The following is a 144,179-nucleotide window of genomic DNA, read 5'->3' as shown; positions in this document are numbered from 1 at the left end:
TGGCTGACTGCTTTCCAGATTCCCCCTCTGCCCTCAACCCCCCCCCCACACCTAAACTGTATGCAGGGAGAATAGTGGTTAGAACTATAGCATTTTTACTCAAACTACTGTATCTGCCAGTGTTAATTTACTCTTCCACTTTCCCCAAGCACTGCCTTTCTGTATGTGTGTATATATATATATATATATATATATATATATATATATATATATATATATATATATATATATATATATATATAGACAAATACAAGATTCCTCTGCACTCAACCCATTATCAATATATTTAAGACAGAGACATTTTGTGCATACTGCTACTGAAAAATGCCTTACCCTTTAAACAAAACAGGGATTGTTTGTCCATATATTGCAATATATTTAAGCTGGCCAACTACGTCAAAGTCATCCCATATCTGGCCAGTCCTATGCTCAATTTTCATCTGATTCATTAAGAATTCTATGGTTTAATTATACATTTTATAAAAGGGACGAATACATTTTACCTGCAACTTACTAGCTGCTTTCAAAGTAAAACTCCCAAACTTGGCTGCCCTTTTATTAGACACCAGTGGGATCACCTGACTATAGTTGGAGAGGGTGGGAGCTACAACATGGAGCTGGTCACTGCTCTTGTAGAACTATAACAAACAAGGGAAAGTTGTGCTCACCACTAGTTTTTAAAATCATTAGGCGGGGGTGCAATGAGGGTGTGACCACAAAATACATATAGACAAATACAAGATTCCTCTGCAATCAACCCATTATCAATATATTTAAGTCTCTGTCTTAAATATATTGATAATGGGTTGAGTGCAGAGGAATCTTGTATTTGTCTATATGTATTTTGTGGTCACACCCTCATTGCACCCCCGCCTAATGATTTTAAAAACTAGTGGTGAGCACAACACAGCCAGCACTCACAATAATGAAAATAATGTGCCTGGGTGCAGCATCAATAAATAAACTCTATATCCAGCAAATAAGATCCGTACTCTCAGGTCTCAAAAATAATAAAAATCATAAAAATAAGTGATTGAACAATACATTTTTATTATTTTTAAGACCTGAGAGTGGGGATCTTATTCGATATATATATATATATATATATATATATATATATATATATAATATGTGTGTGTGTATAAGTAAAAGGCCAGCACACATTTATGCGTGGGCTGCTTTGATTTTTTTTGCCAGGGCTGATTTTTACTCCCAGTCCGGCCCTGGTGGGAGCTGCCATATGATTAAAGAACGAGGACAATGTATGCTGTGTGCACAGAATATTCCTTCTCTTTATATTTCCCTGATACACATGAGTAGAAGATATGAGTATGCTTTCGTTCTCATTCTGAAAGTTATAGTTTTATAAGAGCATGTACCAAGTGCAGGGTAGGGTGCAAAACAGGTGCAAACCACCATGTGTGATTCAGACAAACCATTTAAAGGAAAAGTAACATCAAAAAATGTGTATAAAAGTAATAAAAATATAATGCAATGTTTCCCTGCACTGGTAAATCTGCTGTGTTTGCTTCAAAAACACAGCTATTGTTTATATAAATAAGCTGCTGTGTAGCAATGGGGGCAGCCATTCAAAGGCCAAAAGGCTCAGGTTACACAGCAGATAAGCTCTGTAGAACACAATGGTGTTATCCGTTATTATGGTCGGACTGGCCCGGTGGGCCCTGGCCCTCATCGGCCCCCGCCAGGCCAGACCCAATCCCAATTTCCTTACCCTACAAGAAAAAACAATTTGCGACGTTGCGAAGCACCGTGCGCGCATGCGCACCGCGTGGCTCCATTTGCACATGAGCGCCACGCGGCTCTGTTTGTTCATGCATGCCACACAGTGTGGCAGTAGTGGTACCAGGGGGTCCAGAGGGGGGACTGGGGCCCATTGGGACTGTCTGTTCTCCGTTATTTAACCTGTGCCATACAGCCTTTTTTCAATTTCCCCCATTGCTACACAGCAGCTTGCTTATATGAACTTTAGTTTCTGAAGCAAACACATCGATTTTACCAGTGCAGGGCAACACTACATGATATTTTCATTACTTTAATTTTTTGGTGTTACTGTTCCTTTAAGGAGTGCCAGTGGTTGGCAGTAAAAGTGGCTGCCTAGGAGGCAACAGGGTGGGGGGTCAGCTTGGAGGGGGGTTGAGAGTTAGTGGGGGTGCCTGGTAGTGGCCATATTGTACATTGTGAACAAGCACTAAGGGGTGTGTTTTTTTTTTACCCATTTGTGCTCCTGCATTTGCAGCAGGTACATAAGTAAATGACACCTGGGTCCTTTTGTTTCTGTTAAGCACGTGGCTCTCTCTCACACATACTAATACATATAAATATGCAGATTAATATTGCTTTTTATAAACATTGTATTTTAACCAATTCTGTGCACTTTGATTGACTTTTATTCTACTTGTAGTTGTGTGCTAACTGGTCCCATATCCCTGCAGCTAGCTATAGGTGTATATGGTATGGGGCAGGCCAAGGTGATATTTATGTTTTTGTCAGCCCTAATTCAGGGTGGGGTTATTCCAGTTCTGTGTTGACAGTTTATAAATATACCTTAATCAGAGCATCAGTGACACTGGAACGGCAGCATAAAAAGGTAAGAGTCTCAGGTCTATGGAAAGAAAGCATTTAGTGGGAGGCAGGGGGAGGGTTCGTTTCAATGCAAAAATGGCACATGGTAGTTTTTGGAACAGACATATACAGATATATTCACAGTGGTGTAACTAGATGTTACTGGGCCCACAGAAAATTGATTTTAAGTCCCCCAAAATATCCAGAGGTTGTCCTGTTTTACCAATATATATTAAAATTGCGGGCATCATGGGGGCCCGTGTACCTCCTGGCCCCCCTAGCAGACCAAAGGGTCTGCTTCCTCTGTAGTTAGACCCCGGTAAAAACAGATAAATAGGCAGATAAATACTGTACATGAGCACTGGATGCATATAATGAAATTATAGACATTATTTCTGTTGCTGGGTAACGACACATGAGAATTTTGATTGCTGCAATTTTTCAAATTTCTGCCAAAAATCAGACATCAGTAGCAATTATTTATTTTTTTTACCCATAATTCTATCTTAAACTGAATTAGTTTACGTGATGACTTTTATTATTGAATGAAGGCAAAATATTCTGCATTAAATAGAACAATATATTTAAAGAATTTTTATTCTTGGAGAGAAAAAAAAGCTCCAAATGGCAAAGGTTAGCAGAGACAAATTGCTTACAACCTGTAACTATAATACAAAAAACATTAGTCTGGATTTCACTTGCTACATGGAACTTCTTTGTGCTGCAGTAGCTGCTGGGTGTGCAGCCTTTATTGTTACCTCCCTCCTAGCAAAGTACTTTTTAGTGCTATTTTTACAAGGAATTATCATACGGAATGCACCAAAGTGCTTATGTGTCTTTACCAAGTGGCATAACTATTGGAGCCCAGGCATTGCAGGTCACTCACAGGTTCCCCTGCAGAGGAGACAGACCTGCCCCCACGGCCACAAGGTCTGCTTCTTCTGTAGTTACACCACTGCAGAATGTGTCACTAGTAGACTAAGGTTCAGATTGTTTCATCATTTCTTTCCTTGATGAGGAACGGCAGAAGCGCCCCTGGTGGGATGAGAGAATTTAAGATGATGTCACAATGGGCATTCACAGTTTGGAATAGAATTAAGATGCTCCTGCTATCTGACTATGTAAGTCAGCAGTCTCTTCTCTAGCTCTGCATAATGGTTCACCATGCTGTATTGCACCGATGCGGTCTTAGATTCGATTCCAACCATGGAATTATCTGCAAGGAGTGTGTATGTTCTCCCCGTGAATTAGTGAGTGTAACCAAGAGAGCAGGTGTTTTTCCCCAAGTCCTGAAACCAATGGCGTAACTAGATGTTACTGGACCTCACCTCACATAAAATTCATGTTAGGGCCCCCTAAATATCCAGAGGTTGTCCTGTTTTACCAATATATGTTGAAATTGCTTATTAATTAGATCCTCATGGGGCCCACTATACATCCTGACCTGAGCCTCCCTGCAGCCACAGGGTCTGCTTCTTCTTCTGTAGTTACACCCCTGATTGGGGACAAAGAATAAGATGCTTGGTAGATTAGATATAATAGTCATCCTCAACCTGTGGACCTCCAGCTATTGCTGAACTACAAAGTGTGGTTTATTTCTGTTCATTCCACTTCTCTTTTTAACATAAATTAAGGGAACAGTAGAGCCTGGGACGACTCCTCTTGTTGGACAAAGGGACAGATTGTACCCAAACCTGCACAATGGGGACCACTGTGAAGTCCAGGCAACCGTTCATTGTAATGCAAGATTTTATAGCTGGCAGACACAAAATAATCGCTGGTTCCATGGGTGAGTTTCTGGATGGGGATCAAACCCGTGGTCGTATTCTGGACCTCCCTGCTCAACCTGAAGTTCCACTGAAGAAGAACCCATTAAAGATGCTGGGGAAGAGAGATTCAAGCTTTCTGTATGCCATTGGTTTACCAGTGCGGCGCCTTAATCTACTGGCCAATGCAAAGTTGTTTCAGTCTGTGTGCAACTTGCAGATCAGTGATGTTGTGAGAGTCCGGTGCCAGGGATTTGCCGCTGTGGGTGTGACCACTGGCTTTTGGGAGCAATCTAACAGGTCGGAACTGAGCGACTTTACTAAGCTGCTGATTGAAGTGGAATTGCTGGTGAGTGAGAATATACTGTATATGGTACAGAGAAGGATTGCCCACCCTGTCCCATTTTCCTAATGATATTGAGAAAATAGTATGAATTTAAATCATTAAAGCTAATTTCTAATCAGGGTTAGTTTTACTTTTTCTTGTTAATTGGTAATTTTATATTATATAGCTTTGTTACATAATAGTCAGCTTTGCATGCACCTGTTGCAGGTTGGGGAATACAGTGGTGAAGAACCAAACATGTTAAAGGTCAACGCAGGGGAAATCCTATCTGTCAGTTCCAACATACAGTTCCAGCCATATTCTAGTGACATAAAGCCCAGCTTTAGTTCTGAAGGTGAGTAAATTGATTGGTGTATTGATTGTGTGCCCTTAATGGGCAAAAAAGGTGGTACTATTAATGCACAAGGTTCTGTATCTAATCTTGTGGACAATAGCCATAGGTAGAAGATGTTCTGACCACTAAACCCCCCCGAGCCCTTTCTTCTGGGTGTTGACACAGTGGCTCCACTAACTAATAACAGGATGTGCATGCCCAAATTACCATAGAAACAGGGAAAATGGGGGCCCTGGCAGCACACTGCCCATTGCATAGGAGCCCAGAATGTGAAGGTGGTAAGGGGGTGGGTGAATTGGAATTTGTGCCTGAGACTTAGGGCTGTTTAGGGAGTTTTCTAATGGAAAACCTTCTGTGGTAACCTCCTCCCTTAATAAACTCCAACAAACATAGAATGACGTTTAGTTTTCTTTACTGACTTACATAACCATTTGTAAACCACATTGCCCTACCAAATGTTGCTATCATTAGTTAAATGACTTATTGCCACCAATAGTCTTGTGTCTTGTCATTGTTTTTGTTTAGATATTGATTTAAAGGACATCCCACCCATTCGTGAATGTGATGTTCTAGAGAAGATGGTTGGCCAGAGAAGAGGAATTCAAGGACATCACAACTCTTGCTATTTGGACACGACCCTCTTTAGGTAAGGTCTTCTCTGGCACCATGATGCGTGGTTCCCAATACAATACTTTATTTTGTAAACATCTCAGATTTTTCCTCTACAGCATTTTTACCTTTTCCTCCATTCTGGATCATATCCTACATTCTGCAGATGTTTGTGATGCTCAGGTGCAGCGCATCCTGAGGCAGGATATTGTTAACCCACTTAGAAGGTGAGCTTGTGTTGGATGCTCTTTTGCTGAGGTTATGCCGATAAAGTCATTTACTACTGCTGTTTTCATAGTGATGAAACGTTAGATGATGGAATAGTCAGTTAACTTGTCCTTTAAGCCATGGCACACTAGCTCTGCTCACAATTGTGATCAGAATGCTCACGATTCACTCTGGGCCTCTTCATTAGGAAGAACCACTTATAGCTGATATTCAAGGAGGAATGGGATGCTCCCATTACTCCCAATAGGAAGTGACTCATGACAAGCCACAGTGATTTTCATTATCACTACACTGTGATGTCATTAAATTACCTTTTTTTTAAGCATATATATATATATATATATATATATATATATATATATATATATATACATAGGCTATGGAACTCTGGTAAATACAATACTGGTCGCAATTTCCTAAATGGAGAAACATAAATGGAGTCAGTTATGGTTCTCGGGATGCAGGTGCAGGGTTGCTAAGAGTCACAAAAGCAAGCCCCTTGTGGAATGCAGGTTACACAAACCAGAGCCTGTCCAGAAAGGGGTTAGTGGTCTAATTAGCAGACAAATGAACAAGGCTGCTTCACCTCCTAACAAGAGAAGTAAAAAAAATGTTTCAGGGGAATAAAGTGTGCAGGTGCAACAAATGGAAGCCACATGAGCCATTTGTTTTTGCACTTTGCAAACTGCCTTCCTTGTTGCCGTCCATTTCGGCCATGTGACTGCAGCACTGACTGTATTCATGAGGGGCAGGCAGTATTAGAAACGTAGGACTCTCTCTTTCCTCCCCCCACGTCATTCATACAAAAGGCAGTGGCAGATGCAGGTCATAATTCAGGGCCCTGTACTTACCATCATTCCCTATGGTAGGTGATAAGGAGAGGGCTGACCTGTGCCTGCCGACGCTGTACTATACACCTCGCACTTGATTTTTTATCAATGACCCTTTTGGTGCTATAATCCTGTATTAAATTATTTGGGGGACTGTGTCCAGCAGCATGGTAAAAGCCTCCTATAAAATATCCTGATTTTTTCCAGGAATGGTTTTGTTCAAGCTGACAATGTTATGAAACTCAGGAAGTTACTTCGATGTGAAACCTTTGTCACTGAAGAGAAAGGTTTGTCTTTAATATAATCTAATATTTAATATAATAATAATAAAAGGTTGATTCACAAATTGTGTGTTTATGTGACAAATAAATACATGAATTTGTTATGTCCTGCAATGATAAGTGAGCGAGTGGCATTATCTATTGCAGATCCAGAGGAATTCCTTAACGCCTTATTACATGAGGTTCTAGCCGTGGATCCACTGCTGAAAATCAGGTATAACTTTTAAATATCAGAAGAAGAAAAGATAGAGCGAAAAGAAGAGAAGAGGAAAGATGGCAGTGAGAGGTAGAGGGACACGACAGAGGGGAGAGAGATGAGAGTTAAATGTAAAGAAAGTGGAGAGAAATATTGATAAAAGTAAACAAATAAAGGAGGGAAAGTAAGGACAGCGGCTATGGCCAGGTGACTGCGATTGGTTGGTACATGCAGTGGAGCTACAGTAGGCGAATGGATTTAATTGGTATAGGTATAATGAGACAATAGGATGATAAAGGAAAAATATATATAGCCAAACTGTGTGCAGATGAAGAGGAATAGTTGGTGTGTACACATGGTGGGGCTATGGGCAGATGAATGGAATTAGTTGACGTGGTAGGTTCACACATTCATGATGTTCCAGATGCAATAACAAGACCCACGAGTGTAACTGCTATCAAATCATTGTGGAGAGCGACAGTGCCCTGAAAGTGCCTACTGTGCAGACCTTGATGGAAAGATCGTTTCAATCCTGCGGGGACCTGAAGTTTGACCAGGTGGTGCCTCATTCTAAAATATCCCAGCATTCACTGAGGGTAAAACTGCACGGGAGATTTTGATTCGATTTTGGGGGTCAGATTTTATCTGATCTTGCCATGCAACACCACGCAACAGCATGAGATTTGTAGGAAGCAAGAAATCTGGTGCCACTATAGCTAGAATGTAAAGTCGGATTACATAGTCGGATGGAGAAGTTTGTTCATGGGTCTACATCCGATAGTCACTGACTGTATTTCAGTGGAAAAACATTTCAGTCAGACAGCATCAGATTTTATGTCGTTGGATGAAGACGGGTGTGAGGTGGAACATTTTTCATGTAGTCAGGGGCGATCCGCCAATGAGGCGAGCTGAGGCGCTCGCCTCAGGCGGCATCGCCAGCTAGGTTTCCAGGGGCGGCAAAAAGCCGCTCCTGGTGCCTTTAAGAGCCGAATTTCCGGTTTTTGAACCGGAAATTCGGCTTTACTAGGGCGAGAGAGCGCAATTGCGCTCTCCGCACTAGCGTTGCTGCCTCCCCCCCGGAAATCGAATCGGGCTGGGAGGGCGGCATTACTGGAGCCGCCTCAGGCGGCAATGCATACAGAAACGGCGCTGCATGTAGTTTACACATCAGATTTTGACCCATGCGACTACATCAGACTTGTAGGATGCATTTTGTCTCCCTGACATCACCCTACAAAATCTCCCGTGGAGTTTAACCCACAAGCTTGCCTCAGTGGGTCACCCTTTAGTGCTTAGTGGGACGGTTAGGCTCTGTTACTTACAGCTGTCACCCTAAAGTGGAATGGACATACTCCGTCACTAACACTTGCCTACAGTCTGTGGAGGAAAGGTAAACACCATGTCACAGCTACTGGGGGGGGGGAGTAATAACTTCTAGCTTCTAGTCCACCAACTAACTCTGTTCTGCTTTTGTAGTATGGCTACACTTAATTATTTTTGTTTCTTTAAAGGTTCCTTCCTGCCTCATTCTGCAGATGCCACGGTTTGGGAAGACATTCAAAACGTTCCCTTTTATTTTCCCCTCCATGGACCTAGACATCACTAAAATGCTCTATCAAAGTAATTAGAACACAATGGGGGTTATGTAATAAAAGGCACTAAGTTTGCCCTGGTGCAGTAACCCATAGCAACCAATCAGCAGGTAGCATTTACTGGTCACCTGTTTAAAAGGAGACATCTTATTGGTGTCTATGGGTTATTGCTCCTGGGCAAACATTATGCCATTTATTACATTTGGGGGTATGTGACGTAATTGTACAGTCCTGTCTCCTTGGGAGAAACTGATATCATTGTGTTGGAAACTATAATATTGAATAGATAAAAGTGTTTTTTTGTAGTGATTTTTTTTTCTGCTTTAGGGGTGTGTTTGCTGGTAGTCGTGTGACTATACTGTAGTTCCTTCCTATTATTCACCGGCCCTGTCATGTCTGGGATCCCGTCTCTTTTTATTATAAAACAATAGATTTAAAAGATTCCAGTGATCATCTGTGACAAGGGTTAAGATGGATAGAAAAGTGCCCAAGGCCAATAGAATTTGAACCCTTAAGGTGGCCATAGACGCAGAGATCCACTCGTTTGGCGATTTCGCCAAATGAGCGGATCTCTCCCTGATGTGCCCACATTGAGGTGGGCGATATCAGGCTGATCTGATCATGGGCCCTAGGGCCCAACGATCGGATCAGAATGGATCCGATATGGCGGGTAGATTGCGGGACCGCATAAACCACAGATTCGGCCGCAATCTGACAGGATTTTTTAGCCTGCCAGATCGAGATCTGGCTGACTTTCGGACAGATATCGATTGGGGACGCCCGTTGGATGGACCCACACACAGGTCAATAAGCTGCCAAATCAGTCTTAAACCTAAGATGAGTCTATGAATGATTACATTTAGGAATTGCTCTTACACTAAATTAGCCTGGAAGGGCCTTAATATATTTAAAAAAAACTGTATGTTAGGAACCATTGATTTCTTCCTGTTTTTGGTCGGATGGCTTACTACGAGAGTGTAATGCCATTATTGCTCACCCATTCCATATTATTTCTCCAGGAAGCCAAGTTTGCTGTAAATGTCAGGAGCCAGCAGATTACAGGTGTTCTCAGTGCTTTGCAGACCCTCTAACAACAGATGGACAAATCTGCCAGTACTGCCATCTGTGTGAGACACAGGTAAACCATTGACTAAACCACTAACTTATAAATCAAAGCTCACTTTAGTTAATAGAACATTCCTTTCTAGAGGCAATACAACAATGTTCTATGCTGATAATAAGCTACACCTTTATACTTCACTGTATGCTTAAGAGAAATATATAGAATATAACTACTATATTGTTGTTCATTCATAGAACAAAACTGCTATATTGTTGTTGTTGGGGTTGCTCATCTTTTTAACTCTTAGGGGCAGATTTATCAAAGGTCAAGGTGAATTTTCGAATGAAAAAAAATTCAAATTTCGAGCTATTTTTTTGTGTAAATTCGATAGAAATTTTAAAAAAATTAGACCATTCGCCATCTAAAACCTGCCAAATTGCTGGTTTAGCCTATGGGGGACATTCTAGAACCTATTTGGAGTCAATTGGTGAAAAATCTAAGTTTTTTTTTGGGAAAACTTTGAATCAAATTCAATCAAATACGCTATTCCTTCGATTTGTACAATTGGAATTCAGCCAATTACGGACCTATTCGATCGAAAACGGACCTATTCAACCAAAAAAAAAAACTTTGACTTCATTTTGGTTGGTCTTTTTGAATTCGAATTTGAAATTTGACCCTTGATAAATATGCTCTTTAGTATTTTGTAGAGAGTGATATTCTGAGACAATTTGCAATTGTTTTTCATTTTTATTATTTGTGGTTTTTGAGTTATTTAGTGTTTTATTCAGCAGTCCGCAGTTTCGGCAATTTGGTAGCTAGGGTCCAAATGACCTTAATAACCAGGCATTGATTTGAATAAAAGACTAGAATTTGTATAGGAGAGGGCTTGAGTAGAAACATTAGTAATAAAAAGTAGCAATAACAAACAATACATTTGTAGCCTTATAGAGCATTTGTTTTTTTATGGGGCTCGTTACCCCCATTTGAAAATTGGAAAGAGTCAGAAGAAAGCAAGTAAATAAAAAACTATAAAAATAAATAAATAATGAAGACCAGTTGAAAAGTTGCTTAGAAATGTCTATTCTATAACATACTAAGGGGAAGATTTATCAAAGGGTCGAATTTCAAGTTTATGGGAGTTTCTAAAAACTCCCATCAACTTCCATAAACTCTAAAAAAAAACGACCAATCGAAACTTATAAAAAAAACTCATTTTTTAAAAATGGGTGAATAGGATCGAGCTGCAAACTCAAATCAATTTCGTTTCAAGTTTTTTCATCGAAAAAAAACAAAAACAAAAAAAAACAAAAATAATTTTTTTTAAAAAAGTCCACCAAACGACTCGAAATTGATTGTAGGAGGTCCCCATAGGCTAAAACACAAATTCGGCAGGTTTTAGATGGCAAATAATCTAATTTGAATTCTTAAAAGGACAGTACATGATAAATTCCGAATTTCAATTTTTTTTTAAACTCAAATCGAATTGGGACTATTCCCTAGTCAAATTACACTAAAATAAGCTTGAAATTAGAATTTAAAAATTCAAATTTTGAATTCGACCCTTGGTAAATCTGCCCCTTAAAGTTAACTTTATGTTAACTTTAAGTTAAATTTATGACACTCCAACTATGGAACTGCATTTCTATAAGTTTGGGGCAAAATTATGAATTGAGATTGCAATAATTGAAAATACATAGGTTCTCGATCCAAATTCTGACAGATGCCAAGAAGCAGAGGATTCTGGGAGAATGCTGGTTCTCTGCGGACTAGTAGAAAATGGTGGTTATTGCCTTCACCTTTGTACCATAAGACATTTATGCTTTTTCCCTCTTTCCCCATCAACAGATTCACAAGCAACTAAAGGATCACCACCCGAGAAGGCTGGATGTACAAAATATAAGCTTTGCTTCAGCTGTAAGGCTAGAGCTGTTGGCGGTTCTATGCATCAGAACAAGCCATTTCATATCTTTTGTTAAATACGGATCTGGGAAGAATTCATGGGTGTTCTTTGACAGTATGGCTAGCAGAATAGGTAGGTCAAACTGAAACAACTCCATGGCATATTTATTCTAAAAAAAAAAAGCATAATTTATCTGCATGTTTGTATGAATTAAGGCATTAACCATACACAGGCCTATCTGGTAGGTTATCAAACATACAGATGAGGGGCAACACAAGGTATGGCCCCTTCCTCATCGATCAGTGCACCATGCACTTGCCAACATGGTGGCCATACTGTGTGCGGCAGATGAGTACATAAATATAGGTCAGGATCGATACAGGTACATATTTCATCTGTATATGTATGACCACCTTTAAAGGAACAGTAACACCAAAACATTAGTGTTTTAAAGTAATGAAAATATCATGTAGTGTTGCCCTGCACTGGTAAACCTGTTTGCTTCAGAAACACTACTATAGTTCATATTAACAGGCTGCTGTGTAGCAATGGTGGCAAAAGCTATATGGCACAGGTTAAATATTGGATAACAGATAACACCATTGTGTTCTACAGAGCTTATCTGCTGTTTAACCTGAGCCTGGTTTGAATGGCTGCCCCCATTGCTACACAGCAGATTATTTATATAAAAAATAATGGTGTTTCTGAAGCAAACACAGCAGTTTTACCAATGCAGAGTAACACTGCATTCAATTTTTATTACTTTGAAACAATTTTATTTTTTGATTTTACTGTTCCTTTAATGTGAGCGAGTGCTATCATACAGCTTCTTTTTCCAAAGCAAAATTAAACGACAGGAGACTGCACTTGCTAAGGGCAGTAACAATTAATGGTCATTACTTGTAAAGGTTACTTGAATGGAAAGGTTACTTGACTTAAACAATTACTTCCCAGTTACTTGAATGGAAGACACATGACCCAACCCTAACCCACCTCTCACCCAGCCGACCCCGGACTTGGCCTGCCGTGATTATTTATATAGCCGTCTTTATAAATAAATTGGCTGTTTGGCACAGGACAGGGAAGAATGAAGGGCCTGCATGTCTCGAACTAACAAAAACAATTTGTTCTTACACAGACGCAGGCAGTGGTGAAAATATTCCAGTGGTCCGAGCCTGCCCACAGATAGGGAATTATTTGGGCATGACAGAGGAAGAGTTCGCCAGTGTGGATCTAACAAAAATGGACGACTTGAGTAAACGCTTCTTTTTTGACGTCTACATGTGCATCTATCAGTTTTCAGAGCCCAGCACGTAAAAAAGCTGATGGACAGCACAATACTAGGAACTGTAGTAAACCAGCAGGTGTGAATCACTAATGTAAAGGGAAAATAAACCTTTTTTTAAGTTATGAAGACTACATCATATAAAAGAATATTAAAAAAAAACATTCACATATAGTCCCTGTGATTTCTGATCTTACCAGTTGCTCAGGAATTTTAAGTAAGATGAATAAAAATCAGCCTTAATTTAATCTAATAATCAGTAAGGAGAGAATCGGTATTCATGTAAGAGCTTTTCTCATGGTTGGGTAAAGCGCAGGTCAACCGTAATACGATCGCCACCCAGATTAATTAGAGGGCTCGCCAGTTATTCTCTTCTTAAATCCACATTATAAGCAGTTAGTTTAACCTCTTCCAATGCCACTGCGCAACAGTTAAGGATGGTTTGTCTAATCTTCCCATAACCACAAGGGCTGCTGATCTATGGAGATATCATAGCAACACAAACATGGACATCAGTTGTTAGTCTTCAAAATAATTTCAATTATATTGTATCAACTTTCTAACTAGTTGTTCCTGTATTGTCCTCTACTCTAGACCAGTGGCCCCCAAACTGGTGGTGGTCCTCTACTGGGCTTTGGCCAATTATAGTTTACAGTTTAGTAGTGGTTAAGGGCAATGGCACACTAATTATAACGGCATTTTACTGAGGCAGGGGATGCAAAAAAAAACATTATTAATCATTCCTGATTACCTGGAATTGTGAATGCGGGAATATGGCATAGCATCAGAGCAAGAATAGTCTAACAAGCGAGTCTAGTGGAGCTATGAAATGTCTGGGATTACATCTAGGTTATCAAGAATGTATGACCAAAATAATAACAGGATCATGCAGTCCCAGATTATATAAATAAGAGGCTTGTTGCCCGTGGCAAGCATTAAGGGGCAGATTTATCAAGGGTCGAAATTAAAATTAGAATTTTCATTTTTTATGTTTTATGTTAAGTTCTGGGATCAATTTTGAGTTGTTTGAAGCCTTCCTGTCCTGACATTTGAGAAAAAAACTCTTTTCGGGTCGATCCTATTCACCCGAGTTTAGGGAATTCGATTTTTTTTAATAAATTTTGATTGGTTGAATTTGAGATCACAGGACTTTTTAAAAATTCACATGAATTTCGAAATTCGACCTTTGATAAATGTACTTCTTGGTGTAGTTTAGCCAGAGGGTAGTATACTTTATGAACAAAATAAAGTTGGATCATTCTGTCTCTATAATTAAGGGAAATTGACAATTGGAACTCAAATAGTTGTCCCATTCCTCATCATCTGAGCAGGCCAGCATACAGCTGATAAGGGGAATATCCTAAGGATTTACGTCTATCCAATAGGGCACTGAGTACTGTATTGATATCTCCTGCTCAAACAATATGTGACTTGGATTAATGCAACACTGTACAACAAACCTACAACATGAATTCAATAGTAAGAAGCTGAACCTATTCACTTTGAGAAAGCATATTTGCGAACCGCGCGTTGGCGTTTCTTTGCTCTTATCAGTTGGTTTTAACTAAGCTACGTAGTATCTACTATTTTGAAAATTCAGTCCGGAATTGGTCCTAGAAGGTTGGCTTGTTACAACCTATTGCTCAGCTCATACCACTCTTTATTCCTTATCATTGCTTACTCAACTCCAAGGGGCCGATGATTTGTGCTTCTATAGGATAAGCGAGCCTCCTTTATAAGTATAGGATTAGGTCATTGACGAGACCACAGTCATGGTTACCCTGCCTTCCTTTGCTTTGTGGAGTCCCAGGGATGGAAAAAAAAAATACTAGGTAGCAAGCATTGGGACAACTCCACCATTCTTCACTTCAGTTTCTTACTACTTTCTTATGAACTGGAGCAAAGTGTTTGCATAATATATACTAATTGTTTGGCTGAATACACAGAATATTTTTACCTTACCTACTATTTAATTGGGGATTAGAACTGTACTAATATTTATTGCACTGCACTTTAGACCTATGAATTAATATTTAAATAACTAATTGGGATGACAACCAAATACTATACATCACACAACCTACTTTTTATAATTGTTAAAATTAATTAAGGATTGGCTGATCTATAACTATTTGCACTGCACTTTAGTTTACCTAATTCAGAGCTAATTGAGTGTTGGATATACAAGGTATTAAATCGTATTTTAATTAGGATAAGCAATTTTTCACCCATGTTAATTAATTGTACTGTCTGCATCACAGACCATCCAATTAGAGGATGGCATAGTCCTCTGATCTAATATCCAGGTGTTGCACTAATCATTCCTGTAACTTATATGTACCGGTACTTCTGACTGGTGGGGAGGAATTTAAGGTTATTAGTGACCTACATTTAAAACTAGTTTTATGCCGGGTAATTTTCTCTTTTTCGCTCTATAGAAAAAAAATTCTCATTGAGCTGAAACCATGTCATTTTGTTTATAAAGATGCCTGCTGTGTTGAAAAAGCGGAATGGTTGCTCTAACCCACCCAGATTTTTTTCAGGGCTCTTAATTTACCGCCAGTAAAATACACTTCTTGCAATACCATTATCCTTGGGTGAGGCACTTTAATGTAATGTAATGTGAATCTACGTTTAATGGGGTCATTGAGTCCCCTCACATTTCTTAGAAAGGAAAATATCATAGCAAGCGTGTAAAAGAGATACAGAAGTAGGACACATATATTGAGTGCAAGTGTAGCTGCTGCTTTGTAAATAGAGGTCTGTGTGACCAGCCATCTGATTATCCCTAAGGATTATTATATAGGACAGGTATAAAGTTGAAATCAAAACGCTATGCAGAAAGAAGAAGAGAGGATGATTCAATAAATCAGAACTTTAATTGTAAAACACATTCACATTAGTTTAAATACTACTTTTTGTTTAAATACTGTGGAGCTTGAAGTGAGAAACAAGTCAGGTCCAAGTTTACCCTTTCCATGCCAGGAGGGACAGCTGCATCACTCATAGCTAGAGGTTAGCTAGGGTTAAAGTGGGTGGTAGAATGCAACAACAATGCAGCCATCCCCTTACCAAAGCATAGAAGTTCATTTCAAGCAATTATAAGAATTAGCAGAGCCCTTTGAGGATTTTCTGCTGCCCGTTTCCAATATAGCTGCCGTGCCGAGGCTTATGGTGTAGTGAAATTATATTGTTGGTCCAATAAGGATGTAGCAGCAGAGTTATTTGTAGGATAGCGGGTTAGACATCTGCTCCTGGACAAGTTGGACTATTACAAGGAAGACAAGAGAGAGACTGGTGATCAAGGTCTCATTGTTAGGGTATAAGATAACTGGGGTCCAGTTAGTGGATTAGTTAACAGCATGTTTCCTGGGGAGAAAAAGAACAGATTTTCATCCCCTAAGTAAAAAAACAAAAATGAAGACAAAACCTTGCCAGCCATAGTTCCTATAAACATTCAGTCCTGTGCTCAATGCTGGTAAAAAAAAAAAAAAAAAAAAAGTCTGGCTTCTCCATTTTTCCTTGTAGGCTTCGTTTGATTCATTATATTAAAAAAAAAAGAAAAAAAAAATGGGTCCGTAAAACAAAAGATGGGAAATTTTGGCAAAGGGGGAAATAAAATCATCATCAATCATAGTGAATTGCAGTGTAGAAAATGATCCAGACCACCTGAAAAAGGAAAACAAATAGTGTGTTAGAAGCAGAACTGTGATGCTGCACAGAAAGAAAGAAAAAACAAAACATAAGACAGCGCACCCCTATGACTACTTTAGTACAGAAGTATAAATGGGAGATTATTTTTTAATGTTTACAATTCCGAACATGCAGTTGCCTTCAAGCCCTTTCCCCTCTGTTTCCTTACAGAATGAATGTAGCTCAGAAGTAATTCAGATACTGCTGCTGCCTAATAAAACATAAGGCAAGTGAGTAAAGCAGAAAACCTTTGGAGGGGGTGTTCCATTAGATATTTGATTGCTGTGACTAATGAGTTATACAGTACAACATAGACATGTCCCTTAATAACAACCATGAAACAATGATTGGCAGAAAAGAGTAAAGCTACCATAAAGAGTGCAAATGATGTCATAAATCCTTCCTTTGTTAGCTCCCACGTTCCTCCGTACTCCTCCTCGTCTATTTGCTGGAAGCTGCTAAAATACAAGTACAGAACGCCGGCATTGATCAGGCAAAAACTGGGGAAGAAAAGCAGAAATATTAGGAATTCTGAAAGAATGAATAAACCAAACTTGTATTTAATTGGCAAGTTTCATTTATGTCAGTGGCAGGAAACGTATACGTATATATGCCCTTTTCAGCATGAATTCAATGAAAATGGCTTCTTCAGAACATTTAGTTGTTGTCTGTTTAATTATGATTATAATTGAATTGTTTATTAGTATGATCTATGTTTTTATTATTTCATGAACTTAACAGGGAGACTGAAGCGCCTCCATAATTAGACTTCCAGTGCACAGATAATGCTCCTGCATAATGGACCAGGAAATACTGGTAATTTAAATAACCCACAAGGACCAAACATGGAGGAGCTTCAATTTCCCTGTATAGCTTAAGAAACAACAAAAAATGCTTTCAGTATGGCAGTTACCACACATATAATGAACACAAACTTGAACCCTTTTTTTTTTTTTAAAGAATTCTTTATAGAAATATAATCTTATTAAATATGTGATATTAAAGTGATTATTCCAGTACACTGCTTTCATACATATTGTCACCTGCCCCCTAATAATAAAAGGCTCAAGGCCATTATGTGGCCCTACAAAAGTTTCTACGGTCTCCTGACTGCTAAAGAGCTATACTTTTCATATTGCATGACACCAGCAATGCACGTCCAAGGGTGAGAACATCTAACCCACTATAAGGAAACGGTTAATGAGTGTTGGAAAGAAATGATATGACTGATGCAGCACATAAAATACTTACATAATTATCCCGATAAAACCCTTCAAAGGGGCAACACCCCATATCACCCCCAAAACAATTGCCAAAATCTGTCGGAACCAGTAGATCACATCGAGGAACTCATCCTGTTAAGAGACAGGTATAGATGGTAAGAAAATGGTTTTGACAGTTACTTCCAATTAACAGAAAGGGAGAACCATAATTAAAGTGATTGATAGAGGGAAGGCAGTATCTAATTAAAGCGATACCGACACGTTCCCATAAAAATCATAGGAATGTGTCCATATCTACGAGGTGCTGCCCCTCAAAGCAGCCTCGCGAACCTTAAAGGAGAACCAAGCCCTTAATTATAAAAACCCCTATCTTACAAAGACCCCCCAGCCTAGGCGTTACCCCCAATAAATGCCCCTACCTCTTTACTTACCACTCGGAGCAGATTCGGTGCAGCGGAGTTCACGGCATTCATCTTCTTCTCTTCGGTAATCATTGGGAAGAGATCGGCGTATTGACCCATGCGCAGTCTGAGCAATCGTCTGGTTCATGACAACTGCGCATGCGACGAAAGTAACAGAAATTGCCGAAGCGCCGGAAGAAGACCCGAAGAGAAGAAGATGGCGCCCGTGAACTATGCTGCACAGAATCTGCACCAAGGGGTAAGTAAAGAGGTAGGGGCATTTACCGGGGTAACGCCTAGGTTGGGGGGGAGCAGGGAGGGGAGGTCTATGTAGGGTAGGGGTATAGGGGTTTTTATAATTAATGGTTTGGTTCTCCTTTAATCAAGCCGACCATCCGACACTGCTAAATGATCGTCTGCGTTGTTTCAGTGATGCTGGGCTGTGGGACGTCACGATCCTTCCATAGGTTGATTACAAATGAAAACAGGACTTCAGCCTATGGAGGGATCGCTCCGCCCACACGTTCCTATAATTTTTATGGGAATGTATCGGTATTGCTTTAAGGAATCCCGATCACTGCAAGCTAAGCCAATGAATAAATCTTGAGAGATGCAGTTCCATTGTAGTCAACCACTATTATTTATATAGTGCCAACTTATTCAACAGCACTTTAGAGAGATTATACATCATTTCCATCAGTCCCCACCCCAGTGGAGCTTACAATCTAAGGCCCTTTCCCATTCGCTATGGGCAATTTTATCAGGAACCTGCCTGTATGTATTTGAAGAGCAGGAGGAAAATGGAGCAACTTCAACTCATTCAGACACAGGTCTTACTCATATAAAAAACAGAGGCATCTGTTAATTCTTTGTATGCACAGTTGGAATTCCCAGTCTACAGCTTTCCAGGATGTGTAGTGTGGAATAGCAGCTGGTGGGTCCCAGGCCTGATGAAATGCTTAAAATGAGATAGAACATGTATAGGGGGGGAGGTGTAGGAGTGTGACTCTTCAAGCACAGGTGTTGTAAGGCTGGCCCAACACACACAGTCAGCATTCACAGACAGACTAATCCTTAATCTGCGCTAAGAAGATTTCAAGGAGCTGCAATGGTGTGTGTGATAATTAGAGGATCTCGTTATCAACTGTAATTACTATATTAAAGGGGTTGTTCACCTTCAAACAAGTTGTTTTTCGATAGATCAACTATGTGTCACCGTTTATCTAATATTGAAGAGTAACGTATCATTTTTTTCACCTTCTAAAGCAGCTCTGGGAGGGGGTCGCCGACCCTGTAAACTGTTCTAAATTGATACATTTCTTATCTTTGTCCCTGCTGAGCAGAATCCCTGAGTACAGGCAGCTCTTAGAATTGATACAATAGTTGCTAATACTCCAGAGATGCTGCTGAGAAATGTATCAACTAAATGTTGAAAAATTGTAACAGTTTAGAGTCTGAACCTGAATTACTGAGTTGCCAGACTCAAACACCAGAGACACCAACACTCACCTTTAAACTTAGATTTGGGAAAAACAGTAAAAATCTGCCCTTATAAGAGGAGATTTGTCACTGGGGCGAGTAATCTCCCCGAATCTGCTCGTGTGGCCTGACCCTGCCCTACAAGTAGATGCCAACAATTTAAATACAATATATGCAACACAACAGCAGAACATACATAGCCAAGTCTTTAAATGAAGGTAGCCCTATAGCTGATATATACAATAATACATGCATGTGACTTAAACTCACTGGTTTTGTAAACATGAGATGTTGGGAAGAGTCATAGCTATAATCACTGATTTGCTTAGATTGACATGTAATTGCCACAGTCATGCAGGTCAAAGGCAATAATCACAACACTGCAGTAAAGAGAGGCAGTCCCACTAACAAGAACGTGAATGCCATTCTCCTGGTGATATTATTCGATATAAAGATCCATGCTGTTGGCAAACCAGCCTGCTGTTCAACTACAACTCCCAGCAACCTGCCAACTAGAAAGATGTTGGGACACGTAGTCCTTATAGTTGTTGAGCCATGGTATGGGCGATCCTGTGCCATTACCTTGTCCTCCCATGTAGAGTCTCCTCGCAGGGCTTTGCTCCATAGGGGTCCCTTCACCTTTACTCCCCCGTTGGACACGGGCTGCTCTTCTTTCCGCTTGCCGCTCATTCTGCTGAGGGGGTGGGTTGCCCCGTGCCTAAAAGCTGCTCCGGGGAATCACAAGTGGCTACTTAGCTGACGATAGCACAAGCAAGCACGCTCCGGATATGACCTCAATCGCACTGTCAAAGCGTCGCGGCGCATTCTACGTCAGCGTCAAAGCCCAAGACGTTCTCGTCACGTGCCAGGCGTAGACGTATGTGTCACGTGTGAAGGGCCGCGTTCCCTCCTACAGCGTGGGCCTTCCTACGTGACGCGTACGTCTAGTTACTATGGGCTTTAAAGTGACAGATTTAGGCCTCCTAAGGAAAAAAAATGTGTCGAAATAAAGTAATTAAAAAGTAAAATCTACAATATATTTTTGCGATAAGATATAATGACAGGTGCAATTTGCCATAATATCCACACGGGGGACTGTTTAACCTAATTAGGCTGAAATGAAGGACCTGACATCGCGGTCATGTGATGCTACCATGTGACCGCTCCACTGCGGCTGACCTATTTGTGAGCGGCAAATTCAAACATGGGAAAGTGGTAATGGGTTCTAGGGGCGGCTGCGGACTCTTGACAGGACCTGCAACTAAATTCCCAGGGTTGCCAACTTGTACTGTAGGTTTAGTACAGGTTGTAACCTCTACCTCAGGTTTTGGGGCAGTTCATTGTGTCGCTGGATGTCTGTAGGGATTGAAGGGATCACTGGGCCTCTGAATTTCTGTGGGGTGAGGGGTAGGGTTACCACCCGGCTGGTATTTTACCGGCCTAGCCAGTTATACACCTGCCAGGGCCAGGCCTGTATTAAAAATTTACCGGCAATGTAGCTGCCGGTAATTTGTAATACCATTTACAAAATCCCCTGCCCGCTGATGAAAACTTACATTTTCGTTGGCTCGCCCCTTTTGTGACGTTATTCCCCATGGCTCCACCCTTTTGTGGCACTACTCGCCGCGGCTCCGCCCTTTTACATCGCCTCTCATCGGCTCTGCCCCTTTTGCGTCACACCCCGCCCCTTTTGCATCACACCCCGCCCCTTTCTTTTCCGCCCCCCCACCATGGCCGGTAATTTTTTTTTTTTTAAAAGGTGGCAACCCTAGTGAGGGGAGATCACAGTGAATTAATGTCAGGTAGACTCTATTCAATATTTAGACACCCAAATGCAGCTACAATATTGTTGTTGGAGCTGGGGCTTTTTTTTACCGTTACTCTCGCACAATTACGGTGCAACAATGGCAAGATAAATATGAAAGGCAAGATATACTGACACAGCTATAATAATATTATATTCATTAACCATAAACAGCTTTTCTGCCATGCACTGAAAGTCTCCCTTAATGGAGAATAATGTAATGGACAATTTGGGAACAATAAATTGTATAGAAACTGTTGCCTCTGTGTTTCATGAGCTGACGGAAAATGTGGAGCATCCAGTCAAGTAATAGAACATGGGATAACGGTCATGAGAGGGACTTCTATTTAAGGAGAGGATCATTGTCCCTAAACCTTTTTAAAAGACCAGTGATACCAAGTTAGCTTAACAATTGGTTAAATCTGACTTCCAAAGTGCTTCATAACAGAATGTGAAAAGGTGACGGCCGCTTGAATTCTGAACCAGAAGTCAGCTTCACATGGATGACATAAAGCACCTGAGCTTTTTTTTATTATTTTTTTTTTTAAGCATCTGCAGTTCAAATGTCTGTTTCTTTTCCTTCAGACAGCTTTGGGGGTAATATTGTGAGCATATATATTAAAGGAACAGTTCAGTGTAAAATTAAAACACTGGGTAAATAGATAGACTGTGCAAAATAAAAATAATTTCAGTATAGTTAGCCAAAAAATGTTATGTATAAAGGCTGGAGTGATTGGATGTCGAACAGAACCCAACTTCCTGCTTTTCAGCTATCCAACTCTGAATTAAGGTGGCCAAACACAAAGCTGCTGACATGGGTCCTTTAGACCGATTTGGCAGTTTATCTGCCGGTGTGTGGGGACTCCCAACGGGTCCCCGCAATCGATATCAGGCCAAAAATCGGGCAGATATAGATCGAGCAAGTTTGATTTTTTTCTTTGATCCAGGATCGGCTAGTTGATGCGGTCATGTGACCCGTCGGCGCCCATTCACAGCATTGTAATCTGATCATTCGGCCCCAGGGCCGAATGTTCGGATTAACCTGATATAGTGGGCATATGGGGTTAAGATTCTCTCGTTTGGCGACCTCTAATAGTGTATGGCCACCTTTAGTCAGCGACTCTCTCTGGACACAAGTAACTAAGTGCTTCAGTGAGTGCTTCAGAACAGACCCCTGCAGCTTTCACTGTGAGCAGAAAAACCTCTGTACCTATGTGTCTCCCAAAAACTCACTGACAGCTGCTAACACTGATGGGGGGTACGGCAGGGGCAGTAATATGAAGGGATGTTACAGAGGGTTTACTCAGAGTCATGAGCAATTAGTCCATGAAAACTATTCTCACGAAAGAAGGATACTACCTCCAGGTGATGGTCCTCCAAGCTCTGAAATACCTGGAATGCAGAAACGGAGTTTCAGTAAACATATTCAATACATGTTATTATATTTTAAGACTAGAAAGTAGTCTCTGACCCTCTCCCCACTCAAGACATAAGCCTTCATGCACATGATTGACACGTTTCCCATAAAGCACCAGCGGCCATGTACAAGTGGAGAATGTGGAGCTTGGGTGGCACCAAGGAAAAGGCTGGTCAAGATAAGACATATGGAGCTTCACAAGGAAACATGGGCCTTTACTGCATTAGGGCTGCTGTGTATCTGAACTGGTAACATCACCCCTAGCACGAGAAACATTATTTCTATTCCAACACTTTTTTATCCAAAATACATAATTTAAAACCTGTTTACCAGGTGCAATCTTTAAAATGTATCAGTACTGAGATTAACTGGCCACTGCACAGATTACACTTCAAATTCAGATTGTAAAATTCTGCATAGTTCACACCTCTAATCCCCCCTGCATTGTTCACACCTGTAACCCCTCTATTGTTCACACCACAGAATGAAAGTGCCATACTGTTCACACCTAATGCAAACTGCTGGAGGAGCACCAGCATTGTGTCACTGTATGTAGCACAGTATGAACTGCCAGGGCTGGATTTATAATGCAGGTGCCCCTGGGCCTACTGCCACTCACCACCCCATCCCCCTCCTTTGTGTACATGCGGAAATTTTCAGCATCGGGTCTGGAGTACTGGTGATTGGTGCACATAGCATTTTAAAAACTATTGTATCTCCTGCAAATTCCCAATGCTTTGGAACCAAAGCGTGGTTGGGCATGCCGCCCCTCTAAAATTCTGCCGCCCTAGGCCCAGGCCTTTCTGGCCTTTCCACAAATCCGGGCCTGGGAACTGCTCATATTAGAGTCGTCCTGATAGGTTTCTCTGTCTCCAGCTGTAGTCTGCCTTCCCTATGCTCCCTGTATGTGCCATACTCTGCCTGCCCTATGCCTCCTGTGTGTGCAATTCTCTGTTTTCCCTTTGCGCCCTGTGTGTGCTATACACTGCCTGCTCTATGCCTCCTGTGTGTGCCATACTCTGCCTGCCCTATGCGTGTCGGAGCTGTGTGTCATACTCTTCTTGTAATGTTCCCACCATAAAACCCAACTACAACTGCCACAGATATGGAGAAATGTTTTGTGCAACAAAGTATGCCCTTGTATTTCAAAGTCTTGTAAGTCTAGTGATTGTGAATCCCACTTGCGGTTGTTTGCCTTAAAGGGGTTGTTCACCTTTAAGTTAACTTTTAGTATATTATAGAATGGCTTATTCTAAGCAACTTTTCAACTGGGCTTTATTTTTTATAGTTTTTGAATTATTTGCCTTCTTCTTCTGACCCTTTACAGCTTTCAAATTTGGTCACTGACCCCACGTAAAAACAAATGCTCTGCAAGACTACATATTAGTAGTTATTGCCACTTTTTATTACTCATCTTTCTATTCAGGTCTCTCCTATGCATTTTCCAGTCCTAGGGTTTTCCTGATAATTGATCTTTCCGTAATTTGGATCTTCATACCAAGTCTACTAGAAAATCATGTAAACATTGAATAAACCCAAAAGGCTGGTTTTGCTTCAAATAAGGATTCATTATATCTTTGTTTGGATCAAGTACAAGGTACTTTTTATTATTACAGAGAAAAAGGAAATTATATTTAAAAATGTGGATTATTTGGATAAAATGGAGCCTATGGGAGAAAGTCATTCCGGAATTTGGAACTTTCAGAATAATGGGTTCCCGGATAACGGATCCAACCTGTACAAGTTTCTGCTATAGGTTGTTTCCCATCACCCAGTATATTTACATCCAATTAGTAGTTAGCCAATCACAGCCCTGCAGTCACACAAGCAAAGACTGACCTTAATCCCCTACCAGGTCAGCCCAGCTGTTGATCCCCCAGTATCTGTCTATATTGCACTTGAGTACTTGTAAAGAAGAATTATATCCCCTCACAAGTGTCTTTCCCCCCCAAGATAAAACCGCCACCATAACAGTCTGCCCTCATAATTTAAATCTTCCACCAGTTTAGTTACAAATCTTTGCATTTTCTCCAATTATTTATATCCTTCTTAAAGGGGTGGTTCATTTTTAACTTAACGTTTGGTGTGTTATAGAATGGCTAATTCTAAGCAACTTCTCAATGGGTTTTCATTTTTTTTTTAACTTATTTGCCTTCTCACAGCTTTCAAATATGGGTCACTGACCCCATCTAAAATCAAATGCTCTGTAAGGCTACAAATGTATTGTTATTGCTACTTTTTATTACGGGTATGGGATCTGTTATCTGGAAACCTATCATCTAGAAAGCTCCAAATTACTGAAAGGCCATCTCCCATAGACACCATTTTATCTAAATAATCCAAATTTTTAAAATAATTTCCTTTTTCTCTGTAATAATAAAACAGTACATTGTACTTGACCCTAACTAAGATAGAATTAATCCTTACTGGAAACAAGACAGCCTATTGGGTTTATTTAATGTTTACATGATTTTCTAGTAGCCTTAAGGTTTGAAGATCCAAATTACGGAAAGATCAGTTATCCAGAAAACCCCGGCCCGAGCATTCTGGATAACAGTTCCCATACCTATAGTTTCCTACTGTTAGCATTATTATGGTATTATTGATTTACTCATTTCTTACATCTTATTTTGTTTAGATTACAACCATTTTTTTCTAGCCAACACTGAACTGACTGCAGCATCTTACACTGATAACAATTCTTATGTTAACGCACTTTAATCAAAAGGATTGTAACTTAATATGTTACAAACCAATAAAAATACTGAAAAATATATTAACGAGAATAACCCCTTGCTAGCCCATTAGTTGGCATCAGAGATCAGAGAAAATCTCGAAATAAGCCAGCAGAGAAAGTGCCTTCAAGTAAACCTTACAATATATTTTAAATTTCCATTATGCAGAGTGAAATGTATTCAGGTGTGGGATCCATTATCGGGAAACCCGTTATCCAGAAAGCTCTGAATTACGGAAAGGGCATCACCCATAATTTGCTTTTCCTCTGTAGTAATAAAACAGTACTTGTACTTGAACCAAACTAAGATATAATTAATCCTTATTGGAAGCAAAACCAGCCTATTGGGTTTATTTAATGTTTACATGATTTTCTAGTAGATTTAAGATATGCAGATCCAAATTACGGAAATATTTATTATCCAGAAAACCCCAGGTCCTGAGTATTTTGCATAACAGTTCCCATACCTGTTCTGGTTAATAGGTCCCAAGCATTCTGGATAACAGGTCCCATACCTGTACTGGATAACAGGTCCCATACCTGTACATCATTTGGATCTTAATACCTACTAGAAAAACATGTAAACATTAAATAAATCCAATAGGCTGGTTTTGCTTCCAATAAGAATTAATTATGTCTTAGTTTGGATCAAGTACAAGCTACTGATTTATTATTACAGAGAAAAGGGAATCCATTAAAAAAATCTGGATTATTTGTATAAAATGGAGTCTATGGGAAACGGGCTTTCCGTAATTCGAATCTTTCTGGAGAATGGGTTTCCGGATAACGGATCCCATAACTGTACCATACTTATAGTAACTTAAAATTCAATGGAGCACGTACATCTTACTATTATCTGTAACTTGATATTATATCTGCAGAAGCCCCCCCCCCAAATGCAATTTGAAAACTCACGAATACCCAGGTATAACCCAAAAGACCAGGCCTAAACCCACACAAACTAGAGACCGCGTTACTGTACAACACCTGGTATATGTAGCAAATACATTCGTTTTCACTGTACGGGGATATCTTTGCTTCATTCGTATTAAAGCATAAGCTTATGGGAACCTCAGGCTTGGTTGGATTGGGGGCAGGCAGGGCCTATCAAGGTTGGAGGAAAGCTGGGCCTATGAGAGTTGGGGGCAGGCTAGACCTATGGTGTTGGGGGATAGGCTGACTTATCAGAGTTGGGGTGGGCTGGACCTATGGATTTGGGGATGGGCTGGATTCTCAAAGTTGGGGGCAGGCCAGGCAGCATCATGTGCTGGGGGAAATATTATCTGTGCTGCCCTCTGGTGCGGGGCCCTATTGGGCCCAATTGGTCCAATAGGCCTAAGGCCGGCCCTGGTTATCCAGAAACCCATTATGCAGAAAGCTATGAATTACAGAAAGACCGTCTCCCACAGACTCCATTTTATCCAAATCACCCAAAAACTATTTCCTTTTTCTCTGTAATAATAAAACAGTACAGGTATGGGGTACTTGATCTCAACTAAGATACAATTAATCCTTATTGAAAGCAAAGCCAGTCTATTGAGTTTATTTAATGTTTACATGATTTTCTTCTAGACCTAAGGTATGAAGATCCAAATTAAGAAAAGATCAGTTATCTGGAAAACATCAGGTCTCGACCATTCTGGATAACAGGTCCCATACCTGTACCTTGCACTTGATCCAAACTAAGATATAATTAATCCTTATTGGAAGCAACACCAGCCTACTGGGTTTATTTAATGTTTACGTCATTTTCTAGTAGACTTTAGGTACGAAGACCCAAATTAGGGAAAGATCCCTTATCCAGAATACCCCAGGTCCCGACCATTCTGGATAACAGGTCCCATACTTGTACCTTGCACATGTTTCAAACTAAGATATAATTAATCCTTATTGAAAGCAAAACCAGCCTACTCGGTTTATTTAATGTTTACGTGATTTTCTAGCAGACTTAAGGTACAAAGACCCAAATTAGGGAAAGATCCCTGAGCATTCTGGATAACACAATGAATTGTGAAACACTAAATATTGTATGTAGGGGGAACCACTTGCTCTGCGGGTATAGTTTTTTAAAAAAAATATGCATAGGGCCCGCAGGAATACAGAGGGTTGTACTCAGGAGGCCATATTCATCGTTACAAGGGACAGCTGCTAGTGCCAGTCTGATAAGAGACTCATCAGAAAACTCATATGAAACAGAATATCTATATTTTACCTTTAGCACAAAGCAGCACTCAGGTGCGGGATTTGTGGTCGTCTCTCTTGAAATTGGCCCATTAAATCTATAAGCTGGTCGCAATAATGTGCTTTAAGGGGCAGATTTATCAAGGGTCGAATTTCGAAGTGTAAAATACTTCGAAATTCGACCATCGAATTAAAATACTTCGAATTCGAATATCGAAGTCGAAGTATTTTTCACCGAATTTGGCCATCAAATGATCGAAGTAAAATCGTTCGATCGTACGATTAAATTGTTCGAATCGAACGATTCGAACAATTTCAGCGATCGATCGAACGATTTTACTTCGACCTCTAAAAATGTTGTAGAAGGTACCCATAGGCTAACATAGCACTTCGGCAGGTTTAATTTGGCGAAGTATTGAAGTCGAAGTTTTTTTAAAGAGACAGTACTTCGATTATTGAATGATCAAATATTCGAATGATTTTTACTTCGGAACGAAGTCGAAGTAAATTCGAAGTTGTAGTATCCTATTCGATGGTCGTGGTATCCAAAATATTACTTCGAATTTCACATTTTTTTACTTCGAAAATTCCCTCTAATTCACATCGACCCTTGATAAATCTGCCCCTAATAGTTTTTTATATGACCCATGTGGGATAAGTCGAGCTGCAGGGTGCTGGCCTGGTTAGAAAAAGCACTCAGCAGTTATTATGAAATGAATAAAGGGGGAATAAAATATAAAATAAAATATGTGGAGCAGAGCACATTTCATTTAATTTGGGGGCTTATTGAAAAAATAAGTATTAGCAAATAGATCCGCTACACATGCCAAGGGCAACAGCACATACATAACAATGCCAAGTGCAGATTGGTCACTAAGAGGTTAAATAAAAATTTAAAAAAATTTATGATTGCCACTCAGATTAACCCTTCCCCAATCAACTCTTATGGAACTACAACTCAAAACTGAAGAGGGTTGCAGCAAGGCTGACAGGCCCCCACTTTGAGTCTCTACAGCAGTGATCCCCAACCAGTAGCTCGTGAGCAACATGTTGCTCTCCAACCCCTTGGATGTTGCTCCCAGTGGCCTCAAAGCAGGAGCTTATTTTCGAATTCCAGGCTTGGAGACAAGTTTTGGTTGTATAAAAACCAGTTGCACTGCCAAACAGAGCCTCAATGTAGGTTGACAATCCACATAGGGGCTACCAAATGGCCAATCACAGCACTTATTTGGCACCCCAAGAACATTTTTCATGCTTGTGTTGCTCTCCAATGCCTTTTACTTCTGAATGTTGCTCACGGGTTCCAAAGGTTGGGGATCCCTGCTCTACAGAGCATGAGGACAGCAACAACAGAATAAGAGGTTGCCAGATCAATTACAAGCAGGCCTTACTAGCACCCAGTATGCCCTGCCGTGGTTATAAACGGTGCACAGAATTGATCTGGCAGCCCATTTCTGGCCCCAGCATTTAAAGGTGTTGTTCACCTTTAAATTAATTCTTAGTATGATGAAGAGAGATATTCTGAGACAATTAGCATTTGGTTTTATTTTTTTATGATTTATGGGTTTTTTTTCAGTTATTTTGATTTTTCAATTTTTATTGAAAAAAAAAGATAGAGGCAAATAAATCAAAAAACTATATAAAAGAATAATATAATATACTAAAAGTTAATTTAAAGGTGAACCACCCCTTGGAAGACACCACTGTGCAGAAGTTGCTTGCTCCTTACAGATGATCCTGTGAAATTTGTCAATACAATATGACAGCCAGGGCCTGGCATCAGTCAGTCTCATGACAGGGGGCCGATCTAGGGATTTGTCCCATTCCCCTACGGACCTATTTCTTTCCCATGAGCCCCTACATGTTACCCAGCACGGCCTCCCTCTATAATGAAGGGCTAATGAATCGTACTCCGGTAACATCCGGGGCTCATGGTTACCAGTAAAGGGACCTATGGGGAGGCTGGTGGTGGGTACTAGTGAGTGAGGGCCCTGTGTGAGGGTGGGTTTGGGGCCCTGTGTGAGGGCGAGTTTGGGGACCTGTGTGAGGGAAGGTATTAGAGAGTGAGGGCCCTGTGTGAGGGCGGCACTAGAGAGTGAGAGCCCTGTGTGAGGTTGGGTTTTGGGCCCTGTGTGAGGGCAGGTTTGGCGTCCTTTGTGAGGGCAGGTTTGGGGCCCTGTGTGAATGGCAATGCCACAAAGGCCCGGGCCTAGGGTAGCAGAATATTAGGGGCGGCATGGAGCCCAGCCGTTTACCGGGGAGCACAGCTCCCCAGTGCTCCAGGGGGCTTGCATGTGCGCTCGCACCGTTGGGGGGTATGTGGGCACTAGGACTGCGCGGCCAGGCACCAGGACCGCCCGCCCACTAAATCCAGTGCTAGGGAACCCCTGGGCCCTGTGCTGTTGTCTGGCTATGGTCCTGGCCAACTTCAACAAGGGCAGCACAGCCCCTGGGCAACACTTCTCCAGGAACTCCTGGAAGCCCTGCACCCCCATGATGCTGCCGGATGGAACGGGGCTGAGGCGGTGGAGAGAAGCACTGAGACAGCTTGGGGGGGGGGGCAAGAGGAAACCACTCCTCAAAGTGTCCCGGGCTGTCAGATGCAGATAATGTACGGAAGAGGCGAGGTCCTGCTATGGACTCGGGGATCCTTCCTCACAGTATTCTGACAGTGGGTGAGGGTCCATGCGCGTCATAGGCCACCATCTTTATCGCCTTCTTCTTCGGTAGCGGCTAGTTCCTATCCTCGGAAAGGACCTGACGTTACAGTGATGTGGTCCTACCATGTGACCGCTCCACTGCTGATTACCTATTAATGAGCGGCAAATTCAAACATGAAAAATCTGTAATGGGGATCATTGTACCTCTAAATTTCTGTGGGGTGAGGGGGGGTTCACTGTGCCTATGAATTTCTGTACATCATGGGTGTTCAGTAACCAAGCCTCGGCAGAATAACTGCGCAAAGCAAAATTTTTCCACTTTGACAACTTTTCGGCACTTGACACACACTTTGGCAGGAAGGTTTTACAAGCCTCTTGCCCACCCTACGTTGGGGACAGCTTTGGTATTCCCCACTGTGTCCTGTGTCACTGAAACAGACAATCGAGAAAAGGAGATTTTGTGGACTCACTCTCTTTCTCTTCAGTCGCTTGGGGGACACAGGACTTCCCTCCCTGGTTGGAGGCCCACGGTTTTCATTAGACATGGTTTGGCATGAGCCAACAGGTTTGTTCATTAATTTATACTTGGGTCATGTTTTTTGACTTTCTTTGGTACAAACTGATTAGGGCTCCGCCCATTGGAGGGGTATAGCCAGTGGAGGAGGAGCTATTTATTCTTTTGGTTGTGTCCTGCCTCCTAGTGATACGAGCTATACCCCACTTTTTTCCGGACTGAAGAAAAAGAGATTTAATGGTGAGTCCACAAAATCTCCTTATTTGGTATTTGCGCGTTCAGGAGACACAGAACTTTACAAATCTGCTGTGTTCTCATACATAAAATAAATTATGTTTCTGATATATGTGATTGTACTATGTGAAACATGATTTTTCATTTTATTAGACACTATTAGCCTATAACATTTTACAGAAGTGGAATTAAACCAAAATTCGAGCATATTTTGAAAGCTCAGGTTGTCCTGAAAAAAAAACCAATGTATTATTTCCCTGGGTAAACTAAAAGACCCCCACAGGAAAGGCCCTTAAAGTGAAAGAGTACAAATTGTCTGAAAACTGCTTGGCAGTAGATTTTTGCATTTAGGACAAATCGGCTGGCAGGGTTAAAAACTACAAGTCTGTTGGGACAAAATGAATATAAACACGATAATAAATGTTATAAAACAGCAATCCAGAAGGCAAAGAAAGGAAATGAAGAGAGCATTGCGGCTGAGGCTAAGACTAACCCCAAAAAGTTTTTTAAGTATATTAATAGTAAAAAGATGCAGCTAATTTGAAGGCTTGTTAAGGGATCATGTTCAAAATGTCCTAATGAATGGCATTATGAGCAGCAATCAGCATGGCTTTATGAAGGAAAGGTCATGTCAGACAAATTTGATTGCTTTTTATGATGAGGTAAGTAAGATGCGGGACAGTGGGGGGCAGTAGATGTTTGGATTTTGCCAAAGCGTTTGATACCGTGCCCCACAAACTACTGCTTTCTAAACTAAGGTCTGTTGGGCTTAATGAAGTTGTTTGCACATGTATAGGAAACTGGCTACAGGATAGGGTACAGAGGGTGGTTGTTAATGGTACATTCTCTACTTGGAGTAAAGTTCTTACTGGGGTCAATCAGAGCTTGGTATTGGGTCCACTTTTATTTAACTTGTTCATTAATGACTTAAGAGAGGGTAGAGCTGACCTCGTACACTGTCTATGGCTTTGCCCTAGTATCCAAAAATTATGGGGAGCAGTTCAGGGATATTAGAAATCTCTAACACAACAAACTGCACCCTTTACATTAACATGGGCAATTTTTGGAATACTCCCCCCCCCCACACACAATTAAAACTTACACGTTCGGAGAGACTCTTAGCAGAAAGATTAACTGCTGCAACCAGGAAAACTATTTTAATTCTCTGGCTTTCTTCATCTGCCCCCCCCCCGCTCTCATTAGTCAACCAAAAACTCCATCACATTTTTCATATGGATTGGCTGTAATCTAAATAAAGAACAGCATACAGAAAATGTTTTCTTAACTTGGATGAGTTACAAAGCCTTCCTTCCCACACTCATTAAACACCTAACTATTTATTCTTTTAGACACACTACCTGGTTTGACACAGAATTACTATCTAACAATCCCACCGTACAGGAAACAGATCTATACATCCACAACCTTTCTCATTCACGGGAACAGAGCCATTGATCACCCCCCAGGAGTCACCAGATAAACCAGATGTTACATTCAAATTGTTAATTATTTTTAAACTATGATGTAAGGAAATGTTGTTTTTATTAATCCCATATTCCCATATCTACATTAACTCACAATTTGACAGGTTTTCAGATAAATCGCTAAGCTTGTATTGACAATGGAATCTTTTCTCTTTGTATAATTTATGTACCTCCAAATTTCCATTTTGTTACTTTGTTATTTATTTGATTTGGAAAATAAATAAAAACATATCTTACATTTTTGGACTGCACTAGGCAAATCGATAATGGAGGCGGAGCTTGGCGTCTTTTTATATAATAAACTTGGCTGTAGCAAACAATGCCAGTCAGCAGCATCAAGGTCTTGATCTTTATTAAAAGGGGCATAGAGTCACGGGAGGAGGGGGTCATTCTTCCACTGTATAGAGCACTGGTAAGGCCCCATCTAGAATATGCCGTACAGTTTTGGTCTCCATCACTCAAACAGGACATTATTGTATTAGAGAGGGTTCAGAGAAGGGCAACTACGCTGGTAAAAGGTATGGAAAATCTTAGCTATGAGGAAAGACTGGGCAAGTTAGGGATGTTCACGCTGGAGAAGAGGCGCTAAAATCGATACTGACACAATCCTTTAAAAATCATAGGAACGTGTCAGTATCAGGTGCTGCACCCTCAATAGTTTCCCTCAAAGCCACCGCCAGTGTCAGGAATCAAGGCGAGTCTGAAGGTATGAGCCTCCCCCACGCTTCCCACTGAGTTGCGCCCTGAAGGTTGGTACAGGACGGTCCCAGATAAGGAATAGCAGGAGTGCTAAGTGAGCCCGCAGAAATAACAGTTCGTAATAGGGACTCAGCACTTATCTGCAGTAGAAGAAGCGAAGTCAGGAACAAGCCGGGTCATACACAGGAAACAATCAAGAAACAGGCGCCAGTTGAGGGAAATCCAGTAGAGTAGTCAGGGAAGCCAAGGTCGAGATCAGGAGAAGCAAATACAGGAATCCAGGGATAATCAGGAGAGTAGTCAGGAACAAGCCGTAGTCGTAATCAGAATAATTCATCAGTAGAAATACGCTTAGTGTCAGTAGAGACGATCACCTCGCATTGAGCCTAGGCCGGAGTGACCTTTTAACCCCAGGAGGCATGTTGGCGTCAGAACGTGCGCCTGCGTCCGAACGCGCGCGCGCACGTAAATGCGCGCTCGCGTCAAAACACGCGCGTGCACGCAGATGCGCGCCCGCGTCAAAATCAGAACACGCGCCTGAACTAGCAACAGGCGCCGGTGTGGGGATATTGGCCCGAGGAGACGGCGGCTCAGCTTGAGCCAGATCTGCTGGGACCTGACAGCCAGCCCTGCGAACCTGCGTTGACCTGACCCTTTGACATTGCTAAAAAATCTTCTGTGCTGTTTCAGTGACACTGGTCTGGGGGTGGCACAATCCTTCCATATGACCTATGATTGAGGGATTTACTCCCGAAACGCGTAAGGTTCTACAGCAGTAACCCCAATAAAACCCTTTCTAGAAGTGCCGTCTGCTTGTTTCGATTTCATTGGATGTTCGCAGTGGGGACACTGTTCGACAGAGCACCTGGTCAGGAGTAGCGGTGAGCAGTAGCGGTCCCTTTTCTTTGTTCTCTATCTCCACAATCCTTCCATAGGCTAATTACAAATAAAAACAGAACTTCAGCCTATAGAAGGATCACTCCGCCCCCAGCACAGCATCATGGAAGCAAGGAAGAAGATCCATTAGTAGTGTCAGAGGGTCTTCGGCTTTGAGGGGAACTATTCCGGGTGCAGCAACTACTTGATACTGACACATTCCTATGATTTTTATAGGAACTTGTCAATATCGCTTTAAAGGGTGATATGATTCTATGTACTGTATAAATATATAAGGGGATCATATAATAGTCTCTGTAATGCTTTATTTACAAGAAGGTCTTTCCAGCTGACAGAAGAAAGAGGTTCCAGCTAAATATTCGGAAGGGGTTTTTTACAGTGAGAGCTGTGAAGATGTGGAATTCTCTCCCTGAATCAGTGGTACAGGCTGATACATTAGATAGCTTTAAGAAGGGGTTGGATGGCTTTTTAGCAAGTGAGGGAATACAGGGTTATGGGAGATAGCTCATAGTACAAGTACAAGTCGATCAAAAGGGTTTTTCGCCTTCCTCTGGATTAACTGGCAGTTAGGCAGGTTATATATAGACTTAAAAGGTTGAACTTGATGGACATGTGTCTTTTTTCAGCCTAACTTACTATTATACCATGCTACTGTGTCAAAGATTTGTTGTCTGATCCTGCTACATGTTTATTTTTCAATAAAATTACAAATAAAATGACCCTTTTCAGTTAATTAATTTAGAAGTTTAAAGGTAACTTTACCTACTTGGCTTGAAATAGCCCCTGCACAATGTTAGACTTGTGAAAGTCAGCCTTAGTTGATAGTACAGGTATGGGACCTGATATCCAGAATGCGGATAATGGATCTTTCTGTAATTTGGATCTTCATAGCTCAAGTCTACTAGAAAATCATGTAAAAATTAAATAGCCAGACTAATGGCTTCCACTGATCACCTTTGGCCAGGTAAGGTACAGGGGAAACAGGCCATACCTACTTGCAAATTCAGGGATAGCAATATAAGTGAACCAGTACCATAGCTGTCAGCTCATTTAGAGTAGCATTTATGGAAACAACATAAAAACACCAGATCATAGGCCGGATGTTATTCCCAAAGGGCTGCCTCTGGACCCTATAGTTGGTGTCTTGGAGCAACTTAAAGAAATGTGAATCACAGTATTCCTCCATTGGCAGCTTTAAACAAACCTTGACAGACTTAGAATTTCAAGGATTTTGTATGGACCAATAAACTTAGGTCATAACTAGAGATGCACCGAATCCACTATTTTGGATTCGGCCGAACCCCTGAATCCTTCGTGAAAGATTCGGCCGACTACCGAACCAAATCCTAACCCTAATTTGCATATGCAAATTAGGGGTGGGAAGGGGAAAAATATTTCACTTCCTTGTTTTCTGACAAAAAGTCACATGATTTCCCTCCCGCCCCATATGCAAATTAGGGGTTCAGATTCAGTTCGCCTGGCAGAAGGATTTGGCCGAATCCGAATCCTGCTGAAAAAGGCCGAATCTTGGATTCGGTGCATCTCTAGTCATAACTGGGCAGAGGGAACCTGGAATTGGAAATTTTTAGTAGACTGCTAAACCCTGGTACCTAGGAGCAGTCCTATGATGTATGTCAATGGTTCTGTTAAAGAAGGTCCTTAGACAGTATAGGAATTACCTAGAATTACCCTAGTTTCTATCCCTTTACGGGACCTGTCAGGTATTTGCCTAATACAGATGGTTCCTGTACTGTTATAGAAGGTCCTTAGACAGGATAGGAATTAGCTTTTTCTTATATGAACTGTCTAGTTTCCAGTGGCATAACTACCGGTGGAGCAAAAGGTACAATTGCACCAGGGTCCGCTCCCCCTCGGGGGCCACCGGAGATCGCGCTGCAGTGTGGTAGTCCCGCCAAACATTGCGGTGGTAAGTAATCCGCGCATCCAGGGCTGGTCCTATCAAATGTGGGGCCCAATTGGGACCATGTTGGCGGGGCCCCTAGACAAAGTGTTGCTGGCTACTGACACACCAAGTATTTAGGAAAATAAGGGCATACAGGCACAAAATAGAAAGGAAAGGGGCAGACAAGGTAAGAGAATGAGAGGGATGAAATAGGGACACATAATAGGGGCACACAGGGTAAGAGAGAGAGGGAGGAAATAGGAGAGTGGACTGGGCCAATTAGTTTGGGGTTGGGCCGATTGAGCTTGGGAGCAGGCTTGGTTGGATTGGGGGCAGGCAAGACCTATCAAGGTTGGAGGAAAGCTGGGCCTATGAGAGTTGGGGGCAGGCTAGACCTATGGATTTGGGGATGGGCTGGACTCTCAAAGTTGGGAGCAGGCCAGGCAGCATCATGTGCTGAGGGAAATATTATCTGTGCTGCCCTGTGGTGCGGGGCCCCCTAGAGGTGCGGGGCCCTATTGGGCCCAATTGGTCCAATAGGCCTAAGGCCGGCCCTGCGCGCATCTAGAGGGGTGGGGGAGGGGCCCGGGTGCACATACTGCGCCCTGGCCCGGAAGACTCTAGTTACGTTACTGCTAGTTTCTATCCCTTTACTGGACCTGTCAAATTGTATATGTATAAGGGCCTTATGGGATCCCTATACCTCCTGGGCCCCCTCTGTAGTTACACACTTGGTGATGGGCAAATCAGTCCCATTTTGCTTCATGGAAACATTTGCAAAACAGTGACAATTTTAAAAAGGCAGATTTTCACATATTTTTTTTAGACTTTTTTCACTCCCCATATCTTGCTATTTGTTGGCTACTTTTGAAGTGCCTCTTGGCTAGTTTTGGGCTGGTTTTGTAGCTGACTTTGGCTGGTTTTGAAAATCAGACCTGGCAGTGGCAACCCTGTGGGTGATATCCATTTTAGCAATACTATTGAAGGGGGTTCAGGGCACACTAAAGCATTCGGGGGGGGGCACTCATATAAAGTAAATAGTTATTTATTTCAGTTTAAGAGTGAACATCTAATGGCCGTGTGATGTGATATGATATACATTTGGTTTATTTAGGCACCCCTTCACTAAATAACATGTGCCAATATTGTGTTCAACAAAAGGGATTTTCAAATCTTTTGTGTAGAGGGCATCACTGCCATGTTCAGGGCATTCAGGTATACTTGCTACTGCCTGGATAGACATATGAGCAGCACAGGATGTTTCCACAGATTCTGGAGTATACGTGCACCCAGCTTGGATCAGACACCTGGGCTGCCTGGAAAAGATGACAGTTGTGCGCTCTGCAAAAATGATTTGAGAACACATTGGGCAAGAACAACATTGCTGTGTTTCAGAGGTCTACATGTGATGGGTCTCCATAGTCCCACTACATCATCAGCCAAAATTTGACCCGGCATGTGGGTGGCCAAATTGGGCAGTGGATCTAATAGTATATGTACAAGAAGAAAGTTACCAGGACTCACGGTCTTAGTTTGCAGGAAAACCTTGCTTTATTTCAGTGCGGTGATGCAACGTTTCGGGGCCACGCCCCTTTATCAAGCCCCGAAACTTTGCATCACCGCACTGAAATAAAGCAAGGTTTTCCTGCAAACACCACCAGAGTGCTGGTAACTTTCTTCTTGTACATTGAATAGGAAGGGGGGGCCCTGGCGCCAATGTTTTGTAAAAAAAAAAAAAAACTTTTATAAGTTTATAAGTTTTATGGCACCAATGTTTTTTTAAAAAAATTTATGGGGGGTCCTGGCACCAGTTTTTTTTAACTGATAGAGGTGCCCTGGTCACCAATTTTTAAAAACAAAAATGTTTATGGGGGACCCTGGAGCCAATGTTTTTTTTAACTTATAAGGGGGCCCTAATCATCGATGGCTTTTTATAATGTGTGGGGGGGTTACCGTTTTTAGCGATGATGTCTGTGTGGCCTTTTTTTACTGTGGTGTGGGGTGGGCAGGATATGGGGTGGGGCTTGGAGAGGATGGGAAATTTTCAATTGCTTTGTATGCTTTATTTTTGACTGCTTTTTTTCCCCAAAATTGAAGTTTAAAATTGAATGTTCATGTCTCTGGTTTCAGTCTGGCAGCTCAGTGATCCGGGTGCAGAACTGTTACAATTTGCTCCATTAGTTGATACATTTCTCAGCAGCATCTGTGGATTATTAGCAACTATTGTATCAATACTAACAGCTGCCTTTAAAGGGGTTGTTCGCCTTTGAGTTAACTTTTAGTATGATGTAGAGAGTGATATCCTGAGACAATTTGCAATTGATTTTTTTATTATTTGTGGCTTTTGAGTTATTTAGCTTTTTATTCAGCAGCTCTCTGATCTGCAATTTCAGCAATCTGGTTACTAAGCTCTAAATTACCCTAGCAAGCATTCACTGATATGAATAAAGGACTGGAATATATATATAGGAGAGGGTCTGAATAGAAAAATGAGTCATAAAAAGTAGCAATAACTCTACATGTGTAGTCTTAAAGAGCACTTTTTTAGATGGAGGTCAGTGACCCCCATTTGAAAGCTGTAAAAAGTCAGAAGAAGAAGGCAAAAACGATAAAAATAAATAATTGAAAAGTTGCTTAGAATAAGCCATTCAATAACATAATAAAAGTTACCTTAAAAGTGAGCCATCCCTTTAATGAAACTCAGGGATTCTGTTGATAAGGGCCAAAGATAAGAAATGTATCAACTAACGTATCAGTTTAGAACAGTTTACAGCAGGGTGTCCAAAAGGTAGATTGAGATCTATCCGTAGACCTTCAGCTGGTGATCAGTAGATCTCAAGACACTGTCAACAAACACCTTGACTACATAACCCTTCTGTTTTATTCTTTTCATTCAGATATTTATTCTGTTAAAGCTACATAATAAATAGTTGTTTTTTAATATAGTAATATAAATTGTCTTATAAATTGATATAATATTTAAGTAAAAATTTCCATGGAACAGAATGCTAACAATAATCATGGGTGTAGATCATAATAGGACAACATCACTAAAAGTAGACCTTGCATTAGTAAAGAATGGGCACTCCTGGTTTACAGGGTTGGTCCCCCCCCAGAGCTGCTTTAGAAAGATATAAGAAGGTGAAAATGAAACTTTGAGCTTCAATATTAGAAAAATGGTAACAAATATGAAATGGAAAGTATATGATCAAAGGATTTTACTGAAAAAATTACCTATTTGCTTATAATGGACTCTATGGGAGATGGCCTTTACGTATTAGAAATAACCCGGAATGCCTCCCCTCGCTCTGCACCTGGATAAAATGAAAAGTCGCCGGCGCTGATCACACACGGCGATTTGTTTTCCGAAGTTGCCTCGCGAGGAAACTTCGGGTGACTTCGGAAAACGAATCGCCGCGTGTGATTAGTGCAGGCGATTTTTCATTTTAGCCAGGCACAGAGCGAGGGGAGGCATTCGGGGAAGATCGGTTGCGGCCAGGCGACTAAATCTCCCCAAATCGCCCAGTGTGTCCCAGCCCTTAAGGGACATTGATTAAATCCTTCTCTACAACTTATCAGCTGATACTTCCTTGCACACATAAATTAGATGCGTGTCTGGTCAGGAAATGACTATTCAGTCCTATTATCAGCCATTTAAGGGACCCAGTACACAAACAAATCCTGTCTGCCATACCAGCACCTCCCTTGGCTGGCAGGGAGATGGGGGATGGACAGAGCTGCACCCTAGGGGGTGAAAGGTGAAACTGCTTTAGCAACAAGAGAAAGTATTTGATTTTTTCAAGGGCTCAAGTTGGCCTTTAGGCCAATGCAACAGGGGCTGAAACTTTGCCTGCTGAAAAACGCAAGCCAAGAATCAGCCGCTACGCAGCAATCTGACGCTTACCTGGTCTGCACCTGGCTGGTATTTTACTGGCCTGGCCGGTAAAAATGATGGTTGATCCCAATGTTATTAATAGGGAGAAAAGATTAATATATAGGAAGGCCGGTATTTTTTTCCAGAAAAGGTTGCAACCCTAACCTGGAACCATTGTATTAGCCAAAGTACGATATGAACGGCACCACAATTCTTGTAAAAGTTAAAATGCCTTTATTGCTCAAGTGACGGGCATTACCGCGGTAATGCCCGTCACTTGAGCAATAAAGGCATTTTAACTTTTACAAGAATTGTGGTGCTGTTCATATCGTACTTTGACTGTATTTGCTGGTGAAAAGTGGCCACTGGAGAACCTGCACCCATATAAAGAAAGTAAGAAGATTTAACAAGGTTGTGCTGACTATTTTTGACTCCACCATTGCATTAGCCTGCAGGCACACATGGTAGCTTTTGGTACCAAAATGCAACACTCAGAGCCAGAGTCCACTGTGAGTGCCTGTACCCAACCTTTAGATCAAGTCACTGCTATTTAATTAAGTCCCCCTTGCTCTAGTAAATTGCTAAGTTTATTTTTTAAAATACTGTACATTTCCCTTATGGTGCCATAGTATATTTTGTTGCGCTCCGTCGCGGGCACCCTGTTTCCTTTCCGACTTCATCAATATGTCTGCCATCGATGCTCTACGCATGCACGAAAATATAATAGGGGTCAGTGTTTGCGAGCGCTCCTGCAAAAAATAACAGAAATCACATCCATGGATCTTTTGAGCACATGTGCCGATTAGAAAGAATGTCTTCTGTGCATGCTCCCAGTCATGGTCTTAGAGAAGGAGAGCTGCATGATGGGAATTTTTTTTCTTTTTGTCTGCGGTTTTGTGAAAATGGACGCATTTAATGGACGCAGATAAAAAGGCAGGACGATTATGATAATTAACTGCACTACAAAAGAGAAAGGAGGTGTGCCTTTCAATGGAGCTAAACTTGCATCTACACTTTCCTTGTCCTTTAAGCTGGCCATACACATACCAATATAAGCGCACGACCATGTTTGGGGGTATTAGTCCCGACAATTTTTGTACCGTGGCTATCGGCCATTCAGTCAGTCAGACAGATTACAAAACTTCTGTTGGATTATGATAATATCTCTGCATGTGATGATATCCATGGGTGACCGTCACTACTATTTCTGGAACACAACTTTCTCATAATTAATGGGCAGAACATAGTTTGATTTGTTGTTTTTCCTACTTTAATCCAACCATTAAATCTGAATGTTAGTTTTAGATCATTGCATTGAAACCTATGATCGATATCTGAATGTGTATTGGCCAGCTGCAGAGTGATACTAGCAGGAAACTCAATTATCACTTCTAAAGCATCCTCTGTACTGTCTTTTTATTCATTTATGGTATGTGACCTCTCCCCAGTACTGTGTTATGGAGCTGTTCGGGCCTTTATGTAATTAAAATGGCTATTTTGAATCCAAACCTCCCTGCTGGGCCAGTGCAAATATACTCCATGCCTGGATACCCCTATACAATATCACCAACCTTTTCTTTCTCCTTTTAGAAATAAGAGCACTTAAGTCATTGTACAGGCCCTCAATTGCTTGAACAAGACTCCCAAAAGAGGCCATTCTTCCCTAAGCAACAAATACCGGTCTGTGTAGAAGGCTGTGTTTGACTGTGTTGCAACTTGAGGCTCCACAGCAGTGATCAGTGAGAAGAAGGACCATGCGTAATGATAAGTGACCTGGTCCTGGACTCAGTGAGCCTGCTTCTCAGGGTTGCCAGGTCTAATTTTCAAAGCCAGCCTAAATCAGCTACAAAACCAGCCCAAAACTAGCCAAGAGACACTTCCAGTAGCCCAAAAATAGCACAATTTGTGCAGTGAAAAAAAATTCTAAAATAATAAATAAATCTATGTTAAAATATAACTTTCCCATACAAATTTTCCCATGAAGCAAAATGGGACAGATTCGCCCGTCACCAGGGGTGTAACTACAGAGTGTGACCCAGGAGGTATAGGGGCCCCATAAGGCCCTAATACATATACAATTTCAAATAGAGATCTATCGGGCTAGTAATTTAAAGCCCAGTTGGGTTTTGAAAGTACAAACCAGCCAAGGTATGGATTTGGTCTACTTTTTTGGCCTTCGGCTGGTTTGTACTTTCAAAACCCACCTGGGCTTTAAATTACTAGCCCGATTTGGCTTGAAAACACACAAACTGGCAACCTTGATGCTTCTAGTCACCAAACACCACTGTGGCCCATCAGACAAACAGTAACCTGCCCTAAAATGGCAGCTGCCATTGTTCAGCTGTGCATCTGGTGAACAATTACAGACCACGTTGGTGTTTTCATTGGGGTGTAACCTGAAGTTAATACATTTTTTGGCTCCCTATAAGTTCAAGGGCATCTTTTCCCAAACTACAGTCCCTAACACTGCTGCTTCTTGGTGATATACAAGGACTATTTCGCTCTCTCTTTCTCAAGGAATCTTGTTTACTGAGAGCTCCTTATATCTAGTAAAGCGGCTAGTGTCTGCCAATGCCTGCGGATGCCCCAGGCAACCCAGCCTGCAACTTCTCTCACTCCCCGCAAACGAAGGCGCAAGAACGTGCGCAAACTAGGACGCGCATGCGTAAGCGCGTCCTCGTTTAGTTCAACCATTTGAGGGTCTCACTAACGTATGACCACGTTAACAACAACTCGATTCGTGGGTTTTGCATTTGTGCATGGAAAGCTAGTGTGGTGCCCTTTAGCCCCGCCCTTTGCTCACTCACGTGGACACCATTGCAAGGCCTCGGTTGGCGCTGGACTGTGTTTGCCCATCCTTGAGCCTAGAGGCGGTCACGTGGGTATAGAGCGACCAATCGGCGCATCCAGATGGGTTTCACACAGCCAAGCTGAATTGTCTCCGCCTCCTCCCGGGACCTGAAACGTTTGAGAGTGGGGGGAGAGGAGGTAGAGGGAACCGGGAAGGGGTAAGTACGTGGATCCCAGGGGTGGGGCGTCAAGCGGGGCATGCTGCTGGCCTTGGAAAAAAAAAGGCACGAATGGTGTAAATGAGAATTTTGTGAGGTGCGAGTTAGTGTGAATAACTGGCTGAGAGAGAGAGTCCCCCTTAGTGAGTTTGTGAGTGTGGCGGCACCGCGTGGGGAGACTTTCATTGTAGGGGAATGACCTGCTCTGTCGCAAATGGCTTTAGGGAGACGAGGGGTTGCCCTGAGATGGGAGGGGCACTGCACTGTGAGAGAAGGGGCTGCCGTGAGGGATCAACCAAGTATGAGGGAATGGGGGGACCTAGTGTGACGGACTGGGCAGCCCCTAAGGAGAACCCCACTGGCTGCTTGAATCCTGAAGGGACAACCACTGGCTGAGGGAAGGGGCTGCCTTGAGGATTATCAAAGTGAGGGATGGGGTTCCTGTTTGTGGAACCCCCACATAATAAATGGACTGCTGTGTGTGCACCACCACTATTGTCACTGGCTGCTTTGTTCGAGACACCCCAGGCGAATATTTTGTCCCCCCCAAATTGATGGAGATGGCTGTTGTCTGTAGGCCACCCCTAAGTACCCCACAAAACTTTATTCCGCCTCCTCCCTGTGTCTAATGGAAGACCCCTCAGTGTGGTGGGCACAGCCAATATAAAGGAAGACTTTGCCATATTTGGGACAAACCTTAAGCTGGCCATAGATGTAAACATTTTTAAAAGATCTTTTCGTTATCTCGTGAGACCACGATTATTTAGAAATGATCGCTTAAATGTACGATTTGTCCATCAACTAAAAAGACCATTTTAGGCGATATTGGCAGAAAAACTGAGGGGAGCTGCCTGCTTGGCCCTGCAGACGTAGATAGATTGCGATGGGACCGATGTCAGACGAAAAATCGTAAGATGTATGATGGTTGCTTCCCAATAACTTCACGATGATTTGTCGGATTGGTCGGATTTCGCTAAAATTGGTCGTTCACCAAAGAAAAAATCTTTGTGTCTATGGGGGTGCTCTGCACACCAGCAAGAAGTTGGGGTAACATGTTGGCTAAGTAACCAGTATTGCCACCTGTGGTGCTGAGGTCCTTTCATTCTGATTTTGGTTTACTCTCTAGGTAAATTGACTTTAGATGAAATCAACCTTTTAAATGGACAGGAAAGCTTGAAATTGCATGGGAAAATGTATGTTTTCATTCACCTGTCTGTTTAAAATGAGCAGTGCTTTTGAATCAATTATAAGATCTGCAGAAACTTCTGTGATGGTCAGCAGGGTGCTGTAGATGCAAAACAAGCTGTATATCGGTCCAGTTTGGTGATTTTAATGGTTTTGGCTTTTTTAACTACAAATACCAGCATACTCGTAACAGCTGAAGGCTGGTTGTTGTATTTTAGCCATTTTGCTAGTTGTTATATTTTAGGTGGCATCTTTCATAGGTTCCATTCCGTAAACTGAAAGCACCAATTTGTACGACTAAACTCCGGTATTAACTGCACAGACAAGTACTAAAGAAATCAAAAGTTACTAATAAGTAGGATGCTTTGTATTATTGACATACTACTGTGTACATTACATCTACACACAATGAAGTCTGTGGTCTGTCTAGTATTGGCTGTATAGTAATTTGTGGTGTTTAAAACACTAACAGGGTATTGGTCAACACAGTTTGGCTTTGTGTATAAAAGTTTAATACGGTATGAGGCTCTGAATCAGGTAAAGGCCATACAGGTCAGGTCGACAAAATGGCTCCTGTCTGTCATCCGTGCCTTTATTTTGTATGGTGTGTTCATCGGATGAATAGACACAGAGGTATGGGGAATTGCTGACTGCAGCAGGGCTAAGGTGAGGGTGGGACCCTTCTCAGAATGTCTATAAGCTGTATAAATAATTGTATCTAAAAAGAGTAAAAATAAATACATTTTTGTTTTGGTCTGTAAATTTAACAGCTGTGTACATGGGAGTGTAAACAACATTAAATAAACTAATTGGGACAGCAGGAATTTCGAAGTGCTGCTTCTCCCCAAGTAAAGAGTTAAATGAGTTCCTACCTGTGTTGTCTGTGTTTCTAGACACATAGGAATTTGATAAGTCCTCTTAGAGCAATAGCACATGGAACTGTTTTGGTTACTTTTGAGTGCTGTGCTTTGTAATTAGGCCACATGCTGCCCCAACATACCAACATAGCCTCTTAAACTTATATTGACATTGTGAAAGCACAAGTCTGTGGTTAGTTAAACTCTATTGTATATTGCAGCTCAGATACTTAGTTCTAACATCCCACTGAAACTTTTTTTGTAGGATCAGAAATAATTTTAAAAAAATATATATATATTTAGTTTATGCCAACCAGCATATTGGCCTTTTTAACTGTATTGATCTGATCCAATTCACTAAATAGTATTATTTATTATTCTCTTTTTTTTTTTTTATCATACTGACATTTTTATGTAGCAGTTAGACATCAGCCCCTGCCTCATACTTATCTACTCGCAACATTTTAATTATTTGTGATCTATTTGTTTTTTAAAGTATAATGCAGGGGAAAGTGACTATGGTTCATGTTCCAGATACCAAAGGCAGTGCTTATGCTAGAAGGTCTCAACTGGGGGCTCTAATGCAGACCCCCCAAAAATGGTAAAAAGTAAAAGACTAATTAGGATGTGTTTTGGAGTGTTTAGCCAAAAAAGTGCAAATTGAGTTTACAGTTGCTATACAGGAAATTATTATTATAATTTATTTTTCTACATGATAAGAAATGAACAAATGTAGGAATCAACTATTTTCTGTTGATTTTAGTGCATAAGAATTTTTTTTCTCTGCTGAATGCATTTGTTTTTAATGGGCCAGTGTTTCTTGCTGCCATTGTAATGTGGGCCTCCAAGTGCTTCAGAGTCTGTTGGCCTCAATCTGTTCCAACTCATTCTTTTCTGGTCATCGAAGCTGACTTTGTGGGTAATCTGTTACACACGCTTCACTGCACTCTGCTCACTTGCAGGCATCTGACCATGCGTATTGAATTTTTTTCATTCATAGTTTAGGATCAGGAATGGAGGGACGCCTCCCTCCACCTCCAAAAACAGTATGCAGTTGGACTAGTGATCAGCAAGTGAATAATAGGTCACATGAATGTCTTTTCTCTTTGCTCCAACCCGATGGATAAGCACACTTTAGATGCATATTGTTTTTGTTTTGGCTTGTTGAAATAACAGCTATTTGAAGTGAAACTGCTTCTGAAAAACTCCCAGCTAATTTTAAAAACAATGAAAAAACAAACACGCTAATAACTATATATATATATATATATATATATATATATATATATATATATATATATATATATATATATAATACATTTTTTGGTCTGCAACTTTAGGCTTGACATTTCAACTGGATGTTGGGTTTTAATTAAACTAGCAACCAGGCATTAGTATGAAAGATTAATGCAAGTATGTCTGAAAATAGCGATTAAACAATAAGAAATACAAATTATACAAAATTATAGGTTTTTCAGTTGCAGGCAGCAAATAGGTAAATTACTACTGCAAACAATTAAAACACAAAATAATGAAGACTTTCTAGATTTATAGTTTTTCTGATAACACTGCAAGTTAATGTATGTGATTTGTATTTTTTATTGCTGACTCCCTAAAATGGGTGCCCAGATTTTTACCAACTTTGGTAACTGTAACTTTGGTGAATTACATGGAAAGAAAACACATTGTTGCCCTAAAAAACAGTTTCCAAGCTGGTTTAATTAACATCTGACTGATGGTATTTAACTAGAAAAGTGATGATATGATATTGTTTGGACCATTCTGGACGATGGTAATCTACTGATTCAGTTCATAATGTCCCATTAGTATGTGATCTGCCTTTTTTCACCCCTTCTGTAAACTGATGCATTATTTTATACAATATATGGCGTATATGTTTGAATTAGGATGACCATACACTTGCCATGAATTGGAAGATATTTTTTTGATTATAAACCTTATAATCATTGGTCAAAGCAAAGGGTGTGGGTGTTTTGTAATATTCTATTTCAGCTTTAACGTCTTCTGACATTGGACCCTCCATTTACCAAGGGATTAAGGTGACCATACAAGATAAAAGCTGCAGATTCGGATCTTTCGATTGCCTCATCAATATCTGGCCTGATATCAAAGTCCTGATGGTGCAATGGCCTCATTAGCTCGGCATGTTTTTACCATCATTGTGATCCAATCATTTGCCCATACTTTACTAACGCCGGGTCTACTTTTACTGATGTTTTCCCATTATGATCTACATCCATAAAAGCATTGTTAGCATTCTGTTCCATGGAAAATATTACTTAAATATTGGTTTATAAGAAAGTGAATATTGCTATATTTAACAAACAACTATTTCTTATGTAACTATAACATAATAAATATCTGAATGAAAAGCATAAAACAGGAGGTTAATTTAGTCAAGCTGTTTGTTAACAGTGTCTTGAGATCTACTGATCACCAGCTAAAGGTCTACTGGTAGATCCCGATCAACATTTTGGGCACCCCTGGTTTAGACTGAGGGGCAAACAAAAGGATCAGCCCAATATCGCCACCTAAAGGTGACCTTGCCAAATGAGTGGATCTTTAAATGTATTGACAGCTTTACAGTAAAGTAATTAAAAGGCACCAGTGTATAACAGATCTGCAAGATTGGTTTATTTCTGTGTAAAGTTGTCCATACAGGATAAAATCCGATCGTTTGGCAAGGTCGACAATCAAGCAGATCTTAACCCAATATGCCCACCAAAGGGGGGTCGATATCGATAGGGCTGAAAGATCTGATGACAACAAAGGAAAAAGGGTCCGACCAGAGGAGGACCTCATCAACTAACCAATGCGGCCCTCTTTTTGCAAAGAAACATTAAACCTGCCTGTTCGATATCTTGGTCAGATATTGATCAGGGAGACCCGTCGCAACACACCCTACACGGGCAGATATTGAAGAAGTTGCAGGTAAAAACTACATTACATTCATCACGACTGTTTGATGTGAACGCAGAAAGCAGCGTCTTCATCCAACAGTCTAACCGTGTAGTTTTTTACCTACGATTTTTTATCGCGTCCCCTTATATTTTGAAGCCTGCGACTATATCGGACTTGCTGAATGCCGGTGGAGTTCAGCCCTAAAGGATTGATATTGGCAGCTTTAATCTGCCCCTCTATGGCCACCTTTAAAGGGGTTGTTTACCATCCAAATGCTTTTTGCTGTTCGGTTGGTTTCAGATTGTTCACCAGAAATAGACTTTTTCATTTTCTTTCTATGTGTGACTGTTTTGTCAATATTGAAGTGTTAAGATTCACCTTCTTTTGTCTTTATAAAGCAGCTCTGGGAGAGGGTCGCCGAATCTGTTATTGTTGTAAATAGATACTTTTAGTTGATACATTTCTTATCTTTGTCCCTGCTGAGCAGAATCTGTGGGTTACATTAAAGGCAGCTGTTAGAATTGATACAATAGTTTCTAATATTCCATAGATACTTCTGAGAATCAACTAAATGTTGCAAAATTGTAACTGTTCAGAATCTGCATTAGTTGATACATTTCTCAGCAGCATGTGTGGAATATTAGCAACTATTGTATTATAACAGCTGCCCATAATGAAACTCATGGATTGTGCTCAACAGGGACAAAGATAAGAAATGTATCAACTGGTGTATCCGTTTAGAACAGTTTTTAAAGAGTTGATGACCCCCCCCCACACACACACACAGTTACTTTAGAAAGACATAAGAAGGTTAAAAAGGAAAACTTTACACTTTAATATTAGAAAAACGGTCAGAAATAAGAAAGTGATTACTAAAAGTCTTTATTTCTGATGAACTATCTGAAAACCAGAGAGGACCAGAGAACTAGCTGAAGAAATACTTATTAAATATTTACCTACAAAAGTTTGTGGTACTTTAGAATTTATTAACATGTATTTATATAGAATTTAGGATTAATCATATTATTAAAAAAAGTGCTTTTCAGATAATGAAGCAGTCCAGATGTTTGACCTTTTTATTCTTCTCTGCTGAGATGTGATGTTTCTACTTGGCCCTTGCCCTGACTGAATTGGCATAAGCCTCATATCTCTCAGGACTGACTTGGATAATGGTTTTAGGTGAACTTCTCTTTACCCACCTAGAACTGAAATGGTCTGGAGGTTTCTAGGTCAATATTGTTTTTTTGTTGGGGTTTCTCTCATTTCGCTTGTTTGATCTTTGCAATTTGATGGAAATGTTCATGGTAAATTAAGGAGGTGCAGCAAAGTTGTACTGCTGATGCAAAATAAAACAAGTTTTGTTCATCTTACATTATAGGTTTAGATTTGATATGTTAATTTTACCAATATTTGTCTCTTTCTCTGAAATACAGTCACTCAGGGTCATCTCCAGACAGCAACATAGTAAAGCGGAAAAAAACAGTAATTATTACTGCCCTGTGTCTTGTGAAGTACTAGTTAAGAGCCTAATATGTATAACGTTAATCCTTGCCATAAAGCAAGGCAGTGCTACCACCTGGTTGCTAGGTTTTATTGGATTTGGCTTTCTGGAACTTGGAAAGATGATTTGTGAGTAATTTACGCAGTGTCCGTCACCCACCCTTATATTGGGCCCCAGCGTATGTTTAGCACAGTGCTGTATGTAACTTAAAATTAACGTCCATCTATTTATACGGCAGTGCAGCCTCTTCCCTCCATGAATTGTGTGTGTGAAGGATCATTAGTGTTGTAAATGTACCCCATCCATGCGTCCCATCCCCCAGCCTTTTTATAGCTGCTTTGTCAACCCTGTCACTGACCTTTGTTGGTGCTGCTGTTGCTGGCGTCCAAAAAAAAAAAAAAACGCCAACCGAAAGCTTCATTCAAAGCCAAAAAAACAGTATTTCTTGCCTTAGACTTGTCCAACTTAGCTATTGCATTTCCGTTAACTCATTCAGGTCAGAACTTTAACTTTGCTGAATTTAAACATATCGCTGTAATATTTCCAAGTAGTATCATTAAGAAAAAAAAAAAAAAAGATTAAGGCAGCTTCCCTCCCAGTTAATCTGATCTAGCAGCCTGAACTCTTAACTACCGTCTCAAAGCCAGCGAAGCTGAATTCAGCCATTTTGCTTTAAAGGGTGTGCTTTGTCGAGCCAAAATGGAGGCCTTCCTTTTAGTCCTTTTAACTCTTTCTTGTCTGTTCTTCTGCTTTTACCGCATTGAAGTATGAAATAGTAAAATATTGAGCATGTGCCTGTCTTGAGTCTGCCTGCCAATATATACCATATGTGTGATAGCTGGCCTACAAGTGTCTTTTGTTTAATGACAAATGGGCAGCTTCCCTTGTGCATACAGTTTCAACAGTAGTGATCATTACACTGTATATTAAAATCTTTTATTATCCAAATGTAGGCTTTTGTTTCCCTATAGCTCATAAACCTTTTTAATATTAAGTCCTGATTTACATGTGTAGTTCTTGTGGGACTTTTATTTACTCCTGTTTCGCAGAAGAGCCTAACGAGTGAGTACTGTATATAATTACTCCTCCGTATTTTAGATGACCTGTTCCTACACCTATGTTGCTGTCCTGATTTGTGTGCATTTTATCTTGGTTAACACCTACTGAGCAAGTTCAGACTTGGCTCTCTTCCTGCCTGATGGTCCCTTCACTTAAAGGGGTAATTTAGTGTTAAAGGAACAGTAACACCAAAGAATTAAAGCGTTTTAAAGGTATAACAATATAGTGTACTGTTGCAAAATTGTTGTGTTTGCTATAGAAATACAACAATAGTTTATATGAACAAGCTGCTGTGTAGCCATGGGGGCAAAAATGAACCCCCAAAAATGAACCCCACGGATCCGCACACTATATTGTTCTGCAGTTGGGGAATTTACCCTTTTATTGTGCCACCAACAAAATCAACGTTTCGGGGTTTTTCCTCCTTTCATCAAGCAGTGTGTTAATTACAGGTGTGCGGTGGATCTACTATATGAATCTGTAGCCATGGGGGCAGCCATTCAAGCACAGGATACACAACAGTTTGCAGATAAGTTCTGAAGAATCCCATTGTATACTACAACACTTTATCTGTTCTCTGCTGTGTATCCTGTGCCTTTTCTTCTACTTTTTCAGCTTTGAATGGCTGCCCCCCCCCATGGTTATACAGCAGCTTATTTCAATTAACTATAGTAGAGTTTCTGAAGCACACACCAGTTGTACCAGCGCAGCACAACAGTACATTTTATTTTCATTACTTTAAAACCTTGAAAAATTTTGGTGCTACTGTTCCTTTAAATTAACTCTTAGCGCCATGTTGACTGTGCTATTCTGAGACAATTTGCAGTGGTTTGAATGATAGACTGGAAGATGAATGAATAGAAGAGGGCCAGATATATAAGTACAGGAATGGGATCTGTTATCATGAATCCCCTTATCCATAAAACTCTGAATTGTGTGAAGGTCTCCTCCCATGGATGCTCATATTTCCAAATAATTCTAATTTATAAAAATAAATTCCTTTTTCTCTGTAGTTATAAAACAGTACCTATTGGGTTTGTTTTAAGTTTAAATTATTTTTTTAGCAAACTTAAGGTATGGTGATGCAAAACACCCAATTATTCTGGATAATAGATTCTATAGTTCAATAAATAACAATTAGAGTAGTGCAAGCTCTGTGTCTGTAACTGTTCTAGGTAGTGCTGAATGATAAGTACCCTATTCAATGCACCTGCATGGGGTCACAGACCTTGACTTCGGAACGTTCAGGTCTTTAAAGTCTTTTTTTCCTACTATTATATATATATATATATATATATATATATATATATATATATATATATATATATATATATATATATATATAGTTTTGTCCTCCTATAATCTATAGAAGCTTGAGCAATTCTAAATTTTAAATTGTTACATAGTTGCTAGGGTCCCACTGACCCTTGCAGTTGGGTAGGCCTTTCTGTGCCCCCCCCAATACTGTTGCATGGGTCACAAGTCAGATTTTTCTGCACACCGGTGTTATGTGGAAAGTCAGATTGCTTGCTGAATGACTTCCAGGCAAAGACATTAGGAAATGTCCAAGGATTTCCCAGAACAAATAGTAACAACATTGTGGAGTATGTCGTTTATGAGCATGTTCATAAGCCTTTACTTGTTAAATTTGCTCACAAATTTGACCGAAAGCATAGAAAGTTCTCACCTGTAGTGGGCAGAGGAAACCTTTTTGTAGTAGGGAATAATGTACCCACATTGTAAAATGTAAGGATGTTAGGCGTCACTGAGGGGTTTTAGGTCTATAAAATGGGATGAGGTCCCATTTTTTTATTTAAAGTAATCTTGTATATTAACATGCTTAAAGGTGCTCCAGGGTTCCAATGGCTTTTTCTTGTGTTGGCACAATTTTACACTACTTACTTATAATTCAATTGTTTGTTAGATGTGCACAGAATTTGAATTTTTTTCTGTCCTAAGCATTGCAAAATGAAATGCAAAAAAAAAAAAAAAAAGCTGTTGGTTGATCAGTAACCGATATAGCTACCATTTTTTTTTCTGAAACCTTTTCTTATTGGGATGTCACTATGATCTTAGATTATTGTCCTCTAAGATGTGCCTCACTGCAATTGCTATAGGTTTTATATTTATTCATTGTGTTGAGGTGTGTGTGTGTGTGTGTGTGTGTGTATGTATATATATCTGATAATGTGCTTCTACTCTGAAGGAATTGGGAAGCTGTATTGCTGCTGTTAATATTGTAAATGGATTGAAAGTATGACCACCTTTGTTCTCAGGGCACATTGTCTTTATGCCAGTATATGCAAGGTCTTCATTCTGCTCCATGCTGTGTAGATGGTAGAATGTGTTGTTCTTTTGTTGTTCTTTGGGCCCTATTTAGTCGAATGTAATGCAAAAAAAAAAAAGTTTTTATTGCAGGAGTCGCCAGTGGCACAGACTGAAATGTTTGTGTTTCCAATTACTTTTTCAGTTGAAGGCTATTGTGTTGTGGAGTTTGCTGGCATTCCAGCATGCTGCAGCAGTTTTCCCAGACAATGCTTACTTTAGTTAAGTCTAAAGATTATTCAGTTGGCATAGAGAACACTGAGCTTGGTTTCAAACTCCATAAGTTGTTGATTTCTTTGTCACACAGCTAAAAGTATTAATTGCTTATATTTATTCCTCCCATTGTACTTAAAGGAGAAATAAACTTGTTCTGAAAAAAACCCGTAACCCCCCCCCAGAGAGATGCCCTATACTCCCTACTTACCCCTCGCTGTAGATTCTTCAAGCGAAGTTCCACGCGTCTATTTTCTGCATCCTCTGTAAGCTGACTGGGAGATCGGTATTTCTGCGCATGCGCAGTTGGAGCGGTTCGCGCAACTGCGCATGCGTGGAATTGCACGGAAATTGCCGAACTCGCAGTCAGCTTACCATGGATGCGTGCAACAGCTGGAAGAATCTGCGGCAAGGGGTAAGTATGGAGTCTGGGGCATCTCCCCAGGGGGGAGGAGGGGAGGTTAAGGTTATTGTTTTTGGAAATCTGTTGAAAATGCTGACAGAGCTACTTGTCTTTCTTTGGGTATATCGGACACTTGAAAACTTGTTCATGTATCTTACTTGGTAACCAGTATTGGTCCTGTTTTAGTAATTAGGTAGAGATCACCATTAACTACTCTTTCTCCCCCCCATAATTGGCTGTTTATATTTCTGTACAACTACTGACTTTTTTAACAATATTGCAGAAGCCTGATGATTAACAGATCTGGAAGAAAACTTTAACTTTCTACTGTATTGTTTCCAGAGTTGGAACAGAAACAAATAATAGTGTTTGTGTGTTTGGACTTTTACTGTGTACTTTATATGTAGTTCAGAGATACCAAGCCTGTGCAGTAAACCTCTGTGTCAGTAAGGCTAATGCCACATAGGGCTGATTCTCGACCTGTGTAAAAACGTAGGCCAAGTATTGTCCTTTTTCCTTGTCTGCACACGGAACTATTTTGTCGGGCTGCTGCAGGCACACGCAGACACACCCAATTTCCCAATATGGGTGCAGGCCAGAAAGAAGGCTGATGCTGGTGTAGGGGCATCTGCTTATGTTTTTTCTGCAGGCTACGAATCAGCCTGTGTGGCATTAGCCAACTGTGAAACCAAGTGAGTCAATTCTTCAATTCTTTGTTTTTCTTTTATCTGGATAATAATTAGATTTTTTTCCCCCATTGTAGACTTGAATTGGACAAAGCTGAGCAGGCACCAGTCATGCTTTAACAGAAACACCTAATGCTTCACAGATCAACTGGAATTTTGTCCTTTCTAAAACTGGGGACATTGGCTTGCTTTCAGAAATTAATTTGCTGGCTCAACGTTAGTCATGGCCAGCAAACGTAAATCCACCACCCCTTGTATGATACCTCTTAAAACGCTAGCACCAGACAGAAGCACAGATATTTCTGAAGACTTCAATGACAAGTCTGCAAAGCAAGAAGGATCAGAGATCCTGCAAGCTACAGATCTGAGTGACGGCAATAATGAGGCACAGTCTAATGGGCATGAAAATGTTGGTGGTGACAAGTATTTCTGTAAATACTGTAATTTTGGTTCTCATGACACACAACCATTTATTGAACACATGGTTCTAAAACACACTGGATTCAAAGAAGATCCTTCATATGTCTGTATTGCCTGCAGCTTCCTTGTAAAGGACTCTAAAGAATTGGCAGCTCACAATGCTGAAAATCACTCTGAGTCAAACCTTGCTTGGAGTGTGGCCAAGCATGAGAATTACACTATTGTTGAACAAAGCCTCACTGACCGTAATTCAGACCCAATCATGCATCAGCATCTTCCTGAGCAAAGTGTTGACGAGTTTTCTGAAATTTCCATTACAAAAACACCTATAATGAAGATTATGAAAAACAAGGCTGAGACAAAAAAAATAGTTACTATTAAAGATTCCAACCATTTATCAGAAGAAGTGGAGAAAAAGCCCCACCACCTGTCAAGCAATGGTTTGCTACCTGGCAACAAAGTAGTCAACAAAGTTATCAACAAAGTTATGAATTCTTCTCCAGTGAATGGATCAATCATAGGCACAGTTCCAGTTCTGCAAACTGGGGTAACGCAACTGTTATCGCTAAACTCTGCCCAGTCGGTAATGCAACCCAAACTTCCAACAATAATCTCACCGGTTCTGACTAAACCATCTGTTGCACTGAAATCTCCACATATTACACAGCCACATACACCTAAAAACCTCCCTAAAGTAATGATTCCCCTAAGCAGCATTCCAACCTATAACGTTTCCATGGATTCCAACGGTTTCTTGAAAAACTCTTTCAACAAGTTTCCTTATCCCACAAAGGCAGAGCTTTGCTATTTAACAGTAGTGACAAAATATCCAGAAGAACAAATAAAAATCTGGTTTACAGCCCAGAGGTTAAAACAAGGTATCAGCTGGACACCTGAAGAAATTGAAGATTCTAGGAAAAAAATGTTCAATACAGTCATTCAGTCCATCCCACAACCCATGCCTCAACCAACGATAACTGTTCTCAATGCTCCACTTGTTACGAATACCAATAATGTACAGCCTCTTATTCAAGCATCTTTGCCTGGTCACATTGTAAATCAACCCCAAAGAGCAAGTGGCTTACTTGTAACCCAACCGATCATTCAGAATGGGATTCAAGGAGCCAGTACAGCTGTGTCATTGAACTTCACAAACATGACGGCACATCAGGCCACTACGCAGACCATGTCTTCATCTTCCGATGTACATGTTGTTGGATCCACTCGCCCCCTAACGCCAACATCACCTACCTTGTCATCTCAAAGCCTGTTTGACTCCACCAGTAACAGGTCCAAAAAATCCAGGCAACAGTTGACTGCCCTAAAAAACAGTTTCTACAGAACTCAGTTTCCATCTCATGGGGAAGTTGCAAGGTTAACAAAAATTACAGGACTCAATACAAGGGACGTTAGGAAGTGGTTTAGTGATAAAAGGTATCACTGGCGCAACAAGGCAGCAAATGCAATTGACAGTAGCAGTATTATGCTTGATACCTCCGCGGACATTACTTATTCCATGATAAAAGAACAAGATTATACATTGCAAACAAGTGTTTCCGCTTCATCCCACTCATCTAGGAGGCACTCCTGGAATACAACACCAGACTTTACGCCAAAATACAAGGAAAGGGCTCCTGAGCAGGTTAGGGCTCTAGAGAAAAGCTTCTTCCAGAGCAGTTTTCCTACTGTAGATGAGGTTAACCGTTTAAGGAGTGAGACCAAAATGACCAGGCGGGAAATTGACAGCTGGTTTGCTGAAAAGCGCAAAAGGCTTGCTGAAGAAAATAAAAAATCAAAAGTAGAGGATCAGGATTATGAGGACTCTTCTGATGAGTTGATTATTGCCAACAGCATTGGGTCACCTTCTGCAGAAAGCCTAGTTCACATCCCTGGTGAGAGAAAAGTAAATCCAATCAAGATAAATCTTAAGGCTCTTCGTGTAACAGAGTCTAATGACGGCACAGAGGTGGCCAGTGAGAATGACAACAGTATGAGTTTTGATGGTGAGACTGTTGCAGTTCCTTCCCCCAAAATCAGGCATGTTAAAAAAACTACCCAGCAGAGGGATATTTTGAAGCATATGTTTATCCAAACACAGTGGCCTTCCAGTGAGGAATATGATCGTCTTGTTGAACAAACAGGGTTGTCAAGAACTGATCTTGTGCGTTGGTTTGGGGACTGCCGGTACTCCTTTAAAAATGGACAATTACGATGGTATGAACGTTACAAAAGAGGCATGGCAGAGACTAAGCCTGTTTCCTATAAGCCACTTTTGGACTATTACAGCCAGCATCAGTTGGTCTATGATTATGACCTTGAAGGACTTTGTGATAAGACTGGATTGCCTCCAGAAGAGGTGAAGTCTTGGTTTGCAAGCAGGATGGAGGAAGACACCCGCGCTGTGTCAGATGCCGGTAGCGAGGGACTACACTCTGATGTTGGTGAAAAGGCAGAAGTGCCGATGGAAGCTTACGATGGGGTTTCTGAAATGTCAGAAAATAGCGAATCCTGGGAGCCAGCAGCACAGGAGCCATACATAGGTGCAGTTCAGTCAGAACAACAGTCCGACATTCAACTTGGTAAGTACTCTGTCCTGTTATTGTAAATGCTATTTTCAGCCCCATAGCAGGTAGGGTTTCTAGCTACATGAAGATCTAAATAGTAATTGAGTATAGCATTAATCTGGGTTTGTGTTTTTTGTCTTTTGTTTTTTTTATTTGTGTGTTTTGCTAATCTGTCCTGGAAAACAGAATACCTAGCCATTATCACCAGTATTTATTTGCAGTCAATGGAGTAGTTCAGCCTAAAACTAAATTTAAGTATGATGTAGAAAGAGCTCTTCTAAGGCATTCTGTAAATGTGTTTTATTTTTCATTCATTGTGTTTTTGTGAGTTATTTAATCTACAGCTTTCCAGTTAGTTTAAAATATTATCTGGTTGTTAGGGATTTACTTTAAGGGTAAGGTCACACTGGGAGATTTAGTAGCCCGTCGACTAATCGCCTCTTCTTTGGGGCGACTAATCTCCCTGAACTACTTCCCCCTGTCTTCTGCCTGCTAGAATGAAAAATGGCCTGCGGCATGGCACTTGCGGCCCTTAGTTTACTAAAGTCGCCCAAAGTTTCCTTGTGAGGCAACTTTACTTTTCCTCGTAAATTAACAACTAACAGTTTCAGTGGCAGATCAGAGATGCGTAGCATAGGGTCTGGATAGAAATGTAAAAATATTAACAATAAAGGTCTAGCCTCTAGGTCCGTGTCCCCAGCAAGCAGATGGCAATTTAAATGTGTTTGGTAATGTTACCAAAAAAAAAAAAAGACCACAACCACAAAAATAAAAAGAAAGACCAGCCGCAAAATACCACCATCTGTGTCATGCTAAAAGATACTCTTAAAGGAACTGTTCAGTGTAAAACTGGGTAAGTAAATAAAACATCTTTTTATTATAGTTAGCTAAAATGTAGTCTATAAAGGATGGAGTGAACCAATGTCTTATTTATTAGCTAGAACACAACTTTCTCCTTTGCATCTCACTAACCTGTCATTCATTGACTAGAAGTCCGGCCACCCTGGACATAACTGTTCACATAGATTGATCCCAAACATGTTGCCCCCAGTGGCCTCAAAGCAGGTGCTAATTGTTGGATTTCTCGCTTGAATGCAAGCTTTAGTTGCCTAAAAACCGTGTGTACTGCCAAATAAAGCCTCTTATTGGCTCCCAGTCAACATAGGTGCTACAAATATACAGACAGAACCCATATTTTGCACCCCCAGAAACTTTTTACATTCTTCTGTTGCTCTCCAACTATTCTGGCTAATACATTAGTCAAAAATGTAACCTATAATGACTGAAGTGAACCAATGTCTGACTGTTAAAAAAAAAAATATTTTGGCAAAGTCTATCTTTTTAACCAGTTTTAATTTTACACTGAGCAGTTCCTTCAAGCAACAAATGTAAACCCGGATTCATTGGGGAGCTTCAGTACATTTTCTGAAGCGAGCAACTGTTTTAGTGAATAGCAGCGCAGGCCGAGAGACACATTTTCCATAGATACGCTTGATGAAAGCAGACAGAGCGAGGTTCACACATGAGAAGTAGGTCTGTGGCAGCCATAGTAGCGAGGTAAAGCAAGCAAATATTGCGTCCGTGTCAGTGTGATCTATGGTGAAAATATGAGATGTGACTGCTGGCAAACCAAGATGTTTTCATGAAAAAATGTAGCAATCTGACACAGCGGGTGGTAATGAAGAATTTGCATTCAAACTTGTCATGATTGTTTTTCTTGTTCTCTAAGCAATAGTTTATATCCTATTAAGTGGCATTTTAAAAAAAAAATCTAACCAAACTGCAATATAGATATCTGTAAATATTGCCCTATTACATCTCTTACCTTGAACCACCATTTTCGTGCTGCCTCGGTGATCACCTGACCAGAAGTAACATGGTATGGCAATAGAAGACAGAATTTTGTCCGTTTAATTGGCTCATATATGCACCGTGAATCGTAGGATCCCAGGGGGCCACCTTTAGTTCCTAAAATGTCCTTTTTCTATTTAGGATAACCCAAAGGCACATATTAAAACAATACTATTTCTTTAAAAACCATGTGCAGATGAGCCAAGCCATAGCTTCAAGCACATTTAGTACGGGCAACTTTGTAATTTGCAGTAGACAACTCTGCAAGCCTTAGTGTTTTCATTCATTCATCACATGCAGAAAACACTATTTTGGGTCTGCAAACATTTTTGCACACCATGCAATTCTTTTTTAAGCTTTTGATTTTATTAAAGGTAATAACAACATCAACAGCTGTCTGGTTGCAAGAGTCATGTTTTCTCAGATAAATAGGATAGGGCCTTATAAGAAAGATGTGTATTTAAAAGTAACAATAACATTTTAGCCTCACAGAACAGTAGCCGTTTGGCTGCCAGGGCCAGGTGCTTCCATTGGAAATCTAGAAAGAGGTTTAATAGTGAGCCGTGCTTTTTGCTGCAGATAAAACACCTGGATAGCAGACTTTTGTAAAAACACAGCCACCGTCAAGGGTTTCTACTGCAATCTGGTGGATTTAGGGGTTCTCACACTTTGGGGGATTCCTTCCTATGCATATTTTTATATTTTTGCATCCAGCCACACTCTGTGTGACTACACGCAGCCGGTGCATCTGCTCTGTACTCTGTGGTGCTTTTTTACTGGCCTTTTTGGGTATTGTGGTAGCTGAAATTTCAGATCTGCTAAAGAATTAGCTAGAAATGTTGTACATTATGTTTTGGGCTTCTGTACCAGCCCAAGGCAACCACTTTAGCAGGCAAGATCTCTGTCTCCAAAGATGCCCCAGTTGCTCCCCATTTTCTTTTCTGCTGATTTACTGCGCATGCTCGTGCTGCTGTCACTTACTGAGCTTAGGGACCCACTTACAATATACAGTACACATAGAATAGAAATGTCACAATATAAGGATGATTAGTAATTAATACAGATAATTACTACATGGCAACTTAGAAACCAGTATACCTAGCATCAGAATTTAATACTGAGCCTTGTAGCATCAGCTTATATTAAAGTCCAACCTCATTTTCGGTTTGATAGTTTGTGACAACCCCTAAGCTTAGCTTCTCAACAGCTGCTCAGAGCCCACTGAGCATGTCGTAGACACTTTCCAAGATGGCGACTCCCTGTGACAAGTTTGAAATCCTGGATCATTGCTGCTATTGACAAGCTACAACTGTACACTTGTGCAAAAAATTCAGTACATAAAACATGGCATTTTTAGCCATATTCATTTTTAGGGTTTAGTTCTCCTTTAATGTATGACAAACCAAGTGGTGCTGTGTTTAACACAGTGTCTATATATTAAAAGTTTAATTTTACTAGGAATGGCACAAATTGTACTATGCTTGTCTTTGACTAAAAATAAATATGTATTTCATGAAAGCTACAGTCACTTGTTGGATATTGCGGTTCATCTTGTGCTATATAGTGAATTAAGTACCCCCTCTTGTAAAACATAATGATATTATAAGTTACCGAGGAGTTTCATGACCATATAAAAGTACGAGGCAGAAGGCCGAGTGTTTTTATAAAGGTCATGGAACTCCGAGGTAACTTCTAATATCCTCATATTTTGCAACTGGGGTTCTTTATTTATTATAATACACAAGTTTCAGTGAGTCATGTGACAGAAATGACATCAGAACTCACCGTTTATAACTGATGACATCAGAACTCACTGTTTATAAGGATATAATTTATAAGATATTCATGGCTTTTGTGTATTATAAACTGATAAATAACTAAGCAGTGGTTATATTTTGTTTGTAAGGTTTTAAAAGGGATCATTCTGCACAGTCATTGATGCTGGTTTGGGCAATCCCAGAGAAACATTGTTAAATAATTGTAAAAGTACTTCTTGTTGTACTTTATTGTGGTGGAGACAAATCAGCAAATCTGTAACTAGTTTGCTTTTGGGCATCATTATCCTCCCCCCCCCCCTTTTTATTTATTTATTTTTTTGCAATTAAAATTCTCTAGCCTTTGCTATTTTATAAGCCTCAATCAAATGGAAACATTAACTTTAAAATGGGAAACAAAGGTAATACATTAAAATGTGAAAACATAAATGGATACAGGTTGAAACGCTCTTGGCGGTTTTCAAACCATTACTACGCTGTTAGCCAAACAGCGTTCAAATAAACAAATTTCGTGTCTTCTCATTGGTCAGTGCAGCCACTGCCAGTAATATTACAGTTCAGCATGTAGTCAGCTTTTAAAGAACTACAAAACAGTGAAAAGCAGCAGCAGTTAGCTTCGAAGCAGTTGGACACATTCTTAAGCAGCAATTTGCAGCAAATGTAAGTATATTATGTAGCAAGAAATTTTTAAAGGGATACTGTCATGGGAAAAAAATGTTTTTTTCAAAATGAATCAGTTAATAGTGCTGCTCCAGCAGAATTCTGCACTGAAATCCATTTCTCAAAAGAGCAAACAGATTTTTTTTTATATTCAATTTTGAAATCTGACATGGGGCTAGACATTTTGTCAATTTCCCAGCTGCCCCCAGTCATGTGACTTGTGCTCTCATAAACTTCAATCACTCTTTACTGCAAGTTAGTGATATCACCCCCCTCCCTTTTTCCCCCCCAGCAGCCAAACAAAAGAACAATGGGAAGGTAACCAGATAACAGCTCCCTAACACAAGATAACAGCTGCCTGGTAGATCTAAGAACAACACTCAATAGTAAAAACACATGTCCCACTGAGACACATTCAGTTACATTGAGAAGGAAAAACAGCAGCCTGCCAGGCACAAGTCACATGACCAGGGGCAGCTGGGAAATTGACAAAATGTCTAGCCCCATGTCAGATTTCAAAATTGAATTTAAAAAAATCTGTTTGCTCTTTTGAGAAATGGATTTCAGTGCAGAATTCTGCTGGAGTAGCACTATTAACTGATTCATTTTGAAAAAAAAATGTTTTTCCCATGACAGTATCCCTTTAAGTAATATAACATTTTATTTTGGAAAATATCCAGATTTTATGTGTAAGAAACTAACTTTAAATATTTCCCTTTTTTTTTCAGAGGCTGACTAAAGCAAAGAGAGACGGCTTATAAGAGCAATATTTTTACTGTTCATCTCCATTTTTATGGGATTAGGAAATCAATTTGGAGTGCTCATTTTTTACTACCAAATTGGATTCAAAAAAAGTAGAAGGAGCAGTTTAGTATGTACAAAGGGATTTTGGGACCTTATTGCCTTGAGCCAATTCCTTCCCATTGCAAGAGACGTTTTCAGCGTGTATAAAGTTATGACTTTTTCCAGATGATGTGGGATCCTTGTGCTTTGTAATTTTCCAAATTTCCATTTCTCGTTCAATATATTCTGTTGGTACAGAAGCTTATTTATATAACATTTACAAACTTACAAAAATTTAGTATCCATGTCCTTGTAATTTACTACAAAACTTTCTAGTGAAAATATTGTTTGGACTAGCTGGTTATAAATAAAGTTTTTTCCCTTGCTATTTTGCCAATGGACATAAAATGTAGTTAAATGAGTAAAGACAGATTAAATCTTATTGTAGAGCTTGGTGTTTTTGTTACTTACTTTAATGGGTAGAACATGAAACCAGAATACATTTGCTGATGGCATAGAGACTCTCCCTGCAAGCGGTGCTGGCAACCTTAAAGGTATACTATCATGGGTAAAAAAAGTTTTTTTCAAAACACATCAGTTAATAGTTCTGAAATCCATTTCTCAAAAGAGCAAACAGATTTTATTTTTATATTAAATTTTAAAATCTGACATGGGGCTAGATATATTGTCTGTTCCCCAGCTATACCCAGTCATGTGACTTGTGCTCTGATAAACTTCAGTCACTCTTTACTCCTGTACTGCAAGTTGGAGTGATATCACTCCCCCCAGCAGCCTAACAATGGGAAGGGAAGGTAACATACCACAAGATAACAGCTGCCTGATAGATCTAAGAACAGCACTCAATAGTAAAATCCAGGTCCCACTGTGACACATTGTTACATTGAGTAGTAGAAATAGCCTGCCAGAAAGCAGTTCCATCCTAAAGTGCTGGCTATTTTTGAAAGCACATGACCAGGCAAAATGACCTGAGTTGGCTGCCTACACACCAATATTACAACTAAAAAAAATACACTTGCTGGTTCAGGAATGAAGTTTTATATGGTAGAGTGAATTATTTGCAGTGTAAACAGTGTAATTTCTATATACAGTGTAATTTCTATATAAAAACTACATCATAAAAATTATTCAAAAATAATTGTAAGTGGAAACCGAAAAATCCCGGCAAATGTGAAACTTATCCTTAGTAATACACTAGGTGTGGTTTGTTTCATCCTCTACAACTGGTTTACTTGTGTGCTATAGACAAGGGGCAGAATATTTGCTTTTAACATAGGATTATTATTCCATGTGCAGTGTTCCAGATGAAGCAGACAAAGCAAGGCTTGACGTGATCCAGGGCACTATATCCTTGACTTGCACTTAGCCAGCAAACTGAGCCCTAAATGCTATCAAGCCACACATCCCTCATGTCAGGACATGGCCTTGAAGAATTTTTCCACCTCAATTACACTGCCAGAAGATCTTTAGGAATGGGTCGTTAAGCTCCCCATAGACGCGACGATTCTTCTTGCCGAGCGACCGATTTTAGGGAAGTCCGACCAATCCTTCGAAATTATTGTGCGGTTAGTGGGATTCGAACGATCGTACATCTTACAATTTTTCGGCTGACATCTGTCAGGAAATGGATCGGCCAGGCCAAAAAATCTTTGTCGGTCCCAGTGCAATCTATCTATGTTTGCAGGGACAAGCAGGCAGCTCCCCTTTGTTTTCCTGGCAAATTGATCTTTTTAGTTGATGGTCAATTCGTACGATCGTTCCGAGAAAATCGTGGTCTCACGATGAGGATCAGATCTTTTAAAAAATCTCAACATCTATGACCAGCTTTAGAAGAGGGGACTAACTGTTATTGCAAAACACAGGCAGGATGTACCAGCAGAATAAGGAACACTATTACAGAAGCCAATATAAATCTGTATAGGACTTTTGCTAGGCATATCCTGTAATTATTATTGTTAAATAGAATTTACGGTGTCCTTTAGTTGTATTTTGTTTTTTTTGTTGTAGTAAACCTTTCACAGTAGTAGATTAAAAGGCTGTTCACCTTTTAAATTAAATTTTAGTATGATGTATTGTACGGAGACCGTTTGCAAATGTTCTATTATTTGTGGTTTTTGGTTTATTTAGCATTTTATTCAGCAGCTTTCCAGGTTGCAGTTTCAGCAATCTGGTTGCTAGGGTTCAAATTACCCAAGCAGCCATGCATTGATTTAAATAAGCGACTGGAATAGGAGAGGGTTTGAATAGAAAGATGAGTAATATAAATAACACTACATTTGTAGCCTTTCAGAGCAGTTTTTTTTAGATTTTCTATTGAAAGCTGGAAAGAGTCTGTAGAAGAAGGCAAATAATTCAAACGTTATAAAAAGGAAAAAATGAAGGTTAATTGTAGAATTGCTTAGAATGGCTAGAATGAGCCATTCTATAACATAATAAAAATTAACTTTAAAATGAACCACCCTTTGAAATGCACTTTTACTATTTATCCCACATCGTTGATTCTTCTGAGCAGCTGGAGGAGACTGAGAACATTGCTGACAGCAATTGTTGCATAAGAAGTATCTGAAATCACATCCCACTGATTTCTATTGACATCTGTGGGATATACCTGCTGACCAAAATTCCAAGGTGTTGCTCTATCCCCTCCACACACCACCCTCCCCTCCACATGTGCCATTCTATCTTTATATTGTGTTTCTCCTTAACCTTCACATATCTCTATCCCCATTTCCATTTTACGTTGCCTTTCTTCCACCTCTCTCATTTCAACAAGTTTCCTGACCAGCTTCAACATAAACAGTGCTCAGCATCAGCAACTATTGTTGCCCTGTAAACAAGTGAATGTAAATAATGAATCGCAATGGAAAGTTCTGTATAAACCAATGGAATTCTAGGCTAGTGTTACTTACTGCTCTTTCTTGCTTTTTAAGACAGCACCTTTATTGTGCAGAGGATGGACTTTATCGAGAGGTAGTAAGCAGGGTTTGAAGACCCTCGCGCCTAGCCAACAACATGAAGAGAGGGTTACTATAAGACAAAACAAGAGGAAGAACAGGGAGCTGATTAGGAGATTGGTTATATCATGTGACGGAATCACCTCCATCTGCATTTGGAGGCAAAAGAGAGCAGATAGTGAGACATGTCATATACAACATGGCAGCGTCAATGTTGTAATGCCATGCATGCTTTTTTTTCTAAAAGCAGAGTATTTTATATTTCTGCTCAAATGTCTTATGAAAATTAAATCTATCAACATTTTTATTAGTATAATTGGATGAATAACTGGAAGGTAGAATGTTGCAGTACAGTGTGTTCAGATTGGATCCAATTTCCTTGGTCATAACAGGTGTCTGCATACCATGGCACCTGTTCAAGTTTTACCTGTAAGTATTATTATCATAGCTGTTACTGGGTTACTGGGTTAGAGTGTGAAAATGCCGATGGTAGAGAAAATTTTTGGAGAAAATGTTGTTACCACCAATATGCTTTATAGCAGGAAACTGCACTCTATAAGCCTAGGAAATACCTAGTGGGGAATTCACAAAAGTGGTGATACTAAATAAAAGTGGAGATAAAAATGTCAGATTTCCCACCAAATTCGCAAACCTCTATCTCCACTTTTGTGAATTCCCAGACTTTAAGCAGTAAACTAGTTTAAAGAGGGTGATGGCTTACATGAGTGGGAGCAGCACTGGCCTGTGATTTAAAATAGACCCTGGCATTCCTAGTACAGAGGCCCAAACAGTCCCCACCAGCCCACTTAAGTCACTTTCTATGGCATCTTACAGCAGCCCCTCTGCCATTTGCCAGAACCCACAGTCTGGGCCTTAGTGGGAGCAGTCAGTATTCAGTGGTTTCATGAATTGAGCAGTTAGAAACATGGTGAAGGGTTCACATTCAGTGGCATAACTAAGGCTTATAAAAATATCTTTGAGCCTACTTTGGCAGCAGATGCAGCCATATAACTTATAGGAGTTAACACATAGCTTAGTGTCCCTAACCTCGACCGTCTATCTACCCAACTACAGGGGTTGACCATATTTACTGATGGCTCAAGACTTCAGTGGCAGAAGTAGATCACTCATGGCAAAATTTAGGAAGAGCAATGTATCATGAGCAGAACTAGAACATGGATTTCTTTAGATTGGGCTGCAATACTGACTTCCACAAACGGAAATGATTTGCATATAAATTTACATCCCTACTTCCCAAACCTTTCTGGTTTCTTGTTTTGGGGCCTGTATCCTCAGTAACCTTTAGGTGAAGTGTATACCAAGGTAGACGAGTGGAGATTGGAAGACCGTACCATCTTCTGTATAGTACTAACTATTGTAGCAACAGCTGTATGTTTTACCATTACTATACAAGCTTTATCTTCTGAAAATGGTTCCAGTGCACTTTTTTCTTTCATTAGTAAAAGAAATTTAAACTGCCATTTAAACCTCATGCTGTAGCTTGCCATCACCAAAATGATAATTACTATGTAAGCTGCTTCCATAATTATAAAAGGATATTGTTTTGTAACCAAACAACCAGAGAGACTTGTGACTCAATGTTGGGTTATAGTTTATTTAAAAAAAAAAAAAGAGAAAATGGAAACAGACTTTATATATTGCACATAAATAGGAAATATATTGGAGACATGTAGTGGAACTGCATCTTGGCGAATGCCCACTGTAACAGACTCTTCCTCTTTCCAGCTTGCTGAATTATTGGCGTTTCAATGAGGTTGGTGCCATTAATCACCAAACACTATAGGCTTCATGGCAGCCATTTTTTTCCAAGCAGTAAAACAAATAAACAGTCCACTGAATTGAAGGCCACCACGGCATTTCACTAAACCACCTGATGAGAGCCACATGGGAATTTGGCCCAAGACATCCATTCTTGTGCTTGTTTGTGGTACACAACAGCAAAATAAAAAAAAAAGGACAAATGCTCCATCCATGGAATGATGTTGCAAATAGAAATAAAGAATTCAAGATAAATGTCTTTTCAATGTTCAATGTCCCTATAAAGTCACATAGCATCTAAATCTCAGGTTAGGGTGCTGAAGGTTGGATTACAAAATGAGATGTCTTTGCATCCTCTCCTTTCACAGTTTGATAGCAGACGATTACTAAATAGAGAAGCAATGGGCTGCCCACTTCAAGCTGAAAAGTAGATCATACCCCCAGCCTTTGCTATTTGCCCTACTAATATACAAGGCATTATATATATATTTCTAGAGTCTGTGCTGTAGGTTAATAGTTCCCTTTCCGGAAACGATTGCGATATTTGAACAAACTGTTCCCACACAAAGTCACTGTGGAAGCACGCGTTTTAAAGCTAACGCGCAGAGTTCAAATAGAGGTCACCATGGGGCTTCAACTCATGGACAGTCCCCCACGTGAGGAACAAAGGTTGGATCTTTCCAAAGAACCTGCCAGAAGTACTTGAAGCATGTAATCTACAGCCGGTTATCCCCACTCAAACGCGTTTTCCTGAGGACTCTAAAAACAGAAGAACAACAAAAGAAAACATTTTGAAATTTTGCTCCTCTGATACATTTGATCCCATAATCCAGGGAAACGTGAGCCACATTCAAGTATAAAAAAAAAAAACAGAGAGCAAATTAAGCATGCAAAAAGCTTGGCTATTGGTAGCACTGGCCACCTACAGGAGGTTTGTTTAGCAGTACACAGAACTTTTATGGAACTTAAGCTTGCCATCAAGACAGGAATTTAAAAATAAGCACCTGATTTAAGACCACTGGGAGCAACATCTAAGGGGCTGGTGACCAACATGTTGCTCCTGAGCCACTGGTTGGTTATCACTGCCTTTGTTTACACAACTTTCATTACATGTAATATGTCGTATATGTAAAGGTTTCGTACCCTTGAGTATCAGATTTAGCAATCTAGAGTTCATTAAATGGCAATTGTCCCCATGAAGGGTGTGATATATAAAAAAAGTTATGTGATATAATGATCAAAATTAACTTTATCAGTGTGCAAAGTTGTTTAAAGTAGAGAAGGTTTGTGGGGTTTTTTGTTTAGTCACCATGCTGCTTCTTCAAGGAAACATATTTTGGTACCATATAACATAAGTTAACTTTTTCTTTGAATTAGTCTATTAATAAGTATGGAAGACCCAGACCTATCTAAATAAAGGGGTTGGAGAAGAAGTTAGAAACCATATCAGCATCATGAAACAAGAAATTACAAAACACACTTGAATTTGGACAATATTGTCAAGTGTATTTAAGACCATCTCCAATTTCACCTCCTTTCTCTCTCAAAGTGTTCAGACAACTGTTCCTGCGAAGCACGGAAATCATCCAAATGGTTGGAATGATATCTCGTCTCTGTCGGCCCATCCCAAATGCGTCCAGACATGGGGTCACTGATTCGTTCCCTGGGTGCAGAAGCTCCATTAAGTTCTCCATTCTCAGTCTGTAAGAACAAGACAGAAAAGGTCATCTCGGTGCATGTGTATAGTACAATTTAACAAGATACCAGGACTATATAGGGCTAGTCAAATGCTCCTAATAAACCAACTTTTTCCTATGTAAATATAAATGCTCCTCCTACGTGTTCCCTAAGGAAGGCACGTGTACTTATTTTAAGGAATATTATAAAGCTGTCGCCAATGAGTTTCACTTCAAACACAGAGGCTTCTTAAAGGAGAAGGAAACTATTCTTCCACTTGGGGGTGACAAATGTTAGGCACCCCCAAGTGGTTTTATATACTTACATGAAATCCCAGGCCGCTGCTCCTATCAGCAGAAAATTGCACCGGGCGTGGGTTCTTCCAGAGAGCACCACGGATTGATCCTCTAACGGCTACTTCTTTCTTCTCCTGGCTGCACATGCACAGTAGAGCGAAAAGCCGAACTAAATAGTCAGCTATTTTGATCTACTGCACATGCGCCTGCCCCGGGAAATGTGAAGCAAGAAGAAGCCGGAAGAGGATCGATCCGTGGTGCTCTCTGGAAGAACCCCGGGCCGATGCAGTTTTCTCCTGGGGTTTCAGGTAAATATATACAATCACTTGGGGGTGCCTAACATTTGGCACCCCCAAGTGAAAGAAGACTTTCCTTCTCCTTTAAAGTAGAACACAGCTTCAAATGGAAGTATGCAGCCCTACTGTTGGTAAACTGTCTTTAATAATTATGATGGTAGGTTCATACATTATGCATATGACTTGTCTCATTGGGACCTACGTATATAGGAATCATGCGTGGAACCTGTGATGGATGTAATATAATAATTTGGGGTATGCTTGTTCTTCAGTAATAATTTAAGTTAAATGCCTGCAGTGATTCTTGTACTGCCTCACCTTGATGTCTATCTTAATGAGCAGTGATGCCAGTTCTAGATCTTCGCTGTAATTATTTTTGAGTGGGATGGATCTATATCCTGTAAGGAAAATTTAAATTTTTTTAATAAGCAGAAATGAAAATCTAACGCAAACCAACATCTTTTTTTCACTCACGGCTTTTTCAAAGACCCACTGTACCTGTTTTTAAGCCACGGACCACAAATGAGGCTTGAGCCAAGAAGTTCTGATCACTAAACATGTCCTCTTCATAGACGACAAACCGTAGGAAAGTGAACTCAGGGTTAGCAATGACAAACGAGAACGTTTTCTGTGGCCAGACAGGATTCAAGCCATTATCCACTGATGAAAAAAAAAACCACAAAAAGATGTTACTCTTCCAAACCAGCTTATTCCTCTCCCAGCACTTGCTGTTGTCACTTTAAGGACCTTATATAAGCCCGTGGGCCTCCAGCTGGTCAGCCCTTATTGTGCTGCTGCCAACATTTGACCCAAGTTTTGAGTAGCTAGTAATTTGTGAAGTGATCAAAAAAAAGAAACTATAGCAGATCAGGAAGAGGTGATCAAGGCCAAGAGGTACCAGCTCTAGATACCTTTTACCAGTGCTAATAAATAGTCTGAAATTTTACTTTGCAGCTACTCAGCTGTTGCTTAGTGGGTTTAGTTAATTATTCATATGTATACACCACCTTTTGGTGTGTCATATAGCATACAAGCAGTGGAGCCTCATTTTGCTTTTTATAACTGGTTGAAGCACAGGGTAATACAGTATGCACCTTTAAAGGGGCGGTTCACCTTTACAATAACTTTAATATGTTATAGAATGGCAAATTCTAAGCAGCTTTTGAATTGGTCTTCATTATTTACTTCTTAGGGTAAGGCCACACGAGGAGATTCGAGGAGATTTTGTCGCCTGACGACTAATTGCCTTGTCTGCATTAACGTAGGCGACTTTTCATTCTAGCCTATGGGGAAAAACGCTGAGGCAGTTACGGGAGATAGTCGCGCAAAAGACAAGGCGATTAGTCGCCAGGCGACAAAATCTCCCCGAATCTCCTCGTGTGGCCTTACCCATATAGATTTGAATTATTTGCGGTCTTCTTCTAAGTCTTTCCAGCTTTCAAATGGGGGTCACTGATCCCATCTAAAAAAGACATTTATTGTTATTGCAACTTTTTATTACTTTCAGGCCCTCTCTTATTCAAATAATTGCATGGTTGCTAGGGTCATTTGTGCCCTAGCAAGCAGATTGCTGGAATTGCAACCTCCAAAGTTGCTGAATAAAAAGCTAAATAACTCAAAAACCATAAAATAAAAAATGAAAACCAATTACAATATCCCTCTCTATATCATACTAAAAGTTAAAGGCGAACAAACTCAAAGTCACCTTGGGACACGAGCCTTTGAAATTTGCACAAGTTTGTACAGGTATGAGACTTGTTATCCAGAATGCTTGAGACCTGGGGTCTTCCGGATAACAGATCTTTCCATAATTTGGATCTTCATACCTTAAGTCTATTAGAAAATCCTTCAAACATTAAATAAATCCAAAAGGGTGGGTTTGCCTCCAATAAGGATTCATTATATCTTAATTTGGATCAAGTACAAGGTACTGTTTTATTATTACTGAGAAAAAGGAAATCATTTTTTAAAATAAGGATTATTTGGTTAAATGGAGTCTATGGAAGACAGCCATTCTGTAATTCGGAGCTTTCTGGATAACAGATCGCATACCTGTAGATGGAATTTAAAGAAAAAAAAAAAAAAAAGAATCTATAAATTCCTTAGTGTCTTCTGTTCGGGTTCATCTCTCTTACCTACAAATTCCGTCTTCTGCTTTGCATTGTCATATTCAGTACCACAAACTTCTACCTCCACAAAAGGGCAAACAATACCCCTTCCAATCTTGGGCAGATGGCGGGCACCTAGGATCTGAGAAAGTGGTGAAAGCACTGTTGGTTGAAAGTTTTTAGGACTTCCATTAGAGCAGAGGTTTTTAATAGCAGGGACAAAACTGTGAATGGGGTGGTCTTGCTCAATAACAAAGGGCAATATTTGGAAATGAATATTTGGTTGCTGCCTTGGATAACCCTAGAAGTATAGTAAGGTGGTTGCTATAATCATATCTTCATATTTTACATGTTTGTGGTGTCTTATCACTAACCTCAATGCTGACGGTTATTGTCTCCAGACGAAGAGTGCTTTTGTCAAACGGATCAAAAACTTCATCTCTCATGCAGTTTGGCTGAAAAACATAACCGCAACGGCCCCCGGACTGGAAAAGAGCCTGGTTCATTTGCATGGGTTTGTCTGTGAGAAGAATAAGATCGTATGAACTACAAATTTATGAAAAATTTGTAGTGGCCCTGCTGCTGTGAGATGATGATTAATACTGTATTATATACATAGACTGTAATTATTCCACTTACAGAAGGAACTGGTAAGGTTGTTGAATTCTTCAATTTTGTATGATAAAAGAGAAAATTCTTCTGAAATCTGGCATGAAGGACACTGAACTAGTTAGTAGTGCGTACCTGGTGTCTGGAAGTTGAGCGCTACAAGTTGACTGCCACAGATCCACATTGTCAGGGGGTCATAGTTTGATGAATCAAGGCGTTGTCCTTTGGGATAGATACGAGAGAGCTGCCGCCGGTTGTACTGCAGGAATTTCTTCCCTTTCATCTTGTTGACATACTTTTCTGCTTTGGTCTCAGGGAATGAAGACATGTCACGGTAACAGGCCTTTTCAGTGCCAATCTCTGCAAAACAATGTACATTTCCAGCAACCAAAATACAGTTAACCTTTCAGCAGAGTTATAAAACAAAAATACCTACTCTCTTCATCAAAGGGGACTGGCCGGCAGTAAATGACAAGTTCTGAGAGTTCCAGGGCAATCTTCTTTCTGCGCTCCATGATTTTGCCTTCTGTGAGCTGCACAAAGGGTATAAAATTCAGTATAGAGAGAGAGAAAATAATACAGAAGGTAGCAAGCAAAAACTGTTATCATACCCGTGCATCAGCAGTTTGAGCTGCTTCCCGAATTTTCCGTATCCAGTCTTGCATGTCTTCCAGTGTGTCCGCAGCAACATCAAGTGGATATCGGTTTAACTGAGGACCAGTAATGGTGAATACAAAGGGTCGGCCGTTATGGACGTCCTGTCGGGGAGCTACACAAAAGCGTGGAATTCTTTAACCAAATAGTTGCCATCATCACACCCACATTCCTATAAGCCAGCCAACATTACTTACCAATGTGACAGGATGGCACATCCAAAACTCCACCCAGTAGATCTCCTAGAGGACTGTTCTCATCTAGATTCTAAGGAAGTACAAGGAAGAATTGGCTCCTGATATAACTGACCATAGTGTGTGTGTGAATGTGATAGGGACCTTAGATTGTAAGATCCATGGGGCAGCGACTGATGTGAATGATGTATAATCTCAGTGCCAAGTAAATAAAGATGTAGATATGTATTTAATAACACCAGGGCTGCCATCAGAGGGAGACTGAGGGGGGCAGTTGTCACGGGCCCAGTGCTTTTTGGGTCTTAGGGGGACCTGGCAGCTGTGCTCACTCTGTAGCCGGGCCCCCACTGCCATCAGGGAGCTGCAGAATCGGGTGCGGAAGGTGGAGCTTCTTCTTCACAATTCTTTCCCCTCCCCAGCTTTTAAACTATTGATATTTTCATGCACGGCGATTGGATAAGCTGGGAGGGAAGATTAAATTTCACCCTCCTGCCTATCCAATTCCTGTGTAGATCTACCAGGACTTAAGAGAAACCCCAATAGTATAGAAGCTAGGGAGGTATGTGCAGGCACTACAGCTCCACCCACCCTACCCGATTCTGCAGGTCCCTGAGAGCAGTGGGAAATGATAACTAAAAGTTAGAGAAGAGGGCGCACACCCTTAAAAGTATAATGCAAGGTGCTTATCCATCAGGAGACTCCCCATGTGGGTCTCCAGATCTAACATGTAATATTGTGTGCAATATGGTGACCATGAGTGGTAATGTGTGCTGCTACAGCTACATGTACAGCTATTGAGCTGTAGATACTGGGAAAGGGATAAGGAATTTGGTAGCTGTTACATGGCAGGACAGCAAAGCCATGCCTCCTGGGAGCACCCCGATTAACTCAGACTCACCTGCCTCTCAGGTTCAGGCTCAGCGGGACTAAATATCTCTTCCACATAGTTGGCAGGGAACCACATTTGTTTTTTACCCCCACAGTCTCCTCGCCACCTAATAAAAGGACACAACCATACTGTTAATGAGAAAAATGACCCTTACAAAATAAATAGTAGAAAACAGGACTTAAATGCAAAATGAATGTTAAAAATGTAATGTGAAGGTGTGTTTTGTCCTTTAGATATTTTACTGCTTTCAGGCCTGAATAACGTAAATATATTTAAGTTCAGTTTATTTATTTTATTTAATTTATTCCTGTTTTTACTGTTGACACAGGAACAGTTAGTGTTTGGCAGTGGTCATTTTATGATGTCACAGAATAAACTGCCACATTGGGGAATTTTCGATTTATTGGTATTGTTGCGATGCTTGTGCCAAACTTGCTTTATTTGGGGGCTTCTTTATGACTTGAAGCCAGCTATCTCCATAAGACGGTGTCAAGTCACAAAAGTCATATCTTTTATCCAGAAAAAACTATTTGCCACTGCACACTTGACTTTAATATGTGGTCTCTTAATGCATATGCTTACATTCTTTAAATCTATACTGACACCTAACCAATCATGATTGAATTCAGAACATCCAGTATGTATGAAGATGTGGAGCACTATGGGCTTAACCTGGCCCTCTAGTGGATTTTTATGGGCACCCAGTCTGCACAAAGTGCAGAAAACATATTTTCTGTTTTTGAAGCTGACCCTGAATACCCAACAAGTGGAATTTACTGAGACAGACAACTGAAGGCACAGACAATAAAAGCGCGGAATGGACCAGCTCTGCTTACCATCCTCCCTCTTGCTTCTCTACATTCTGGATGATTGTATTCTTGGTGAAAGTCAATTCATCCTCACGTTGAGCCTTATAATCAAACAGGGCCCTGACAGAGCACTGGGGAGACACAGAGGGAAGAGAAAACAAGGATTTCTAAGGGGAAAAACAGAGGGTCATAAAAAGGAAAATGATGGGACTGGAGGGAGACAAAAGACAAACACAAAAACAATACAAGACAACTTGGCTTTTAAATTTAAGATCAGCTTCTTAGATTTAATATTCATAGATACCTTAAATGTAGGCATTGGATTGGCCTCCACATAGAAACCAGGGTTCCTTCCCTCGTATAGAGCACCATAATCTGGATCCTGCAACACAGTGTAGCAAGTTTAGTTGTACGCTAAACCCAAATAAGGCTTACCTTGCTCTAAAGCAGTGCTGTCCAACTTCTGTGGTACCGAAGGCCAGATTTTTTTTCTGGCCTACATGGTGGTGGGCCAATAATGGAAGCCACTGTTGAACACTCCCTATTTTTAAACTACACCCATGTTACCACAATAACTTTTAAGACCATGTCCACGTTAATGGTGATAGCACACTAAAAAAAACAAATGGTTGTTGCCAGGGCTGGTCCTATCAAATGTGGGGCCCAATTGGGACCATGTTGGCGGGGCCCCTAGACAAAGTGTTGCTGGCTACTGACACACCAAGTATTTAGGAAAATAAGGGCATACAGGCACAAAATAGAAAGGAAAGGGGCAGACAAGTTAACATAATAGGGGCACACAGGGTAAGAGAGAGAGGGAGGAAATAGGAGAGTGGACTGGGCCAATTAGTTTGGGGCTGGGCCGATTCAGCTTGGGAGCAGGCTTGGTTGGATTGGGGGCAGGCAGGGCCTATCAAGGTTGGAGGAAAGCTGGGCCTATGAGAGTTGGGGGCAGGCTAGACCTATGGATTTGGGGATGGGCTGGACTCTCAAAGTTGGGGGCAGGCCAGGCAGCATCATGTGCTGAGGGAAATATTATCTGTGCTGCCCTGTGGTGCGGGGCCCCCAGAGGTGCGGGGCCCAATTGGGCCCAATTGGTCCAATTGGCCTAAGGCCGGCCCTGGTTGTTGCTCACTGCAGGGATATCACTCATATATAAAAGTCATGTTAAAACATACTCTTAAAATAGTATGCCTCCTCGTCCCCTATGGATAACAAAGCACCCCCCTCCCAGCACATGATTAAACACCTTAGGGGCCCCTTACAACAATTTCCAAATGCTAACAACCCCCAGAAAAAACCCTGCCAGGCTCATATCCCACAGGTTGTGTAGGGTAAACAGAGTAGGGCACACACAGTGAGCATAGGGCAGGCAGAATATGGCACACACAGTGAGCATAGGGCAGGCAGAATATGGCACACACAGGGAGCATGGGGCAGGCAGAGTATTGGACACACGGAGCATAGGGCAGGCAGAGTATGGCACACACAGGGAGCATAGGACAAGCAAAGTATGGCACACACAGGGAGCATAGGGCAGGCAGAGTATGGCACACACACAGGGAGCATAGGGCAGGCAGGGTATATCACACACACAGGGAGCATAGGGTAGGCAGAGTATGGCACACACAGGGGGTATAGAGCAGGCAGAGTATGAGACACAGGGAGCATAGGGTAGGCAGTGTATGGCACACACAGTGAGTATAGAGCAGGCAGAGTGTGGCACACACAGAGCATATGGCAGGCAGAGTATAGCACACAGGGAGAATAGGGCAGGCAGAATACAGCAGGAGACAGAGAAACCTATCAGGACCACTCTAAGATGAACAGTTCATACTGTGCTACATACAGTGACACCATGCTGGTGCCCCTCCAGCAGTTTGTATGAGGTGTGAACAATATGGGCACTTTCAGTCTGGGTCTGAGGTGTGAAAAGTACAGGTCTTTAGGGGTCTGAACAATAAAGGTGTTACAGGTGTGAACAATGCAGGGGGGGGGGGATTACAGGTGGGAACAATACAGGAGTTTACAGGAGTTTAAAAAAATGCAGGGGCCGGTTAAACTCAATCCTGATACCTTTTAAATTTTACACAAAGTAAGCAGGCACAGCAGGCAGACTTTCATGTGGGGGCCACACAAGGGGGCTGGTTGTGAGCCACCAGTTGGACAACACTGCTCTAAAGGGTTTCCATTACTCACAGGCGTGCCAATCTTTTCAAGTGTTTCTTCATTAATGGGGTAACGCAGCTTCATCTTCCGATACAAAGGATGCTTCTCGTAGTAACTTATAAGATCCACCAGGCTGTCAAACTCAGAGCTTCCAAGGACAACGCTTTGACCTTCCTGTATAACACGGCAGTGTTTGATCTTTCCCTCGGCTCTGTCAAGAGAAACAGACACAAACTTAGCAAGCTGGAAAAGAGAAGTAAACTGTTAGAGAGTTATGACGCAGTTTTATTTTAAATTTTGAAAATCTTTGTCTTACCGGAAGGAGATGGCATACGAGTTTTGTTCACTCCTCTTACGCACCAAGAAGGCTCCGTCTCGTGGAACTCTCATCAACATGTGTTCTGCTTGCCCCCGGGTGAGGCTGGCATGGTACCACCTAGAGCATTCACCATAAAATTAACTGTTCTTTTTAAGTAAATCTTCCTAATCAAAAAGAATCCCTCAAATTGACAGATTTAGGTTCTTATCACACTGTAAATTTTTCCTATAGTATATATGGGATTATATACCCACCCATCGTCTGTTCATCTACCCAGGTCTACTAATATTTTTTTTACTCTACTCACTCCTTGCTCTCATGGGCATTGGTCTGTGGAACAGGCTCTGTCAGTCGCATCTCAAACTCGTTGCATCTTAGGGGCATTTGCTGGTAGTGAGTGATCAGAGCATACAGACTTTCAAACACCAGGTTATCCGTCAGAAAAAATTTGGGACTCCCAGCTTCTTGCCTCGAGTGAATCCTACAATGCTGGACTTTTCCGTTTCTCCTAGAAAGCCAAAGGAAAGAAAGAAAGTCAGATGTAAGCAGGAATCAGGTCTATGTAAACATTCCAGTAAAAGTCTAAAATACATAGTTAAAGGGATAATATTAAACTGTAAAATATAATTTCTAACTGAAATTACAAGAGCAGTCTGGGCAATTGTGTTTTGCTTTCTGACATTTTGAATTGCACATATTTTCTGATATACTAGTGCTTATGTCACTTTTTCTTTTTACCATTGATTCAAGTCCTGTTTATAACAGCAGTTGAGTCAATGGTGAGAAACTGCACCCGTGGATCTACCTATAGCAAAACCTTTATGTTTAAGTTTGCAATAGAATGATGCTTTTTAGGTGCTAATGTTAACTCCTCTGATGCAATTTAGCACCTATGTTCGTAAATCAACGTTAACGTTTAGTATGATGTAGAGTGTAATATTCTGAGACAATTTGCAATTAGTTTTCATTTTGTATTATTTGTGGATTTTGAGTTCTTTAGCTTTTTATTCAGCAGCTCTCCAGTTTGCAATTTGGGTTGCTAAGGTCCAAAATGACCGTAGCAACCACGCATTGATTTCAATAAGAAAATGGAATATAATTAGGAGAGGCCTGAATAGAAAGATAAGTAATAAAAAGTAGCAATAACAATACATTTGTGGCCTTACAGAGATTTTTTCATGGGGTCAGTGACCTCCATTTGAAAGCTGGAGTCAGAAGAAGAAGGCAAATGATTAAAAAACTATAAAAAAGAAATAATGAAGACCAAGTAAAATGTTGCTTAGCACTGGGCATTCTAGGAGTCTAGGATTTAATGTCAAACACTTAGGTTTAGCATTCATTATTTCACTAAAAGTTTAATGTTAAAGTTGGTGGTTAGCATTTTCACAAATGTTAATCCAAAAGCCCTCATCTCCATCAGATAGTCCTGACATAAGGTAATGGTAATGTGGATTGATGGTGTATCCATAACATTACTAGAGGGTTGTGTATGCTTGTTAGTAGTGGCTGCTACTGGTTTAAAGGTGGTCAGTTAGTGAACTGGGTGTTTTTTGCAGAATGAAAAGTGACTGGCAACAGGAGTCTTACCAGAAGGAGAGTGTGTAATCCCCCACAAATGTCTCACTCTCCCGCACCAGAAAGGAGCCATCTGGAGCGCCAGTTTCAATACAGTAATCAGTCAGCAGCCGTTCAGCAATGTGCCGTCCATCCCTTCCTGCACCCAGCTTCCCATGGAACCACTTCTCAGCAGAGTGCAACTCTGAGCTATTACTGGCCTGAGAAAAAATAGCAGGAAAAAAACACAACTGGAGACATGGGGGCAAATTCCCTAACCGGCAAAAATTTGCCAGCGTCAGCTTCACAGCCATCGCAACACTTCACCAGGCTTATTTCGCTAGGACAACGTTAATTCACTAAAGTGCAAAGTTGCGTCCAGGGCGGGAACGCTGGCGGATTTTTGCTAGCATTACTTCGGCAATCAAAACAAAGATGTACTAGTGTTGCCTAATTTGCATACAGCGCGAAACGATAAAGTTACATGGACGTACAGTATATGTTGCAGCAAGTTCATTACATTACACAAGTCCAGGGAAGCTTAATAAATAAAATACAGTTGTTATAATAGTGGATTTGCGGAGTTACGTCCATTCACCAGAGCGAAAATTTGCCTGGCGTTAGAGTGCGAAGCAACGCTAGCGTCCATCTCCTTTGCTAGCGAAGGGACACCTGCGACCGTTAGGAAATCGGCGAAGTCCCTGCGGGTGGTAACGCGTGCGAATTGACACTAGCGTTAGCCACTTCGCCCTTTAGGGAATCTGCCCCATGGACAGGAATATATTCACACATATACAGCATAAGGCAACAAAGTCCAGCTAAAGGTGTTGCACATCCTTAAACATACTTGTGTTAACTCGTGTTAGCCATACCTCCTTCTGTTCTTCCTCATCGTCGTTAGCCTGGCTGCCGGTGGTCTCCTCTGAATAATAGATCTTACTGCTGGTGAGGACAAAGAAATGTGGGTACCACTCCTGTAGAGGAAAGTATGGCATTAGAAGTGTAACTCAGTCAATGAAAAATTGCCTTCCATCTGTGCATGTTTGTGCTCAACACGAAACTGGAATTGGCATGTGTTATCTGATAGTGTGCCATTCAGTCACTGAGCTGATGGATTTAAAAAGGTGATATCAAGAAAATGAGTCCCTGTATAGCTATCCGTGCCTCCTAGTTGAACTAAAAAGGCAGCCAGCAATGGTTGGGATTTCAAAGAGATTCTTATTGAAGTGTGTATATAGCTATGCATATAAATAATGTTCTTAGAAAATCCAGAGAACATGAAGTACATAAAAACCCTACCAAACTTAGTCCCAGACTATCCTGCCACTTTGCAAAAGTGAGACAAATTAGTTGGCCTATAGAATGATTATGCAGGGGCAAAGCATAGCTTTTTTGCATTCTCAGTAAATTATTAGGGCTGTATCAGCTTTACACAAGCTCCCACCTCCTGAACCCACAGTGAAACCAAGCTGCACAACTCACATGGTTGATGGGATCTTGCAGGTACAAAATTCCATTCTTGATGGAGTTGCTGATGTCATTCTCAGAGTAGACTGTGGAGGATGGTATCTCTTCATAAGTGCTACCTTCTGCCAGCTTCTTGTGCTGCATAATGAAAACCACAAAGATTAACACATTTACTTGTGTTAACTTCTGACTAAGCTAAGACAAAAGTCAAGCATCAACCATCTAAAAACCCCTTTATTTTCAACGCGGACATGCAACAACTTAGTATCATCCTTCATGAACAGCACCTCTGATGAAGTGCCCAATGGCACGAAACACGTCAGGAGGGAGTGGCTGACATGAGGAGTGCAGACAGAGGGAGGACACTGTCTTGTGGTATGTTTTAATATAAACTGATACAATGTTTTTGCTATGATTATTCTGCACTAATGAACACTTCAATTGAGCCATCTTGCATATTATTTATTTTTTGTACTTTAATTTATGAACTGCACCGAGCTTGCTTAACTACTATATATCTTATGTGTAAGTATTATCTTCCATAGACAGAAAATTGACATAATACAGACAAAAAATATTTCTTTTTCTGCCCACTGGCCACATCAACTGCATGGCTGGCCATATGCAAGGACTGATCCCCATGCGAACATACATGACCAAGACAAACCTGGCCAACTTCCCAACCAAATCCTTGCCTGTTTGGAATTATTATCTGATGATGCACTAGTCAGGAGCTACAGCTCCTCTTCAGTTCTTCAAAACCTGCTGTTAACTGCCTGAACAATTGAGAATAGAAAGGTGACCATATCATGTACAGTGCCTTGCACGTTAGCCAACTGTTTAGCCTGTGGACTAATTAGTCGAACAATGTGCAAGGTCTCCAAGTGTATGGCCACATTAAGCACAGCACATGGATAATATGTATCTGATCCGGCTAATTTTTAACTAGAAGCTTTTTAATGAGGTTTAAAGGTTTGCCATTTATTTAACCCACACCTTGATGAGGATTTTTCGTTTCAGTTGGTTGGGAGAGGGAAGGCCGTCTGCGTTAACATCCACAGGCTTTGTCAGGAGCATGTCCCCAAAAACCTTCTTAAAGTGCTGAGCCATATTTCTTTGTTGTGCAATGCTGCAGTGGTCTTCAATTGATAAGATAACAGGGTATCTAAACAGAGAGCCAGCCATACGAGAAAAGGAAATTTTTATTACCAAACATAAAATAACTCTGGTCAAAGCATTTTTCTCCAAACACTACTTACTCTTGGAAGGGGTAAATAAAATGTGTGTCCTATGAGCATATGTGGTTAGAGGGAAGGATGAGGAGTTATGTTTTGTTGTATTTTTGCATCAGCAGATGAACTAAAATTATTGACTGAACAGATCGACCACAATCCAGTGGAGTCATAGGACAGACTTACGTTAAATCTCCTTGGTGCTATACATAGCGAGATGGTGGCACCATAATATTGAGATTTACCAAACCAGAGCCATATTTAGACTGGAAGCTGCCACCTTTCTTTTAAAAAGTAGACAATAAAACACATGGAATTTTCTCAATGTCGACTACTGAAATCACCATCAGCTGTGTGCAATAATTCTGACTATTTCAGATGATCACAGTGACAAGTGATTGAGGCAGAAAAGACGGACATATAGATGATATAACAGTATAAATTGTATAACAATCTCTAAATCTAAGAAATAGATGAAGCAGGTGTACATTATACCTTAAAACAGCCGGAATTTTTCTAATCTACATGGTGGAGGGCCGACAATGGAAGCCAGTGTTAGCCACTCCCTGTTTTAGACCACACCCATGTTACCGCAATGTCCACATTAATAGCACACCAAAACAACAGATGGTTGGTGCTCACTGCAGGGATCAGGGCCGGAACTAGGGGTAGGCAGAGTAGGTGGCTGTCTAGGACACCATCATTGAGGGGCGCACTTTTAATGTTTTTTTGTTTTTTTTTCATGTTTTCATTTTATTTAATAATTTGTTTCAGTAATCATGGTCACTCAGTTGGGTGGAATCCACCTTCTTCACCTTCTCCCTCTTGCCAGCAAGTAATAGCTCCTATGCGATGCGGCAGTGCAGCGCGACATGCGTATACGCGTCAATGACGTTACTGATGCGGTTGGGTGGCAGAGAGAGGCAGAGAGCTGGCGGCCTGCATGGTGTGACTCGCGCTTGCTGCTCTCAACCTCGCACAGTTGCACTGAACTGAAGACATTATTTCTATTACTGTGAAAGTGTGAAGCTTCCTGCTGGCACAGCCAGGTACAGATTGGGCTGGGGCCATATGTTTGCTGTTGCTGCTGGGCTGGGTGCTGGCACAGGTACATAAATAATGGATGACTACTGGCACAGGTATGGGGGGTGCAGTATGATGGATGGCTGCTGGCACAGGTACAGGCACAGGTGGCTGTATTATGGATGGCTGCTGGGCTTGCTGGTACAAGTACAGGGGGCAGTAAAATAAATGAAAAAGTGTTGTACATTTTCTTGCTTTCTTTATTTAAAAACCATAATGGTAAGGAGGGAAATGGTAATGCAGGACAGGGGGTGCTGATTGAAGCTCTTGCCTAGGGTGCCAAACTACCTTGGCCCGGCACTGGCAGGGATGCCACTCATATGTGAAAAAAGTTCATATTAAGACATACCCTTAAATCCATATGCCTCCTCCTCCCCTGTGTATAATACAGTACCCCAGCATATGATTAAACACCTTAGGGGCCCCTAACAACAATTTTCAAATGCTAACAAACACCCAGAACAAATACCAGGCTTATGTTCCATAGGGATCATAGGTCAGGCAGAGTATGGCAAACACAGGGTGCAAAGAGCAGGCAAAGTATGACACACACAGGGAGCATAGGGAATACAGAACAGAGCAGGAGACAGGAAAATCAGGACCAGTCTAATATGTACTACATACAGTGACACAGTGTGGGCAGTTTCAGGCTGGGTCTCAGGTGTGAACAGTACAGGCCTTTAGGATATGAACAATAGAGGTGTCACAAGTGTGAACAATACAGGGGGGATTACATGTGTGAAAAATACAGAATATTAGTCTGAATTTGAGGTTTAAACTATGTAGGGGCCAGTTAATCTCTGAAGTGACACCTTTTACATTTTACAAATGATAAGCAGACACAGCAGGCAGACTTTCATGTGGAGGGCCACATCAGGGGGAGTCGCCAGTTGGACAGCCCTGCCTTAAAACATACACATTTTATTTGTACTGCTAGTAAATAGAGATAGTGACCAAAGCGTCACAAACTGCTTGTATTTTTGTCTTAAAGTATAACAAAATTGCAGCAACTCACTCTGAAGTGACAAAAGCGTGTTCTTTGATGGTTATCAAGACTTCTGAGAACTTTATTTTGGTGGTCAACGTATGTCCATGGTAAATAACCGGCATTCCATCTGGCCCATCCCAGCAATCCACTGTAAAGAGAGTGTAGAGGTGTAATGCTAAAGTGGCCACATATTCACAGTTACACAGAATACATTCCACCTTTGCACTCATCGAGTTACAAAAAACAACTTCCGCTATCATCACTTTTTCAAGATGTCCCTAGTCTTCAAGCCTTAAAATGCTATCTTATTATTCATCTTCATCCAAGTATAAATTATCAACTAACATTTGCCAGTCCTCTCTTGACCACTAAAACTTGTACCATATATATTTTTAAACTGGTTTACTGGTTGACCTTTCACACTCAATAACAATATTTAGATTGAGAAGGACCACTAATGTTATATATTGTATTTTCTTTGCGTCCTCCAGGCAGCACACTAATGGGTTAACATCCTGTTCCTCTCCTGATAAGACAGAACTACGAATCAAAAAACCAGAACAATTATAAAAAACTCCCCCTGCCCCCTCTCTGGTATTGTTTTTTTCTGTCCTCGAAAGATAGGAAGAGGACCTGTGGGTCTGAAGAACCAGGTTTTTTTGAAAACTTGATGGCCGCATGGATAACCACCTTATGGGTGGGGATCGCATTGGACCAAGGTTGCAGGCGATTGCTTGGCAGGCTTGGGTAAGAAGTGCAGGAAGCGTCCCTGTGGGTTCGGTTTGCTCTGGCATCTGAGTCAAGAGTGCCGGCTGATGACGCCACTCTCCAGCATGGCGCTTGTGAGGACTGCAGGCGCGAGTGGCGGTTTTCGGTGCAGGGTGAGTGTGGAGGTTTTATTCCTTTTTTCAGGGTAAAAGGTATGACCGGGTGGAGTATTTAAGTGCCTCCTCTGCACCAGCTCTTTGGATGTAGTTCCTGTGGCTTGTGCTGCCAGGCTGCATACACGGGCTGAGGCTGCTAAGGTAGATGTATTTCCTCTAGCAGTTCAGATGCTATAACAGGTTTTTTGACACAAAACTGTGTGCCTCTCTTTTTTTCTTCTTAGATGTCTGAACCGAAATCTGGGAAGAGAAAAAGGAAGTCTAAGCACAATACATGTTCTGATTGTGATCAGCCTCTTCCAGAGGGCTGTGTAGAATCAAAATGCAGAGATTGTGCTCAACCTACAGGTGTACAGGATCTCTCAAAAGTGGAAGATTTTGTTTCATGGTTTAAAGATATGCTATGAAAAACCTTTGAGGAGGTTAAATCATCTGCTGTGACTAAATCATCAGAAATATGTTTTGAAAGGGCAGAATCGGATCTTGAGTCTGGTTTATTATCTGATTCAGGTTCACCTGATACGCTTGAGCAGGAGAAGTCAAAAGATGAATATTATCTTTTCCCTCTTGAGAAAATGCCATGTCTGATTAAAGAAGTGAGGAAGGTAGTTAGTCCTCAAAGCACTTCTTCTAAGTCATCAAAACAAGAGGATTTGTTAGTTATGACTCCAAAAAAATCGTATAATTTACCAGTTCATTCTTCAATAAAACAGTTGTTTGAACAGGAGTGGAAAAATCCGGGAAAAAGCTGGAGAATATGAAAAGATTTAAAGCAATGTTTCCCTTTGACTCTCAAGATGTTCAACAATGGGAAGATCCTCCAAAGTTGGATGTGTAAATAGCCCGTTTGTCCAGGAGAACCACTATTCCAGTGGAAGAATCGGCCATAAAAGATCAAATGGATCGTAGGGCTGAGTGTGCTCTTCGGAGGTCTTATTCAGCAGGTTCAAATATCTGTAAGCCGTCTTTGGCTGCGGTAGCAGTCTCCAGGTCTTTAAAATTCTGGCTAGCCTCTCTGGAAGAAGAAATTAAAAGCAGATGGTCGATTTCGATTGGTGAAGTACTTGAACAGGTATATAAGAAAGGAAAAGTTTTGCATGAAAACGATATGATCTGCAATAGGCATTCTTCAAGAAGGGGATCGGATGGGGACCCTAGACTTAAAGGACGCTTATTTACATGTGCCTATTCAGTTTTTCTGGGTCCAGTCCTTCATCACCTACAGTTCAGGGCTCTTCCGTTTGGAATTACATCAGCTCCAAGGGTCTGAAGGTCATTGTTGTCCTTGCAGCAGCATTGAGACTGAGGGGGATATTTGTGGTACCGTATTTGGAAGACTGGCTGCTAAAAGCTTCCACAATGGTTCAGCTAGAAGATCACATGAAGCTGACGATAAATCTGATTACAGCTCATGGTTGGATTATAAACAAGAAAAAGTTGAGTCTGCATCCTTCTACCTCTGCCAAGTTCTTGGGGCTTATCATGGACACAGTTTGAATGAGTGTTTTCCTTCCACAGGAGAAGGTACAGAGTTTGTGTTCGGCAGTGAGCGGTCTCAGGAGAGCTCATTCAGTGTCTATTCGTCAAGCAATGAGAGTGTTGGGATTGATGACTTTTTCTTTGGAGGCAGTTCCTTGGGCGAGTGCACATATGCGTCCCCTGCAAAGGGAGATTATTTTCCATTGGAACGGGGATCCCAATTCTCTGGATCGTTGCTTCAAAATTCCTGCAGAGGTGAAGAGGCAATTGAGCTGGTGGATCAATCCTCAGAAGTTGGCACAGGGAAAATCATTCAAAACTCCATTTTTTCAGATGGTGACGACGGACTCCTCAGCTTGGGGATGGGGGGCTCATATGGAAGGCCAAGTGATCCAAGGGAAACGGAATGCTTGGGAGAAGACTCGGTCTTCAAATTTCAAGGAGCTCAAGGCAATCCGGCTAGCCCTCCGGTATTTTCAACCTCTCCTTGAGAAGAAGGATGTGCTAGTATAGTCGACAATGCATCAGCTGTTTTCTATGTCAACAAGCAGGGAGGGACCCGGGCTCCATTGTTGATGGGGCAATGTCACAAGTTGATGTCATGGGCAGAATGTCATCTCAATCTCCTCAGAGCAGTTCACATAAGGGGATTGGACAATGTGCTTGCAGACCGGCTCAGCAGATCTCAGATAGATCACGGAGAGTGGGAGCTCAATCCCCAAATTTTCAGATTATTAGTCGACAGGTGGGGATATCCGAATTTGGCACGTCTGAACTTGACGGCCTGGAGGCTGAAAGGGAAACATTGACAAATCAAGGTCTTTCGGAAGAAGTTGTCAACACGTTGATGAATTCAAGAAAGCAGTCCACTTCTAAGATATATGGAAGAGTATGGCTTTGTTTTCAGAGATTGAGGAAAGATAAGGGGTTGTTCGAGACAAACTCCATTCCAGTGATATTGCAATTTCTTCAAGATGGATTTACAAAAGGGCTAAAGCCTATTAAACTTAGGGTGCATATCTGTGCCTTGGCAACTATGTTAAACCTTAATAAAAACATTTCTGAAGGCTGCATCAAGGCTTAGACCATCAATAAAACCTCTGGTCACTCCTTGGGATCTAAATACGGTCCTTTCAGCGTTTTGTGAGGCCCCATTTGAACCTCTGTCTAAAATTGGGTTTAAACATTTGTCATGGAAGACTTTCTTGTGGCGATTACCTCAGCGAGAAGGATTGTAGAGTTACAGGCATTAGCAGTAGATCCTCCTTACACCACCTTTTTTTCTGACAAAGTTGTTTTAAGGACCTTACCTTCCCTTTCAACCAAAAGTTCCTTCCACAAGCAACATTAATGTGGAAATCATTCTTCCAAAGTTTGAATAATCCTTGACAGAGTCAAAAAAAAAAAAACTGTGCAGTTTGGATGTTCATAGATGTCTGTCTATGTGTATTGAAAAATGCAAGTCCTTATGAAAATCGGAACATTTGTTTATTCTGTTTTCTGGGAAAAGAAAAGGTCTCAAGGCCTCAAAATCCACTCTCGCATCATGGGTGAAGAATTCCATTCTGACAGCTTACTCAGTCTCTGGTCAACAGTCTCCAGATTTAATTAAAGCTCATTCAACAAGAGCTGTTTCAACATCCTGGGGCGAGAGTCTGCAGTTGACATATGCAGATGCTGCTACATGGAGTAATCTTCATACCTTTGCAAAGTTCTACAGGTTGGATGTAGCTGCCTCACAAGATGCAGCGTATGGCAGTCGGATTCTGCAAACAGCCTTGTAGTGTTCTCCCTCCCCTGATTTAGTTTGCCAAGTCCCATTGGTGTGCTGCCTGGAGGATGCAAAGAAAATTGAAAATTTGTATTCTTACCTGAAATTTTCTTTTTCTTTAGTCCGGAAGGTAGCACAGAAATTCCCACCCAAATAAATTACTGAAGCATTTCTGATCTTTTTGTGCTGTGAAAATAACAATACCAGAGAGGGGGAAGGGTTTTTTTTTTATAATTGTTCTGGTTTTTTGTTTCGTACTTCTGTCCTATCAGGAGAGGAACAGGATGTTAACCCCTTGGTGTGCTGCCTTCCGGACTAAAGAAAAAGAAAATTTCAGGTAAGAATACAAATTTTCAATATATACTAGATGGTCAGAAGTATCTGGATCCCGCCTTCTGAATAGTGGAAGTGTCTATGATAGCCACAATCATTGCTGACAGAGTTGTATAAATAAGTACAAAGCCATGTAATCTCCACCAAAAAACATTGGCAGTAGAACAATGGCAGCACAAGAACAATTCACTGGTAGCTTGACAAAATGGGTTTACATTTGGGTATAATCACACACCAAAGCAAGCACCAGCTGGAGCAAGGAAGATGGCTGCTTTTAGAAACTGCCACAGTAGAAATGTGTTGTCTAAGTGATTATTCGTTCCTCCTTGTCTTAAAGCTTGATGGATAAATACAAGATTGATGGGTGACAAGAGAACACTGCTTTCTGAATACATAATTCTATTTTTAGTGTAGGAGTAATATGCTATCGGGCTACAAAGACTCCCTTTGCTTAACGAATGCACAGAGAAAACCTCAATGAAAATGCCTAATACAAGAAAACTTGTATTTTGCAAAAAAATGTGTGTTTTTTCTAGGCCTGACTACAAATGATTCGTGCAAAGGTGTCTTGGAGCAGTACAAAGCATTAGCTTCATTTCGGAGTAATTTGGCTCCAGAATCATAGTCCTGTAACTAATAGGTCCACTGAGATTTGAGGTTTGCTTTTGATCCAACCAGTGCTGACCACATAAAAGATAGTATTCACTTTAGCTGAACAGTAATGATTGTAAAAGGGCCAAGAATAAAGCAACAAATCCAGAGTAGTCCATAGTAAATATAGCCTTGCATTATTAGTACTATGACTTAGTGCTCTTAGGCCACTCTGCATAGCTAATGACCCTATTGCTCTTTAATTACACCTGCTATGGAACCATTGAGGTTTCCTAGAAAACGGTCCTCCCATGACCCAGGCTAGGAAGAGGGTTGTGCTATAATAAGCCATAAACAAAGTACATTTTCAGGGTGGTACCAGAAAGATTTTTCTATGTGTATTCCTCATATTTAGCTTTGTTTACTACAAAAGAGTAAATCTATCCAACTGGGAAAAATGTGTCCCCAACCCAACACTTGCCTTTGCCTTTCTCAAACATGAAACTCTTAAATAAGAATCACAGATAACATTAATGAAGAACATTGCTGTCAAAACACTGGCTTTTCCTTTTAAGTTAGTAAAACCTCCACCAGGAGGTGCCCTACTTACATTCTATGCAGCGGCAGCCCATGCGCAGGCATCGAGCGTAGGCTTCCAATGATGATTCACTGGAGAACTGATCTCCTGTTAGGTATCTGAAGAGGGACGATAAGTGATAATAAAACATACAGTGTGGGTTTAAGTTCAAGGACATGGCAAGAGTAACTGGTATACATTCTACAAGTAGAGAGAATAGAATTTGGCAGAATAATTAGACAGGCTGTAAGCCAGGGGCAATTAATTGGGTCACAATTTGCACCAGGTCTAGATACTCATAACTATATGATTGCTTTCAAACAATTGACTAGTCAAAGGATTCCTGATGATTAGTTTCTAGACCTAGAGCAAGTTTTATAAATTGTATTTCATCACCCTCAAAGAAAGTATAGATATGGGACTTGTTATCCAGAATACTCAGGACCAAGGTCTTTCTGTAATTTGGATCTCTATACCTTAAGTCTACTAAACATTAACTATAGGATGTTTTCCCTCCTACAAGGATTAATGATATCTTAGTTTGGATCAAGTATATGGTACTGTTTTATTATTACAGAGAAAAAGGACATTTGTAATATCTATTTAATTAAAATGAACTTTTATGAAATTCAGAGCTTTCAAATACAGATTTTCTGGATAATGAACCTGTACAAAAAAAATGCTGAAGATATGAACATTGCCGAGATGACGGATAAAACAGAGCAGCAAGACTGCTTGGTATAGAGGTAGAGAAAAGACAGCAGAAAGACTATATGGAATTGAGATGGAAAGAAGGAAAAACAAGAAGAATGTACTGTGTAAGGGAGAAGTTTCTAAACGTCGGCTGTTCTTCTGGGACTGGGAGCAGATGTGTGTTTGCGGAGATTCATCTGAAATTACTGCTTATTTGCTGATATTTTTAGAAGCCCATCTTGAAAGTCATTTACAATAATATATATACTGTAGGGTGAACAGTTATTTGTTGAGCTTACTGGATTGATAGAATTGTAATACGATGATGTATGGCGCTGATGTTATAATATATCTTTAACCTTGTTATGGAGTAAGGGGACCCCAACCAAATTGAGGGGGGACTTGAATCCAAAAATGTAACTATCACCAATACAGAGAAACAGTACAAAGGTGGAACTAAAAGGGGACATCAAAACGCAGTATAAGAAAAATAATCAGGAACAAAAGAAAAAAAAGAGAAGGATGTTAAAATGCTGTAGTGGTGGATGAAAGAGAAGAAATACAGTATATACTGTGTAGAGGTGATAGAAAAATAAAAACATTAAACCCGCACAAACAGTAAAGTGTAAAGTCTCTGCTGTTGGAAGAAAGAGAAGATAGTAGGTAGACTGTATTGTTTGAAAACATATAAAATGAATGAATACAAATGTATGCATGTCAATAGTGGACATCAACGTAGGGATCGAGAGTTCGGAAAAAAGATTAGGATAGAATAGCAGAAATGAGAGGAAGAAACTTGTTCTGAGACAATATGGAGTTGAACAAGACAAAAGGAAGGAGGATAAAGGAGTGAAGCTCTTACGTGTTGTGGGAAGAGGATATCCAGTAATGAGACAAAGGGTTGTCCATATTTTGGGGACACACTGTGTCCAGTTCTGAATCCCACACTGTATTCTCCTTAGAGAACAGGAAAGTGACAAACTGCAGAGGAGAAAACAAAAATTTGAGATGCAAGGTAAATGGCATTAAGGCATATAACTAGGGTATGGAAAAACAGAACAGCACCAAACCTCTTCCAGAGTAAAATATGGCTCTTCAATCTCCCTCAGAGGTTCATGCAAGAAGTGGAACATAAACTCCTGCACTTTGTGACGATCAGTTGCCCACATATCCTGCAGGAATAGGGGGAACGATTTTATTGTCAGAAAGAAGGAATAGTACCAGTTACAAAGTTAAATTGGGTTGGAAAAAGACCAAAGTCCATCAAGTTAAACCCCTACAAATGAAACCAGTGCACATACACACACTCACACCAACCCCTCCATAAACTCACATGAACTATAGATACCAATATCTATACTAATTGTAGATTTTAGTATCATAATAGCCCTGGATATTATTCTTGTCCAAGAAATCATCCAAGCCAATCTTAAATGCATTAACAGAATCAGCCATCACAAAATCATCTGGCAGGGCCTTATACAACATCACTGTCCTCACTGTGAAGAACCAACTACACTCCTTCTAGTCTGAAGGGGTGGCCTCTGGTGCAGTGATCCTCTTTATGGGTAAAAAGGTCCCCTGCTATTTGTATATAATGTCCTCTAATGTACTTGTAAAGTGTAATCATGTCCCCTCGCAAACGCCTTTTTTCCAGAGAAAACAATTCCAACTTTAACAGTCTAGTCTACCCTCATAATTTAAGTCTTCCATCCCTCTAACCAGTTTAGTTGCACGTCTCTGCACTCTCTCCCGCTCATTTATATCCCTCTTAAGACCTGGAGCGCAAAACTGCACTGCATACTCCAGATGAGGCCTTACCAGGGACCTATAATGTTTCATTTGAGTTAATGCCCTTTTTATGCAAGACAGTAATTTATTTGCTTTAGTAGCCACAGAATGACTCTGCTTGGAATTGGAGAACTTATCTACAAAAAACCCTAGATCCTTCTCATTTAAGGAAACACTGTCATTTAGTGTATAACTTGCAGTAATATTATTTCTGCCAAAGTGCATAACCTTGCACTTATAAAGATTGAACATCATTTTCCAGTTTCCTGCCCAGTTTTCCAATTTAATCAAATCATTTTGCAAACTGCAATTTAGTATCATCAGCAAAAATAGAAAGAGTACTTTTAATGCCCACCTTTAGGTCATCAATAAACAAGTTGAAAAGCAAAGGACCAAGTACAGAGCCCTGTGGTACTCCTCTAACAACACTGGTCCAATTCGAAAATTTCCACTTTACCACTAATCTCTATAATCCCTATACATTAGTAACCTTCTGTGTAGTACTGTATCAAATGCTTTAGCAAAGCCTAAGTATATTACATCCACTGCCATCCCAGAGTCGAGGACTCTGCTCACCTTCTCATAAAAAGAAATTAAATTATTCTGGCAAGATCTATTCGCATAAAACCATGCTGCCACAAACTCATAATATTATTATTGCAATGAAGTCAAGTATCCTGGTTAAAAACATTGGAGGTGAGAGAAAATGAAGAGTGGGAGGAGCAATGAACGAAAAAGTAAAAAAAAAATGTGAGAAGATAAAAGTAAACAAAATAAAGATTACTAGGTAGCGACATTATCAAAAGGGAAAGGAGACAAGGTGGTAGAACACAGAGTATATTTTAGGGAAGAACTCCCACCTTTTGATAATCCAGCAGGAACTTTTGGAAGTCCTCTAAGGATACTTTGGTCCTTTCACGCTCACCAAATCTGATGAAAGAGAAAGTATTTTAAAGTTCAAATTTCTAGCAGTTCCAACCTGTATCCATTACCAGAATTTTTCTTTTACAATGTCGGAACAAATCTCTCTATAAATCTATGACGTATATACCTGATAAAATTTAAAATAAAAGTTTTAACTTACCTCTCTGTGAAGGGAATTGGTATCTGAGAAGAAAACACAGTAAATTAGCCACAGGCGATGTACTAAGGTTTAGCAATTGCAAAGAATTCAACTCCCATATCACATCTGAAGCTTTATGTCTAATCTCAGCTTCCCCATACACTATAATGCAGGCAACGCACTTCACCCCAAACACTTACCAGCCTGCACCTCCCAATACACTCAGCTTACAATCCTTTGGATATGCCAATGTCCTTCCACCCACAAAGCATGTTACCATTAACCTGTTACTGTTGATCTTAAGAGATCAACACAATCTGTCTGTAATTTGGGTATACAGCTATAGATTTTTGGTTGCACTTATGCCATGGAACCATGGCCCTGATTCATAGTATAAATGGCACTGTTGACAGTACATCCGAGAACAACTTTGGAAATATTTACAGCCATTTTATTTGTGACAGAATTATGGTAACTTTTATGTTTGTATGAATAAGTCTACTTTCTAGTGCTTTATGCATACTATCAACCTCAAAGCCTAGAGAAGGTGCTTCACCCTAATGGTGGCCATAGACACACAGATAATATCGTACAAAACGAATTTTCGTATGATATTCGGTGCGTGTATGGTGGGAAAAGAGCCGATATCGGCAGAAGACTTGGATATCAGTCGGCTCGTCGATCAGGCTCGATGGAAAATTTTGATTGGGTGCCTTTGAAGGCACCCAAACATTGGCTATTGTTAGTGCTGAATCATCAGATACAGGTAGAATTCTATTGTTTCTACCTGTTTATCTACCTGTATATCTGATGATTAAGCTCTACACATGTTTATTGAAACGAACAATCTTTCTTGGAAAGATCTTTTCCAAGAAAGATTGTCATTGTTACGTCTATAGCCACCTTAAGACCCACTCTTTGCTCTGCCATAGAAACAACCACATTTTCTTGAAGTCATACAGTTGCAGAACAATGGTTGCAGCACACATACCGTTTTCTGTGCATCATACATAAGAGATCGGTAGAGCATGGCAAACTGGGCATAGTTAATCTCTCGGCTTCTTTGTTCAAGTTCCTGAAAAATTGGGATATTCAGTAGAGTATAAGGAAATATAATTGGAGGACAAAAGAATAGACATTTACATGAACTAAAATGAAGACCTCAAAAGCTGAATAGTTAGAACACAGTGAGAAGGTTACAGGCTGAGTGTGTTGCTTGTGTGTAGAGGCAAGCGAGGGCTTGAGAGCAATGTTGGAAGGTGATAATCAATAAGACGTGGTAGAGAAGCAAAGAAATAGAATATTGAGAAGAGTAGGTGTATTGGAGCTGTATTATAGTGGTTATCGGAATACCAAGGGAGAGTGTGCCAAGGGTGTTGGGTTTAGTAGAAAGCAATGTGTGAATATCTAAGATCATATTGGGTGATTTGCAGAATACAGTGTCTCACCGTTAGTCGGTCACGCAGGAACCTCATGTTGGGAACTCTGTAATTAACCTGGGACAGCATATTCTTTAGGTCCTTGACAGAAATCCTAAAAGAGGAATAACCAGGAGGGAGTAAGCCTTTAGCTATTTAAAGCACCATATAATATTGCAGTAAACCTTCCTTTTGATTTCTAGATGAAATACATGGCAGAAAACAACAAGCTGTGACCAAATATCCAAAACAAGTGTCATGTAGCAGCAATATTCTTGCAAAGAGGTCTTCCTATAACTTGTAAGTGTTTGTATGTATAAGCATATATGTTAGTGGAGTAATAGTTATCGCCTTCCATTGGTTGAGATATAAGCACAAATTAGTGGTCATTAGTGGTCCTTTAGTGCCTGTCACCCCGGACCACTGCAAGATTTACAGATGTCGGCAGAGTTATGTTGAACTTCGAGCAGCACTCAGAACACCCTCTTCCGCCCATTCCACCTTTCCGCCCATTGTATGTATATGAAGGATAAAACTTAACGGGGTGCCCCTAATTTCCTAATACGTAGCACCTCATGGTGAAAGTATGACATTTCCCCCACAATAGACAACAGCAAATTAAAAGAACATTAGATTGGTGACAATATGCTGTGCCACACAAGGTTGACTCTTCCTTATTTTTAGCATTGGCCTTTATAAAACCTACAACACTATATATTTTATGTATCTAAATGCTACAAGAGTGGGCCCAAGGTTCCCTAGAAGAAGCAGTTTGACACTTTGGGGGAAAGCACTTTCCGTGCGCTATAGGGACACCTGTATAGCCACATATAACTTCAGTCAGAACAACCTATAACTGTGATAAAATAAGGGTCGCTCCATCTTACTTGTCTTCCCTGTTCCTGTCCAGTGTGTAGAACTGCTTCCGGAGCCACCTGGAAGGATAAAAAGGGGTGACTTTTAAAGGCCAGATTATCAACCCAGTGTTGAGTGTAAAGTCAATAATAAGGAACTGTAGATCTTCTCCTGTACGGCAGTTCTCATAAACCTCAGACAGCATAGACTGAAAAGCCACAGGCTGCTATCTCCCGAGAAACATGTTATTTACTCCTGGAAGCAATGTGTAATATTTATTTGACTCACGTTGTGATGGACAAACCACAGCAAAACTTCAGAATCTCTAATTGCATGTGGTGAGTCCAAATGCAAACACAATTTATCTTTCCAGCAACAGAGGCTTTTCCTCATTACCTCTCAATCTGCAGAGGAGTAGGAGCCTGCAGTGTATCCTGAAGCAGCCAGTTTAACCCTTTAATCCACATGTTTACTTCTTCCTCGGAGGTGGCTGAAAAGGACAGAAAATGTGTTGCAGATCAGAAGGCATAGGAACTAAGCTGTTTGAGTTGCAGTTCTGCAACAGCTGGAGTGCCAGATGCAGCCTGTCTCTACTTTAGGGCAAGGAAGTCATGCTGGGACTTCTTACCCTTGATTTAGCATATTGTGAGGGTCACATACCTTGTAGGCTTAAGGTCTTTAATCTGAACTCTGTTCCGTACAATATAACAAAGCAGTGAGCCTGCTCCAACCGCACAGTTGGATCCTCCTGGTACCGGTCAAAATCTCTGGAGTTCTTGCTTGGCCGAATTTCCTTAATTTCCCGGATATCCACTAGGGAAGAAAAAACACAGATTGGTGAGATAAATTGGGGTGCTTAAATGTACACTGTAAGATCACCCTGAAATAACGGTGAATGAGTTATTTCATTACAGGTAAATTAGAATATGTATATGTAAGCCTATAGACAGTAGAACCCTGACTTTATGCCCGGATTTTACATTTTCCTGGAAATTATGCAGTTTTTTTTGTGGTCCCATAGAGGCAGCTGCATTTAGGTTCCTGGATTTTTCCTGTAACTAATGTAATTTTTGACGTTGTAAAATAAGGTTCTTCTGTACCAATGCGAATGGAAAACATCAACCATCTATCCCCAGCCTTAACTCAAGCACACACTTGCTCACTCATTATCATTTGTCACTTCAGAGTGTAATGCATATTTAGAGATTATCAAGGCTCCAAAAAATTATTTGGACACTGAAACTCATTACCCACACTCAATATATTCTCCTTTGTGGCTCAATAGCTATAGCGGCATTGTCTAGAACACTGGAATACAATCCCTTTCTTTAAAGGAAAACTAAACCCTAAATATAAAGATGGCTAAAAATTCCATATTTTATATACTGAACTTATTGCACCAGCCTAAAGTTTTAGGACTTCAAACTTGTTACAGGGGTCACCATCTTGGAAAGTATCTGCGACACTTACACGCTCAGTGGGCTCTGAGCAGCTGTTGGGAAGCTAAGTTTTGGGGTTGTCGCAAACGATCAAGCAGAATCAGTGAATCAGCAGAAAAGAAGATGGGGAGCTAATGGGGCATCTTCAAAGACACAGATCTAATGCTAAAGAGCTGTGGTTGCCTTGGGCTGGTACAGAACCAAAAACATAAAGTACAACATTTCTAGATACTTCTTTAGTTATGCTTTAATTCTCCTTTAAAGGAAAACTATACTCCCAAAATGAATACTTAAGCAACAGAGTTTACATCATATTAATTGGCATATTAAAGAATCTTGCCAAACTGCTATGTATATTTAAGTAAATCTTGCCCTTTTACATCTCTTGCCTTGAACCAAAATTTCGGAGATCACCTGACCAGAAATCAAGCAACTGTAACTGTAACAGGAAGAAGCGTGGGAGCAAAAGACAGAACTCTGTCTGTTAATTGGTTCATGTGACCTAACATGTATGGGTTGTTTGGGTGCACCGTGAATCGTATGATCCCAGGGGGTGGCCCTTATTTTTTAAATGGCAGTTTTCTATTTATGATTACCCAGTGGCACATACTACTAAAGAAGTATATTATGAAAATGGTTTATTTACATGAAGCAGGGTTTTACATATGAGCTGTTTTAAGCAATATATTTTTTTTATAGAAACCTACATTGTTCAGGGGGGGTAGTTTTCCTTTAATTTTCTTAAAGGACCTAACATCATTCTGATATTTAATAACTGGAATGCGGATGAACTGAACTCAGCAGCTGTCATCAATGTTATCAGCAGCAAGTGGACTTTGTTCTTTACATTGAAGCATCTGTTACTTGTATATGTACATATTGGCTCTTGCAAGCTGGACTGCCATTAGTGTTACAAGAAAGATTATTATTGGAGGAATGGGTGGAGAATACACTCTAGACAAATCCTAATTTAGTGGTCTATTAAGAGTTGAAACCAAAGGGACTGATTCAACACTCAAATTCAAATTGTTTTGCTCGAAAACTTGAAACGCTATAATTCGGTATTTATGAAGCGAAAAAAAATCTGTAAAACGTTGCGAGTTCATGTAGAAGTCAATGGGAGTCGTTCAAGTCAAAATTTATGTGGTTGTTCAAATCCAGTTTTACAGGTTTTTCAACTTTGTTTTTTAGATTCGAATTTTTAAATAAATAAGCAAACATTTGAGTTTGGTAAACTTTTGAGTTTAATTGAAAATTCAAAAATTTACAAATTCTAAATTTGATATGCCCCCCATATGTAATAAAAGGCACAAAGAGGAGCAGTAACCCATATAGCAACCAGGTGACCAGGAAATGCTATCTGCCATTTTCCCAGCATCTCAGCTTGTAATATTTAGAATACTGTATGTATGCAGGTTAGGCAGTTAGGAGTGGTTTGGCTGTGACTGACATGCCGAGCAGACACGGGAAGTGGTTTTAGGTTAAACTATACAGTACCGAGCAGAGTGTGGTTTCTATTCTACCACCTTGTATACTCCCTTCAAATTGTCCCAGTTTCTAGGGTAACATTATAAAAAAAAAAAATCACACACACATCCATCAAGTTCAGCTCCTTACTCAGCGATACTATTTAACAGCCCTTTGTACAAGAAGACTATAACATTTAAAGGCTGACTGGGCCTCCATGTCCCCACAAACCTTGAGGAAGATAATCCGTTTCATAACTAGAGACCTATGAGCACTGGTACCAATTCTGCCCAATCAATTGAGCCCCCAGGCTTCATTCACAAATACAGTTTATGCTGATGTCAGCTTCTGATTGAGTTCCATCAGCAGAGCCAGAGCTGCTCATTGACATATCAATGTGTGGCTTGTATATTTTTCCAGACAGTCAATTGCATGACGGACCTGCATTTCTTTACATACACCCTTCCTCCAAGTCTGCACCCTATGCACCGAACACTCCTTGCTCATACACTGGAGGATGAATGTCCCATACTTGTCCTTGTTTCCATCCATATTCATAGGATGCCATTGGCACATAATTAGCCCCATTTTTATACTCCCTGTGTTAGCTTGGAGACTTAGCCGATTAAATGTATGTTCTGTATTGGTTATATTACCATTTAATCAGGTGAGATTTGCATTGGCAGTGCCTGAATACTCTATACCAGTGGTCCCCAACCAGTAGCTCGTGAGGAACATGTTTCTCTCCGACCCCTTGGATGTTGCTCCCCACGGCCTCAAAGCAGGGGCTTATTTTTGAATTTCAGGATTAGAGGCTAGTTTTGGTTGTATAAAACCCAGTTGTACTGCCACACATTGGCTCCTGTAGACTGCCAGTCCTCATGGAGGCTATTAAATGGTCAATCACAGCACTTATTTGATACCTCCAGGAAAAATTTTTATGCTTGTGTTGCTCCCCAACTCCTTTTCCATCTGAATGTTGCTCACAGGTAGAAAAAGTTGGAGATCTCTAGTCTATACGCTACACTACACTCTATACCATGGGTTCCCAACCTTTTTTACCCGTGAGCAACAGTCAGAAGTAAAAAGAGTTGGGGAGCGACACAAGCACAAAAAAGTCCTTGGGGTGACAAATAAGGGCTGTGATTTGTAGCCCCTAGAATCCTAGATGGACTGTCAGCCTACAGGAGACTTTTGCAATACACCTGGTTTTTATGCAACCAAAATTTGCCTCCAAGCCTAGAATTCAAAAATAAGCACCTGCTTTGAGGTCACTGGGAGCAACATCCAAGGGGGTTGGTGAGAAACATGTTGGCCACGAGCTACAGGTTGGAGGCTACTGCTCTATACTCTAGGTCTGTGTTGTGTGTGCAGTGCGGTACTGTATTTCCTAGCACTAATGTCACACTTTCCTTCCAGTAATAAAGCAGCTGAGTAGGAGCAGCAGCTCTCAAGGTTCTATTGTTTGCACCACTACTGTATTTGCAAAGCAGAAACGAATGGATAAGGCCATCCGCAAATATTGATTCCCATCATTTTAGAGACCAAAGGTCACGGCACATGGCAGGGCTAATTTAAAAGCCCAAGTGATAAATAGCAGAAGTGTACAACCAATTAGCAATAAGATTTGATCTACTACAAAAAAATGTTGCTATGAGATGCTGCACTTGAGCTATTTAGCACCTATGTTTGTAAATCAGCCCAGGGGATGTTGTGATTAGAGCATTACTCACCATGATTTGCTTTCCATCGAAAGACAGCATTGCTAGTTGCCTTCCACCGCACTGAAACATTCTCAGGCAATAATTACCTGTGTGGAAGGACTCCTTATATATGTACGTGTTATTGTATGTAATTATATGTAATTATGGGGTATGGGATTGTGATTACAAAAATATTAGAACTTGCTGGTCAAACCCCAATGCATTGCAAGCACCAGCTCTTTATAGGTTAATGATTATTGCCCAGCACTACAACTATAATCCAAAAATCTGGTACTTTCTATTGGCCACATGAGATCGGCAAGAGGCAACCTTCTACACTATAGAGAGGGCATCATGTTCTCTTGTCATTTCAAACAATATATATTGAACGACTGCAAGCAAAGCAAAATATACCGTATATACTCGCGTATAAGCCGAGTTTTTCAGCACCCAAAATGTGCTGAAAAACTCAAACTCGGCTTATACGCGGGTCATACCTCTGCTCTTCCCTCTGTCCTTCCCTCTGTCACCTCTGCCCCAGCCGGACTGCCTGTGACTGCCTGTGTCGCCGCCCGGAGCAGGTCCAGGAGCTCCGGGCGGCGCGTCCTTCCCTGCCGGCGTTCGCTTTCAAAATGGCGGCGCCCATGGCCGCCACGTGGGTAGCGGCCGGCGCCGCTACCCACGTGGCGGCCATGGGCGCCGCCATTTTGAAAGCGAACGCCGGCAGGGAAGGACGCGCCGCCCGGAGCTCCTGGACCTGCTCCGGGCGGCGACACAGGCAGTCACAGGCAGTCCGGCTGGGGCAGAGGTGACAGAGGGAAGAGCAGAGGTGACAGAGGGAAGGACAGAGGGAAGAGCAGAGGTGACAGAGGGAAGGACAGAGGGAAGAGCAGCCAGGGTGGGGAGAGCGACAGATGGGGGGGGAAGTGGCAGAGGGAAGCAAACATGAAATAGGGGTGGCAGAGGGAAGCAAACATGAAATCCGGTCGGCGACACAGTCAGTCACAGACAGTAACAGGTACCTGCCCAGTGTCCCCCAATTGTTGCGGCTGGGTCACATTCACATTTTGAAATCTGACATGGGGCCCCTAGGCTTATACACGAGTCAATACATTTTTCCAGTTTTCTTAGGTAAATTAGGTACCTCGGCTTATACACGGGTCGGCTTATACACGAGTATATACGGTAAATGGCAAGTCTCATAAGAAAAAATATGCTTTATTTACTTATTTGTTCTAGAAAATTGAATAACAAGTCACACAAGGCCTTGTATCCAGTTTTATATTTGATCAGGCAACTTCTCTGCTTCACATAGTGTCAGGAGGCTGAATACATCACCTGATCCATCCCTCTAGTGTGTTTTGTGAGCATGTCCAGGCTTAAAGGTGGCCATACACGGACCAATAAATTATTGGCCCATGTATAGGGCCCCCCGACGGGCTTCCCAGATCGAGTTCTGGCTGAAAGTCGGGCAGATCTCGATCGGATGGGACTAAAAATCCCATCGGATCGCGGCCGCATCTGTTCGTTGATGCGGTCCGGCGATCCAACCGCCCGTTACCATTCGTTAAGATCCAGTCTTTGGGCCCTAGGACCCACGATCGGATCAGCCTGATATTGCCCACCTCAAGGTGGGCATATCGGGAAGAGATCCGCTCGTTCGGCGACATCGCCAAACGAGCGTATCTCTCCGTGTATGGCCACCTTAAGAATGAAAACTTTAATATTATTATCATCATAATTGTTTGTGGTTAGGGGCCCCTTTATAGGGCAAATGCCTATCTGCTAGGACTGTGTCTTGGGCATTTCTATGTGACGATGGTCTCTTTTTTTTAATAAAAATTTCTGTCTGGACCCAGGGGGTTCTGGGAAATTAAATAGTTAAATGGGTTGTTCGCCTTCCAACACTTTTTTCAGTTCAGTTGTTTTCCGATTGTTCACCAGAAATGAAAACTTTTTCCACTATTTATCTGCGACCGATTTTCTAAAACAGAAGTTTATCATTTCATTTCTCACCTATCTAGGTGGTGGGTTGTAGACTCTGTAACTGCTCTAATTGATACATAAGTTGATACATTTCTTATCTTTGTTAGTGACATGCAGGTCGAGAACTTCTCGACCCGCACCCGACCCTAACTAGGGTTGCCACCTTTTCTGGAAAAAGATACCGGCCTTCCAATAAATGTATCTTTTCTCCCTATAAATAACATTGTGATCATCCCTCGTTTTTACCGTCCAGGGCGGTAAAATACCAGCCAGGTGGCATCCCTAACCCACCCCCTCCCGAACTGCACCTGGCCCAGGCCCGCTGCTGCCCTCTTTTTATAGACCCGCACCCATTCTACAGTGACGTCACAAAAGGGACGTGTGGAGGCAGGCGGAAGTCTATAAATTCCGTCGCCGGAAACCAGCAGTACTGCCAGCCAGCCCGCGACCCGAAGATTTTGTGCAGGAGTCGGTCCGAACCCGACCGACCCGCGGGTAAACCCACGGGTCCCGCAGGTTTCGGGCCGGCCCGCAAATGACTAATCACTGTGTCGCTGCTGAGCAGAATCCCTGAGTTTCATTAAAGGCAGCTGTTACAATTGATACAATAGTTTCTAATATTCTACAGATACTGCTGAGAAATGTATCAGCTAATGGAACAAATTCTATCCGTTCAGAATCCACACCTGAATTACTGGGTTGCCAGACTGAAACACCAGAGACACGAACATTAAACTTTAAACTTCAATTTTGGAAAAACGGTAAAAAATAAAAGATGGAAACCAACTGAAAAAAAGTCTTTATTTCCAGTGTACAATCTGAAAACAACTGAACTGAAACATAGTGTTAGGAATGTGAACAACCCCTTAAATATAAAGATATGATAGTTAAATATTATGCCAAATCAAGTAAATTCTTACACAAGTGAGCCACAGGCAAAGATATAAAAGATGAAATGGAAAATCTGCAGTTAGGACATTGTACACACAATGGCATTTGATCAAAATTTGGGACAGTTTCATTCACCAACAATGAGAGAGAGTAAGAGGCAGTTTTTTGGATAATTGGCACCACTTTTTTGTGGGGATAATGTAATGGCAAAATGCCTGAAAAATCACTTGTGTGCAATGGACTAAGCCAGTGATCCCCAACCAGTAGCTCACGAGCAACATGTTGCTCCCCAACCCCTTGGATGTTGCTCTCAATGGCCTCAAAGCAGGTGATTATTTTTCAATTCCTGGCTCGGAAGCAAGATTTTACTTCTGAAAGTTGCTCACGGGTGAAAAAGGTTGGGGATCCCTGGTCTAAATCAATGGTTGTTGGGCTTTTTCAGTTCAGGTCCCATCGTTTGGTCAGAGCTCCCCTCATAACTAGGCTACAGATTCAGGGGTCGGTGTAAAACAACACCATAAAAGCGCTATGAAAAGTTGTGTAAAATGAATGGTCAATTGATTAAGGTGTGCGTTTTATATTATGCTGCCTGAACGCTGGATTTAATGCCATTATTTTACACCTTGCATAATCCATTACTATCAATGGGAAAAGTTTTAGCATCAAGTAAGTTACAGCAGAAAAAAAACATAGAAAAACCTGCGGTAGAAGAACACCATATTTTCCTATTGCAACGGCTTTTTACACATGGGTGTGCGATTGCTGGAAATACACAATTTTTTTTACAGTTTTGCAAAATACATAAACAGGCCCCTTTGTGTATCAACCAATCAGCCATAGTTCAAAAAATTATCGATAGCAGCAAATAATTCACCCCAAAAACAAATCCCAAGTGAGCTTCAAGCTAAACCTTCAGGCGTATCTAGGAAAGCAAGAAGTCATTCTCCTAAACTCTCACCCTAACCGACAGGCTTTTAGACTGAACCCTGCTGCCACTGTTACACGCCCCACCCAAACATTTTATAGAATATATTTCCCTGTGTAGCAGCAGCACAAGTATAAAATCACTCAGTTAAGAGATTGCTGATAAATTGTAGCGGAAGTCAGAAAGCTGAAACATACAGGTGCTATTTTGAGAAACAGGCCTGAACCTCTGCCCTTATCTCTTATCTGAATCTGTCCCCCTCCTTCCCTCACCCAACTTTCTCACTACAAGTTTGAAACTACCTTCTCCACCAAATCCGACCTCTTTTCTACCTACCTCTTTGACAGTCACCTACTGAAATTTCCATAGTTCTTGTCAGTGTGAGTCATTTACGAAGGAGGTTCATTTCTTACGTTGACAGTCACTTTGCCAAGAGGTATTATTAGAAGTTACTGGGACCCACAGCAAAGTCAGTTACATTAGAAGTTAATCTCCACCTATATGTATATAGTAAAGCTGGACATACAGATTTAATCTGCCCATTTTCATGCTGAGCACAAGCCTCATTCCATTGACTTCAAGGCATCCCATCTTGTGCACAGTAATAGGTGGCTTGGGTCAGGTACCTATGGAGTTACCTTCAGAAAAGCAAGTATTACTTGTGGATGCAGTATGAGCAGTGGTGTAACTATAGAACAGAGGTGCAAACCCCCCGAAACGTTGTTCTGTACTTGGGGTGGCTAAAATAAAGGATTATTTGCACAGCAAGAAGTGGTGAAGTGCTTGCCTTTCCTGTGAAGATTGTTGAATGTGGACGTGGCCGTACGTCTAAAGCTGGCCATAGACCCAAAGATCCGATCATACAAATCCACAATTTGTACGATTTTTGGACCATGTGTGGAGAGTCCCAATATTTTTTGTCTCATGAAGATCGGTCGGTTGGTCGATCGGACAGGTTAAAAGATTTCTGTCGGCTGCCGATAATTTCTCTGCATGTATTGCCGATCGTACGATTTTCGGAGGGAGACTGTCGCCAGCTTTTTTGGACATAACTTTGGTACGATTGCTGTCAGGGGCAGACCATCGTCTGATCTGTTCTTTTACTACTTTATCTGATCTGAATGGTTAGTGACAGGTTGGGAGATGGGGAAGTCCGATTGTTCGAGGATTCGATTGTTTGGATCTTTGCGTCTATGGCCAGCTTTAGGAATAGCACCACCGTATGCGTCAACACCTGAAGAGTGTAAAGGTGGCCATAGACGCACAGATACTATCATACGACCGATATCGGCAGAAGACTTGAATATTGGTCGGCTCATCGATCGGGCTGGAAGGAAAATTTTGATCGGATGCCTTTGAAAGCACCCAAACATCGGCCATTGTTAGTGCTGAATCGTCAGATACAGGCAGAAATTTTTCTGGGGGGGGGAGCAGGCAGTGGTTTCTACAGAGATGCCGAATCAGCTTCAACTTAGTCACACCCACCCCATCCCTATTCTGTCCCAGCTCCCTGATGTGATCCCTGCTCCACTTGGATGACAGGTGACTATTTGTAAGCGTTTCAGTGGAGCAGGTAACAGATGTGTGACTGCGGGGTGACCAGGTTAGGGGGGCTTAAAACAAGGACACACGTGAGAATTTATACATTAACATATGCGTTAGAGGAAATCCACACTCACTCGTCTTATTTTGGATTTGCATTGAATCTAATATATGAATATATTTGCGGAGGGCGTCTGTATCTGTATTTTCACATATGGCGAAATGGCGAAATCTGCCATTCGCATACGTCTTAGATTTCAAGACAGCGGTGCCAGTCATTAGTAGCTGGTAAGGCTGGAATGTTGAACCCTAGATTTGTGTTCAGTTATCCCTAGGAGGCAGATAAGGTCTATTCCTCTCTTCTTTGCTTTGTTTTTGGATCCCCTTCCTATTTTTCACTGAATGGCTTCCATACAATAGGATGATGTGGAGGAGCAGGCTTCCATGTTATTTTCTAGGAACAATGCAAATTAATTGTTTCATTCATGACGTAGAGCGGCAGTTTAAATAAATATGTTAAAAAGAGAAAAGATAGCATCTGTAGGAGCCCGACTGGATCATAATATCCTCCCAACGTCATTTGGACCCCTGGAGGATGCTCCCATTATCCCTTCATATCCTGCCTGGGACTTGTCCATCATAGTCTAATGAATTTCCAGCCAGACAAGCTAAGAGGAGGGAGAGACAGAGGGAAGGGGATTCAGGGGGCACCTATGCTTATCACTAGTGGTTAGTATGAGATGCTTCTATGCAAAAATGTATTATTGTAAAATTTGCAAATATATTATTAATGTCAAAGCAATGTTTTTGTTGTCTATTAAAATATAGCAGTGTTCCGAGGGAAGCTCACGTTCTGTGAACACTTTACTATTGTTTCTACAACACAAACCTCCAGGCCTTGAAATGTAAAGGAACAGTAAAATAAGATTTAAATTATTTAAAATACAATGTATACTGTTGCTATGCATTGGTAAATGTACTTGCTTCAGAAAGACAACTCTAATTTATGTGAATAGTCTGTTGTGTGTAAAATCACCTTTATTTTTTGCTATTACTGTTCCTTTGAGGCTATAGGTATTTAAGAGGCAGCATACCCCATTGTTCCACATAAGAGCAATGAATAGGATAGAATTTCTTGAGCTAAACAGAGCAACAGGGAAACTAAATCTACTTCATGTTTAGTCCCTGCAAAGTAGATAATTAGATGACAGGGTGCAGGTATATCACCTGCAAAATGGACTCATGCCGATTCATAGCACTGCCTGTGAACGCTCCGCCGAGGGTTGCCACCTTTCACCCTGAAACTTACCGGCCAGAGTTCGAGGGAGATTGGCGGTAATGTCATTGGGGTGGGGCAATGACATCAAGGGGGTGTGGAATGGGCAGTTCAGGGGCGGGGAAATGGGTCTGTAGAGAGGTCCGGGTGCTTAAAAGTAAGTGTCACAGGGGGCAAAGCTTTAGGAAACAGAATGATTACAAAGTTACAGACAATACCATTGCTTGGAAATTTCAGTTCCATCCCCAGCTCTAGCTCGAGATTTACAGGCTATGTGGTGAATGAAATGCCAGGTAACAACCCTAGCTCTGACCCAATGTCATCATCTCGGCACCAGACACTCGCCCAGCCCCCCCATGCAGCATCGGACTGGGGGGTGTTGGACCTACCACATCAGGGTCCCTCACCACCCCAGGGGCCCCCTGCTCAAGCTTCATAGCCCCCTCTGACCCACTTACTCCCCCCCCCCACTGCCAGCGCATAACTTTTTCCTGCACAGGGAGGTCATGAAGGCGCACAGGCTGGGGAGGTCTGGGCCGGCAGGGCCCACGAGAGCCCAGTCTGACCCTGTCCAGCTCTATGGAGAATGAATGAAGAAGGACTGTGACACTTAGTTACAGAGTTCTGGGTAAAGGTGGCCATAGACGTAACAATTATGATCTTTTTGGGAAAAGATCTTTCCAAGAAAGATCATTTGTTTCAACACACACGTGTAGAGCTGAATCGTCAGATATACAAGTAGAAACAATAGAATTCTACCTGCATATGACGATTCAGCACTAACAATGGCTGATGTTTGGTTCCTTCAAAGAAGCCCGATCAAAATTTTCCATCCAGCCCGATCGACAAACCGACTAATATCCAAGAATTCTGCCAATATTGGTTGACTCTTTTCCCACCATACACACACCGAATATCGTACGAAAATGTTTTCAGACTATATTATCTGTTCGTCTATGGCCACCTTAACAATGTCGGATGTTTGGGTGCCTTCAAAGGCGCCTGATCAAAATTTTCTGTCCAGCCCGATTAACAAGCGACCGATATCCAAGCTCTTTTCCCACCATACACTCACATAATATCATACAAAAATTTGTTTTGTACGATATTATCTGTGCGGCTATGGCAGTGGTGTAACTAGATACCACTGGGCCCCACAGCAAATTGTTTTTCAGGCTCTTAAAATGTCTAGAGGTTGTATATGAATTAGGGCCTCATGGGGCCCCTATACCTCCTGGGCCCCTCTGCTTCCTCTGTAGTTACTCCCCTGGTCTATGGCCACTTTAAGTCCCACATTGTCACAATGCAATCTCCAGCTACAGATAAGTGCCCTGTCACTGGGGAGAGCCATCAGCAATGGCTGCATTCAGGGTCAGACTGGGGGCCCGGTGGCACCACTGCACTGACCATGTCCGCACCGCCCCAACCACGCCACCGAGCAAGTGCGTTTCTGTGCAGGCACGCACGCGAACTACGTTTTTCTGGTGGAAGCAGCAGAAAGGAGTCTCCAAATCCCGTATCTGGGCTGGCGAGGCCCACCGGGTTTTTTCCCGGTGTCCTGCCGACCCAGTCCAACCCTGCCCCCATGTGGAATTTCTATAGCAAAAAAGTGACAATCCTAAATTGGCACGTTCTTTATCCTGATCTGTGTTTTGCAATGCACTATAAATGGAACTGGCACTGTATTTATCCTGTCATGTGTTCTTGGGATTCGCCGCAGCCTGCTTATAAACAAGCCAATTAGGTGGTGTAAATCAGGGGCCTGCATTTGTTCACTACATTGTGCACTGGTGCCTGTCTATCCCCACCTTTCTGAAGCAGGAAATGATATAAAAGGTCAGACTGTAGAGGCGGTTGCAGCGGAGGGGCTGCTGTTTACTGGAGCTCTTGTTAATGGAAAATTGTCATTCCTTGGCACATGCATCAACATATTTGCCTTGTGGACCTAAATAAGGGGTGGGGACGCTGCCATTTCCGTCTCACTCACAGAATGCATAGTTATTTCCCTAGCGATCTATGGCATGCAGCAGTTAGGACTCTGTGCAGACTTATGTACAACAAGAATTCTCAACCAGAATTTAAAAGGCATAATAAACTGGTCCCCCATGCAAACGTTATTTTTGTATAACGAAAGATATTGCAGTTCTAAGCAACTTTTCCAATTTAGATTCTGTAATCTTTTTTTTTTAACCTTTCAACGTTACTTGTAAATTTAACAAGAGTCACAACCAGAGGGCAGAATGCTATAAACAAATACCGCTTTCAGCCGGTATTGCCCTTTTGCTGGCAGTGTAGACTGGACCTTGTCGTTGAGCACCCGTGCTATCAACATTTAAAGGAAAAGGAAGTATTTTAAGATAATGAACATACTGTTGAGCTGCACTGGTACAACTGGTGTGTTTGCTTCAGAAACACTACTATAGTTCATACAAACAAGCTGCTGTGTAGCCATGGGGGCCGCCATTCAAGCTGGAAAAAGAGAAAAGGCACAGGATACACAGCAGATAAGCTCTGTAGTATACAACGGGATTCTTCTGCACTTACCTGTTATCTGCCGAGTGTCCTGTGCCTTTTCTCCTTTTCCAGCTTGTCAAAAAACATGGAGCAATCAAGAGGGAGTTAGTAAAAATATATATTTTCACCTTTAATAGTTCATCTTTAAACGAATTCCATGTATCATAAAATCGTGGATCATATGCTTTACGCATTTCGTGGCATCTCGCCACTTCCTCAGAAGGTGATCGCTTCTGAGGAAGTGGCGAGATGCCAGGAAACGCTTAAAGCGTATGATCCACGATTTTATAAAACATGGAATTCGTTTAAAGATGAACTATTAAAGGTGAAAATAGTTTATTACTAAAGCTGGCCATAGACGCAAAGATCCTATCGTACGAATCAGGGATTTGTGCGATTTTCGGACCATGTGTGGAGAGTCCCGACATTTTTCGTCCGGCGGAGATCGGTCGTTTGGTCGATCGGACAGGTTTGATTTTGTCCCGACCGTCCCGCGGAGCCCATTGCGCTCTCATTGTAATCTGATCGTTCAGCCATAGGGCCAAACGTTCAGATTACCCCCGATATAGCCATGCCCGTTAGTGGCATATCGGGGAAAAATCGGCTCGTTTGGCAATGTCACCTAACGAGCGGATCTTTGCGTCTGTGGCCACCTTAACTCCCTCTTGATTGCTCCGTGTTTTTTGATATTTCCTATATATTTATACCTGTGGGGAACAGGCTACACGTGAATGCATGGAGGTGAGTGATGACCGGGGTGATGCTCCTCTAAAAATAGATATATTATATATAAATATATTTTTTATCCTTTTCCAGCTTGAATGGCTGCCCCCATGGCTACTCAGTAGCTTGATTTATATAAAGTATAGTAGAGATTCTGAAGCAAGCACACCAGTTTTACCAGTGTAGGGTAACAGTACATTATATTGTCATTCCTTTAAAAAGAATTTCATTTTTGTGTTTTACTGTTCCTTTAAAAGTGTTAATAGAAATAGGTGCAAACAAATGGTGGAAATAAAGGGTTGAAATTGTTCTTGCCTGGGCCCCTCTGGGAGATCCTAAGGTACACTGGCAGGCCAGACCCAGTGCATGGGGGGGGGGAGTTGAAATCCTGGGACAAGTTTATCTCTGTCTAATTCGTTCCTGTCAAAAGCAATAGACCTAGCCTGTTTAATGACTCTTGCCATCCCCATACAAAACATCAAGTCAAACGTCCTGTGCTTTCCCATGTCATAAACTGATAATCTGACACGCCATATGTTCCCAGATCAGGTTGTAATCCCTTGGAGTAACTACATCCATGTCCTGGGAAGCAGCTTCCAGCTGTCCAGCCATGTTCTTTAGAAGTCAAGCGGGTAGTTAAAGTATGAAGGCTGTATCTAAAGCACTATTTTTGCAAGGGGATGTAAACAAAAAAATAAATAAAAATGTAGTTTTGAACAACTTGTGTAAGACACTTTCCCAGGTACAGTCATTAAACAATGCACAGGGGTTTTCAAAAAACAGTAACATAATTTTTTGAATAGATTGAAAAAAAAAAAACCACCAACACAAATTAAACTTTAAAATCGCAGTCTTACAAAGTTACATAGTTAAATTGGGTTGAAAAAAAAGTCCATCAAGTTCAATAACAGTAGATTCAGAAAAACATGGTGCCCCAGAATATGTTGTAAATGACTCACCAAATAGTAAATGTGGTCCGGGTGCACCAGCCCCAGACCCCCAGCTTTAGGGAGCGGTATGTCTAGGGTTGCCACCTGGCCGTATTTTTCCCAGCCTGGCCGGTAAAAATGTTGGTTGATCCCAATGTTATTAATAGGGAAAAAAGCTAAATACATAGGAAGGCCGGTATTTTTTTCTGGAAAAGGTGGCAACCCTAGGTACGGCACAGGATTTGAAGAAACAGGGCCGACTGGCACTCAAACAGATCCACAGGACCAATGACGATTAGTTAAAAATATATTTTATTTGTACAAAGTTAAAAATGTATATTTGCATCTCCATCGGCCGTGCGCGTTTCGCTCCCACCCAGGGCGCTTAGTCATGGGTTTACCATCCTCCATCAAGTTCAACCCCTCCAAATGAAAACCCTGCATCCACAGACACACCCCTCCATGCTAATTAAGTCTTTATTAAGAAATAACTCACCGAAACTCTGCTTGCGCTCCCCTTCAGAAAAGACGACATTGCGACGATCCATCTTGCGGCGCTCAATATCTCCTCCCTGGCTATCTCCTATAAGGAAGGCAGGGAGGAGAAACCGAGCACCGGGCGATGGATCGGCCAAACACTTTCTGAAGAGGAGCGAAAGCAGAGATTCGGCAAGTTATTTCTTAATAAAGATTTGCAATTTTAAAGTTTAATTTGTGTTGGTGGGTTTTTGTTTTTCGAAATGATGTTACTGGTCCTTTAAAGTTATTTGTATATGTCATTGCAACTTGAAAACTGTCACCCTCTGAACTTCTGGTTTTGGATTGGACAGAAGATACCACAAATTTGGTCACATGCAGTGTCGGACTGGGCCAGCGGGAAACCGGGAAAATACCCGGTTGGCCCCGGCCCTCATGGGCCCCGCTGGCCCAGACCTGCTACCCCCGCACCGGATGTGACATTAATAAATTTGCGTATGCGCCGTTTTTACACATGCGCGAGCTGCGCATTCAGGAGCAGCGTGATGTGTTCGCACAATGTGCGAACAGTGCGCGAACAGTGTGCGGCAGGCCAGGGAGTTGGAGCTCGGGAGGGGGCCCCGGGGACTGCCAAGAGGGCCTTTACTTTGCAGCCCGGTGGGCCCCCAAGGCTCCAGTCCGACCCTGGTCACATGCATATGCATATAGAAAATGAGCTGGGACAGTCCTCATTATCAACTGGCTACATTGTTTCTAAAGTCAGAACCACCAGGGCAGAGAAATAATGATACTGGACTTGGCCCCCACCAGCATAAAGAATTTCGGGGCCCCCCACTTCACTGCCCTTAGCCACCCCCAAAGGAGCAGAGATACTGCTTTCAATAGTTCCAAACAGCTGTAAGAGTACTGAACATTTGTAATGAATGTATATTGGAAAGTCGCATTTAGGCACAATTGTATTGATTTAGAAGATAATTCATGAAAAGGGAAAACTATATAATGTTATAATAGACGTTAAAAAGCTAGACATCCTTATTTGCAGAGGGAGGGATAAAAGGAAACTGAAATAAAGGGATTTATAGCACGTAAGTGGGTGCAGGAATGACAGACACTAATAGAATTATTGATTAAAATATTAAATTATGGTTTTACTTTATGGGGGGGTGGGAGTTATTAAAACAGGGAAGGAAGGAGAAACAACCAATGGTGGAAGAGCAGCAGCCGCATGTTATAGTGAAACTATAGCAATATCAGTTTCTGGTACATCTGCAGGTAACAGGATCTGAGCAGAGAGCAATCAATAAAGAGGCAGACACCCGGCTCTCCAGGGAGAAAACAGCCAAGGGCAAGTGAAACACTGCAGCAAGACAGCAGCACAAATCACTGCAACAGGAACAAGAACAGGTCCAGACTGGGAATCAAAATGGGCCCTGGCATTCCAAGTACACAGAGGCCCAAGCAGCCCCCCACCAGCCTAATAAATGGGAACTTACAGCAGCCCCTCTGGCATTTGCCAGAACCCACAGATTGCCAGCCCCTTTTCACATGTCATCTCCCAGGCTCAAGCTAATCCTCTACAAGAGACTGTTAATGCCATGGACCCTTTCATTCCCAAAGCTGTAGCTTTGGGTCACACAGCAGTGAAGGTGCAGGCAGGGAAATGGTCAACAAGGAGTACTCGGTATAATACACGTGACAGTTGCAAGGGGGGGGGCAACTTGCACAAAGAACCCCTGTTACGTCTGCAAAGGATACACTGGAGGTCTGTGTGTGTACTACTCATGGCTACAACTTTTCCACTGCTTGAAAGCCTGTACCACAGGGCAGAGCCAAGTCCATGGGGTCCGGTGGGGCAGGATCGTACAAGTAGCGCAAACCGGTGACAATAACACGTTACCTCAATGACTGGTGGAATGCATGGTAGGTATAACACACAAGATAAGAATACATACACAGCACACGTCATCTCCCTGAAAATCCTTAACTGGTCAATATAGTGTCCCTGTAAACAGGCCTCCCTCTATGTTTACATGCCATAAATGGGGGAAATCTCTGGGATGTAACTATGGAGGAAGCAGGCCCAACCACTGCTGGGGGGTGCAGGAGCTCAGATGGACACGGTTTTATAAGTAATATATATGTTCCCAAGAGGGGGGGTAGTATAATATAATACAATAGTGATACAAGTATATATTGTATCACCCTTCTGTCAGCTTTAAGTCACAGTAAAAGTTTCCTATACAAAAACGCACAGCATGTAGATTGTCACTAACATGTAGGATGGTTACGACCTGGAAATGAGACTTTTGCTTTGAAAACGAAGTTTCTCTTTCGTTGTGCTCTGTATTAAATTACATAATGCATCTGTGTGTATATAATTAATCTCCCCAAGGACCAAAGTGCTCTAATGACAGCAATGCGATTAAGAGCTTGTATCTCCCAGGGCTAAAGTGTCCTATGACAGCAGTATGATTAAGGGTTCAGTCCCTCCAAAGCCCAAAGTGTACTAATAGCAGTGGTATGTGTAATGGCTCAATGGCCCATACACAAGCAGATACAAGCTGCTGACAAACAAAGTCGGCAGCTTATTGGGCAGTATATGGGCAGGGCCAGATTTACATAGGGGGCACCCCTAGGCCCCATGGCGTTCGTCGCCCCCAACTCCTCCCTTTTATTTGCAGTTTTCATCATCTGGTGATTGCTACGCAGGAATTTTAAAAAACTATTTTAGCTCCTGCTCATCCCCAGTGTTTCTGAACCACGTGGGTGTGGTTGGACCGCATGCCGCCCCCTAAAATCCTGCCGCCCTAGGCCCAGGGCCTTGGTGGCCTCTCCAGGCCCTGATTTGTGGCAAGGTCACAAAGGCCCAGGCCTAGGGCGGCATAATTTCAAGGGCGGCATGCCACCCAGCTGCATACAAAGAGGTGAAGGGGAGCCGCAGCTCCTCAGTGAACTGACGCATCTAACCTGGCGGGCGCTAGGACCTGGTGGCTTCGGGGCAGCGCCTCAGTGAACCTGCGTATCACTCGCACGTTCGCAGTGGAGCGGTGCACCAAACCGGCTAGGAGCTAGGACCTGGCGGCCTCAGGGAGCTAGGTTAGTAAATCCGGCCCTAGGTCTCTCCGCAAATCCGGGCCTGTGTATTGGGCCCTCAGATGGTCTTCTCCGATCAATATCTGATGATGTGGTCAGTTCTAGAACTGACTGCCCATATTCTCCTCGTTGTGATCTGATAGATGGGCCCAACGATCGGATTAGCCCTATATCGCCCACCTCATATCGGGGTGAGATCTGCTTCTTTGGCGAATTCGCAAATTTTGGCCAACGTTAAACCCTCCTGCAGCTACCACGGCAAGATAGTTGCATAATCATTCTAAACAAGGAAAACAGTGTTTGAAATATAACATTAAGCTGCCATTTAGTTTCTCTGAAAAGCAGATCCACATGTTACCATTAAAGAACTAATTCTGTTTTCAAAACATTAAGAAACCCAGAAAGTGTTGGCTAAACAAAACCATGTCACCAAATAACAGAGGAGAGACAATACTACATTGATTCATCAGTAGTCTCTGTTGACCACGAGAGTCTGCAAAGGTTCAGACACGCATAAAATGCCATAGGGTTTTAAAAAAAGTTAGGAAAAAATACAAATAAATGCACAATACTGTTTTCATCTCTAGCTGAGTACATAATAAAATAAAAACAAATTATGTTTAGACAGCAATGGTTTAAGTGCTGGTTTGGGTGCATTGTTGCACAGCCCAGCCCGACAGAAAACACGGCACATCTTAAAAATGGGCAATTATTTATTTCGTGGAACGTGAAACATAAAGCATCTTGTACCTGAACATCAGTAGCAAACGCAAGTTAGCCAGGCCCCAAAGAGAAATTGTTTTTGGAACCACCATCAGCCCTCCATGCACACTCACAGCTCACTCTGCACTGGAAGATGTTGTGGTGGACATTAAATCCTTACCATGACCAGGCATCAGTGCAGTCATGGGCTCGGGTAGTTATAACACTGCTGAAAATCTGAAAGTAGAATTTGTGGCCATTCTAAAAGCCCCCCCACACACATGGGCAGATAAAAGCTGCTGACAGACCGAGACGGCAGCTTATTGGCCCGTGTGTTGGGCCATCCGACAGGCTTCCCAGATTGATATGTGGCAGAAAGTTGGCCAGATCTCGATCTGGCAGGTTTAAAAATCCTGTTGGATCCGCCTGCCCGTAGGCCCTAGGGCCCACGATCGGATCAGCCCAATATCATCCACCTCAATGTGGGCATATCGGGGAGAGATCTACTCGTTTGGTGATGTCGCCAAACGAGCGGATCTCTACGTCTATGGCCACCTCAAGGGCAACATATTCAGATCTGTGTGTCTATTTAACATAATTAACAAAATGTAATTTGGACTAATTTTAATTATAGAAATTAAAGCACTATTTTAGCCCTGCAGCGTCCCTGCTTTCCCTTAACGCATAACACAACACTTACACTGATGTGAATTGTCCCCAGAGAAACCAGTCATCTTAAACTCTTACACAGAAATCTGTCTGCCGTGAATTTCTCAACAAAGTGTTGAGACATTGAAACATGGTTACCTACAGAAAGAGGAAACCCAGTGACTACTGGGCACCCCAGGATTTATAGGGGGGCCCATTGGGGACTGACTGATAAGCAGTTTTAATATATGTTCGGTTCTAAATTCTGCCATTTTCTGCAGGATTCAGATTCAGCCAAATCCTATACCTGGCTGAACCAAATCTGAATCCTTAAAATCACATAACTTTTCATCGCACAAACAAGGAAATAAAAAAAAAAGTTGAATTTCAACCTTCTTGGCCCTAATTTGCATATGTAAATTAGGGTTCTGATTCAGTTCTGTATTCTGCTGAATCTTTAAGAAAGAATTCAGCCAAATCCCAAAATAGTATATAGGCAAGGTGTGAACCTCGTTTAAGATGGTAGTTACTAGGGGCGGCAAAAATAAATATACATATAGTGAATAAAGTACCCCCTATTGTAAAATAGAAGGATATTATAAGTCACCGAGGAGTTCCATGACCATATAAAAGGTCATGGAACTCTGAGGTTACTTCTAATATCCTCATATTTTCCAAATTTTTTTTATTATAATACAAAAATGTGTGACAAAAATGACATCATTACTCACCGTTTATAACTGATGACATCACTAGTCACCAATTGTAAGGATATAATTAACAAGATATTCATGGCTTTTGTGTATTATATATCTATCTGTCTGTCTATCTGTCTATCTATCTGTCTATCTATCTGTCTATCTATCTGTCTATATATCTATATCTGTCTATATATCTATATCTGTCTATATATCTATATCTGTCTATATATCTATATCTGTCTATATATCTATATCTGTCTATATATATATATATCTATATATATATCTATATCTATATATATTGCATTCAATCTGTGTGTCCAACGTTTCGGCCCACCCAGATTGAATGCAATAAATGTGACTTTATTCTAAATAATTTGGAGTGCGGTTCTATGTGAATAGATGCGGCTGCTACAAGTGGACTATATATATATATATATATATATATATATATATATATACTTCTTTGATGAGTATCCGCACTCCAAGGCAATGGATAAATATATATATTTATATATATATACATACACAGCAGCGACAGCACTCCAAGGGACTTCAACCAGATAATAGTGGTGAAATAAAAAGGTTTATTAATATCCAACGTTTCAGTTCCTAATTGAAACTTTCAACTGTCGCTGCTGCATTTTTTATTTTACCCTGTTCTGACTAGCACCGAGGCTATATTATTTGTAAGGTGTGCGCTCCATTCGTACTATATATATATATATATATATATATATATATATATATATATATATATATATATATATATATATATATATATTGCGATTTGTATTCCTATTGAATGAAAAATGACCACCCCATATTTGCAAAGCAATACAATTCATATTATTAGCAAAACCACATTTAATAGAGAGAAAGAGGGAGAATGTAATGATCTCTTGTAAGATACTGTATATGGCATGCTATTGCTCAGCACTGAATTGTGCTGCTTTTCTAACTTAGTACACTCTCTATGTACGGCAAAATGATCTTGGACTAAAACAAAACAACGAAAAAAAAAAAAAACAGCAAAGCAGCGGAAAAAGAAATGCAAAGAAGGAATGTTTTAATTGTCTGCCAGCGAGATAGCTAGTCCTCAGGGCCAGAGACTGGACATATAATCACATGAAGTCCTCCGGGGTTATATCCGCTTAGCCAGGGATCCGAGGGTTAATGGGGGGAGTGGAAGAAGTACAATAAAATCCAGGATACACCTGGAAGCCACAAATAGACGTGGGGGAAATAGAGTACTATTCCCAGAATTACCACTGGCTCTCTGTGTACATGTTTAGGAGCAGGGACTAGAGACAATGGATAGGATGAAACGATTGTATATGAATTCAGTACACACTTATGAATTATGAATTCTACTTGTACTGCATAATATATAATATGCTCCAACCAGCGACTGCCCTGCTGCTGTTATACTATAACTCCCAGCTACGGCTGCCACCTTTTCTGGAAAAAAAAAATACCGGCCTTCTTAAATCTTTTATTCTTTCTTCCTTATAACAACATTGGCACGAGGCACCGGTTTTACCGGCCAGATGGAAACCCTACTACCCGGAACCACCCAACAACCAGCAAGGAACTGGCCTATTGAATGCACCAAAGGGAATACAAATACGGTGATACTGGAGATGTTGGGAGTTGTCGTTTACAGTTAGAGGGCCTCTAATTGGCCAGCACGGGTATAAAGTGGTTAAGTGATGAATTGGTAAAGAAAAACACAATTATGATAATAAAACCCTAACTGCTCCTTTCCAAAAGCTGAACCAGGACCAACCCACTGCGTGCCGTCTGATCCGTCCCAACACCAACCAATGAGATCAATGAAACCGGTGCTGTTATGGTAGAAAATGACTAAGAAGGGTGGGTCACTTTCATAGTTCTAAATCCTAGTACAGGTATAGGATTCATTATCCGGAAACCCGTTATATGCAGAGCTCCGAATTATGGAAAGGCTGTCTCCCATAGACTCGATATTATCCAAATAAACCAAATTTTTTTAAAAAACTATTTCCTTTTCTTTCTGTAATAATAAAACATTAGCTTGTACTTGATCCCAACTAAGATATAATTAATCCTTATTGGAAGCAAAACCAGCCTATTGGGTTTATTTAATGTTTACACGATTTTCAAGCAGATTTAAGGTATGAAGATCCACATTACAGAAAGATCCGTTATCCGGAAAGCCCCAGGTCCCGAGCATTCTGGATAACAGGTTCCATACCTGTACTAGAAAAACCACCCACCCAACCCACAGAGGAAAGATTTACACGCAACCTGAACCCACGGGTTCCGAGTCAAGCTCATCATTTTCTATTTATTTTTTTGTAAGGGGCAGATTGGAACATTTCAGTTATATATCACTTTAAGAAAGCAACTGGTAGTAAAGAAATAATTTCTATAAGAGATGTACATGAACAGGAAGCTCTAGAGCCTGAGGAACGTTATAGTTATAATTCACATTTACTGTTGTTTTTTTTTTTAACATCCTAATTTCATGCATTTTAAATTAATTCTTAACGGCATTCTGCCTACATTGTCATTGCAATTAAAAGGGTGGTTTTCTTGTGGTAATTTTAGCTTTGTTTTCTCAGCAATTAAGGGCCCCGAGGTCTATGCAACACCGAGTGCAGTGCGGAAAACAAAAACAATCGAAAATCCCTGGACCTCTTGCAGTTATTTCCCATTGTAGTGTAGCATGGCAGTATGGCACACAGGAACAAGGGTGGAGTCCATGGTCCATATGTTTATTATATTACAGAGAGGACCCGGCAGGAAAGATCTTTTGACCAGAGAATGCCGGGAGCTTGTACTGCCCCATAGTTGTAAGCTCTATGGCACAGTATTTTAACTGCTGCAGTGCTCTCACCACCAGCATGTGCCATAGGCAGAGAATGTACCTTTATTTCAGAAGGAAGGTCGTTTCCAGCCCATTGGATATTATACATGCAACAGTAAGGAAGGGATTAAAACAAATCTGTCAGACACATATTCACCTAATTCACCTAACCCAAAAATGAACTCTTCAGATGGCCTGACATTAATAGAAGTACAAAGCAAACAAACTGTGCTGTACTCATTCTGTCTGTACATGGATAACAACCAATTATAATATATGGCAAAGCAAGGACAGGGCATAGTCAGTGTGACAGGGGCCCTCTGTGCCAGTAGCCAGGGATTGTTTATTTATGTATATAGTTGTACTTTGGTTCAGTCGGTACAAGGTTATACCAAAAATGGATCCGTCTGTGCCTCACGTGAGAAGTAAACCTCTGGCTTTGTGTCCAGAAGATCTGATGACCAGCATAATGCCTCATACGTCAAACAACTTGCTGAACTGAAGATGCTGAATTTGGTCTGTGTACGTACCACCCTCCAGGCTCCTGCTAAAGCGGCACAAGCATCTCCAACCAGAAGTGCTTTAAATGATCCTTTCATTGGGACCACTTTGTGTGGAGCCCTGGACTATCTATCCTTTGATATGATCAAAGGTTAAATGTGTGAGAAGGTGGACTTGTGGAGACTGGGAGTCCTCTGTCGTGAATTTCTTGTACAGAAACTGTCGTTTCAGACAGACACCCACAAGAAAACCTACAGACGAATTTCAGTGTCTTCCATTTGTACCCGAGGGGAAAGAGATCTCATATCTAAGCTGTTAAGGCACAACCCAAACCACAGGCTGGCCATGAAGTAGTTGTCGCACATCCATTCAACATAAAATATTCTGTTTAAAAACTCAATAAGAAAGATGAGTCCCTTACAGGCACTCATTAGAAGTCTCCTATCGATCTTTACTCTTCCAAACGTAATAAGACATAACAACTTGCACCTGCTCGATAACTGGCTGAGGTGGCTGATCGTTCATATGGTGGGGTGGTCATGAAGTTGCAACTCATAGTTCAGCAATTGCAAGGCAATGTACCATGGAACACATGACTTCTGTCTGATATAGATTTGGAGAAACAGGTTCTTACAAGGACCACAAGACCTGGTGCTTTTAACTTTTATTGTCACAAACAACTGCTCTGCTGCAGGCACCTGTTCTCTTTTGGGTCGGGGCACACGGGCAGATTCCCGGAGATTAGTCCCCAGATCTCCTCTTCTTCGGTGCGACTAATGTCCCCGATCTGTCTTACCCTGCCTTCCACCTGCTAAAATGAAAATCGCCTGGTGGCAGGCACTCGGAGCGCTTAGTTTTCTTTGAAGTTTCCTCGTGAGGCAATTGCGGGCGACATCAGAAAACAAAGCGCTCTGAGTGCCTGCCCCCAGGGGATTTTCATTTTAGCCGGTGGAAGGCAGATCGGGGACATTAGTTGCACCGAAGAAGAGGAGATCTGGCGACTAATATCCCCGAATCTGCCCGTGTGCCCCAACCCTTTAGAGAGAACTTACATATATAAACCATCCCTAGCTACTGGCACAGGGGGAAACATCATAGTTGATCGATCCATAATGAACCCAAACCTTGTAAAACAGAGGCAAACACTGGCACCTGTAGCACTCTAGCTATTCGGCTACAAAACCAAGTGCCAACTCACACCATGGTACTGGCAGTGGGATTGTGAGGACTATAATTCTGCATAGGAGGGCTGTAATACTGCTCTAAATTGCTGTTGTCAGACTGATAAATAGAAAATATTTGGCTCCAAAGAGGATACTTAAAATTAAAGTTATTTATCCCTCACTTGTCCTTGGGTTCTCAGGCAACTGCCATATTTTACACTATGCGATGCTAAATATTGGGCATGGAAATGACACAGCGGGCAAAGTGCCGGAAACCACTAAATGAACCACAAGCCTGAAATGTACTAAACCCAGCTGTAACTTGCACCCTGATGTGCCATCTCTAGGTGCCAACAATAGAGAGTCTTGTATTGCACACCAGTGATCATCAGATGGTAGATGACCCTGTGATAGAGCTGGATCCAGCGAGGATTAAGCTGGCCATAGACGCAAAGATCCAATCGTACGAATCATCGTATGATCGGACTTCCCCATCTCCCGACCTGCCACTAACATTCCAATCAAATAAAGTAGAAAAGAACAGATCAGCTGATGTTCTGCCCTTGACAGCAATCGTACGAAAGTTATGTTCAACCAAAGCTAGTGACAGTCTCCCTCGGAAAAATCGTACGATTGGCAATAAGCGCAGAGATATTATCGTCAGCCGACAGAAATCTTTTAACCTGTCCCAGCGACCAAACGACCGATCTCCGTGGGACGAAAAATGGCGGGGCTCTCCACACACGGTGCGAAAATCGTACAAATCCATGTCAGTGGGGGAACCCTGCCTGCAAAGTTATGTGAACAATGACACTTTTCCATGTGGCTACAGACTAGTAGAGTTCTGCGCAGTATTTTCCAACTACTTGAACATAGCCAAAACTAACCAATATAGCTCCAGCATGACTACCAGCTCACTCAGAAACCGTGCAGGCTATAATAAGTTATTAGCAATAAATACATACATTTAAGGAGAACACTATAGTTAAGAGCTCAATGATATAGTTAAGTTAGGATGATAAGAAATCGAATATGGTATTTATCGGTTTTACACAATTTTCATCTACAGTTGCTTATTTTAGCTCCTGTAGATAAACACACTCTGTATCATAGTGTTATAGTATTGGCTACACTGCTGGGACCCTTCACCTACTAGTAATTGCAGGATATGGGCACGGCAGGTCTGATAAAGGGGACATGTACTTGAACCCACAATACAGACATTTGCTGACTTCAGAAAACTGCACCTGACCTGCTACTCTCATTAGCACCCCGAGTCAGGAAAGCATAAAAAACGGAAATGACACGAGGGGCACAAGGATGGGAAGGGCAGGCAGCGGTGGGCAGGAATGTTTTCACAAACTTTCCATGAACTGCAAAAATATTTATTTGTGCATTTAAAGTCCACTGCCTGCCCAAAATACCTAATGTGGAAATCATAAACACCTTCATGCCATAGCCTTAAAGGGGAACTAAACTCCAAATTCACAGCTCACCTGATTACCAATAATCCCCTTCCTAGTTGGGAACAGATGTCCTGTGCTCAAAAATGAAGCCATTAATATGGCTGTGCAGCTCTGCAGTACTGGTAGTATCTACCATATTGGCATCTGAGGGCGGCAGTCAGGGGTGTAACTACAGAGGAAGCAGACCCTGCTGCTGGAGGGGGGCCAGGAGGTTTAGGGGCCCCACGAGGCCCTAATTCATATACAATTTCAATAAATATTGGTAAAACAGGTCAACCTCTAGACATTTTGGGGGCCTGAAAAATAATTTGCTGTGGGGCCCAGTGACATCTAGTTACACTACTGATGGAAGTTTTATGAAGGAGGCCTTTATGATAAGTACAAAAATTGCAACAAATAATTTGCAGCACGATTCTTGCTGCTAAATTCAGTGGCACCCAGATTAAAGTACCCTGGTCGGTGACTTTTTTTTTTTAAAAGGAGCAATGGCCTGGAGTAGAAGGTAAACGACTGAAATCATTAGGGATGCACTTGGATTCGGCCTGAACCCCCGAATCCTTCGCGAAAGATTCGGCCGAATACTGAACCAGAATCCTAATTTGCATATTTGTATACATTTTGTGCTTCCTTGTTTTGTGACTTAAAGTCGCTGATTTCCCTCCCCACCCCTAATTTGCATATGCAAATTCCGATTCAGTTTGGCCGTGCAGAAGGATTCAGCCGAATCCAAATCCTGCTGAAAAAGGCCGAAACCCGAACCGAATCCTGGATTTGGTGCATCCTTAGAAATCACTGGGGGACGGGAGTCTAAAAATGTGCCAACCCCAGTAATTTGACCTTTACTTCTCCTTTAAAGAAAAAGGCAGATCACGATATTGGATATTTTATTTGTTGTTTCTAAGGAGAAAGCAAAATTTCCTTTGTATGGGTTACAGGAAGCCGTTTCTGACCTTTAGTTGTAGGATCCCAGTAAAACCCACCAGGAGATGACAGTGAGACTGCAAATGCTTGCAGCAGAAAATCAAGTTGGAAACAGCATTTATGTGAATGTTACAAAATACACTGTTCAGCTTGGCTTTAATGCGAGTTCAGCTGTAAATAATACTGATCATTTTACATGGTGCAATTGGACTTTTTCTGTTAAGTGACAAGCTACAGTGATCTATTTGAATGTCACTAGTGCAGTCTCTTATACACCCATTTCAGTTGTACGGCACTGCAGGAAATGCTTCATGTGTAAAAACAAAGAACAATATACAACAGGGCTTCATGGATGTGATTATTATATGCTACAGATATATGAAGTGGGAAGGAGCACACCAAAATGTCCAGGCAATGCCTTAATTCATATGCAGATTTATTGAGTGCACAAGCTTTCGGGGTCAGAACCCCTTCCTCAGGTGCAATGCATATATCTGTGCAATATTTGGCTTGGAGGCTGCCAGGGATACGGATGCACCCAGCAAGCAAGTAAGTGGTGTGCGGCTAAACACTATTGTTGATTATTATATGCTAGTAATAGCACTCTCATTAAGGAAACAGGCTGCTGGCAGATGCTGGGAACTATACTCCTGGCTAAAATTAAGGGTTACATAAAACGATCATTAAACAGATTGGGTTTTATTTAAGGAATAATGTACCCACTACTGTAAATGATAAGGATATCAGAAGTCACTGAGGGGTTCTGTGGCCATATAAAGTCACAAGGCTACAGGCTGAGTTATACAGGGAACTCTGAGTATCACTCATGTATTATAAGAAATAATGTACCCCCTACTGTAAATGATAAGGATATCAGAAGTCACTGAGGAGTTCTGTGACCATATAAAGGCACAAGGCTGCAGGCTGAGTTATACAGGGAACTCTGAGTATCACTCATGTATTAGAATGGATAATGTACCCCCTACTGTAAATTATAAGGATATTAGAAGTCACTGAGGGATCCTGTGACCATATAAAGGCACAAGGCTACAGGCTGAGTTATACAGGGAACTCTGAGTATCACTCATGTATTATAAGGGATAATGTACCCCCCTAATGTAAATGATAAGAATATTACAAGTCACTGAGGGGGTTCTGTGACCATATAAAGGCACAAGGTTGCAGGCTGAGTTATACAGAGAACTTTAAGGGATAATGTACCCACTACTGTAAATTACAAGGATATTAGAGGTCAAAGGTCTCAGACAAGTCTAAGCTGACTTCTGACATTATATTATGGAATAGGGTGCCTATATGTACATTATCTCTTACAGGGGGGGGGGGGAGAGTGGGCCCTGATCTCTTACTGTTGTTGGGGTAGACTTTGTAAAAGTTGACGGTGCAGGACTTCAGGACTATAAATGAGGGACTGACTGTCGTCATTTGGGGGTGTTTATGATGTGTGCACATACACATCAGTGAAGGGTGAGAGGAAGCATGAAATTCCCTCTATTTAAAGCTTTTATTTATTTTATTATACTCCTACTATTGTTCAGGCAATGAGTCCTCAGTATGCTATATGGCTCTTTACAAAAAGTCCTATTCTTAGCAACTTTTTATTAGTTTTAGGGATGCACCAAATCCAGGATTCGGCCTTTTTCAGCTGGATTCGGATTCGGCCGAATCCTTCTGCACAGCCAAACCAAATCCTAATTTGCATATGTAAGTTAGGGGTGGAGAGGGAAATCGCGTGACTTTTTGTCACAAAACAATGAAGTAAAAATGTTTTCCCCTTCCCACCCTTCGGATTTGATTTGGTATTCGGCCAAATCTTTCGCGAAGGATTCGGGGGTTCGGACGAATCCAAAATAGTGGATTCTGTGCATCCCTAATTAATTTACCTTCTGCCTCTTTCCAGTTTACAATTTAAAATGTTATTGCTTTCTTTTCACCCCCTTTCTTATCCACCTTTCAGTCTCTCATTCAAACCACTGTCTGGTTGCTAAGGACAAGTAAACCCTATCAGCCAGTTAGCTGCCGAAGTTTAATATGGATGTCTAGATCATAGTAAAAGTTAATTCTAAGGTCAAATATCCCTACGGATGATCTGATTGTTGGCCCTGGGGCAGTCAAGACATTTGCCTGTCTCTCCAAACAAATCTGCCCATGGGTGGTTACGTTTTTACTGGATATTTAGAGACCAAATTTGCCATTTCTACACTAGCAACTCCATCACCTTGTCTGTTACTTCATTTATTAATTAATGTGAACGTGACATATGTTGCTTGGTTAAACACCAGGGTCTGGGAATTAGGGGTAGAGACATTTGCCTAGGGTGCAGTGGTGGTGGGGCACTAGGGATGTACATTTTCTGTTGCCTACACCAAGTCTGGGCCCTTGTTCTCCTTGTAGTTTACATCTCCCCATCCCACCGACAGTGTGTTAGTTGACTAAAGGCCATACATGGGACGACATAATTTGCCAACAGACTAAGTCAGTAGCTTATTGGGAAGTGTATGGGGCCCCCTGATCGATATCTGGCCAAAAATCAAGCAGATGTCAATCAGCCAGGTGTAAGAATCCCGCTGGATTGAGGACCGAACCAATGCGGTCCTCGGTCCAACTGCATGTATTCTTGGCATTGTGATCACGATCGGATCAGCCCAATATCGCCCGTCTCTGCATGTATGGCCGCCTTAACTTGATTTAGTTGCTTGACCCGGCACGGTTAAACACAGATATTCCCCTATGTGTATTATGTCAACAGTGAGATCTAGTCATTGTTGGGGGGGGGGGACTCATCTCTATTTAGCGCTACAGTCGCCTTTGCCAAGATCAGTAACAATGTGTAGCAGGAAGGCCCAGAATCCCAGAATTCCTGGCCTCTCGCAAACTATATCACTATGAACAAACATAAATGTGTATAAATCTTTTTATGTATTCAATTAATGAGCAAAAAGAAAAGCATGTGATATATAAAAGCTAATAATAATAATAATAATAATAACTGCCTGCTTTGTTACAGATTTATGTAAAACAATGTAACTTGATATCAGAGATAAATTGTAACAAAATATCTTTGTCGTTATCTGTGCATCCATACATACATGTGTAACTATGTACACAGATACATACAATGTATGAACAAACCCACAATGCAAACATGTGATCCTTACCATGCAATTGCATTGCTGTCAGTCTAGTACAGAAGGCATGGCCAGCCTGTCACCCTCCTGCTGAACTGCAACTCCCAGCATCCCTTGCAGGGCAGATGAGTTTTAATTCAGCCGCGGCTGTAGCCTGACTTTCACTGATAACTATACAGTATACAAGCAGTCCAGCAATCTGTATGTTTCTATTGTACAGCCCTGCAGAATATGTTGGGGTGTTATTAATACTTATTAGCAATAATAATGAGCCCGGCCATGTAGGAAAGTTATGAACAGTCTGAATATACAGATATGAGGTATAGAAAAGATCGAGTCTTACCTGCTCCTTCCACTTTATCTGCCCCTCTACTCCATGTAACCTGCCTTGTCTCCAGCTTCACCTGGAAGGTCCTCCTCTCTGGCTTTTGGGACTTTTTGGAGTAGAAGAGGGTCATGACAGTGCCCACTTCCAAACTCCGGCACAGATGGGTGAGCTCAGCCTCGCTTTGCCCACCTGCAGCGAATCCATTGATAAGAGGCAGAGATTCCATGCTGCTCCTGCTGTACATCCACCAAGTCAGGGAAGAAGAATCAGCGTCCAGGTTCCTCCAGGCAGGTCACCGCTCCTCCAGCCATGAGAGGACAATGCAAATCAGCAAGTGGCTGTGCCTGTGAAATCAAACCCGGGACTGGTGTGAGGAGTGGGCTAGCAAACACATTTCCACCCCCTCTATTGTTATAAACTGAGCTTAAGAGCTGAGATCTGCCTCCCTCCTCCTCCTCCTCTTCCTCCCTCCTGTGCAGGCAGAGATCACAGTAAAATAATGTGCACAGAGCTCACACACTCAGGAAGTCTGGCTCATATTCTCCTGCTGCAGATCTCTTGCAGATACCCAAGCTAATGCACCTACCAGGGGGCTCAGATGCAGGAGGGAGAGTGAGTGCCATATCAGTTGCCAATCAATACAAACCCACCCAATGGCTCCTTGCAGTATCCTGCTTAACGTGAATCCATAGAGATTCCAGTGGGATTAAAAGCAGAAAGGAACTGCAGCCAGTCCACCCCCTCCTCTCTTTCCTGGGACTGCCTCTTAAAGGCATAATCCAGTTTTCTGGATCTCCCCTCTGGGTATGCTAGTCATGGCCCTGTACATCTGGACTGGGGGCCCCTCTGCTGGAAGGAGGAGTGGGGTGCTAATATGGAATGGGCTGCACTCTCTCTTAGCTCTCTTAGTAACAGGGGTCTGGCCACAGCACCCCATAGAGGAGAGAGGAGAGAATGGCACAGCGTTTCAAATGAAAGACATGGTGCATTACTATCACACGTGGGATGTTTAGATGGGTTTTAATGGTTAGATTTATTCTCATTAGATAAAACTCCTTAGATAAATCATGTAGTAAATGTCACTTATACCAGATTAGTGAAAGTGTATATAGTGGTTTTGACAGCGGGTTGCAATGGGCAGTATTGAATATTTGTATAGGTAAGCGAAGGGGTGGGAGGGGGGATGCATGTCTAGTCCATAATGCTGAACAGTGATGCTGGGGAATAGAATTAAACTGGTGACATAGCTAAACAAGCATATATTTCCCCAATATTAAAGATTGAGGTGTTCAAAATCAGGATCGTTTAGAACTGGGATCAAGCAATTAAAAAATCACAGATATGGAAATGCAGGCTGCTAAAAGGAGAACTGCATCAACGAACTAACGTGGTCCTTGTCTCAATTGGATTTTTAAACCTGATCAATATCTGAATTATTTTCAGCCAGATATTGGTTCAGCAGGCCCATTGGAGGGCATCATACACAGGCTGATAAACTGCCAACTTGGTCCAGAATCGGCAGCTTGTATTGGTCCGTTTATGACCACCTTTAGGGCTCTCACACACATGTTTTTTTAATGTGTTTCACGCAGGGGCGTGGTGCAATAATGAGGTGATTGGAGGAACTTGCCTCAGACAGCAGCACAGAAGAAGTAGCCAGGAGTGGTAAAAAGTAGGGATGCACTGAATCCAGGATTCGGTTCGGGATTCGGCCAGGATTTGGCCTTTTTCAGCAGGATTCGGATTCGGCCAAATCCTTCTGACCGAATCCGATTTGCATATGCAAATTAGGGGCGGGAGGGAAATCACGTGACTTTTTGTCAGAAAACAAGGAAGTAAAACATTTTCCCCTTCCCGCCCCTAATTTGCATATGCAAATTATTTGCATATGCAAATTATAATTTGCATATGCAAATTAGTGTTCGGATTTGGTTCGGTTTTCGGCCAAATCTTTCACAAAGGATTCGGGGGTTCGGCGGAATCCAAAATAGTGGATTCGGTGCATCCCTAGTAAAAAGTCGTTCCTGGAAGAGCTAGAAATTCGGCTCTTGTGGTGCAAGAGAGTGCAGTTGCACTCTCTGCACTAGCGGTGCCCCCAACCCTCAGACCCCTTGTTAGTAAATGGGTACTTAGATTTATTCCTTTTCATATTGAGTTTAATGAAAGGAGGTTAGAGGATTTCAGCACATGCCTGCCCAATGTGTGCTAACACCTGAATTACTGTATGTATCCTGATAAAAACTTGGTTGCCTATATAACTCAAACGTATCCATGAAAATGTGCATACACATGACGTTCTATGATCATGCTTATTTCCAGACAGAGTAAATCTGCTTCTTTCTTTAATTTACGATGTGTGGGTTGTGTGCTGTCTCAAGGCTGCATTTATAAGTATTCCTACAAGAGATATTTTTAGTGGGTTGGTAGGAACAGCATTGGCCAGTACAACATGCATGTGTGTTACTATCATTGGACTTGGTTGACCAGATCAGCCCCTCCTTTTTTAAAATTAAAAAAAGCTCTTATGAAACATGTAGTCTACAGGGCTGAAATACAGTATGTGATAGACACATTATCCCTTTGGTACACACTGACCATTGCAAACAAAAACAGGGTGAAAGTGTGATGGAATGCTGAACAAAGGGGTAACATTCTGGGAAGGTGTGAAAGGGAATGGGTGAGCAAGTAGTGGAACTGGTGAGCCCCTATTCATGGGAAGGTCATAAGTGGCCCATAAGACAATATTTTGGATTAAAGCGAACAATATAGGGCAGGGTTTGGCTGATGAAATTTTAGGGGAGTGTTTATAGTTTTACTGCAACTCTAAGTGATCTCAGCCTGAGAATGTTAGCATAGAATACAGAGTTGTTATGAGCTGGTGGTTGATACCTGGACCAAATGATTGGATCAGCCCAGTCCGGCTCACCATCTGGCTTAACACATTGATCTTAACATGTATGGCCAACAGGCCTGAGATTCAAAATAGGCCCTGGCTTTTCAAGTACACAGAGGCCCAAACAGCCCCCACCAGCCCAATAAATAGTGACTGTTTATGGCAACTTACAGAGGCCCCTCTGGCATTTTGCTTCGTTCTCCATATTCAGGAGCCAAGCAGAATGTCCAGAAGGATTTCTATCCCAGCATTGCATTAGGAAGTGCCAGTGATTTCCAATGAGGAAGAAGCTGTCTGGGGCTAAATTCCAACCCAGGAGAGACCATTGTCAGAGATCGGTTTTGCTTCCATAGAGAGAGAGAGGGAAAGACTCCTCTGTCTCCTTCCACCTTGTGTGGGATGCTCGGGAAAGCTGCCAGACGTCACTTATTATGTCACTGCCTTTTAAAATAGGCTAGCCACTCCCCCACCGTTAACCCTCTCAGAGCTGGAACGTTTTTTTTTTGTTCGTTTTTTAGAATTCTACAGAATTTTGCCTATGTTTTTTAACATACACTAAGCAATTTGCCTTTGCCGTTTTTATTGTATTTATATGGATCTGTTCATGAGTGCCAACGAGATTTTAAATGGAACTTGTCACCTTCATCATAACAATCAATCAGGTTTTGCACTATGACAAGAAACCAGAGCACCCAGAGGAAAGCCACACAGACCCAGGAAGAACAAGGGAAATTGCCCTATCCTGTGTGCTGTCATTATGTTTGCAGTAGGCACTGGTGGGTTAATCCCCTGCCATGCAAAAGACAGGAAATGACACGCAAACTAAATAAAGACACTCCCTCGGATCCTACCAATGGTTCTTTCTGTTAGCAGGACCCACACAAAGCATCCTCCCCCCTCACCACTCCAGCCAACAGAAAGACCGGGAAAGCTGTGCCCACTGCCTTGTTTTAGTCCATGAAGAGTAAATAACATCACGTATGACAAGTTTTGTTTTCTTTGGCACCAGCAGGAGTCTTATAAGTAGGTGCTTGAAGGTCCACTGAAAGGCCAACATGGCAACGATCTGACTCTTGACAGATTCCAGCTCTTTCTGGACAGAATATTTGTACAACTTAATACCTTCTCATAGGAACCCATTTTAACCATGCCTTTCAGAAAACAAGGGCTAGTTTTTTCGGCAAGGAAGTTAGTGAAGACAGCAAGCTTGACAGGTACTTTCCAACCTAAGGAGAACAACTGAGTAACCAATATATTCAGCCACCAAAGGAATACGATTAGCAACCCCCCCCCTATTCTTCCTGGACCACAGTGGTCCCTTTAAGTGAAACCTAGTTTGAGATATGAAAGATTATCTTTGAAAGATTGAGCTGAATGTACTGAAAAAACCTTGGTAAAGTTCTTGGTGTCTAAAATAAACTCAAGAAACTTGAACTGCTGTGACAGAAGAAGAAAAGAAGCTTGATCTGTTCATCACTTCACCAAAAACTTCATGAAATGTTAAGATGCATTGAACTGAAATCAATTAGCTCTTCAGCAGCATATATCCCTTGTTAATAGTAAGATAATATGAATCTGCAGAGATTTTGAAGATGGTGGTTTGATTAAGTTGTTCTCCTGGTACACAAATACTGAGCTTAGATTATGAGCTGTTTCAGGAGGGAAAATACTATTTTGCTCTGCCTCGTTGATTTTGTTTATATTCCAGCCTGGTGCTACTGTTCCCTGGACAAATCCACTACAGTGTGGCTTTTACACCTCTATAAATGTTGGACTTCTACGACTTATAACCAAGCTGACTTGGTAAGAAGAAGATGTAGAGGAGCTGCCCAGAATAACCTGTTTATGTTTGGCTGTTTCTCCTCTTCATATGTCATCTTTGATAATACACCAGACACTGTTTTGTATCTTATGTTCAGTGGCAGAAATCCAGGCCTTTGTGATAATCTGATATAAACTGGCTCTGAACAATAGGTATTATTCAAAGGAAAGTGAGCAGAGTTTGTGGAAAAGTGTATCACCAAACAAATATCTCAACCACAAACTCAGGCCTATAGCTTCAGCTGTGAGCTTAATAATAGAACTAATGTGCTAGCTTACACTTCTAGTGAGTCCTTTAATTGTTTAATTCAATATTCTGGATCCAGACCTAACAAGCAATGTAATCAATAAGCAATATAGACTCTGCTGCTGTGAATATAGTTTCTTTAGACCAGAACCATGATGCTATTCCATAGTACCTTTAAAGGATACACCCTCATTCACAATCAAAGTTGCGGGTCAGACGACTCTGGTTATGGGTAGATTGTAAAGCTGCCCATGAACACCAAACCCTTGGGCTGATCGGATGACAATAGGCCCTTATTCAGGCCGTCAGAAGACTAGTTGATGCAGTCCATGCTCCAATGGGACTACTGGACAACTGAAGAGAAATTCATCACAGCACCTTCTGGGTCCAGAGTGATTTGGTATAACCCTGGAGGACCTTGATCCAGATGAATTTTGCTCCACAACCATATTGGACATGAACCAAAAGTCAGATAAAGTGGTCCAGCTAAAAGTCACCAATTTTGTCCTCCTGGCCTAGTCGACAGCTTATCAGCCAGTGTATGGGGCCCTCCTGTTGATGCAGAACAGCCTGCATTTACTGTTACTGATTTGATTCTCTATAGCAGTGGTCCCCAACCAGTAGCTCACGAGCAACATGTTGCTCACCAACCCCTTGGATGTTGCTCCCAGTGGCCTCAAAGCAGGTGCTTATTTTTGAATTCTAGGCTTGGAGGCAGGGCTGGAACTAGGGGTAGGCAGAGTAGGCGCCCGCCTAGGGCGCCATCATGGGAGGGGGCGCTCTTTTAATAGTTCATTTTATAAACTGCCTGTTCTTCCCCGTGAGTCGTACTGCGGGCAGAAGCACTTCCCACCTCCCTCTGGCAGCTGCTGGCACAGGTACATATTTGTGGGCAATATCTTGGTTGCTACTTGCACAGGTAAACAGATGATATGGGGCAATATGATGGATTTTGGCTGCTGCTGGCACAGATACATATTTGGGGGCAATATGATGGATTTTTGGCTGCCGCTGGCAAAGGTACAGATTGGGGGTAACAATATGATGGATGTTTTGGCTTATGCTGGCACAGGTACAGATTGGGAGCTTGGGAGCAATCTGAGGAATTGAATGCCGTTGGCACAGGTACAAATGGGCGCAATATGATAGGTGTTGGCACAGGTACATGAGGCAACACAATGGCTGCTAGAACAGGTACAGGGGACAATGTAAATGGTACGGTGGGAAATGGTAATGCAGGACCAGGTGGGAGGGGCACTGATTGAAGCCCTTGCCTAGGGTGCCAAAATTCCTTGGCCCGCCCCTGCTTGGAGGCAATTTTTGGTTGCATAAAAACCAGGTGTTCTGCCAAATAGAGCCTCCTGTAGACTGCCAGTTCATATAGGGGCTACCAAACAGCCAATAACAGCCTTTATTTGACATCCCCATGGACTTTCTCATGCTTGTGTTACTCTCCAAGTCTTTTTTACATTCAAATGTGGCTTACCAGTAAAAAAGGTTTTGGACCCCTGCTCTATAGCCTCAAGGTGGGCATGTCAGGGATGAATCTGCTCCTAAACTCCAAAACCAACCTGCATGTCTGTAACCTGCTAGTATGGGTGCAGACCTACAGATCTACATGGGACTACACTATGCATTTCCAGATCCACAAAAGCAGCAGTGGCTTTCCCTGGTGAGATACAAAATCATTACCGTATTGTTTTTAGGACATGTAGCTGGGTTAAACACATCTTTATTAGCAAATGGATATTCCCGGGAGAGAATGCTGATCATTTTATCAGTGCAAGGCAAACATAGACAAAGCTAGAATAAAAAGAATACGAATAAGAAAAGGTGGTTACAGTTTTCTGTCAATTGGAGTGCCTGGGTGCTATAGAGGAAACAAGTCATGGCAACCTCAGTTCTGCCTTTATATTTCCCTTTATATTTCCTCTTGTCCAGGATGAATTGGCACATCTGGTTGGATACAGTGAAGAATATTACCCGTGACACAATAAATCTCTTGCACTAAAATCCGGTGTGCCTGATTTCTGGTCTCTTTGTACCACACTCACAGGATGTTTTTTTTTAACTGCATAGCGCCTTCTTGTGGCATGCTCTTATTAATGCATTCCTTCTGCAGCTAAATAGCAGAAATCTGCAATAATACAAACGTTATTTACGATTATTGTTAGCAAGAAGTGATAAAGCAGCAGCATATTTCACAGAAACCTACATTACTGTATGTGTTCAGGGTTTGATAGGGGCTAGAAAGGCCTAGAAATTAAATACAGTATCAAACCCTAAAAAATGTATATATTTGCCATATTTTATGAATTACAGTTATTGAACCAGTTTAAAGGTTCAGCATCTCTATAGAAGTAATGATCCAGGCCTTCAAAGTTGTCACAGGGGTTTCCCATCTTGGATTTTTTTGGGAATGTCTGACACATACATATTCAGTGGGCTCTGAAAGCTGATGCTGATGCTATGGGGCTGATTATTACATTCTGATGTGAATTGGGCTGGTTCTGAGCTGATTAGTATTTACTAAGCGTAGAAGTAGAAGGTAGGGGAGCACCATACATCAAAATATAGTCATAGAAAAATGGTGTGCAGGGTCAAGTGATTTAGTCAAGTAATAAGCAAAAAGAGAAAGACCTGACCATATAATTGCACCTTCGCATCTGTTACATCCAAATTGGATGTAACAGATGGGAAGGTGCAATTATATGGTCAGTACTTACTAATCAGCCTCAGCCTTATATGGTGACATTTCTATTCTATGTGTACTGTATATTGTGAGTGGGTCCCTAAGCTCAGTAGGTGACAGCAGCACAGAGCATGTGCAGTGAATCAGCAGAAAAGAAGATGGGGAGCTACTGGGGCATCTTTGGAGGCACAGATCTTTATGCTAAAGGGCTGTGGTTGCCAGGCTCGGACTGGCAATCTGTGGGTTCTGGCAAATGCCAGAGGGGCTGCTATAAGATGCCATAGAAAGTCAGTATTTAGTGGGCTGGTGTGGGCTGATTGGTCCTCTGTGTACCTGAAATGGCAGGGTACATTAGTCCAGACTTTCAGGCTGCAGCACTAATATTAAAATCCTATTGAGGCGATTTTTAAGGGGGTTTGAAAAGAATTTTGGATATTATGCCCTTCAAATCAGGAACGACCGGTAAAGTTGAGAAGGCTGCTGGCAGCAATCCACATAATTATATATCGGCTGGTGGGGGTGGTAACAAAAGGGGGTGGTCCATGATGCAAAAGGGGGTGGAGCAACATACCATGATGCAAAAAGGGGTGGAGCAACATCGCATGATGACCAGAAGGCTGAAAAAAACGTAAGTTCTTAACGAATTGGGGGCGGGCCAAGGGCTTTTTTTAAGGGTATTACAAATTTACTGGAAACTACATTGATTGTGTGGATGCACAATAAACACTAATTAGCAGGTATCCTGCCTTAAGCTTCTTGATTCACATACTCGACATTTGAATCTATTGCGGGTGAATTTGTAATACTGGCCCGGGCCTTGGAAGGTGTTTTACCGGCTGGGCTGGTAACATATAGGAACCATAATAACATGGGTACAATGCAGTGCTTGTATAACATTGTGTTTTTTACAGAGTATAAATGTGTTATTTACCCTTTGCTCCTGTCTTCCCCGACAGATGATGAGATCAGTTTTGGAGGGGCTGCAAAGCAAATTGTTGGCAGAGGAAAATGAGCCGGAAGAATATACTGTGTATGTATTTTACAATTTATTTTCCATTCCAGTTTATGACACATAAGAACAATATTTATATAGTAAACAATGTATGTAGTCAGTCAGAGCACTGCCATTTCCAAAATGATAGAGCAAGTAGCCAGTTAAAATTAGCTTTCCTCCTGAGCAATGTCTAGATGAGTGATCCCCAACCAGTAGCTCCTGAGCAACATGTTGCTCTCCAACCCCTTGGATGTTGCTCCCAGTGGCCTCAAAGCAGGTGCTTATTTTTGAATTCCAGGCTTGGAGGCAAGTTTTGGTTGTATAAAAACCAGGTGCACTGCCAAACTGAGTCTCAATGTAGGCTGACAATCCACATAGGGGCTACTAAATGACCAATCACAGCCCTTATTTGGCACCCCAAGAACATTTTTCATGGTAGTGTTGCTCCCCAACTCCTTTTACTTCTGAATGTTGCTCACGGGTTCAAAAGTTTGGGGATCCCTGGTCTAGATGAAGGCACCAATGCCGAGCCCTTCATGATTTCACGGTTTCATATTCCCCTGCTTTTTTCGTGGACTACAGCCGTCACCACATTCTCCCAGAATTCCTCAGCTGCAGCCTACAATTAGACATCTATTGGGGTTAAACAGAAAAAGTCACATATACAACCAGTTGAAGTGTGGCTTTGCAGTAGTATAAATTGTGAGTTAAGTACCATTCATGCCAGGCAAAGAGTGGGGAGAAATAGGTTCTATACAATGGCCTCAACACAAGAAAGCTTTCATCCCATTTTTCACTAAAATTTGAGCTGGTCTGTCAGTTTGCTCTGATCTGCCCACACAATATACTAAATGCCCCCCCCCCACATCAAAGGAGTAGGTGTTGGTGCTCTCTACTCATTGAGATGAAGCCTATCCCTCCAACAGAGCATGGAACCTACTCAGCTTAGTAACCACCCACATTTGTTACGATAGACACAGGTTTGTAGCAGGTATAAAGTCATCGCTCAGGTAAAGACTATCAGGGTCTATTATTCCTCCAGTTATTATATTTGTAGTCTCAACACTACACTGAATTTGTTTTCCATATTTTCCCCTTTAGGATCAGTCAAGTTGAGGAAAAGGAGGAAGACCACCTACAGGAAGGTGAACAACATCAGGAGGAACCAAAAGAGAACGAAGAGAAACAACAGGTGGTGCAGCAACAGGAGGAGGAACAACATCTGGAACAGGATGAACAGCTGGAAGGACAGCAGGAACAAGAGGAAGATGTTCCTGCTGAACAACATCGGCCAACCCTGAGAAGAAGGGTTACACTCAGACTCCAAAGGATTTGGGTAATATATCTAATTACTGGCTTTCTATTTTCATATGCTAATGCACCTTGTTGGCTCTCATGTACTTTATAGCCTTCCAGTCAGGCTGTCTGCCCAAATGATTGGAGATGTTGAAAGGCTGTCATAGTGTTGCCCTTGTATGCCCTCTGTATTTTTTGCATGTGGCCTGATCAGTCAGAGAATTTCCCCAACTGGCCAGGGTATGGCTGTCTATAGGTTATACTAGGTTGCAGCTCTGAGCAGAGATCTGATCTCAAGATAGCACTGCTGTTTCTCTAGTAGGCCAATAAGCGGGAGGTATGGTAACTCTCATAGGGCTGATATAGCTCTGCCTTCATCTTCTTCATTGGAAATGGGTTTTCTCAATAGGAACTAGACTCGCATGAGCTGATCAATATAAGAATTAAAGGTAAAAGCTGATATGCTGATAAATTATCTTATGTCATTAAAACAAATCATTTGCCTGTAATTTATTCTTATTTGAGGGTTTCACACATTCACTGTCCCTCCCTCCCACACATACGTACATATAAAGCCATGATTCAGGGAGTAATACTGCCAATTGGAGTCAGGAAGGAATTTTTTCCCTTAAGTGCAGATTGGCCGAGCACTCTAGGCAATGTCGGACTGGCCCACCGGGATACCAGGAAAAGTCCCGGTGGGCCCAGGTGTCAGTGGCCCTCATGCTGCTAAACATTTGGCCTATTTCATGGCCATTCCCTAATCTATAAAAACAAAGGAATAATAGATTATAGTATATAAAGAAAAGAGACTAGGAGAATAGAGGTTGGGTAAGGAAAGGAAGAATAATAGTACTGAGAGTGGGTCTAAGGTTTTTTTGGTGGGACCCTGGTGTCCCAGTCTGACACTGTTCTAGGGTTTTTGCCTTCCTCTGAATCATTGTCTGTTAGGGATGCCCAGCCCAAATTCCAACCACCAGCCAGATACCATACCAGACATTTAGGGGCATATTTATCAAAGGTCGCAGTTCAAAGTTAAAAAAACGTCGAATTCAAAAAGACCAACGGTATGGTGGAGGAAGTTTTTTGGGGTCGAAGTAGCGCTATTTCGAGTCAAAGTTTTTTTTTACTTTGACCTTCGATCTCTGAAACTCCCCCAATTGCCTCCATATAGGTTCTAGGAAGTCACCCATAGGCTAAAACAGCACTTCGGCAGCTCTTAGGTGGCGAATGGTCAAAGTTCTAAAGAGACAGTACGTCCAAAAAATTCGACCTTTGAATTTCGAAGTTTTTTCAAATTCGAATCAAAGTTGGAATATTCTGTCGTCGAAGTACACAAAAAATTGAAACTTCACCTCGACCTTTGATAAATCTAGTATATGAATGTGCTTTATCTAGGGAAATGCTTATACTAGATTGATTTTGGTTATGAGACTATGGTGAGGGGATTCCTGCTAATGCAATGATGGAGTATTACATTTTTTATTCAACCTACAATGCACACTCTATTGTTTGCTAGGCCATATGTCCTGCATGGAGACTACTGGAGCACTGCTGGAGACAATAAAAGCAAACAGTTGGCGGGTGCATCAGTTTGAGTTTTGTATATATTAAGAGATAAAATTGAACTCCCTGATGTTCTCTTTTCTAAGTTCAGTTTAGGCTGAAACATGGTTTCATTATTATTAACCATAGCAGGAGCCACTAAGTACTAGTTCTTATTCTTTGTTCTTGTATTTAATTAGCTGCTCTCTTTCCCTTGGTCAGAAAAGCAGAAATCTAGGCCAGCGGAAGTTGTACAAAGTGGTTTAACAGGACAAGAGATATGCCTGGGGCACTGTATCTCCTAATAGCATCTTAGTCAGGACATGGCCATGCCCAGGGAATAGAAACAGTAGAAGTGTAGATATCGGGGATCTTTGCCCATATAAGCACTTGGGGGGGACAGTCCAATTGCCCATTGGAAAGGCCAATAACATTATATATATATATATATATATATATATATATATATATACACAAAAGCCATGAATATCCTGTAAATTATATCCTTATAAACGGTGAGTTCTGATGTCATCAGTTATAAACGGTGAGTTCTGATGTAATTTCACGACTCACTGAAACTGTATTATAATAAATAAAGTACCCCCGTTGCAAAATATGAGGATATTAGAAGTTATATGGTCATGAAACTCCTCGGTAACTTATAATATCCTTGTATTTTACAAGAGGGGGTACTTTATTCACTATATATACTGCATCCATGTTACTGATCCACGTCTCCAGCACATTTCTATGCAATATAATAGAATGAGTGATGTCACTTCTGCCGGCTAATGTTGGAAGTGATGCCACAATAGTCACATGGCAAACCCACATTATCTATTATCCACCCTAAAGACGGACATGGGCAAGAAAGACCAAGATGGTGGTCAAATGGCCAAAGCAACTGTAACATCGGGCAGTGGGATGTACAAATGTAATGAGGGTTTTTTGATTTTGGCACTTGTCAGTGATTTACTCTTTTTTTCTCCTTTAAGTTCAGTAACTCAGGAATAAAAGTGTTTGTTTATCCATTTATACTATGGGGGTTTATACTAAGTAGTACATTTTTTAGGCTCCTTTTCCTCTCCTCACCTCTCAGAGTGCACATTGACATGGCTTGGGGCTGTCAGAGCAGACACATGGGGTACATTCTGGTAAGGAAATAGTAAACTTTCATTCTCACACTAAAATCTGTCTCACACATTGGCTAGGAGCATAGGTGCAAATGTGCATACAAATTACTGGTCCGCATCTACCTTCGTGGTGGCCCTCCGTCGACCGGACTCCGCTCCAGACACAATGACAACGTCCAAAGTAACAATAGATAGACGGGAGCCTTAACAACCACGGGTAGTGTTTGAATAAAAAAAGTCTTTATTATAGCCTGACAATAAACCAAAAGTGTAATATGTAAATTTTAAACCATAGAATTCTTAATGAATCAGATGAAAATTGAGCATAGGACTGGCCAGATATGGGATGACTTTGACGTAGTTGGCCAGCTTAAATATATTGCAATATATGGACAAACAATCCCTGTTTTGTTTAAAGGGTAAGGCATTTTTCAGTAGCAGTATGCACAAAATGTCGCTGTCTTAAATATATTGATAATGGGTTGAGTGCTGAGGAATCTTGTATTTGTCTAAATTTTAAAGGGTATATTGTTTTAATTGTATACACTATATAAGGCAGAGAGCTAGGACTAGACTCCACCTCTGATGAATTGACAAAGAGAGGCACGAAACGCGTCAGGTGACTAGACACGTTCTGGTTTAGTTAAAGAGCTCCAGGAGGATACCTGTTTGTGTTTTTAAAGATGCTTGGTAATAAAGACTTTTTTTATTCAAACACTACCCGTGGTTGTTAAGGCTCCCGTCTATCTATTGTTACATAGGTGCAAATGTGCAACAAATCCAGGATTAAGTTCAGAATCCTTCTGCCCGGCCGAACCAAATCCATACCCAATAAGCAAATTAGGGGTGGGAAGGTAAATTGTGCGACTTTTTGTCACAAAACAAGAAAGTAAAACATGTTTTCCCCTTCCCATCCCATATGCAAATTAGTATTTGGATTGGCCGAATCTTTTGTGAAGGATTCGAGTGTTCAGCCAAATCCAAAATAGTGGATTCGGTGCATCCCTACAAATGTGTCATATTTGTGTTGCAGGTTCAGCCTCTTAGCGATGATGCTGAACTTGTTTTTCCATCAAATTCTTCTGTTACACCATGAATGACTATGACGATTTTCATTCATCCAGGTCATGGTATATCTAGTATAAGTCATTCTAAAACAACTGGACTTGCCGAGTAACCATTAAAAATGTTTCACTACTAATCCAAGCAGCTTCTTCAGTTCAACTCAAACATCTTTAATGATTACTCGGCAAGTCCAGTTGTTTTAGAATGACTTACACTAGATATACCATGAATCACTTCCAAGAGGCCGGTCCTCCAGTCATATTGTCGGAGGCACCTGCTCCAGTGCAGCACTCTCATTCCCACCCATAATACATCTGCTGTCCACAGACAACGCCGAGTTCCAGGAATGAGTTGCAAAAAGTTGTGCAATCTAACACAGATGTGGCACATGGGCAAGACGTGGATGTACCCGCATCAATTCCCAAATTTTATTTTAAAGGAAGCCTGCCTAACTACTACTGGGTAAATAGATAGGCTGTGCAAAAAGGAGATTTTGTGTACTCACCGTTAAATCTTTTTCTCTTGGTCACTTGGGGGACACAGGGACAGTGGGGTATAGCTGGTACATCCAGGAGGGCAGGACACAACAGTAGGAAAAACTTAGCCCCTCCTCTACTGGCTATACCCCCAGCAGGCGGAGCTTAGATCAGTTTGTTCCAAAGTCAACAGGAAAAATTTAATTAACCGTAAAACCTACTATTAAACATGTCTAACGGAAAAATGAAGGCCTCAGTCCAGGGAGGGAAGCCCTGTGTCCCCCAAGTGACCAAGAGAAAAAGATTTAACGGTGAGTACACAAAATCTCCTTTTCTCTAAGTCATCGTGGGGGACACAGGGACAGTGGGGACGTACCAAAGCTGTCCCCTTAAATCTCCGGGAGGGAGAGTGAGGCCTAGGTGGAAGTAACCACAGCAGCTTGAAGCACCATTCTGCCAAAGCGAGTGTCAGAAGCCGCAAAGGTATCGAAATGGTAAAACTTTGAAAAGGAGTGGACAGAGGTCCACGTAGCTGCCTTGCACAGCTGTTCTGCTGATGCTTGGTTCCTGAACGCCCAGGACGTACTCATTCCCCTAGTATAGTGGGCTGTGAGTCTAGATGGTGGCGTTCTTCCACGTGCCACGTAGGCTCGTTGAATCGCTTGCTTGATCCAGCGTGAAATGGATGATTTTGTGGCCGCGCCCCCTTGGTGGGGGCCTGAAGGAATGACAAGTAAGGAGTCCACTTTGCGAAAGTCCTGTACTCTGTGCAGGTAAAACTTTAGGGCTTTGACAGGATCCAGGGTATGTAGAGCCCTCTCCTTAGGATTGGAAGGTGAGGGACAAAAGGTCGGTATAGTAATCTCTTGGTTTAAGTGAAAATCAGATACAACTTTAGGCAAAAAAGATGGAATGGTGCGCAGAACCGCCCTATCATGGTGAAAAACGAGGAAAGGTGGTTTGCATGACAGTGCGCCAAGCTCAGAAACACGTCTTGCAGTGGCAATGGCCAGAAGGAAGGTAGTTTTCCAGGTAAGCCAGAGAAGCGGTACGGATCCTAATGGCTCGAAAGGAGGGTCCTGGAGAGCTCGTAGAACTAGGGTGAGATCCCATAGAGGAGCTGGTGCTCGAACTGGAGGAGCCAAATGTGATACTCCCTGCATAAAAGTCTTGACGTCAGGTAGGAGAGCAATTCGCGGACATTAACCCGAAGGGAAGGCTTGTGAATTGGTAGTGGCAATTTTGGAAGGCAAATCGCAAATATCTCTGATGCGGAGGGAAAATGGGAACATGAAGGTAGGCATCCTTTATGTCTAGAGAAATCAGAAATTGCCCCGGGGACATGGCCGCAATTACAGATCTGAGAGACTCCATCTTGAATCTTCGATGACGAAGAAATTTGTTTAATTCCTTGAGATCCAAAATGGGTCTTACCGATCCGTCCTTCTTGGGCACTACAAATAGGTTTGAGTAGTAGCCCTTGAAGAGTTCTGTGACTGGTACGGGAATGATCACCTGCGCCTTTGAAAGTGTTGATATTGCGCCCAGGAAGGCTGTCTTCTTGTCTGAGTTTTGTGGCAGTCTGGACATGAAGAAACGATTGGGGGGGCTTGAAGCAAATTCTAGATGGTAGCCCTGGGTTACTACCTCGTGGATCCAGGAGTCTTGAATGAGTGCGGTCCATACTTTGGAAAATTTGCTGAGCCTGCCCCCTATCGGACCTGTGACTGCCGAAGTGCAGCTGTAGTCATGCTGAGGCAGTCTTGTCCCCCGCCTTAGGGATGTGTTTCTTGTTTTGCCAGGAGGATCTCTGTTTACTACTAAAACGTCCTCTGTTTGCAAAAGACTGTTGAGGTGGAGAAGATCTCGTGTGCTTGGCCTGGGAGCCACGAAAAAATTTTCCCTTGCGGAACGAGGGACGAGCCTTAGGTTGTGGTAGTAGGGTGCTCTTGCCCCCTGTTGCTTGGCTGATAATCTTGTCCAGGTCAGGACCGAACAGAAGCTTGCCCTTAAAGGGAATGGAGGTTAGAGACTTTTTTGAGGAAAGGTCTGCTGACCAGAGCTTAATCCAAAGTGATCTACGGGCTGCTACAGAAAGTGCCGATGATCTGCTGATGACCTGCAGTGCATCCAGTGAAGCCTCACATAAGTAGTCATTCGCTTCCTTAATTTGGGAAGCATATTGAGAAAGCTCATGGCGAGGTGTCCCGGAATCAATGGCAGTAAGTAGGGAGTCTGACCAGGACTGGACTGCTCTGCTGACCCATGCCATGGCAAGGACAGGTCGTATCGAGGTGCCTGAGGCTGAGAACACGGAGCGAAGAAGACTTTCCAGTTTCTTATCCATCGAATCCCTGAAAGATGAGGCATCTGGAACAGGAAGAGCGGTGTTTTTGGAGAGGCGGGATACCGGAGGATCCACTGAAGGTGGCATTGACCACCTTTCTATAAGCTCCTTAGGAAATGGATAGAGTCTTTGAAACTTTCGATTTGTCTGAAAACGTCTCTCTGGAGTGTCCCATTCCTGTTGTATGATCTGATCAAGTTGAGCATGAGCAGGAAAAACAGGTGAGGTCTTACTATGACGTTTAAACAGGCTCTTAGTGGTGTCAGATGATGCCCCTGAGTCCTGAAAATGGAGCGTCTCAAGCACAGAGGTAATTAGAGCATCTACAGACTCTGAGGAATTCCTGCGTGAATCCTCATCCTCCCTTTCTGAGTCTGATAAGAGTTCGCCTTCTGATTGCCCAAATTCATCACCGGAATCAGGTAGGAATGGTGAAAAACCTCTAGGAGGAGAATCGCTCTCTTCTTCGGATGGGGAAGGAGCTCTGCGTTTTGAAACTCTCCCCTTTGGCTTATCAAGGCGGGAAAGCAGCTTGTCTAGAGACTGTGCCAACAAAGGTATCCCAGAAGCTAACTGTGATGCCCACTCTGGAGTGGAAGGCAGTTTATGAGAGGGCCCTGGAGGAGGAGAGCTTGTAAGTGGAGACGCAGGCTCCCCTTGAACGCCTTGGTCTACTTGGGGAGGAGCAGGTGCTGGAGATTCAGGACCAACCACAGGTGGCTTGCATTTAGTGCATAAGGGCTCTTTGTGCCCAGGGGGCAAACGTTTGCAGCACATGGCACAAGCTAAATATCTGACTTGGGCAGAAGGTGCCCCCCTGGAAAAAGGCCTGTCACCAGATCCCTCAGACATGGTAATAGCATAAAATAATAAGCAGTATATATAATATATATATATAAATATAAATGTCTTAGCTCAGCCGTGCTGTGGTAGAAACCAGCAGAGGAGGCTTTCCCTGGGGACTTTTGCAGCGAAGGCAGGCTGCTACAGTGTCTCCCTCACTTGTCTGTCTGTTCTCACAGAGGGGGCTCCAGAGGGCTAGGAGCGTGTATAACCGCTTCCCACAGAAGCGCTGCTGTTGCGCTATAATGTGCGCACTGTAGCTCCGGTGTGGTAAACAAAATGGTGGCCGCGATCTCAGGGAGCGCGCAGATCACGCAAGAACATAGAGAATAACCTAGAGCGGTTATTTCTCTCTTCGGCGCTGCTGCCAGGAAGTCACTGAAGTGACCGGTACCCCTCTCCTGCCTAATAAAGACGCCTGACACCTCCCTTTTGCACATAGTGCAGCGCTGCCTTGCCC

The 144,179-nt window shown here is 41.6% G+C and overlaps 5 protein-coding genes across 7 annotated transcripts; 3 read left to right on the top strand and 2 right to left on the bottom strand.

The window, feature by feature from the left end:
* The first annotated feature begins 4,139 nt into the window (after window positions 1-4,139).
* Window positions 4,140-13,181, top strand: LOC108701060 (ubiquitin carboxyl-terminal hydrolase CYLD). Its single transcript, XM_018235205.2, has 11 exons — window positions 4,140-4,698; window positions 4,903-5,029; window positions 5,555-5,675; window positions 5,758-5,865; window positions 6,904-6,983; window positions 7,125-7,191; window positions 7,598-7,730; window positions 8,685-8,793; window positions 9,785-9,903; window positions 11,677-11,863; window positions 12,870-13,181. Exons 1-11 carry the CDS (start codon window positions 4,285-4,287, stop codon window positions 13,046-13,048), a joined length of 1,644 nt encoding a protein of 547 aa, XP_018090694.1. The 5' UTR covers window positions 4,140-4,284; the 3' UTR covers window positions 13,049-13,181.
* Window positions 13,182-15,876: 2,695 nt separating this feature from the next.
* rab5if.L (RAB5 interacting factor L homeolog) lies at window positions 15,877-20,574 on the bottom strand. The gene is given in 4 exon segments (NM_001093217.1): window positions 15,877-16,685; window positions 17,080-17,209; window positions 17,961-18,064; window positions 20,395-20,574. Coding segments are annotated over 4 exon segments (384 nt in total). The 5' UTR covers window positions 20,503-20,574; the 3' UTR covers window positions 15,877-16,643.
* Window positions 20,575-43,189: 22,615 nt separating this feature from the next.
* Window positions 43,190-62,867, top strand: zhx3.L (zinc fingers and homeoboxes 3 L homeolog). The gene is given in 3 exon segments (NM_001127855.1): window positions 43,190-43,221; window positions 54,450-57,371; window positions 62,371-62,867. Coding segments are annotated over 2 exon segments (2,787 nt in total). The 5' UTR covers window positions 43,190-43,221; window positions 54,450-54,595; the 3' UTR covers window positions 62,382-62,867.
* Window positions 62,868-66,992: 4,125 nt separating this feature from the next.
* On the bottom strand, window positions 66,993-127,173 carry plcg1.L (phospholipase C gamma 1 L homeolog). Of its 3 annotated transcripts, none has more exons than XM_018234170.2 (33): window positions 127,018-127,173; window positions 126,383-126,711; window positions 95,636-95,788; window positions 95,372-95,465; window positions 95,008-95,055; window positions 94,151-94,235; window positions 93,694-93,777; window positions 92,724-92,746; window positions 92,500-92,569; window positions 90,919-91,020; window positions 90,711-90,829; window positions 89,189-89,274; window positions 83,548-83,668; window positions 81,214-81,382; window positions 80,233-80,355; window positions 79,623-79,724; window positions 78,784-78,971; window positions 77,504-77,704; window positions 77,194-77,313; window positions 76,908-77,088; window positions 75,013-75,090; window positions 74,736-74,839; window positions 73,909-74,005; window positions 73,014-73,083; window positions 72,774-72,931; window positions 72,599-72,695; window positions 72,298-72,522; window positions 71,928-72,073; window positions 71,581-71,695; window positions 69,944-70,105; window positions 69,764-69,843; window positions 68,708-68,877; window positions 66,993-67,935 (listed from the first exon to the last, which is right to left on the bottom strand). In XM_018234170.2, the coding sequence occupies exons 2-33, from the start codon at window positions 126,609-126,611 to the stop codon at window positions 67,893-67,895; spliced, it is 3,843 nt and encodes a 1,280-aa protein (XP_018089659.1). In that variant the 5' UTR covers window positions 126,612-126,711; window positions 127,018-127,173; the 3' UTR covers window positions 66,993-67,892.
* A 7,313-nt stretch (window positions 127,174-134,486) lies between these two features.
* Window positions 134,487-136,550, top strand: LOC121398315 (transcription factor TBF1-like). The gene is made up of 2 exons (XM_041577408.1): window positions 134,487-135,050; window positions 136,116-136,550. The coding sequence occupies exons 1-2, from the start codon at window positions 134,977-134,979 to the stop codon at window positions 136,420-136,422; spliced, it is 381 nt and encodes a 126-aa protein (XP_041433342.1). The 5' UTR covers window positions 134,487-134,976; the 3' UTR covers window positions 136,423-136,550.
* Window positions 136,551-144,179: the final 7,629 nt, after the last annotated feature.

The sequence above is a fragment of the Xenopus laevis genome, chromosome 9_10L (genome assembly GCF_017654675.1).
Source record: "Xenopus laevis strain J_2021 chromosome 9_10L, Xenopus_laevis_v10.1, whole genome shotgun sequence".
NCBI classification, from domain to species: domain Eukaryota; kingdom Metazoa; phylum Chordata; class Amphibia; order Anura; family Pipidae; genus Xenopus; species Xenopus laevis.
The sequence above is the reverse complement of the archived record's forward strand: the minus strand, read 5'-3'. Positions and strand labels throughout refer to the sequence as shown.

Bases quoted from the DNA above. Each gene is read 5' to 3' on its own strand.
- LOC108701060 (XM_018235205.2), top strand. From the start codon at position 4,285: ATGGGGACCACTGTGAAGTCCAGGCAACCGTTCATTGTAATGCAAGAT. The intron at 6,984-7,124 runs GTTTGTCTTTAA...TATCTATTGCAG, and splicing joins CTTTGTCACTGAAGAGAAAG to ATCCAGAGGAATTCCTTAAC. The intron at 7,731-8,684 runs GTGGTGCCTCAT...GTTTCTTTAAAG, and splicing joins GGGACCTGAAGTTTGACCAG to GTTCCTTCCTGCCTCATTCT.
- plcg1.L (XM_018234170.2), bottom strand. From the start codon at position 126,611: ATGTACAGCAGGAGCAGCATGGAATCTCTGCCTCTTATCAATGGATTC. The intron at 78,972-79,622 runs GTATGGCTAACA...ATTTTTTCTCAG, and splicing joins ATGAGGAAGAACAGAAGGAG to GCCAGTAATAGCTCAGAGTT. The intron at 72,932-73,013 runs GTAAGTAATGTT...GCTTTTGTGTAG, and splicing joins TGTGCCATCCTGTCACATTG to CTCCCCGACAGGACGTCCAT.
- LOC121398315 (XM_041577408.1), top strand. From the start codon at position 134,977: ATGATGAGATCAGTTTTGGAGGGGCTGCAAAGCAAATTGTTGGCAGAG. The intron at 135,051-136,115 runs GTATGTATTTTA...TTTCCCCTTTAG, and splicing joins GAGCCGGAAGAATATACTGT to GATCAGTCAAGTTGAGGAAA.